This window comes from Agelaius tricolor, unplaced genomic scaffold, assembly GCF_023055355.1.
Source record: "Agelaius tricolor isolate 1412-34295 unplaced genomic scaffold, bAgeTri1.0.p SCAF_27, whole genome shotgun sequence".
NCBI lineage: Eukaryota > Metazoa > Chordata > Aves > Passeriformes > Icteridae > Agelaius > Agelaius tricolor.
The window spans coordinates 3,584,206-3,728,384 of NW_027269287.1; the positions used below are offsets into that span (position 1 = coordinate 3,584,206).

General features: G+C 37.3%; 3 protein-coding genes and 1 long non-coding RNA gene across 18 annotated transcripts in view; 2 read left to right on the forward strand and 2 right to left on the reverse strand.

Moving 5' to 3' along the window:
• Positions 1 to 40,105: 40,105 nt before the first annotated feature.
• On the reverse strand, positions 40,106 to 44,594 carry LOC139600512 (uncharacterized). Its single transcript, XR_011682588.1, has 2 exons — positions 44,505 to 44,594; positions 40,106 to 43,913 (listed from the first exon to the last, which is right to left on the reverse strand). It is a non-coding gene; the product is annotated as an uncharacterized lncRNA (long non-coding RNA).
• A 71-nt stretch (positions 44,595 to 44,665) lies between these two features.
• NUDT12 (nudix hydrolase 12) lies at positions 44,666 to 57,392 on the forward strand. 6 transcript variants are annotated; one of them, XM_071448748.1, is made up of 8 exons: positions 44,666 to 44,904; positions 45,112 to 45,161; positions 45,366 to 45,579; positions 48,170 to 48,762; positions 49,719 to 49,886; positions 50,858 to 50,971; positions 52,351 to 52,550; positions 54,147 to 57,392. In XM_071448748.1, the coding sequence occupies exons 3-8, from the start codon at positions 45,374 to 45,376 to the stop codon at positions 54,255 to 54,257; spliced, it is 1,392 nt and encodes a 463-aa protein (XP_071304849.1). In that variant the 5' UTR covers positions 44,666 to 44,904; positions 45,112 to 45,161; positions 45,366 to 45,373; the 3' UTR covers positions 54,258 to 57,392. The 6 variants fall into 6 exon arrangements, with proteins under 6 accessions (XP_071304849.1, XP_071304850.1, XP_071304847.1 ...); XM_071448749.1 differs by lacking the exon at positions 45,112 to 45,161 and having other exon boundaries at positions 44,666 to 44,860; XM_071448746.1 differs by lacking the exon at positions 45,112 to 45,161 and having other exon boundaries at positions 44,667 to 44,904.
• A 145-nt stretch (positions 57,393 to 57,537) lies between these two features.
• LOC139600510 (uncharacterized) lies at positions 57,538 to 101,803 on the forward strand. 3 transcript variants are annotated; one of them, XM_071448742.1, is made up of 12 exons: positions 57,538 to 65,113; positions 66,142 to 68,664; positions 71,037 to 71,219; positions 74,467 to 74,634; positions 76,244 to 76,345; positions 79,091 to 79,201; positions 80,795 to 80,973; positions 88,311 to 88,468; positions 89,453 to 89,495; positions 92,490 to 92,676; positions 94,799 to 94,934; positions 95,691 to 101,803. In XM_071448742.1, the coding sequence occupies exons 1-12, from the start codon at positions 65,056 to 65,058 to the stop codon at positions 95,788 to 95,790; spliced, it is 3,948 nt and encodes a 1,315-aa protein (XP_071304843.1). In that variant the 5' UTR covers positions 57,538 to 65,055; the 3' UTR covers positions 95,791 to 101,803. The 3 variants fall into 3 exon arrangements, 2 of the variants coding, with proteins under 2 accessions (XP_071304843.1, XP_071304844.1); XR_011682587.1 differs by lacking the exon at positions 92,490 to 92,676; XM_071448743.1 differs by lacking the exons at positions 74,467 to 74,634; positions 76,244 to 76,345.
• A 35,497-nt stretch (positions 101,804 to 137,300) lies between these two features.
• MACIR (macrophage immunometabolism regulator) overlaps positions 137,301 to 144,179 on the reverse strand; it is an 11,714-nt gene continuing 4,835 nt past the window's right edge. For 3 of the 8 annotated variants that reach the window (XM_071448739.1, XM_071448734.1, XM_071448738.1), the window contains one exon: positions 137,301 to 139,657. In XM_071448739.1, the coding sequence (XP_071304840.1) occupies positions 139,013 to 139,636 (624 nt within the window). In that variant the 5' untranslated portion in view covers positions 139,637 to 139,657 and the 3' untranslated portion in view covers positions 137,301 to 139,012. Of the gene's footprint in view, positions 139,658 to 142,024 lie in introns of all 8 variants that reach the window. The other 5 variants (XM_071448733.1, XM_071448732.1, XM_071448737.1 and 2 more) reach the window with 5 other exon arrangements.

Here is a 144,179-nt window from a genome sequence, read left to right on the forward strand (position 1 = left end):
GCATAGTGTTATTAACTTAATGTTATTGTATTGCATAGCCGCATATATTCAATGTATTAATTGCTCTGTAAAGATACTGCAATAGCTAAAGAAAATATTGTCCTTATTCAAGGTGATTATAGTAAGGTTGGTAGTTTCCTGAAAGGTAGATGAATCTTCCTCTTTATTAGCAGAAGAAGAACAAAAACCTTGATATTCTACACATCAAACTCCTCTGGATGGGTAACACACTGGTGTTGATGTCTTGTACTAACACAGTTATTTATTTCCACAGCAACTTTTTAGAAATTACCATGCTCTACAGTTCAGCAGTTCAATATTTTAAGAAATAACATTTTTTGATGACAACACATTGTACATTAATCATTCCATCTCCCACAAGTGCTGCATTTGTGATCGGTCTATTTTGCATAAACTAGTTCAAAAATGTCATAGCTAAGTTCAAAAATGTTCAGCAACAGGTTGATTGTACCTTTAAATCAGTCAAAAGAACTTACTGGTTTTCCTTGCAAAGTGACAAATCCAGTTACCATTACTAGTTTATTTACAGTCACTCTGCAATATATTTTGATAGTTTCTTGGTCTTATCAGCAGCATCCAATTAACACGGCAGCATACATAAATACGATTTTAAATCACCAAATTACTATCATCTAAGTAAGTGGTGGCAAAATATAGCTATTGCGTCGGGTTCGGCTGTCTGTCTCTGCCCCGACACGGGTAGAGTGGTTCTTGGGTGGCATGCGATTCAAAGGACGAGTCTGGACTCTTCAGCTTTTCGATCTTCAGGTTGTTTATTATTTCTTATCTACAAAATTTTCTGTCTGCCCAACAGAGGTCTGATCTGCAAGCAGTCACAGGCACTCTCTGACCACCCACGGGGCGGTCATGTCTTTTTATACTAAAATCTACGTACACAATATTTACCTTTATTTCCCAATGCTTTTCACCCATGTTAGCAAGTGCACCTTCACCATAAACCAATCCCCAAGTGCCAACATCATCACAGGAGATGGAGGACAAGAAGAAGAAAGAAGAAGGACGAGACACGCCCTGATCCCTCCATCTTGTCTCCATAAGCCCCCTGTACCAAAAACCTTAAAGTTTATATTTCACCCTCTAAATGTGTCTCTTTTACACCTTTTACTCTAAAGTGATTCTCTTGTCCTCAAACTCTTGTTACTTCTGTGGATGGATCAAAATCAAGCCACCAAACACTCTTGGCAACATTCCAGGATTTTCGAGACCCCCAAGGGTTCTCCTGGCATCTCTGGACATCGGGAACGATGTGCTGAGATCCCACACTATTGTTGAATTTTGTGCCATTAGACAATGACTGTTTACAGAAGGCTATGTAGTTCATAAATTATCCATTATGTGGGAATTTGTGATGCAGCATATTATTAATAATCACTCTACTCCACAACACAATTTGAATTCACTTCAGCTGACAAAATTAAAATTTCAAGATGTCTAAGATCCTTGTTTTGCATGGGTACCACTGTTGAGCTTAATAGCTAACTCCAGCAGCTATTATTTGCAGAAAACCAACCTTGACCCAGGTAATGGCAAGGTAATAACATGACAGAGAAAACCTAAGTCCTTCAGTAAGGACCATCATATTTATGGTCTTGTTCTCCCACTCTCTGTCCTTCCTATTCATCATCCACCATCTTCAAACAAATTGAGGCTTCATATATCATATACCTATATATCATCTATCACTCCATTGCTTTCAAACACTGAAGGCAATAACAGTAACAACTCACACCTGTTGATGCCTTGAGACGGCTGACCTAGAACAGAGGCTAGATGGAGTTAAAGAATAAAGTAGGAATTTATTAAAAGGCCTCAATGGATACACCTTGGGCAGTACAAGAACCCAGCCACAGCTACACCCAAGACGAACCCAAAATGGTCACAAAACAGACAATGGTCATGATGGCTCTCACTTTATAAGTCCTGGTCTATATGCATATTGGAGCGAATTGTCTCATTTTAGCTTTAGGTTATGAAGTGGCATAGTTCTTGTTTTTTTCTCTTCATTCCACCATTGTTTATGCTCTTGGGCCTGAAATTTGGATCAGTTGTCCTTGGTCCCAAGCTAGAAAAGGAATTGTTTTGTCTCGGTACTCTGTGAAGAGAGCTTACCATCCCTTAATAGGAAGCTCAGAACTACACACTAAAGCAGTACAGAATCTGAAAAATATAAAAACTAAAGCCTAAGGCATCACTGTGGTATGCTTCTCTTTCCATCTTTGAGCAGCACAAAAAGACTGAATCCAGAATTCTCAGTCCAGTCTTATGGTCACACTTCTCTTCACAGAGAAAAGCAAGGCACAACTTCCCAAGAATATTGCTGGGAATCGCAGCGAGGAACCTCAGAGAAAGAAAAAACAATTTTTAGCTCATTTGCTGCACCTGTATTTGTGCAAAAGTAGAATGCAATATGGACATTGTTAACCCAGAGTGATGGTGTTTTATTTCCTTGGCCTATAAGGGCCAAGCACATGTGCAACTGTTGGTCAGCAGACAGTCAAAAGATTCTGGGCAGTTGAATTGAGTGCTTGTGCAGATTCAGTGTAATATGGTGCAATATAGTATAAAATAATATAATATAATAAAGTAATTACTTAGCCTTCTGATACCAGTGGAGTCCTCCTCATAGTTTCTCTCCTTCATTGGGGTTGCCTTGATTTACTATACTGAAGTGGTCCAGCTGAAAAAAGATCGATTGTCCTTCTCGGACGTCCCGGCTAGCTATCCCAGCACTGCTAGCAGTATGGGGGGCGCTATCCCGATTTCCATGCTTCGGGACAGCACCTAAGGCAAATGCTCCATTTGTGCTATTAAAAACAATAAAATGTGCTATTACAGCAGTGCTGCCTTGTGATAGGATGTGGCTTGGCTTATGGCTACAGTCAGCAAAAATAAGAGAGTGCTCTCTAGCTGTGGTGAATCCAGGTTTATTGGGTCCCAGGGGAGACCAACAACCAAAGAGAAAGAGGGGGAAGTTGCAACAGCTTATAAGGAGGGAGGGAAACAAGGGAGGAGTCAGTCCTTGGACGAATAGGGTTTCAGAGGGGAGTGGGATACAAAAGATTGACTTAGGGAGAACACCAATGGGGATAACTTGATGGTGGGGCCCCAGCCCCTGAGCCAATCACTCGATGCTCCAGCTGGAAGTTTCTAGAGAGTTCTAGAGAGAAGGGTGGGAGCGCCAATTGACGGACAGGGCACTGGGGAGGGATTTGAGAAAGGGTACATTAATCTCCAAGGCAACTGGGGAGGAGTTGGGATAACTGGCAGCATAAAGGAGGGAAGCGAGAACCAGGGCAGAACCATTACATGATAGGGGGAACAGAACAGTCCAACTTATACAGACACAACACAGCACTATACAGTTTCACTTACCACTCAATTTTCTTGAAACTACATTTGTATTGATTGTCATATTATATATTCTTTTTCAAAACTGTTCTAAGTTTAATTTCTTTCTGATTAGTCATTCCTGAAATTCATTGCATTCAATTACATTCAATTACATTCAAATATACCTCCATTGTGCTAGGCCAATTTACCTGAGGTCAAATTCTGCACTGTGTATACACACTTCACGTAAGTGTTTTATTATAGTTCTGCTGGAGGAAAGAAAAAAAAAAAAAAAGACAGGTTTTAAAAATACTGCAAGATATTTGATACTACTCAGTTTTCTTCACTCAGGGTATATAAAGCACAAGTCTTCACTAACAGAAATATTTCAAATTCCTTCTTTGAAAGGATGTTTTCTGTCATCATTACAGGAATGCAGTTTACAGTACTACTTACTACTACAACCAACTGTTAGAAAAGAAGCCTTTTCTTTCATAAGGAGAAAAAAAAAATGGCATAAGGCTCTGTAGTTCATACAGCTCCTGGACTCTGCATAGTACCATCTTCCAGCAAGAATTGAACACAGGAAAAAGCAAATCATGTGTCATAGGCTTGGACAATGTTTATTTGAACTGATCATAGAAAAATCTGATATAGACTGATGCCGTGTGGTATACTTACAGTATGCTGAAGTTCAGTTGTGCTACACCACACAAGGGCAACAACATTCAGTAAACATATGGCCATATGGTGCTCCACTAACCTGAAGCACTGCAACATTTGCAGCAGCCATATGCCACTGAGGAAGGTTCCCATCATGGAAAGAATCTGGGCACAACACAGCAATGGTACCTGTCAGCTGCAGAAAAGCATCTTGCTGCTTACCCACATAGCTGTAGAAAAAGCCGATGATACAACTCCAAGAACTGAGCTGAGGCATTTTTACCTTTCCCCTTTTTTTTTCTTAACAGTGACAACATAAAGGCAGCTGTCTACAAGCCAGTTTCAGCATCACGGGAGTGGGTAACACACAGGCCAAGAGCAGAATCTTATCACAGGGAGGTTTGCTAATCAATAATATATTTCCATCCATAACTTTGATTCTTCCAGTATGAGGGATATGCAATCTTGCATTGCCTGAGAAATCACCAGGCAGTTTTGCAGTGGTGGTTTTTTTAAGAAGCAGATAAGAAAACCCTTGGGAGACTTGTACACTCTGGGAAAATAGCTTGCCCTTGGCCAGCTGTACAAATAAGAACAAGTGGAACAGAAAAGCAAAGATTAATTCTGGTGTGATAGGTTGGTTCCTCCAAAATCCTTAGTTATATTCAGCACTAAAGGCTGAAATTTATATAATAAGAAAAACTTCAATTTCCATTACATGTGTACAGCTACTCAGATACACAAATAGAAAAGACAAACAAAAAAAAATCCTACATTAGGCATAAACAGCAAGGTTTTGGTACTGGCAAGGAGTGGTGCTGCAGAGGTAGCCTCTGTGAGAAGAGGCTGGGGCTGCTCTATGCTGGACACAGCCAATTCCGGCTGGCTGCAATAGACCCACCGCAGGGCCAAGATGGTGATGCCTCAGTGAAAGTGTTTTTAAGACAGAGGAAAAAGATCATGGACAGGCAGAGGGTGGAAAAAGCTAGAAACAGCATGTCAGAGAAAAAAGAAAGGGAGGACATATTTCAGCACAGAGATGAGATTTTCCCACAGCTCATGGTGCAGACAATGGTGGAATAGATTTGCTTCCTGAAGCACCAGACTGGAGCAGTGAAAATGTATGAGGAACAGCAGCAGAGATAAACTGCCACCTCCAGAGTACAGTCCCATCCTCATCCTCAACCGCTTCTCCTGTGCCATAAGAGAGAATGGGTAGAGGTGTTGAGAGTGAAGGAGTGAAGTGGAATGTGCAAAAAGAGGGATGCAATGAATTGAAATTTGTCTTCTTGTTTCCCACTACCTGAATCTGTTGAATTGTGAGTACACTGAAGTAATTCTTTCCAAGTCAAGTCTGGTTTGCCTATGCCAATAATTGTTAAATGATCTCTCTCTCTTTATCTCAATTTGTAATTTTTCTTATCCTAGTTTCTCCTCCCATCTCACAGATGGGAAAATGAGAGAAAGGTTGGGTGCATGGCTTTTAGCCAGAGCTAACTCTCCACATATCCATAGACTGAAACACAGGCTGAGGTTTGGGCTAAGCATGTGTCTGAGACATTAAGTCTGGGCAAAGACCTAGGAGAAACTAGTGCATGACTGAAAGACAATGAATTACTAGTTGCATTTGAGGCTAACCTTAATAAAGAAGCCTCTGCATCCTGCTTTGTTGGTAATCCTGATAAATTGCTACGTTTATTTTTAGTTATTTATTATGACACCATTAGCACTTAGCCTCTTTATACCTACTTCCAGTATATATATGTGTGCATAATGGCCACATTTTTCTTTTATTTGTCCTGCTTTGCTAAATTCATTAACAGTGAACGAGGATAGATCCACTTTATTGACAGACACACATTCAAAACACATTTCTACCAGGCACATTCTTGCACGTTACCTTATGCACACCTTACCTTATTGGAATTCAAAGTATTAATAAGAATATGTTTACAACATTAAGGGGTGAGGGAATTAATCCAAAAAGAGGGGAGAAATACTGAGAGTCATGACAATATAGCTCTGACATACTCGGGAGAAGCATTCTTTGAATTAATTTCTTGCTGTAGCAGTCTCCTATTGAAATTAATACCAATATAACCGGGTGGGACGTGCCTGGGCTTGTCTGGCCCTTGATGCTTGAGGCGGCAGCTGTGGTGGTTTCACCTCAGAGACACCTTTGGCTAGCTGGATGCTGCAGCTGGGCGCTTGGATGCAAGTCCAGACATGCAGGAGCTCAGGTTTACCTCTGGCAGAGAAGCTTTCAGGCGAGGTGAAGGAAAAGGAGTCGGGTTCTGCTGGAGGGTTTCGATCCAGAGCTTTATTCCTGGCCCACAGGCCTCTGAATCCAGTAACTGCTCCAACAGAACTTCCCGAACCACATGGTTGTTGTTCCTTTTAACCCCAGGGAGAGGGGGAGGGAAGGGGTAAGGATCCCACCAACTAGGTAGAGGGGAGAAGTCTCAGGGACAAATGACACCTGGATGGCCCAATGTCCTCCAGGGGTGTAAGGCATCTTTTGAACTCTGCCAATCACTTGACACCCTTCTGGAATGCCAGGACTGACAGACAGTGCTCACCAGGGGTCAGGGTGGGGGAAAGGAGAGATGATTGACATACTTGCGGAAGAAATCTACAGGGAGAAACCTGATGTATCTGAGGCAAACCATGACATCACACTGCAACAGTCTCCCTCTACTACAAGTAGTCAGCAATTTCTATGTGCTTTTCAAATTACCTTCACAGCCAGAAAGTATCTCACCCTATTAGAGATACATCTTATATCTCTCCAACTCCAAGTACACTGACACACAAAATTTGTTGTTTCAGAAATGGTACATGAGCAGGATACACTAACATGGCTAGGATTCAATAAGATATAACAACTTTTGCATCGGAAAAAAATTTATGACACTTCTAATGGCTCACTGAACTTCCAGGGATTTCTCTTTTCTTTTGTTTAATTCCCTGAGGGTGGACTTCCCTGAGAAGTTCAGAATGGACATTCTGGTAAATATCAGAGAAAATGCTGTTCTCTTCCCTATGATATAAATATTGATATTGAGAGCCCAGAGGTGGGAAAAATCTCACTTGTGATAGGTAACAAAATGACTGCAGTAAAAAAGTCAACATGTAAAGTTAAGGTGAAAATATTCACATGCTGAACAAAAGGATATCCATTTTCATGATGGCAAGTTGCAAGAAAGTAAGAGAAATTCAATACATCTGATGTTTTACCTTAGAGCAACCCACCCTGAGCATCTTCAATAAACACAAGATGACAAGAAAACTAAACATTTTTAAGGCAATCAAACCACATACTTATCTGGAAGACTGCATTACTTTCCCTGCTATTTTAACAAAAATAAGAATCTAATATAATTCCTAAAGCTCAATGAGTTCTGTGTGACTGTTTCAGGAATTTATGGCTCTGAAGGTTCACAGGTTTTGAAAGAGAAGAATTTCCACCACCACAATCAAGCACTGGGAGGTGACAATACAGTCCTTAAAATTAGCTTGTCATTTTATCTCTGGGCATGCTTTCAAATATACTACATATGATTGATTATATCAGCTAAAAGGAATGTTTCCTTATATTTCATCATAGCTCACTGAAGTATGCAGAAGAATACCATGTGAACTAGCAATACAGCTGACAGATAAGGTAAAAGAGCTATGAAGAATGGAGGTAGGAGAGGATTTCACTACCCAGTGTTCACTTCTTCACAGATCATGGTAGGGGAAAATAAGTAACTGCCATTTGCATCACAGAACACTCCATTCAAAATCACAATACTAAGACTGCATGAACACAGGATATCCCATAACTTCATAATTGTGGGATATTTCTATCTCATCCTTAAAAATTTTTATTGTTAGGAAAAAATCCCACTTTTAAGTCTTCTAATAAAGTCTTAATTCCTGCTGTTCAATCTCATCAAAAAAAAGAGATGGCAGGAGCCATCTACTCTTTGGTAGAAGCCTTTACAGTATTTGAAGACTTTCAGCTCATATTCACCATTCTGCTTATCTCTAAGCTAATCTTCTTCAAGCAGTTCCATCTTTTCCTGATATTTAAGGTTTCTTCTTAACTCCTTGAGGGAAGAACTCAGTTTTTCAGAATTACTTTGAATTTCACTTTATATTCCAGTGTGCTTGTAGCCACTCCTCAACTAATGACATTGGCAAATTCAGTAGATACACTCTTCACCATTTCTTACAACAGTTTGCAGAGTTATCTCCTAACCCTGTACTGGGATTAATTTCTGTTTGTGTAATCCTGAAATAAATAAGACTTCTTGTCTGGGAATACAATTTGGGCTTCAAAGACTAAAAAAGGACAGATATTTGTGGGAAACAACTAAGTAGCAATGGATAGCCCAACAGAAACTGTAAATTTACTTGGAATGTACACAGATGTTAGCTAAACAATGTATAGGTGCCCCCATAAATTTGCTAGATTTATAAGTGTATATTTACATATTATACTTCTTGAATTATTTACTTAGGTAAAATATAAGTCAATTTATATTGATTGTATATATATATATATATATATATATATATATATATATATATAAACAATCTATTACATATATATATGTAATATATATATATATATAATATATATATTATATATATTTTATATCGATATATAACCATCTATAAAATATTTAAAGAAATCTGGTGAGCACATTCCCTGATTTTTAATGTTTAAAAACTGCCAGCACTTAATCATAAAATCATAGAATGGTTTGGGTTAAAAGGAACCTTAAAGATCATCTAATCCTAGTCACCCAGCCCCTACAGTAGGATGCTCAAAGGCCCATATAACCTGGCCTGGAACACTTCCAGGGATGGGGCATCCACAGCTTCTTCAGGCAACCTGTTACAGGGCCTCACAATCCTTAGTCACATTAACCTCATTACTTCTATTCCATGTTAAACACTATCATGTCTCTATTCTTTAAAGTAATTATTCAACTATTTGTTTGCTTAAGCACTGATCCTCATTTTCAGTTGTATTGCCTATGAAACTTATGTCTTTATCATCAATGAAGTCAAATAATACACCTGTCTTAATTCACCTATTGCTTTATATAAATATGGTTACAACTTTAAAAATCACTGATTTATAGATTTATACAGTTTGGTTTGTTGATGGAAAAATTACTGTTTTCTAAATCACTGGACATCCAAATTAAGCAGTTTACTACAAATATGCATGTGGAAAATTTCACTGCACATTGTTTGCTCAATAAGCATTACCTACCACAAACAAAATTAAATTCACAGAGAAATATAAAGCCCTGTCTGCTGGCAGCTAGACTATAATTTAAATGTTAATAATTAATTTTACACTTCATATTTAATAATAGCAGGACAATCCCCTCCCTTGCCTGGCTGGCAATGCTATGCCTAATGCCCCCCAGGACTGGGTTGACCCTCCTGGCTGCTGGGTACTGCTGACTCAAATTCAACTTTCCAGGGACCAGGACTCCCAGGTCCCTTGCTGTGGCACTGCCTTCCAGCATCTCATTCCCCAGTCTGTCCATACATCTCGGGTTGCCTTATTCCAGGCACGGAATGAGGAACTTTCCCATGTCATACACTTAGTGATTGCCTAGCCCCCTGATTTGTTACGGTGTCTTTGCAGGGCCTCTCTGCCTTTCAGAGTGTCAATAGCTCCTCTTAATATAGTATCATCAGCAAACTTGCTAATTATCTTTAATGCCATTAGTATTATGAAATGAATGCCATTTCATTTCCATTTATAATATTCACTGACATTTTTGTAAAGACCTACTACTTTAAATCTCTGATCAACAATGCTGTTAAATTCTCTGTATTACCATTAGAACCAAGCAAGATAAAAGTACTGTGAATCAGAAAATCCTGTAGGCTGTTTGATTGTCATCTGATCCAAATCTACTCTGTAGACAACAAAGAAGATGGAAGTCCTTGTTTTTCTCTGCCTCAGAGCTCTTTTGGGCTGGATTCATACTTCATTTCATCAGCTTTCTAAAGTCCAGCAATAAGCTATGATTCTGCATCTCACCATCACTCCCCCTTCAGCCTGCAATCTGCTTCTGACTTGCCTGTCTCAAACATACTACTGTAATTCCTCCCAATAAACTGTTTAAAGAAACTATGTCAAATAAAGTCCCTAGTCTGTCTTTGACATCCCAGCAGCACACTTATCTATGTTGCATTAGTGGCAAACACTGGGCCTCAGTTCCTACTGCTCTGGTATCTATAACCCCTTACACGACAGAGGAAATACAACCAACATAGCCAGCAAAGAACCACAAAAGAACTTCAAGTGGTAGGTACAAGGGACAGACACCAATATCCCAATGCCACAGTGGTCATCACAGTCTGCTGCACTCTGCAAAGTTGCAAAGTTACAAAGGGTGAATTCTTCTACCAGAAACATAAACAACAGCACAGAGACATTTACAATGCAGCCCAGCAGTGAGCTTGACTTCTAAGACAGAAAAAGAACAAAGAGCCCAGGCCTTAAAACTTTTAATTATACACAGAAAAAATGGCTGCTGGTCATAAGAACCTAATAATGTGGAACAGCCCATATCTATGCTACTGAACTTCCTCTCAAACTAACAAATCCAGTTGAAAACAGACCTATGATAAATACACCTCAATCTTTTTACTCAGTTTTGTGATTTAAATCAAGCTGGAAATTAAGCCCCATGCAGCCACTCCCCTTCCCCCACACCCTCAGTGACACAGACAAGGGGCAGAATTTACGGGTTAACCACTTACTGAAAACAAACAGTAGCATCAACAATACTACTAACAACAATATATAAAAGAGAGTGATCACATGCAAGATGCCCACTGAGTCTGAAGTGATGTGACAGGACCAAAGCTGGCACCTTCTCAGCACTTTATTCATCACTTGCTCCTCCAGAATGCCAGAAATGCCCACTGTGCAGCCCCTTTCTCTTCCTGAAGTCATGTCCCCTTCTTCTCAGAAGAGAGACTCCTCTTTCACTTCTACACCTAATAAATTATGTACATGGTGTTAGGAAAATTAATCCACAAACATCAGAGGTTTATGTCCAAAAAGGAGACAAAGGAGTCCATTTACTTTATTCGAATAAAGGAAGAGGCCATGGGCATTCCCCTGGAGTCTCTCAAATTTTTAGAGGACACAGACTCTTTTCATCCTAATTTCTCAGCCGCATTTCCCTTCTCTCTTTCCCCATTGGCTGAGATACTTGAGAGGTACAGACTTCCCAATACACCTGATACCAAAGATTTCCTCTCTAATGTATAACCCTCCCTTTTAATTTTTAATTCTTATGGAATTTAGGGGTTTTTCTTCCCCATTGTTTCTTTCATCTTTCAATGTCTAATTTCATTTATCAGCAAACCTAAAGTTTATTTGTAAAAGCAAATATCTTTTTCCATTCATGAATCAGTGGAATTGATTGTGCCACGCCTTATCAAGGTTGGTCACCTCTGTTTGGTGCACCATATCAAATATTGCTGCTATACATCCAAATGTAACTTTGCCAAGTACTTGTTGCTCTTGGTTTTCAATTAGATGCCTTGCATACTCAAGCCTCCTTTGCTATCCCCTTTAATAGGAAAAACCCCTTCATACCCAGGCAGGAGATGGGGCCCTCCTGTGGATGTTTTCTAAAAGAAAACATGCTGTCAGCAATGCAAAAGTCCCCAAGGGACACTTCTTTAAGGCTCTGTTAACAGCCTCTCCCTCTCATAAATTACAATCCATAATGTTGGCTGTTCCAGAAAGTCAGTGTCTCCATTGATCAGATTCCAAAATAGGACTAAGAGTAAAGAACACAATTTTTACTCTGAGTGAGACAGACTGTGCCACAAGGATCATGGCATTAATGATAAAAGCAGAAAAAGGATAAGACCATCTCTCAGTTTCTAAATCTTGGCCTGGCGTAGTCCTCTGGAGGAGAAAACATCCATTGGGGGTTGGGTTTCTTTACTTTTGTGCCTTTTTACTTGTGGAATTTTTCCCACTGAGTTGCTGGCAAGCACTGGTGGCTGAGAGCTTGAGACGGTGGAGAGGTGACCAGGCCTCGGGGAGAGGAGGTCTGGTGGCACTCCTCTGGTTTTTGGGAGTTTCTCTCAGAGGGGCAGAGGTGCTGCGAGACTGGGGCAGGGCTGGGGCAGCTGCTAGCTCTCCCTCGCTCTTGGCTTTTAGGGGAGGATGGTTGGAGCCGCTGCTTGGGAAGGGAATTCATTGCTGCCGCCAGAGCCCAGCCCAGAGCTGTTTCTTCTGCCGTGAGGTGAGCCTTTGCTTATAAGAGCAGCCACTGAACTGGGACCTTCTGAACACCCACCTCACTAAAAGAGGGATCTGTCCCCATCTGCCTGGGATCTCGGGCTCACCCCTCTCTGCCCTGCCGGGAGCCGGGCTGCCGCTGCCCCCGCCCCGCTGCTTGTTTGGCACTGCTCCGAGTTTTCGCTACGCGTTAGCCCCGCACCCCCGGCCTGCCGAGACATCCCACGGTTCCAGCCGCGGCTCAGGAGTCCCTGCCACATCTCATCCACCAGCCCGAGATTCCTGCTGTTCCAGCTTGGTGCTCCTCCGTGTCCTGCTGGGGCACCGGGATCGACTGCCCCAGGGGGTTTGTGAAGCGAAGCCTCTTCTCTCTTCCATCCCTTCCCGTCTCAGCGGGAGCCACCAACCAGCGCCCCTGCCGGCGGTGACCGGAACTGCCCCAATTGGGAAAGTGGCTGCGGCCGAGAAGGGCGCCGTCACCGGCTTCTGATTCTGGTTGTTGTCTGTGCCAGTCATTGTTGTTTGTTTGCCTTGTTATACATACTAGTAAAGAACTGTTATCCCTAGTCTCATGTCTTTGCCTGAGAGCCCCTTAATTTCAAAATTATAATAATTTGTAATGAGGGGGTTTACATTTTTTCATTCCAAGGGAGGCTTCTGCCTTCCTTAGCAGACAACTGACTTTCAGACCACAATAACATCATAAAACCATGCCCTATGGCAGGGTTTGGGAAGGTTTCCCCCCCAAAGGGGTACAGGCACACGTGTACCCTGTCTTATTTAGAGGAAGTGTCTGATCATCAGGCTTGGAAAGGGAGGCAAGCCAGTCTTGGCCTAGGCAGTGATGGATGAAGAAGAAGGATCTAGCCAGACCTGAATTCCATTTTTCACTCAGTTTCTTGCAGACTATAAAGAGGGTGGTCATCTCCTGGCCTCCTCAATACCATGACTCTATTTTTTGCTTTCCAACTGTGAAAAATCTGCATATTACATCACAGTCCTTCATAAGAATGGCATTTGTAGAGCATGATGCCAAAGGTGCACCTGGCAGGCCCTGGGAAATGCCAGACAGCCTCCTGGGATGATTGTAGAGCCATGCCAGAAGGAGCATGCCAAAGCAGCACATCCTTATCTATTCTAGTAATTGAGAGCATTTTAACTGCCAAATTATACCCAGCGAGGGTATTGGGGAGGGCTTTGGATGGCACAGGCTGAATTCATGCCAAGAAGCATTCTGATTCTGTATTAGTGAACATGGGCCAGCACCAGGAAGCATTAATGGCACAGTCAGAGCCAATTGCACAGACACAACCATGACACACAAAAAACTTCACCCTACACCCATCCATCTTGTCTCATATTCTCATTTAAACTCACAGGCTTCATGTTCCAGATTTCCTCTCCAGGCTCTTATTTCTTTGGTTCATTACACACAAAGATCCTGGAATTTTTACTGACAATATTTATCTAATGTTTTGGTTTGAAAAGACAAGTGTCTGCTAAGGAAGGCAGGAGCCTCCCTTGAAATGGAAAACGCAAATCCCCTCCCTCCAAATTATTATAATTTTGGAATTAAGGGGCTCTCAGGCAAAGATATGGGAGTAGGAATGATAGTAACCTGGTTTTTTAGAGGAAAGAATTTCAACCCTATTCCCATAAATGGTACCCGAATTCAGACTAACTCTGTCTCTATGTACAACTAATTTATTTAAAGAAACAATCAAAGATACTGAAAATCTTAGTACCTCTATGTTAATTAACTTTATAGATTCATACAGCAACACGGAGATTACCAAAAAGGGACATAGTTCTAAAACTATACAATAAAAGCTGGACTTTTGAGATTAGTGACTGTGAAAAAAATCAATGGTACATTAAAATATTAGAGATCTTATGGTAGGTTGTTGTAGTGCGTTTTTATACTTTGTAATACTTTGAAGTAGTTTTGTTTTGTATTCCCATATTTTTCCCAAATGGTTTATCCCAGACTGTACCCCCCTCCCTTTACCTGTGTTATCCCTCTCCTGGGATGAGATCATCCCCAAACCCCCACCCTGGCTCTCTTTCAATCACTCAGCATCCCATCCCTCCATCCAGAAGTTTCGGTCCAAGTCGTCGAGTGATTAGCCAGAGGCCAGGGGTCAGCCCCCCAAGCCTTGCCCCATACGCTGTCCTAAATGTCTATCCCCCAGTACCCATCCCTTAGGTCACTTATTGGTTAGTAAAATGTTATCTACTTTTGGTTTCCACCTCCCTTTAAATGTGACCTTGGCACATCTCCCGGGGCTCTCGCCAGGAGGCCCCCTGAGGTGCAGGAGCTCCTTTGGGATCCTAATAAAACCTTGGATTAACCCCTGCTAAGAGTCGGCCCTTTCTCTTCTACCGATGTCTCTGGTGTCTCTCTTGCTGCACAGGCGCCCAGCCCAGGTGCCCTCAGCACCCTCGGGGCACAGAGAGTGTCCCCCGTTGTCGGCCGTGTTGGGGCTGCTCCCCCCAGTGTCTGCCGACTCGGGACTGGCCCAGGGTTCCTGAGAGGCTCGCAGAGACACAGAGACAGTAGGTGACAGCAAATGATGTTTTACGGACACTTGAATGCATTACAATATTTCCTTTTGCATGCACTCATTAGATTTGAGACCTTTTTATTAGTCAAAAAACCTCATTTCGTGCACTTTTAAAAGTGCCAAAAATGTATATATAGCTGGTAGAACATAGAGAGGCTTTTTTTTGCCTCAAACCATTATACTGTCCAGAGTAAATATGTATATAAGGAATAAAATAAGGATTTAGATCCTATTTTTCAAAATAGGATCTAAATCCTTATTTACCCAGTTGACCAAGTAGTGTCCTATAAGTTCAACTCTTTTTTCTGATTTTCCATGTGACCATTAGTATAATGCTTTCCAAATGAAAGAAAACTCAAAAATAAGAAATCATGTCTACAGTATGCAAGGTAGAAAAAAACCAGTCTTTTTGGGTTTGGGCTGGGGTTTTTCAGTCCTTAGGCTGAAGTGTAATGTAACAATGTCACTCTTAATGACATACCTTTACTCTTTTTCCTTTTTTTGAACTTCTTCACATTCAGAGTTACATACAGAGTTCCCATGTTATGTTTTCTACAGATGTCAAAGTGGCCTGGAATTTTTAGTAGTATTTCATGGAAGTCTACCATCATCCTCAGATCCTGCTGTCTCTTAACGTCTGCACCACAATCACAGAGTCTGTATTTTCTCTTTTTCCTAGTTCTTATGCACACTTCTATCTAACTGTTCTTTCCTTTAAATTGCACAAACGTCTTAACATACACTCATTAAGATGGGAATCCAGAGTGCTATCTGGGACTTCATTGAGTTTTTGCAGGTATCTTGCACTATATACTACCATGTTTTGCTATTTGTTTTCAGACACAAATGGTGTAGAAAACAAGGCAAACATTTAGAAATATGTCTCATCATCAGTGGAAAAATATGGTTTGAAGTGCCAGGAGCTATACATAATGCTTATTTGATGAGAGAGCATTTCTAAAAGAATTGCCAGTGATGCCAGTTTGAAAGTGAGCTTCCAGTGAGCTGGCTTAGCATTTCCTCTCTATTCTCTTTGAGACTGTGGAGTACATTAGGAAAGACACAAATATGTAGAAACAGAGCAGCAGCATATCCTCACTACTACAAGCTTTCACAGATCTCTTGAAATTGGAGATTAGACAGTTTACAGCTGCTGAGGATCTATCCCTGGTGCAGTAAGAAAACCATAGAACAAGTCAGGGGGGAAAATAATTAATTGTGGATGATTGTTTTGTAACTGCATGTTGATATTATTTCTTGAAATGCAGGCTAAGCATGTTTAACTCTTTTTTCAGTTATCTTTGTAATATGATATAGTCTTGCTTTTTAACAGACTGCCATAGGTTGACAAGGAAGTGAGTTTTCTGGGGAAGTTATAGCCAAATCAATCAGTGGTCAGATTTGAATATTGACACGTGGTGTAACCACTAAAGACATGGACACGCCTCTGAGAACACAGAGCGTTAAAAGCAGAGAACGCCGTCGAGAAGTCTTTTGTTCTAGTCAGTGAAGGGTTCAGGGCTACAGGCTGGGTGGGGGAGGGGAAGCCATAGGGCGTAGGCTGAGGTAGGTCAGCAGCCCCGGACAGAGAAGCGGGGTGAAGGGAATGGAACCGGGCTGGCCCCTGCAGGACAGAGGGGTAGAGAGGCAGCCCCCTTAGAGAAAGAGAGAGAGAGAGACACCTTGAAATTTGATATCATGTGCTGGCAGCACGCAGCTGCCAGCGGTGGGAGTCGCGGGCAGGCTGCGGTGAGACTTCAGCCGTCCTGAGGCCAGCAGAGCCCAAGATTTTAGCTCTTAGACAAAGAAAACTCTGCGATCCTCCTTGATCTGAAAGAGGAGAGAAACAGCCTGGGACCTGAGATACCAGAAGAAGATGGAAAGGATCCTAGGTGGGAAGAGATGATGGAATGGCCTTGGCTGGACTTTTTCTTGTATAGCCATAGACTGAACCAATTTTCCTGTAAGACAGAGACTGCACCTAGGGAGATGCAATGGCTTGAGCCAAGAGGGTGACCTGCTGCCGTGGCTGCCAGTGCAGGAGTGAGAGTGACCTGCTGCAGTGACACCATATGCAGGAGTGAAGTGAAGTGAACAGAAAGATGAGGAGGGTGTCGTGGTGCCCTCTGTCTTCAGGGAAGAAGATCTCTGTTCTCAAGATCCTTGGCTCTACGGGAGGTGAAAATGGGGGAGACTGTTGTCCCAAAATGAGAAGTTCTTTTTTTCTTGGTACTTGGCAAAGCATCCCTAAAAGGAGCCCTATAAGCAGTTTTGGTCCATGTGCAGTGGTGAAAGCACTGTACATGGAAGGAGGATGTCATGATGGTAGATTTTCTCAGGTGGTGCTGTGTGTGACATGGAAACATAAGAGGTTTCAACTGTGTTTCCTGTGGAAGACTATGGTACTAGAGAGATTCCTTTCTCCTGTGATGAACTGAGAATTGATTATCTGAGAGGTGGTAACGACTTACAATGCAAGGTTTTGTCTCACTGTGCTTTGGTGGAAATAGGGTGGGGAGAGGAGGAATGTTTTGGAAGGTTTTCATTCTGAATTTTTGTGTTCCTTTTATTTTAGTGTAGGTTAATAAAGTTTTTTTCTTAATTTCTAAGCTTGAGCCTGCTCTGCTCTGTTTCTGGTCACATCTCACAGCAGCCATTTGAGAAAAATATTTTTTCATGTGTGCACTGGCACTGTGCCAGCAGCAAGCTATGACACATACAAGATTTTAGTAATGGTTTAGCACGTTTCAAAATCTTTAATGAACATGTTGCCCTTTTTCTTGAGGAAAATTTTCTTTTACTACATTCAAGATATGAATACTAAAATTCCTTAGATGTTGTGTTCATGACTAACTTACAAACCTTTGAAAACCTTTGAAAATGAAGTTTTTTGTCGAATAACAATATACTTACAGTTATATTGGTGCAAACAGTGTCACTGAAACACAAAATATTATTTTAAGTCCAGTTGTTTCAAAACAAAATAGAAAGCATTAAAGAGGTATTTGTAGTCAATACTTGCATGATGAACTACTGGATGCCATCATGGGCAGTAAAGATACTGATTATCAGTTATCCATTACCCTAAAGTACAACTGCACAGTTAATCATCACCTAGTGTCCTTGGCTAATGAAGACAAATAGATCAAACATAGTGAACTGTAGTAACAAAGTGTGAGGGGGACAAGGCAAAAGAGACAACCGATTGTGGGCTGACCACAACCCCTGTTCCTTGAGAAGCTATTAATGAAGCAGTGAATTGAATGGGTTTTCTTATTAGAATGTTACTGACAGGAAACAGGTAGAGTTAAAAATAGCTTTGAAAAACTTTTCATATTTCACATTATTACCGGTAAAGTGCCACAATCATCACCCTGAGACAAACGGGGTTTAGGGAGCAGTTTTTTGTCGGTTTTTGCTTTTCACAATTCAACTCTATTTTAAGTGGCAGTAAAATAAATTTTTCATAAGTTGAGTCTGTTTTGTCCATGATGGTAATTGCTGAATGATCTGCCTGTCTTTGTTTTGACCCGTGGGCTTTTCCATCTTATTTTCTCCCAGCAGTCTGGGGGGCAGGAGGACTACAAGAGTGGCTGGATGGCTGTCTGGCTGCAAGTAGAGGTCAGCCCACCAAAACTTCTTTTATGGACTTGACCAGTTTTAAATGGCTCTCTGTACTTTCTTGGCTACACTGCGACAGATATCAGAAACCTATTAAGAAGGGATATCTGTCTAGGTTTCAGATTTTTTTTCTTCTTAATAAATTGTTTAAGTATTGATGTGCTTTTTATGACAAGAATATTATCAGAGTGGAGAGAGAATACTACTAGGCTAAACTTGTCAAGGCCCCAAACTAGGGGAAGTGAGATTAATTGCAGAAACACATTTATTCCTATTAATTAATGTTGTTGTATTTTCTGTGAATATTGTTTTTTGCAACTCATTCCATGATATATATTGGATTATGGCTATATTATTAAAAAAATGAGTAAATGTTTTTTATATTAGCATATTGTTTATATAATATAAATAGAGTTCAGGTGGTTTTCAAAACTTATCATGTGTGCCATTAAATCTACTGAAATGTTAGTTACAAAACTCTGACTTACACATTTCTTGACATCTCTGCAAGAGGTTTTGATATTTCAAGATAATAAGATTAAGAAAAAAAGCAAGGAATGTGTGCCATACATTTGTTAGGAATTATAATGCACTCCATTGGATCTTTACACAGAGGTAAAAGTAGGTCTTCAGTGTAGGGTCCCTAGCTGATAGTCTTAAAAAGCATATTCATTTCAGCTTGGACTCTGTGAATAGCAGAGTGGACTGGCATTGTAAAACCATCAGTTTCTCCCAGCCCTATGCTTGCAGGTGTGTCACACACAGTAACAGCAGTAATGCTTCCATCAAAGCCATCAGAGAGGCAAGCATCAGGAACTCTACAGTACAATATAACTATGAAATCAATAACAGGAATACATAATTTGTCACCTACATATAAATAAGTTTCACTGCCAGAATCTGCAAGTCCAGAGAAAGCACAAATGTACCATACAGGAAAATTCAAACTATTTTTCATTCAGTTTATTAAATAAATTTATTACAAACATCTTTTTATTGAATTGATCATACAATTTATATCACTCTTGAAAACTATACAGAACCTTTATTATCTTTATATGGGATTTCCATTCTCAATATTTAAAGCTAGAAAAAGCAGACTGCAATAATTACCTTTGACCTGTAAAACATATCTTTTGCTATTATTTTTAATTTAGGGTGTTATGAACCATAATCTGAGCCATTCAAAAGGCTACAAAGTATTAGAAAAGCAACAGTTAGATTACTGGCAAAAGAATATATTTCCCTGCCTAGCAGAAGTACATAGGCACATAGTTAGTTTTAAATAGTTGATTCATTTCTGAACTGTTCTCAAATTTCTTCTTATTTTCACCCATTTTCATTGTCTGTCAAGAAAGAAGTGTGCTGCGTTATCCGTGTATGCATTAATTCAATCTGAAAATGTCTCCACTAAACGCTAGAATAATATAGTCTCTTCTTTACCATTTCTTGACATCAAAAGAGATATTGTTGCTTCACAATAGAAGATTGCCCATTGAAAAAAATATTTTCTAACAGCTTTGTGATACAACATCTTTGAAAGTGGTTTGCTTCTCTGTGGGAAATTGGCAGAAGAAATGTGGCACACAATATGAGTGACCAGCAAGTCTCAAACTTTATTGATAGTTCACACATATTTTATATTGGTGTTAATGAAGCTTATACATATTGCAAAGCTGAGCTCATTATTGGTTAATTACTTATCAGTCAACCACGCCTACTTCTATATTCTTATGGTTATGTTGTTACTACTTTTACATTCTTGTGGTTATTCTGCTGAAACTGTCCTCATATTTTTGGCAAAAGATCCTCTCCTCTATCCAGTTGTTGCAGCAAGGGCACAATGTCCTTGTCAGTGGTTGGACACTGACTGCTGAATCCTAGACTTGCCTCCTTCTAACTTAACCAACGGTATCATGTCGACATGACCTTTCTCAGCTAGCCAACTGTCCACAAAGCTCTCCACACTTCTCCTTTTCTTACTTGGTTTTGGATGTGCAAAATATCTCACTTGTGGGGTTTTTTGTGGGTTTGGTATTGTTTTTTGGGGTTTTTTTTGTTGGTTGGTTGGGTTTTTTTGAAAAAAAAAAGCAAAACTCACAAGACCATGACGCATACAGCTTATTAAAGTCAAAACATTAGGAGAAGTTACCTACTAGCTAGTCTGAGAAGCAACTGCTTTCTTTCAAAGCCAAATTTTAGCCTTTGTGATATGTGCTGTAGGTAGCCCAGGAGAGAAATCACCCACACAAACTGTCCAGATTACATGCAGCTTGATAAGCACCAATGAAAAATTTCCTACATATCCAAATTCTATCCTGGACAGAGTGAGATCTTGTTATTTTAAGGCCCATGATTTTGATGGAAGTCTAACATCATGAAGAAAACAACATGTTAAATAGCCTCATGCAATACAGCTGATTAGAATTTTTAGATATAGGATGATTACTAAACACCACACATCACATAAAAAGCTAAACATTTAAAAGAAAAAAAGAAAAAAATTTAAATATCTTCACTCTTTGTAAAGCCACTAGGCATTTTGGAAATCCGAGCAGAAAGAACAGGAAGGCCAAATTAATTGACTACCCTACTCAAAGATATCCACATTATAATAAACAGCAAAGAAGAAACCTCTGAAGACTTTCAGGGAAAAGGAGAAAACTCAGACGTCTGAGGATGCATGTTAGAAAACCCATACACACAATACTGCAAAGCAGAAGGGTAAATATTTTAACACCTACCACTTAAACTCCTCATGTTACGTCTTTCCTGGTCTTTAGTCATTTGTGGGTGATTTGCAGGAATTATTCAGCCAGAATTCTTTCTTACAGTGTCTAGTAGGCACTGTAAGAAAATGTTGATTTGATAATACTGAGAAAGAGCAGCACCCAGAGGCATTAATAGGTGTGGTAAAGACCAAATGGGCAATAAATTATGGTGCAGCTGCTCACTCATTCCCTTCCCTTTGCCAACCAACACTGGATAGGGAGGAGAATTGGAAAAAGTGAAACAACCAAAAATGCACATCATGATAATAATGAAGAGTAATAAATTCATATAAAAGAGAGGAACTAAAAACCAAGAAGTCAAATTAATGGCCAATACATTTGCTCACTGTCTGCCAGCTGATGCCTAGAGTGTCCTCAGGTAGCAACCAGGACCTCACTTTCTTACTGAGTATGGCATTCTGTGGTATGGAATGTCTCTTGGCCAGTTTGGATGACCTCTGCTAGCCATGCTCTCCCCAGCTTGTTCAGCCACTCACTGGCAGCATGGGAGACAGATTATTTGATTACTTTATTATGTCATAATGAACCATAATTACTTGTAAATTTATTAGACACTGACAATGTTATGAATGACACAGCTGTTTCAAAATTAGAATTCCCTATGACAGGAGTAGCAATCTTGTCTTCAATTTCTAGGAAGTACAAACAATTGTGCTTAAAAGATCTCTGCTTGTATTTCAAGACAAATTTTGTACTGCTGGTGACTTACACAAATGTAGAGATAACAAAGCAACAAGTGAAGATAACTGGTCAAAGTAATCTATCTCAAAAGACAAGTACCAAACACTGCATTGCTTATTCTATTTTAGTGAGAGTTTGTCTTGAAAATCACCTTCTTTTTTCCTTGCTCAGGTTGCTGGTACAGCTGGAAACCCAGATGAAAAATTAGCTAACAAACAGGCCCCAAGACACATTTGTTCAAAACCAGCTTCATCTTCAATGGACACCTGAGGAGAAACTAGTTAAAAGCTTGATAGATTCAACACATGGCAAAGCATCTTTTGTTGGCAGTGCTTTAAATTGCTATGAGGGAAGGTGTATCAGTGAATTCAAGGTCAGCACAGGGAAAGAAAACGCCACTGTTAATTCCATGTTAGAAAAAAGTGTTATATACAAATCCCAAAAATTAAAAAAACCACCACATTTTATAAATTCATTTAAAAATTCTTAAGCAAATCTTATATATCTATCTGTGGAAACATATATATTCTAAGAGTGATTTTATGTGTAGCATAAGTTTCACATGAGATAAAAGGACAAATTTTCCAGTTCCTACTCTCTGACCTTCAAAAGAGTCAAATTTAGATTCTGTAGGTGCAGGAGAACAAGTAAGTTTGGGTTTAAATCACACTTTGATAAGCTGATGAACAGGATTCTCAGATGTGCCCAGATGTGACAGTAAAGGTCTGTACTTAATGACCCAAAGCGGCTTTTAGAGTCCTCTGTCTTACATCCCACTGATGTCCATGCACACCCGTGGAGAACTTGGGGGGCTTCCCCTGGGTTGAAGCTTCCCTCAAAAAGCCAATAAGACCCCATTGGCTCCTTCCCTGGTTCCTGTGTCTGTTCCTGTGTCCCTGAGCCACTCCTTCCCTATTCCCCGATTGGCCCTTATCTTTGTACTGCCCTGAGACCAGGGTCAGCCCCTCGGCCCCTCAGAGAGAGAGCTGGACCCTGCATGTGTGTGCCTGGGACCTGAACATCTCACTGCACGGCTGAATTAAACATCTGTGGATACTATGCAAAGGCCCTTTTTGTTTCTTTACCTTGGACTTTACTAGCAGCTATTCAGGCTACAACATACATCTATGCAAAAAAATGTCCAGAACCATTCAAGTGCAAGTTTATCAGATTTAATGAAGTATGGATTAGACTCCAAACAAAAAGGGCCATATGTCTGAAATATATCTGAAAGTATAACGGAAAACAAAATAAATCAAATTGCCTGATGATTCTACCTAAATGGTGATAACCACTGAGTCTCTTTGGGGTAGCCTTTCTACTGTTTAAAAATTGCTTGGACTGAAGATATATTTAAATATTTGGCCATATATAATAAAAGTTATGATTATGAAAGGGTCTGTGAGTATAAGGCACTTAATTTTGTTTTCAATTCCCAGTCTTTATTCAGTAACTCTCTTCAGAAAGGGGGGAGAGAGATTATAGACATAACGCTCTCTTTAGATTAATTACATATGGAGTATGAGCTCAATTGCATTCTAGAATGTATAAAAAACATTCTACTACAGATGTCCTGAATTCTGCCTTTTCTCCTGGAGGATACTGTCACATCACCCACTCTTCAAGATACAATGAGTGTGTGAATCAAAGCAAAACTACAGCTCTCCATCCCCTTCTCCTGGATAGAAATAGGCCTCTGTGGACAGAAATATGCACAGGAAAACCTATCTAAAGACACAAGAAAATTCATATTTTGTTAATATTTTGTTCATCTGTTATTCTGATAGGAAATCCATATTGTTTTGTGTGCAGAACCCACACTTACATTCTGGTTTTAAAGGCTCTTTTCATGTTTAAGTATGCTCAGTGATTCCATTATTAGTCAGTTTCATTTTTTGTTCATGTGAAGGAAAAGTTCATATCACTTGGCAAAAAGGAATGCAAATATAAGGAATTATTTATCCCTTTTGAATAATCAGCTAATGAATTTGCCAGGGGAGAAGCAGGGTGACACAACATGACATTTTATTTGCATTACAATCTAACTAAAATTATTGCTTGTCTCACAACTGCAATGAGTCAACAAACTTGCTTGCATTTCTTGTACTCAAATTATACCAATTTACGCTTGACAACAATTCAGCACACTTGCATTCCAAAGAGTAAAAAACCCCAAAGTATATTTTAAAGCTCTTTTCAAGTTTGACTTACTCTTTTTGAGTTCTACCCCCTGCTTGACAAAGCTTTCTGACTTATCTGAATGCTGATGTAAAAGAATGCAATTATTTGACCAGGTAGGAAAGCTGTAGCAAAGGCCTGTGGTGTTCTACAGCCACAGGACAGATATGAATATATGTGCAGTTACATGATGGGTATGCCTTCATGCTAAATAGGACAGTCGATGGACAGCAACCACAGTGCCAGCCCAGTGCCTTGGTAAACTCAACCTTCCTTGAGCCTGGATTTCTCTCCAAAAGATACATGCCTGGTTGTATTGCAGTAACCTGGTAGTGCTCTCCTCAGAAATAGTCGGGAGCCAGAAGCATATTGTGGAGCTGTGCAGGGAATGTGTTCCAGTCAATCTGTGTGTCAGAGAATAAGAAGGCGAGGCGTGAGGAGTGATTGTCACAGTCACAGCATGGGAACTTTACATGCTTTTCTTCCGGAAAGAGAAAAGATGAATGGTTACAAGCAGATTTCCTTTCTGGAGGCAAGTCTGACCAATAAAGCCTGTTCTCATGTGCCTAACTCCAATCTCACACTACAGAGGAGACTGAAATTAGTATTTTCAGTGTGGCTATGAAGGCTGTGCTTACAAATGGCAGATTCTCTCTGGAAAGCAAGATATAGAGCAGGCATGAGAAAATATTGGCTCTATTACAGGTTCCACTATTAACTCAGACCTCATTTAAATTGTTTATAATAGTGTTACACTAAATTGTCCAAGTATTGTAGCAAGTGGGCAATCATTATTTTAAGGGAAAAGCAGGTTTTGTGAAGGCAGTACAAGTAAAAAATATTCATCTGCCTCTTCTCAATAATCATAATGCAATCTGCATGCTCTGACATATGCATTCTTAATAAAAATAACATTAGCAGTCATAGGAATGATCCAATTTTAATAAACTTCACAATACTTACATTTTGGAATAAAATCAGTAGCAGGTGGGTTCAGCAAAAATAGGACACTTTTTTTTCCTTTTTTTAAACTTTTAACTGTGTTGTCATGTCAAAGACCAACAATATTTCATCTTGAGAATGTTCGTCACAATCTTAAATTATATATTAATTCTATTCTACTCTATTTGTCATTTTCTCTATTTCAGTCATGATTTTATGGATTTGCTGAATGATGGTTTACCATAATCTTTTATTCATTTACTATGACCAAAATTTCTTGCAAGCATAAAGCAATTATTTTATTTTTACAGCATCTAATCTAATGATCTCAAAAAGTTAAAAACAGTAAGCTAATTAATTCTAACAACATTGCCAACATTTGACAAAGGTTATAACTTTTAACCTAAGTTTTACTTGAGCTACCAGCAAAATGCTAATCCTCTGATGTGAAATAGAATTTCTGACTGAAAGGTCTCAACAGAATAATATTTTGGGTCTTTTTCTACCCTGTGCTCAGAAGTTTCTATTAGCCAGTTGTAGACTATTTGGGATCTTACAAAGTCAGACATTAAATTACTTCAGAAAAGACATGTTTATCTAGAAGGGGTCAGGAAACACATGGTTTTTTGCACAAGGCATAGACTTTAAAAGCAAAAAATTTGGTTTTAGTCTAGATTATGTATGTTTGGCCAGATGTTCTTTTCATGTTAGCAAAATTAATTAGCCATAGAGTTTGTTAATACTACATTCTGGGGCCCCTTAGTAAAATTATTGCACTAGTAATTTAACTGTTATACCGTGAACTTGCAAATGCTAGCTTAAATTGCTAGCACATGTCAATATCTGTGTGCTTATAAAAGACATGATAAATCATGTGGTTCTGGTAAGCACTTAAAAAAACCAGTGTTTACTTGGCACAGCTAATTATAGAATCAACTACTTTTGCAAAATACAGGAGTGCAACAGATGACATTCCTGAAACATCCTGATCTGCACTAGTAAAAACCCCAAATGTCCCAAGAAGCATGCTCAAAAAGCCATCCCATTTCTATAAGAAAAGCCAAAACAGTCTGCCAAACTCTTGCCAGTATATCAAAAGCATGGTATTTCATAAAAATCTAGAATCACAGTTTACAATTCTCAGTCATCCTGCAAACACTTTGCAGCACCACTGTACCCACAATTTAAAGCCCATTTAAAAGGCCTTCGATCTAGTTAACAACTACTTTCAATTTTGTTCCATACCTACACTGGGCAAAATCCTCCTGAAGCATCTAATCTTTTCTGACAAAGAGGAAAAAAATGCACATATACATTTTGTACAAACTGAAACCTTTGGTTAAACTTTGGGGTATGTTTTCTCAAGGGCACAGTAATCTTTCTGAGGCAAAGCACACAGGAGAAAAGCGTATGACACCTTTGCTCATGCTGCATTTTGATCCACTCAAATATATAACAGCCTCTCAAGGTGTTGATGGATCACATGATGTACAAAGCCACACAGACCACTCCTTTCATTCTGTCTTCAGACTCTTTCTTTTCTTGACTCTCTGATTTGGAAGTTACTGAGAAACTGCATAGAATAGATGGTACACCATTGTATAGCTTACTACATTAAATTTATGTATTTTAATTACTATAGCTTTTCAAATTTTGATAATTGTATGACATTTAGACCTCATACTATTTAGGAATGCCAGACCATGACTCCTTAGAAAGACAGCTGAGAGGTCACTAAAGCTTAATCAGCTTCACAATCACAGCACCATTCATTCCCTGAAAGAACTCTTCCTTGTCCTCTTTCAGCTCCAACAGCCACACAACATCAAGATCAGAAGAATGACCTCTCTAGTTCACAGTTCTGACTCAGCTCCTGTGACAATTTTCTAAAGCTCTGTCAGTGTGTGAGCCATGTACTAAGATCCTGAAAAACAGTGTACAGGGTGATCATGAATCATCATGGCAGAACTAAGCCAAAGACAAACAGTGTGATGCAGGTGTGAGCCAAAGAAAGATGGAATGGGGGAAAAGAATAAGTGTACAAGTATACAGTGTATGGCTTTAATTTCATCACTCTCCTTTCTCCTAAACCATTTTTTGGCAATTTTTTTTCTGTTTTCCTGCTACTTTGTGCCTCCTAAAACACTTCAATGCAAATCTTGACATTAAAAAAATCAGAAAATCTGCAAAAGGACCAGCTCTGCCTCTATTTGGAAGGAAACAAAAGTACTTTCTCCCTCTACCTTCCAAACAGGAAGGAAAGCACAGAAGTCAAGAATTTTCTTGAATCTTCCTCAATCATTTTTTTCTAACATGCTGAAAATGTGTCTCCTGCTTTCATCTTCCTTGTCTCTACTCCTTCCCAATATTTGCTTTGTTCTCGTTATAAAATGGTATATATTATTAGCAGTTTAATGTAGCATTTTAATGCACTTAGTATTGTTTTGATTTTTTTTTCTTCCAGAGCTGTAGTGGGTACCTATAGCTGTTTACAAAGTATTTCAAACAATCTGAAACAAGTGTCCTGAATGATTGAAGATTATTATGTAAGGGCACAGAAAGCCTTTCAACTTCATGCTATAACAATAAAAGAATAACAATGAAAGCCATATGAAATTATGTCCCAAAATCTCATATGAAATACAGTCTGCTCAGTGCTCTATTCCATATCAAGAAACCCACCACATGTGGCACTGGTTAACAGGAGTTGGCAGTCTCCAAAGAATGGTTGCAGAATTATGGTCTATGAAATTAATTTCTCTTTTAGCCCTGGAAAAGGTGTTTTAGTTCAGAATTTACACATTGCATAAAGCTCTGTTTGGTACACTAAAATTTTAAGCAGAGCGGTAAGGATGTGGACCAATTCCATGACCATTTAACCCTTCTCTGTTGCTCAGAGATCTCTGAGGTTTTACAATAGAAATATTCATAGTAGCACATAGTCTGGAATTTAACTACACAGAGGATGGAGTGGGAGGAAAAGGAAGAATCTTTACCTTCACTGAAATAATCAGACTGTATAACAGTTTAGTCACAGTAGTCTTTTCCTTTTTTTCTTTTTTTTCTTTTTTTTCTTTTTTTTCTTTTTTTTTTTCCTGTTGTGCTTCTTTCTTTTTACAAAAGTTGCTGCCAGAAGGCAACCCTGGCAGCTGGCTCCAAGAAGCAAAGTTGCCAGGACACAGGGAGAAAATGGACCTGTCCTTGGACTGAGACAGTAAATGGGAAAATACAAACACAACTTGTGTGTGCACAACCGATTTCACCACAGTCCCCTCACAATTATCCTCCCTGACAACACTGAAGAAGAGAGTGCACAGAAATTATCTTCAGCCCCCCACTAGTTATTGCTACCAGGCCTCATACTGTTGTTCTGATATATGAGATCCTTTACAGCTGATATCTCCAGACCAAGGATATTGGTCTCTGAAGCATACTGCAAGAAAATGAGCACTCCATTTGGCCATACTTTTCACATACCTTCCACCTGTTTCTTGGCTTATGTCTTGATTCTACCAGAGACCCATTAATTAACTGAAAACCAGAAAATCAAGTATAAAAGGCTGCCTGGAATGCCTCATATCAACCAGTGTAAAGATCAAAAAATCTCTTAGTATTTTAGACAACTTTGGCTGTATTTTAGACAACTTTGGTCCTATTTTCTTATTTAATGGGGTTCTGGCACCCAAAATTAGGTTCAAAAAAGCAACAACATTGAAAGGGAAAAATCACATGTACGTAACATGTACTTGGACACGAAGCAGGAATGAGGATTACACCCTAGAGATCAGAATAACTACACTCAGTAATTCAAATGACATAGTAATTTATTAGGAAAAAAAAAAAAAAGAGAGAAGGGTATTTTATGGTCCACCATTATGGTGCATCACCTGCTATTGCTCTTACATTTTTCACTCAATCAATACTTCCTACATACACAATACTTGATCTCCAATATCTAGGAAAAAGTCAGATTCTTATGGAAACTTTAGAAGGTAAACTCCAATCATTCAGTGATTAGTCATGTTTCATGTAAATGCTTACAAAGTTTAGAGTACAAAAGGCAATTTTTAATACAATATTTAAAAATATTTCTTAAAATAGTTTTATAGATATTTTAGGTTTTCAAGAATAAACAGTGACAATCTGTTTTTCAGAGGACTTAAGTAAAGAAAGCACTCATTAAATCTACCTCAAGCACAGACACTTGCAGACTCAGAGACTAAGAGAAATGTTCTGGGAACTTTTGAATGGTACCTGAAATGCTAAACAGAGAAGGTTCCTCAGACATGTTTTTCTGTCCTATGGTTCAAGTAGTAAAGGATTTTGCAGAGTTTTTAGCTGTCCTTGTGCATTGTGCACCCTCTAGCGGCAAAAACTCCCCAACAAAGCACCCATATTATTCAATATTGTATCCCTTTCTCAGCTTTACTGTCAATGTAAGACAGACCCTTTATTAAATGCAATTTTTCCCTATTTCTCAGGGATTTCAGCTTTTGTTTCATGACACACGACAGCTGAACTTATTTATATGAATTTTAAATGGATTGTCGCAATGCAACAAGGACTGTGCAGGTTGTATAAATTTTCATGATAATTCTGTTGTAACCAAGATCACTCATGCCATCCCTTCATTAACAAGATACTTACTTAGCCAAAATCAATAAATGCCTCTCTTGAACACCTGGAATTTAGCCCTATCCAACTGCTACAGACACACATCCCCTAGATTAGCACAATTTTAATGTAGTTTGCACAATACTGAATATGATTTTGTCTGGATTTTCTGGTGTGACTAGAACACAAAGTAATGATAACCAGGAGGGTCAGAAGTTAGAGAAAAGAAGCAAAAAAAAATTTAAATTCACCAGCCAAGGACTAATCCTAACCATAAAATAGGTAAACAAACAAACAATGAGTATACCTTAAAAAATATTTGTAAGCAAATTCAAGATTCTGGATGAGATAATGACAATGAAAGCAAAATTCAAATTAGTGATCCTAAACAGATGGAAGTAGTCAGAGCAAATACATGCTTACCCTAAGCCCCAGAGACTAGTAGATGTCTTACAGAAGGTTAAGGGATACGTACACAGAATATACACAGAAAAGGAGCAGTGGTCTGCAGAATGCCTTTGTCAGACAGATGCTCTCTGAGATGGTAGAATTCTTGTAACTTCTATAAACCATCACACCAAAAGATAAAGAAGCTATTCTCCAATGAACTTCCACTGTAAGTATAACCATGTTATGCTGTTAATTTATACTAACAAGACATAAAGTCCTAGTTTTAGAGTCCATGTACTTCCAATGAATTGACAGAGAGCTGCTTGCTTGTCACATCTCCTGTAAAGAAATATTTTGCTGACTTTGACAAAAGAAGGGTGTCCTTTTTTATGCGATTACCTGTTTTTCAATCTCTACCATGAACTGCATGCAGTTGTATTTCATTCAGCAGCAAGCAGCACTTGAACTGTTTCCAAAAATAGAATTAGCTACATTCTTTGTTTTTAATAAATCCATTGTCTATAATAATTGATTAAAACATTGTCTTTATAATAACTGAAAGGGAACACCATTAAAACAAATGTATTCTGACTCAAGCACTTATATAGAATCTACAGAAAGAGGCCCAATCCTGGGCTTGTATAAGTAACATTTTTTCTTAAAAGTCCTTACTAATTTACAGATAGATCACTGTTAAACAGACATGCTATACTGAATAGTGTTAAATAAAAATGAGTGAATTATTTTGGTGACAAGGACAGAATTTATTTGCCTTGTAGCATATGGTTCAAAAATGCTTTAGGAAACGCTGCATGTATTAACAGTATTAAAACTATTGTTTCAACTTTGTAGTATAATGATTTTATGTACCTGAAAATTACCAGTTTCAATTGTACATATTATGGTCATAAAGATAAGATGAAGTATTTCGTCTTTTATGCATGCTACAGCATTAGTAAACTTGTACACATCAGAATACTTTAGTATATGAGCTGTTAGGCTCATGAGCAAAATTTCTATCCTTCATACCTAGTTTTTTAGTTCCAATGTCTATTATTCATCTGAAGTGTCTTCTTTGCCATAAAATAAACATTTTTTGTAAAAACTTAGTGATTAATGCTTACAGCATTTTTTGGTTGTAGTTTTCTTTGGCTTTTTTTTTACCAAGCACCTCACTTTTGGAACTTCTTCCACAGTCTTCTTGTAATCACTGCAAATACCTGATTAAATATCTTCATGTTATTTTAAGTCTAACTGGAGATTATGTGAATATTCATAGGGTATATTAACTTGATTTTATCCTGATAATTTTCCTCTCCATCTTTTGGCTCTCCATTTTAAGGATAAGGAAGAACTTTCCCTGGTAAATGCTGTGTCCAATTCCAATTAAAGAAATCACCTAAACTGACCTTTCAAAAACAAAATAAATTAGGTATTTGCAAAGAAAGAGCAAATCACACTCAAAATCAGATACTGCACAGGTTCTGTACATATTTGAGATAGTGACTTTAAAATTCAGATGGCAAATTTAGAACTAATAAATGTACCCAAAACAAATAAAAATCATTTGTAAGTGTGTATATAAAGAGACCCACACACATTGCTTTGCTTTCAGCCTATTTTGCTTACTTTGCAGGATAAGAAAAAATTCAGTTTTTCTGTATTGTGCAATACAATGTCTCCCAGTGTCACTAACTTACATGTAGACAAATACACACTCCCTAGCTTCTGTATTGCAAACTATATATTTTGTTATAAAATTGAACTGACTTGTACAATTTTAAAATTTATTTGTTTAAACAAAAAATTCTTTTCCCTTGGATAATATTTTTGTTTCCTTTAAGCTCTTCAGAAATCTGAATGATCCCCTGGTTTGTACTCTCTCATGTTTCATGAGAACCGAGGTTGTCAGACCAATTATTGATGTTTGTAACATCTTCCCTAATTTGTCAGACAAATCAGGGAAGCACTCAGCAATTTGTTAGCACTCAGACAAAATCACATTATTAATGGGGGTTTTTGTCCCCCACTCATTCATATACACTAAGTGTTGCTGTGATCCCTTTGAGGAAAATACATACTAACATTAAAATCTTCCATAGATTTCAAACAACACTTTGAATGCATATTGCAATATTGCATAACATAGCACTGTCACACATGCCCTATTGATGGGCCATACTGCCATCCTACATCAGCTGGTTCAGGCACTAGCAGTTAACTGAAGCCTTGCTCATAACCAGACAGTTTAACATAGCTCTCAGGTGGGCTTTACTGCTACAATAATGAGTTTACTAAAGAGTCAGCTATTTTCAAAGCTCAGGAATATAGGTACACTCTTCACCTGGTGAAAAACATACTAAAGAAATCGGTAAAATAAATTTAGTATTTCTGTGAAGACATTGAAATTCCTTAAAGACAACATGAATTTTTCTTCAGATACTTAGTCAAATCAACTAAAATAGCTTAAATTAAAACACAGAGTACCCTGCCTTCTCATTTGCTGTATTTCATGCAAGAAAAGAGTATCCCAGTATCTTTCTATTAAAAACAAAACAAAAAACAAACCAAAAAAGGGGGGAAAAAAGGCATTTTTATATTTTTAACTTATATTTCTGACTTTTAACTTATATTTCTGCAGTTTCAACTCAGTGAAGCAACCAATATATATTTAATTACATGGAAAAGATGATTTAACTGCAAGGCAAATTCAGTACCAAAAATCCAAAGAAAACTGCCTTGCCTGAAATGTACACAAACCAATTCTTTGCAGTGATTTGAAAAGAGCAGTGTTTTATTACCTAGATTACTAAAACCAGACTTGATAAAGCCCTATATTCCTGTGGGTAAAGCTTTATGAAAAACTGACCATCTATAACACACTTCATTAAATTCTTTTTTCTTCTTCCCAGACTGACACAACTACTAGAGCTGCTTAAACTCCTAATGCTAACTATATTAATCTGTCATCTACTGAAAACTTTGACAATTTGAATTCAAAGTAGAAGGTTAAGGATCTGCTGGCACCCTACAAAAATCTTGAAAAAACACATTTTATACACAATGCTTTTGTATTACGTCTTTGTTCTGAATTTCTTCAACCTTCTTCCTCTTACTACGTAAGGTGTAATTAAGGCAGGTCATGGTCCCTACAGTTGAAAGCATCGGGAAGTCATGATTAGACTTACCAGAAACAACATGACCCAATTCACTTTTCTACAATGATACTACACTCAAAAAAGTTTGTGGTAACGCCCACAGACTGCAACGATCTCATAAAAGGGCCTGTAAGTCCAAAAGTTATTCTTCTAACCTCCCTTTAGATTACCTCTGATTTTTTTAGCAATTTCTCTTTCAAGAAGCACGGTGAGAGCACTCCACCAACATTAAGGAGACTTGTAGAGGAACCTCACAACAGTGCTTGAGAAATGTCTCTGGGGACAGTCATCAGCAGTAACTGGTCTCATGCTTTCTGCACTTGAGAACTTGGGATCCTGGCATTCTCTACTGCTGGAATGATTTTAAGGCTAACCAATAGAAGAAGCGTAAGCACACTGAAGCTCAGTGATTTTATTCTCTAGCTGTGCAGCTCCTTGCAAGATGCTAACCATTGGCAAAAGGATAAGCTGTCACAAGTAACAGCATATTGCACCAAGGACTATTAAGTAAAAAATATTAAGCTTAGCAATTTGTTCTGTAATAAAATGTATAAATGTGATTTAGCACAATTATATGAGAGGATGCTAAAATATGGTCTTTAAGATAAACCATTTCAGTAATGTTTTTAAAAATGTTCTCTAAAATATCAACAAATGTCTCAGCTTCGACAAAGAACATTGCACTAGCAAAGATATAACAAGTCAGTAATTAAGGTAGCAGAATTATGGACTGAGATGTTTGCATGTCTGAAATTTTACAACAAAACTTATTTTATTAGATTTCACTTTTCTTGATTTTCTGTATTTATTCTTATATAAACTGTATATAATCACTCATAATTCCATCTAGAAGGAAGCACAGAATAAGCTTTTCATTTTATAGAACAAAATACAACGTTTCTTATGAAAGTAATTTCATGTTTGCAGTCGGAGAAACCACTTGAAACAAGAGATTTGTTTCAATTTGGCTAATATCTCATTATTGTTTACCCCAAAAGCACAAGGCATAGCTGATGTTGTGGTATTTAACTTAACTCTTGTAGAAGTGCTGACAGTAAACGAACAGTAGATGTTCATCAAAACCATTGCTCTTGACAGCACTGCCACCTGCTGTTCATCTTAATTTTGTTTCTTGCTCAATAGTTTCAACTACTGACTTTGTACAGCTAATTTCACCTCATCTATTAGAAAGCTGTGCAATCAACATTGATTTTTTTAACCATTTAAAACGCTGCTCATTATTTCAGTTTCTTATGGCAGTGGATGCATAATTTTCTCCTTCTCATGTTTTTTTTAAATGCACAGAATAATCACACTAAAGAAGCAAGACTTCCTGCCTGCTTTCTGGAAGTGTTTGTTTAGACTCCTCTATGTGTTTCTTAAGATGTTTTCACATAGTAAAAAATTTAAAAGTAAATAATCTAATTAAAAAATTATTAAATTATGTTGTTTAATTTTTAGGCCAACACACGTAGCACAGAAATTCAGGAGATGTTAGATGTTAAAGAAGTAACTTTTACTCTTTAGAAAATAGACCTAGTAAGTTGTTGTGGGATTTTATAATATAAGTTAGGCCTTCAGCTCTATGGTATTAATACACTTCTGTGAATTTAATCAGAGGAGGCTATTCAACAATGAAAGACAAATTATTACATTTCCTTTGCAACTCTGTTTAGAACTAGCCTAGGTTTCTGTACAGACAAAAGAGCAAACAAATTAAAAAATAATTTTATTTCTGAAATTGAAACTTGGTACATGTACATACTTTATTCTTGTAAGTTTGTATAGAGAGAGAAAAAATGAGATGTATGTTTGTGGGGGAGTTTATAAATTTATTTAATTATATGTTTATCTGTTAAAGCATATAACACTGCCCTAAATCTACTACTAAATTTCAGGGGTACTAAGTAAGCCAAGCTATCATGATGCTTGCCTTACATTGCTGCTCAGAATATTGTGTTCGAAGGAAAATGTTCCTTTCCACTGCCTGGTCTTGAAGGTTGAATTCCAGAAAAGTTTATTGCTAAAATACTAAAATGAAGAGAGTGGATTGTGGGATAAAAAGCACTAACAATCTTTTGGGGCAGATGTGAAGATTCAAACTGAGGACTTGTTTCTGCTCTGCAGTGGATTTCCATAGCAAGGTTTTCATAGCAGGGGGGATATAGGGGTGGTTTCTATTAGAAAGTAGTCTCTTAGTAGTAGTTTCTATAGGATACTATCCAACAGAACTGGTGCCAACCCGTTCCAAGACAGACCCACCACTGGCCAAGGCTAAGCCCATCATTGACAGTGGTACTGCCTCAGGGATACCTGTTTTAAGAAAAAGTTACTGCACCAAAGCCATTGCAGCCAGAGAGAGGAGTAAGCATACATGAGAGAAGGAGTTCTACAGATACCCAGATGAGTGGAGAAGGAGAGGTAGAAAATTCTCCAGGTACTGAAGTTGGATTCCATCTGCAGTCCAAGGTGTAGCCCATGGTGAGGCAGCTGTGCCCCTGCAGCCCATGGTGGGCCATGGTGGAGCACAGATCCACCTGCAGCACAAGGACAACGCTGTGCCAGAGCAGGTAGATATCTGAATGAAGCTGTGGGAAGACCTTGTAGAAGACTAGAAGTCCTGCTGGAGAGAGGACTTCCATGGAGAGAGGTGCCTAGGCTGGAGCAGGTTTGTGGGCAAGACTTGTGACCACAAAGGGCACCCAGGCTGGAGCACTCCATTCCTAAAGGACTACAGACCATGGAAGGGACTCATGTTCAAGCAGTCCATGAATAACTGCAGCCTGTAGGAAGGCCTCATACTGAAGAAGTGCATGGAGGAGAGGAAAGATTTCTTCTCCGAAGGAAGATGCAGTAGCAGAGACCATAACTCCCATTACTGTCTCACTTGCACTGCTAGGGGACAGGAGTAGAGAGTCAGAATAAAGTTACGAAATTAAGCAGGGAGGGATGGGAGAAAGCTATTTTTAAGATTTGGGTTTACTTCTCATTATCCTACTCTAGTTAGAATGGTAATAAATTAATTTCCCCAAGTCTGCTTTACCCATGACAGTAACCAGTGAGTGATCTGTACCTATCTTTATCTCACCCATGAAGCCTTTCTTTGTATATTGTCTCCTCTGTCCAGCTGATGTGGAGAGTGACAAAGTGAATTTGGTGGGCATCTGGCATTCAGGCAAAGTCAACCCACCACATACTTTTTATAGGAATTCTTTCTTCTTCCCACTATGCTGACTATAAAGAATCCCTTAGCTAAATGACTGCCCCTATACTGACAAGGAATTGTAGATACATAACAGGGACAGCAGATGGACTGGGCTGACTGAACAAGGACATTTACAACATTAAGACAGTATGGGAATATAAATTACATGTTAAGAGTACAATAAGCAGTCATATGGTGATAGCAATAATTAGGTTCAACTGTTTCCTTTGAAGAAAAGACAGAGGAGAATATGAAAGAATTGTACTATGAGTGACATAAAATAGGCGAGAAATGACTGCTTACTCTATTCCAATAGCATAAGAATCAAAAGAACATACTAGATGGCAGGTTCAAAGCAAAAACAATACCAACAAAAAAACCTTGTTTTTTTCCAAACAACCTGCAATTAAGGTGCTCCCTGCAATTGAATACTGCAGATGCTAGAAATCAATTATTTGGAAAGAAAACCTATTTTTTTAAAACCCTTTCTAGGAAAGATCATTGACTGTTAATAACCATGAATACCACCTCCAAAGTATTCTGCAAATTGTTGAAAGAGGGTCTAAGGAAGAACTCTTGCAATCTTTAACACCATGAGGTATGTTTTTAATCACTGTCAAAGAAGTAATAGATATCTTGGACTTTAAAAATTGAGCAAACACCAGCCTGAAAGCATGCTAAACTATCTTGAGAAAAGTAGAAGAATAGGAAATGACAATTGAATAACAGCAGCCTGGATGTAGCAATTGGAGTAGCTATATTGAAGACATAATTGTGATTGTGTGGGACAAAATTATGGAAGATGTTAAGATGATGAATAGTGAGAAAGAGAAAGCAGTGTAATGAGCTTGAAAATCTGTCATAGGAATCAAGACTGCAGACATGAGCAGATCCAGGAGATGGGCAAATAGTTTAAGCTGGCAGATACAAGATGTTCCACCATGGCTGCAGCAAGGGTATATGGAAATGAGTGTCAGTATTTTCAAGGTTATCTGGTAAAGGACCTTTTTCAGTGCAGCCAATGAGAAAAGGAGGAAGCCATACACAGGAAGATACAGGCACACAAACCTGACCACAAAATGATAAGGAAGGTGGTGATGACAGCCAGGTCAGGTCAGCCACACAAATTGATGAGGAGACATGTGAAGGCAAAGGAATATTTATTCCAGCAAGGTTATCTTAATTGGGAACTTGGTCAGTTGGCAAACCAAAGGAACAGTGGTAAGGCATGAAGCAAAATATACTGACACCTGACTAAGCAAACATGTCAACAGAAACAGTAAACTAACCTTGCCAGTCCAACAGCTGCTGAGCTATCATGCAACTATGGCCACTACTTTGATGAAAACTCACCTGGAGTTTTCAGCTAGTCAGTCTGCAAACCCAGGGGTCCTCTGGTCATTCTGCAAATCCAGGGGCCCTGAACCATGTGGAGTGAGGGAATCAATAGAGCTGTGGAGCAACAAGCAGGGAAAGGGAGAGCAAAGAAAAACAGATAGACAAAAAGGACAAAAAGGGGTACAGTTGTCTGTAAAGAAGTACCACTCAGTACATTAATCTGGCTTAGTCCTGTACTTGATGGCCACAGAGTATCTTGTCTTCTTGCAGCTTCTTATTAAAAATTCTCTTATCTTCCTCTCTACATAATTGATTGCACTGTCCCATGTATATGCATGCTGCAAGAACTCAGTGCCAGGTACCTGGGGGGACCTGCACTTGCCTGTGTGTGAATGGAATGTGGTGCCAGCCATTGGAGGAAACCTGGGAATGTGGGTGTTCCTGGCCCGTGGCATCAGAGACTGGAGTGAGGAGGGGGATCCCAGCACAAGGTACAGAGAGCAAGAGGAGGCCTCTCCTGTCATAGGCAGGAATAGTGCTTGTTTCCAAAATATATGGTGGGTGGCACTGGCGAGAGTGAGCATAAGCAAGATCACAGATCCCAGGAGATAGAAGGCTAATATGATAAAAACAAAGAATTAACTCGGAGAAGGAACAGTTTTATGAAAACTGCTTTGATGACCTAAATCTTTATCCCTGAATCGGTTCCACTATTTCCCTCAGATATATTGAAAGTCTCTTTTTTTTTTCCAAAACAAGCAAAACTAGTTTCCTTGTTTTAAAATACACTTTAATTTGACTTCAAAGGAAGTCATCCTTTGAATTTGAAACAAGCGGCATGAAGATAATTATGATTAAAGCAAAAAATAATTTGCAGGTATCATATCAGTTTGAAAAATAATGTTATCAGATATTTCTAATGCCAACTCCAGGCCTCAGAGAGTCTACAGAACAGGAAGAGTAACAGCCATTTCAACTCAAATTTGCTGCAAATATGACTTCACTGATCATGAGCAAGTACTTGCAAGCCAGACACTGAGAAATTATTAAAACCACTTTTATTAATAAACCTTTATTAAAAAATTCAAATACCAGCTCAGCCATCACCTGAGAAATTTGAGAAACTAAATTAACCAGTCTAGAACTCAGGGAGCTACGCTTCCAAATTTATAAGTGATCAGTTAAACACAAGTGCTTAACAAATGCAACCAAATTAGAATATGGAAGAAACTGAAAATCCAAGAATAATTTGGAGAAGAACTAGAAAATCCTAATCAATCACAAAGCACATATAATAATCCTACCCATACTATAATCATCTTGTCTCATGCCCACTCTAGACACACTACTTCTCTTCCTATAGCCTTCACAGTTTTTCAGGTTCTGGAGACTCCAGCAGATTACTACACCAGAAACATTCCCCACTTGGATTGCACCTTGTGCTAGGTCATTGAACAGCTGCTTCATCTTTCCCCAATGAATCAAGATTAAGCAAGGTGCAGAAGGGGAAAATGGGGCAGTGGTCAGGGATTCAGTCTCACAGAGGAAGCAGCTGGGACCTTTCATAGCAGTGGTCCCTTCTGAAAAAGTAAGCTGTTTGTGCTTCTGCCTTCCAGCTCTCCATATTGTGCATACCATCCCCACAAATTTAATTCAGGAACATTAAGCTTCAGCACTCATCACCTCTCACCCCTACATCAGTTGCTTGGAGAAAATTTGTTTCATAACCATCATATGACAAACCATTTACTTTTCAGGAACATGTTCTGGGCAGATTCTACATGCCTTTTATCTTGTCAGACTGTCAGACACAGCATGTATTGCAGTACCTTCCACAGCTGTAAGAAACTTCTTGCTCAGTTGACTGAAAGCATTTTAAGTTGAAAGAATTCCTATTCTCCCTATTCTCTAGACTGCTGAGGTCCAGAGTTAGTACTAAAAACAGTATTTTGAAATTAACTGATATGTGTAAATGGATTTTTCTCATAATAAATACTGTCATACAGCTTTATTACAGCTCTTTCCTACAAGAAAGTAAAAACTCCCACCAAAAGGATTCCATCTCTTCAATACCAAGAAACTCATATTTAGACCAATGGGTGCTTTGGATCAGGCCCTTTAGTATCTGCCCAAATGTTTCCCAGGGACGACTGCTTGGAAACTAATCAGAGAGATGCTTAGGAAAGGCACTAGTTGTATTGTCCCAAAGTCCTTGTTTACAACTTCAAAGCATACTATTGCAGAATGCTTAAGTGCCTGATAATACTGATTTCTGCTTCCCTCATAACAACTTTGACTCCTTAAAACAAATCAAAATTTTATTTTGATACTAAGAAGTGCGAAAAGCATAGTCTATTACAATACACTAATCACAATGTACATAAACTAAAATATTTGACAACACGGTCCTTTCACATATCCAGTGTCTCACTTTTTTCACTTCAAATGAACAACTTAAAATCAGAACTTCTTTTAAACTTTACCTAGCACATCAACTCTGAACAGAGCCTTCATGAAACATGGGTGGAACTAAAAGGTTAAGAATGAAATGCAAGCCCAAATGAAGAACTAACAAACCTTTTGTCATATTGTTACTGTTTTACTGAAAAGCATTAAAAATAGATAATTCTTGTGTGTAACCTAGCCCCTACACTAAAATGGGTACAATTCAGATTCTCGCTCTAAAGAATCTAGACAATATAAATATAAAAATAATGACATTTTACATTATTTTTAATAATTCTATTAACCTAAATGAGAGTTATTGGTGTCTTTTTCAGACATACACCTCAGCTAAATCCCAAGAGATTTAGAAGGTAACTCAGACCAGACAGAAGCACAATTGTCTCATTTCTTGCAGGCACTCCAATACTTATTTTTCCCAATCACTGCAGTGCTCCCGATGGCATTTAGGTACACTCTTTACAGCACATGCAATTTTTAGCTAAAGGCTGCAGCACCAAATGAATAGGGCATCAAGACATTCAGATACTACTCCTTGACTGCTGTCCACAGCAATCAGCAAGCATTTTGAAAAGACTATCGTTAGTCACTATCAACATGGAGCCATTTCTTTCAGGATCAGTGTAAATTAGTGATGTTGCATTCATTTCTATTCTCATACTGACAATCTTGGACTCCTGAAGCCTTGCACTACACCTCTACAACCATGCTCTCCACTACTGAAGAGCTAACAGATTCAGTGAAGTTGAATGAATACTGGCCAGTACAGGCTTTATTTTCTATAAAATTCAAGAACTATGGCACAGCTACATTTAGCACTGTTTTGACCTCATCAGTGAGTTTTACTTAGCTCTTGACTACACCAAAGCTAAAAACAGCTTTTAAAGCAAGTTACTATTACATATTTCCATTCTAAATAGAATTAAATTGCCCTTAGAAAATTCAGCTCAGTGATTATTAAATAGAGATTGACATATTCACAAGAATTTGTAACCTTTTATCCAGTGAAGTAACTACATCTGTTAGTAGAAACAAATTATTTTCAAACTCACAAGTTTGTATGTTACTGTTCTAAATGACAAAATAGCATTGGCTTTTGCATCTATGTATTGACTTTTGCTAGTTATTATTGACCACAAAGATTTTGATATGGTACAATTTGTAATTCCTTTAAACTGCTTTTTGGTACAATATAATCTGTCATCTAATGTATGCACTATATAGCTTACATAAATAGTAGTGTGATAAACATATATCTTAGGCCTTATCACAATACTAAAATAGAGGTTATGTAATGTAAAAATGCTTTTATTGGTGTAAGTATCTCAGATATTGGTGTGAAATAGCTTTGCTGTTTCTCACAGTTGTGGACTATCTTATCTGAATTACAACAGTGACAAGGACCAGGACACTTAAGAGAAAAATTTACTGCTGACTCTCCAGTTATTAGGAAGTGTCAAAACAATAGAATGGACCCTCCAGAAGAAATAAAATATATTGATTTAATCTACAGGATGGCATGTCAAAGGTTAAAACCAAACAAAAGAGTTCCTACTCTTTTGTAAACTCACAGGAATGTTTCAATATGTATAACCCTCACTAATAAGCATTTAACCAATGTAACGAAACATATGTAAGAAAATTGTTTGAACCTTATGGTATACTTTTGGCAGATTGTCAAGCACCCCAGCAGTGGATATTGTCCCTTTTATCTCTTATTAAACTTTTATAAAAAATTTTCAAATAGTGACCTGTTTCTCACTGTTACAATTTTGAAGTCACATTGAACTTATTATAGTTACTGGTATTTTAAACAAGGGGTACTAAGTTGTTTTCACAAGGATGCACTTGAAAATGACATGAATTCCACCAGAAGTACTTAAAATCATGGACCTTGGGAACTGCTGACATGATATCAGGACACAGAGAGTGTATCCTACCATCAGCAAGACATAAAAACCTTCTTCCTTTTACTATTTATTCCTGTTCATACATTACTAAACTTCTGCAATAGTCTTGAATCACAAATGACACTGCTCTTGAGTAATAGGTTATGTAGATATATACATGTACCTCTATATATACATACTTTTATATATGTATGTATCTCCAGCTAAAACTCTATTGCTAAAACAGAAACTTTATGGAGCTTCTGAGAGCCACATTTAAAAAGAAGCTGATGACCAATCATGTTATTATTTGAATACAATGGTGAATATCTCACAAAGATTCATATGAGTTAGCTATTCATGTTTAATACAAATCCAAGTGGGAAAACCAAAAATGTAATACTGATGGAAGAACTGATGAAGGGGCTAAGAAGGCCTGTTCTATTGATAAAGGGGCTAGAAAGGCCTGTTATGGACAGTTCCTGATAAAAACAAGCACTGGTCCCTGGTAAGAGTAAGGACTAGTTTCCTGGAGCATCTTAAACTGGCTTTGTGGTCTGGAGAAATGCCAAGGGTCCAAGGAACATGCATGAAGAACAGAGATGAAAAGTTCAGCATGAAGAAGAGAAGCTTACTTCATCCTAAAGCCCCCAGCCCATGACCACCAGGAGGCACTACACAGGAGCAATCAAAAGGAGCTAAAGGTGGGGACTATGGAAATTACTTCCCAGGACTCATTATAATAAAACCTGCTTTTCTGGGGAAATGTTATGAATATGTATAGACTTCTCATAATTATTTTGAATATGAAATATCTTTGTGTATAAAAGTGAGGTAAATGACAACAATGGACGCACACGTTTGTGGTGGAGTGATCCTCCATGCGTCCAGTGCGCTGAATAAAATACCTACTTTTCAGCCTTGTTGGTTGTGGAGTCTTTTCTCTGCATGTCAGAATTGGTTTTAGATTAACCTTTGCATTCCAACTTTAGGCAATGGGAATAACCGCAATCTGTTTTGCAGGATTACCCTGTACAGTACAAAACTTTTATTCTGACATTTCAAAAGCTACACCTTTTTTTTCCCCTGCACCCTCCAGGTGCAAATGCATTAGGACAACAGTTCCATGTTCATTTCTATAGGACTAATATTGCCTCGATTTTCCAAGGTTTTTCTTAGTGAGAGGGAAGCTAATGTCTTTACATACAATTTGATGGGTGAAGGTGTGGGTGTTAGCATCTTTGAAATGGGTCACAGTCTCTCTACTAACTTTGGGCAGCAGGTTTGTTGCAGAGCCCAGACTGCTTGGCTCCTGTGAAAAATGTCAATCGCTTGTTTCTAATTTTTTTTTTAAGTTTAATAGTAATAAAATGGTTATAAAAATAGTAGTATAATTAGAGTAATAATAATTTGGACAATTTGAATTAGAACAATATGAGACAATAGAAACAAAGAGTTATGGACATCTGGGTACCTTTTTCTGGACAGCACAAGCCCGAAAAAGGACACCTGTTAACCCTTAAAAACAATAGCCTGTTGCATATTCATACACTTCATACATGATGCATAAATTCCATTCAAATACAGGATTCTGTCTGGTCATCATCAACTTCTTCCTCCGAATCCTAACAGCGCCTTCGAGGCGGGAAGAAGTTCGTTTCTTCTGATAAGAGGGCAATAAATTCTTTTTCTCTGAAAGATTTAGGTGTCCTGTGGCTGCTATCTCACTACGAGTCCTTTCTTTAAAAAAAGTATCCTACATAACATAGATTCTATTTTAACATTTCCTATAACCTAAAACTATACTTAACACACTACTGAAGAGAATTAATACAGCACTACTTTCTAACACAACACATATAATATTCATTTTAATATTTGCAAAAAGGCAATTATAAAATATACATTTTTCACACTCCTGGGACAGACAAGGGTCTGCACAAGCCTGAAATTCTGATCTTTGGGGTAAAATGACAGTAGATTCAAGGGGGGATACGTGGTAGGTGGTTCCTAAGGTGGTACCTTCCTAGTACCTCAGCAATGGGGAAAGGAAGAGGGCCACATATAGCTGAGAGTTTGGAATAAAATGAGGCTGCGCCCTCTGAAATTTCAAGAGAAAAAATCCCGAGGCCATGTGCCCCTGTGGAGCCTCCCCCTTTATTCGAAAAAAAGTTGAAGGACTCCCCTTTTTGGACATAAACCTCTGGTGTTCGTAGAATATTCCTGACTAGTCAGGACACACCTCTGGCTGATTACATCATTCCGATTTCGCCGCTAACTCTTCTCCCCTGCCATGTCAGTAGCTGCACCTTTTCCACAACTACTTCCGCATTCTCTTGCCACCCACCTTTGCCTTCTGCTAGCGCGGTAAAGCAATGCTAAAAATCAATCTGATCATTTCCTTATAACCACTGCTGCCCGGCGGACAAAATGGCTGCTTGCCCTTTAACCCTGTGTATCGACCCAACCCATCCAGCAGCGGTGCTCGGGGAACGCCTGGCAATTTCCTCCGGGAACACGCTGCGTCTCAAGCCCGGCGCCCGCCTGAAAGGCCGGGCGTGGCAATCGCGGTCGGCTCCGCTCAGCCCCTTTCGGCCCTGCTCCGTCTCTCTCGGGCTCGCACTGGAGTGGGCCTTCCTCCGCAGCGCTGCCGGGCGCGGTGGGAGCGGCACAGGGCCTGGCCGCCCGCGGAGGCTGCGCACGGTAACGTGGCCCCGCTGTTGAGGTCGGGTCGCGGCCCTGAGGAAGTGAGTGGAGCGGGACCTGAGGAAGTAGAAGCTGTCGATGCGTTGCGCAGCGGTCACGGCAGCAGTGTCTGTGTGTGCGTGTGCGTGTGCGTGCGTGCATGTGTGCGTGTGTCTGTCTGTCTATCTCTCTGTATCTATGTGCCTGTGTGCTTTTGGTTTAGAAACCTTGATGTATTGTTTTCACACTCAGAATCTTCGTTTCCACAGTGAAATCTTCTGGTCCTCAATCCTCTTTAAAACTGGTTTTGATTGTTAAGGTAAAGTTTCACAATGTTTGGAGATGGGTGGGACGAAGATTTGAAATAATAATATCACACCAATCATAAGAATTTCTTGTATCTGTATTTTTGGTAATAATACTGATTTTCTGTACAGGATTAAAGTTCAATCTTTTGCTTAAATCGTCTTAGTAGTGGGAGGTATGCTCTCTGGCACTTTTATTTTCTTTTTTTTAATCTTAGAAGGCACAATGACTGACTTTGAAAAGAACCTGCATCAGGACATGGTTTCTCAGCTGCATGACTTTGCTGCTGCTGGTGACACAGCCGGGCTGAAAGTGCTGCTCAGGCGCTCACCATCACTGGTCAATGCAGCCACAGGGAATGGCTGGACAGCCCTCATGTACGGTGCTAGAAATGGACACCTTGAGGTTGTGCGGGTTCTTCTTCAAGAGGGGTAAGCTGTTTAGTAGAACCTATTCAAGAGCTCTGTTTTGCACCCCCTTTTCGCCCCTATCAGTTTTGTCTCAGAAGTAAATTTACCAGACAGATAATGGCAGAATTTTCAGGGATAAAACTCAGGAAAATTTATTCTGTGTCATTTTATAACTGGGTTCTGCTATTGCATCATGCTTTTTATTTTTGCTAAGAAAGTCTAAAACTTATAAGCATCTCTAAAGTTACTCCTTTGATATTCAAGGATATGTTGTCACTTTTCACAGAGGCCAACAGAATAGAACAGAGTTTGCACCCTAATTTCAACTTATCAATTTCAATCGTTCCACTTAAATTTTTTCTCTAAACTTGATTTGTAAGCCACTTGAATCTTTGTTAGTGTAGAATGTTTGCTGACTCTTCAGTAGGACATCACAGACTCACCTTTTCCAAAATTACTCCAAATGGAAAATGCTTTAAAACTAAGTTAAAATCAAATGCATTTAACTGAGTTTAACATTAATCAAGCCCAGGCTGTTCCGTTCTGAACTCCTACTTACAGAAAAAAGGAAGTTTACTTCATTCTGTAGTTAATGACTAACTTCAGGCATAGCATTCCACATCCTCCAGTAATCATCCCACCCACTCTTGATTTTTTTTCAGTCATAGCCAAGGCCTGTAGCCTCTGCTGGGGCTCAGAGTGGGGCATTAGATGAACCACTGGTTTCTACTATAATCGGTACATTCCAGTATGTAGAGAGTATCTTAGTGCAAGATTTTGGGTATTGAGGAATCTTTTGTGATGCTGGGAAATTTATCAGTTTGTAAATAGGATTATCAGGTTTTTTATCTTAAGCTTTTCTTAATAAAATAAAAGGTGAATATCACTTTTAAATGTCCTTTTCGTGGTTGCTCTGTTAGGCAATTGAATAAGTTCATGAAATGATGCTGTACCCTCATTGCTCTTCTTTTAGTTAATGCTTAGAATAATTATTTTGACAATTATAGTTGCTGGCTATACAAACATGAATGTCTATGAAGAAAATATTTCATAACATTACAGACAATAATTCTAGAAATCTAGTCAGTTGCATTTTTGTCACAGAACTGTAGCATCATAGAATGTTCTAAGTTGAAAGAGACCCACAAGGATTAAATCCAACTCATAGTCCTGCATAGCACTGTCTCTAAGGATCACACCGTGTGCCTGAGAGCTTTGTCGAAACACTTCTTGAGCTCTGTCAGCCATGGTCCTGTGAGCACTGCCATGGGGAGCCTCTTCTAGTGCCCAGCTACCCTCTGGATAAAGAACATTTTCCTGATAGCCAACCTAATACTCTCCTGAGAGAGATTAATTTCATTCCCGTAAGTCCTGTTACTGGTCATGCGAAGAGTTGCTTTAGCAGCAAAAACTTGTAATTTAAGTTTTGAGTAGTTTTCTAAACAGTATACTCAAATTCCCTCAAAAACTACTGAGTTTAATATAAAATCTCAAAATGGTCTTGCCTGTGGTACAGTTAACTGTGTATCAGCAACATTAATAATACTGGCATCTTCTGGTATTAAAAACTGATGAGTCTAGTATTTATTACATAATTTGTAATTTACAGTGACATTTCTGTTTTACTTACCAATTTAAGATTAGCAAATAATTAAATTGTATTATTTTAACCTCCCAGTCAGCCTCAACCTATTTAAAGTTTGGGTTTCTTTTTGGTTTTAGTATTTAAATGTATGTGATGAGGCAACATATCCCTTACCTGTTTCACTTTACAGACATCTGGGTAACTAAAAATCCCTACAGGAACCAGCTTCTGTCACTAAGGAGAGGGTGTATTCTTGATTCTAATTTTATGGTAAATTATCCAATATCCTGAGTTAGAAGGGACCACAAGGATCAACTCCTGCAGCTGTGCAGGTCATCCCAAGAATCCCGCCATGTGCCCATGTTTGAGAGCGTTGTCTAAACATTCCTTGAAGTCCGGCTTTGTGTCCTGTCACTGGTCATCAGAGTGAAAAGATTAGTATCTGCACCTCTGCTTGCCCTTGTGAGGATGTTGGACACTCCAGTAAGGTCTGTCCTCAGTCTTCTTTTTTCCAGGCTGAACAAGCCAATTAACCTCAATAAAATATTTTATTGTAAATGTTTTGTTGCTGCTTCCAGTAGCTTCTAGAAGGTAAGGCTTGTTAGGCTTCTTTTTTTTTCTTTTTTTTTCCCCTTTTGATTACTGATTATGAGGAGCAGACCTATAGCCTGACTTTTAAAGCTCTGGTTTTGAGCCTTTTTTTTAATGATACAGTATGTGGAATTTTAATAAATTCATTGCCTTTGTACTACTTCATGAATTTTGGTGAATGATAATCTGGAGAGGATCAACAAGAAGGGATCAACAAAAATGTGAAATACAGCCTTGGCAAAGGAAGAAGTAAATTATATTTTATTACCATGATGCTAAACATTTTGCCTAAAGATTATCCCAGTATTGACAGAGTGTCTAGAAGTTCTTGTACCTTAATAGTGTCAGATATGTATGCTGTAAGAATAATACAGCAACAGGACCCTTCCTAAACATATTTATTCTGGTAACCTCAGCTCTTTTCTGTTTATTCAGGTGTGACAGATCCATCGTTAATAAATCAAGGCAGACAGCTCTGGACATTGCTAAATTTTGGGGGTACAAGCACATAGCTAATTTGTTGGCTAATGTGAAAGGTGATCAGAAACCTAGTTGTTTGTCAAATGATGTGAAAGAATATGAAAATTATTTTGGCATGACACTTCTGGACAGAAGGAGTGATAAAAGAACAGATTCTAAGTGGCTAAGTAAAAAACAAAGCCATCCAGCTACAGTGTACATCCTCTTCTCAAATCTAAGTCCCTTGGTTACTTTGGGTGGGGGAAGAGAGAGCTCGCAGCAACCAGAAGTAAAGCTTTGCAGGTTGTGCCACAAGGATGTGGAACTGTGCATGAACCAAACTGAAGAATGTACCTTGATTTTTCTTGGAGTGGACCTTCAGTTTGATATGAACCTGATGGCTGCTTGCAGTGGAAGAGTTCAGCAAGAAGATGAAGATGGGTTAGTTGCTTGGTTTGCTCTTAGCATAGATTCTGCTTCTGCTGAAAAATTTAAACAGAAGCATGAGGACTGTTACTTTCTTCACCCACCGATGCCAGCGCTACTGCAGTTACCTGAAAAAGAAGCTGGTAAGGTGCATAAAATGCAGCAAGTACAAGATGCATAATCAGAAAGATTCCTTTTGGTATTTCCTGAGGTATTAATTCAAAGAAAAGACAAAACACTGCAAAGAAATTGTGTTTTCAGTGGTTTTAGAAATATTTTGATTTTAAAAGCCTGGTAGTTTTGTGAAGAATTTTGTATGTAAGAACATTTGCATTTGCAAAGGACTAATTTCTGCAATGACAGTATTAGACTGTAAAACCTATTGATCATCATGGGGTTTAAACGGTACTATTTAACTATTAATGCGCGAACATTGTAAACATAAAGGGAAAAAAGCTGTCATTACTGAGTTTTCAGTAATGAAATTGTTAATTAAAATTAATAATTATGAAATTATTAATTACAGGAAATGAGAACCTAAGTCCTTCATAACAGTGTGTTGGATACTCATTTGACAAGAAAGTGTTGAAAATTTAGGATACCAAAGTGAATTTGTGTTAGTAGGGACATTAACAATAAATGTTGTTAATGACTGCTATTGTAACAGTTATGTTTTTACATAAGGATAAAGAAAAGCTCAACTTGAACCTTAAGTTTAAATGGAACAATGCATTATTATGTCAATACTTGTTGTAGCCCTAAAATGGTCATCTGAAGAAGACTTGATACATGTAATTTTGGCAGTTTGCCTACACAAAGAGACTTCTGTGAGAAACAGGGTATATTGATCTGGATGAATTTGTTCCTGAATATGTGTAAATTGCCCTGTAGCTCTTTAATACTATGTTCTATTGTGTTTGCTGTGCTGCAAAGAAAAAGGTCTGCATAACTCATTTTGCTCAACTTCTCCTGTAGCCATAATTATGATTCAAACCACACTCTGATTTTTTGTGTTAAAACTCAGTATTTGATTTTTTTTAAAAAACCTTAACATGAATTAGTATTTGATTTTGTGCACTCTCAATGTATTGTTTTAAAGGAGTAATAGCCCAGGCGAGATCTGTTTTAGCATGGCACCAGCGTTACCGATTCTGTCCAACATGTGGGAGTGCAACCAAGATTGAAGAAGGGGGTTACAAGAAAACTTGCTTAAAAGAAGGTTGTCCCAGTCTCCAAGGAGTTCATAACACATCATATCCAAGAGTTGGTAAGAATATTCACTGAGAAGTGGCTTGCTTTTAAATCATTTGCTTGTAAATTGCTATGCATGTATATCAATTTATTTCTAGTTATTTCAGCTGCTTACTTCTGTTCTAGGTCTTCCATACTTGTTTCTCCACAGGCTGTGTGTGTCTCAGCTCTGTTTAGGATTAAGTAGGATTCTCTTTCTTTCAGTAGTCTGTGATACAGAATTGCTGTGAAAATGCAAACCTTATTTCAACAACTAATATCAGTTAGAAGTTACAAGAGTATAAATGAGAATTGGCAGTATAAAGGGTCACATTTTACTTTTTTTCTTAAAACTAGATGACAGTAAAAAGGGGAAAAGATCACAAGTTGATAGGGCTGCTTAGACCAATAGGAGAAAATATTATGTTAGTAATATTTTAAAGTTTTACTAGTTGGAAAGAAAAAGATACAATGACCAGAAGTGAGAAAATTTGTCAAAGTGCAACATCATATGAGAAACCGATAGCAAAGAGTAAATGAAATCAAAGGTGGAAAGTAGTCAGTATTTAGTCAGTATTTATGTTGTCAGCAAAGTGTCTAGTTATTTGGTGTTTAGTCAAAAAGACATTCCTCAGACCTCTGTGGTGAAGAGACGATGATAAACGAGTTTGTTGCAGAAACTGTTGGTATATGCTGGATGCACAGGTTAGTATTGCTGATTAGTACTGACTCTTAGCAAATTGTGTCCTTTGGTTACAGGTAATTTCTGTCCTGCATTTCAAGCCTTGGTTAGTTAGCTGCTTCTATTAAGCATGTATGTTGCACAACCATATAAAGAGGTATCTTGCATGGAGGGTAACCCCAAAGTGAAATGAAATAACAGCTTACTCTGGTTATGATTTCAATATAATTTTTGCCCTTATATGCATTAGTATGGAATAGACTAGAAGTTTTTACTGCATTAAGTCTCTCAAATGTTGAAATATATTAATTTCATGTCCTTTCCAGATCCTGTTGTGATAATGCAAGTCATCCATCCAGATGGCAACCATTGCCTTTTAGGTAGGCAGAGGAGATTTCCCCCCGGAATGTTTACCTGCCTTGCCGGATTTGTAGAACCTGGTGAGTAATTTTGTTTTCCTTTATCAAATGTATTTTCTCAATGAAAGTATTATACCTTTACAATTACAGAGAACTATAATTTGTGTTATCTCAAATTGAAGTTTTTTTGCTTCCTGATAGATGAGTTGTTACAATGAATATACCCATTCTGTACTTTGCAGCTGTTGATTTATTTAAAAAAAAGCAAAGAGCAACTTGAGTAAATAAAAATACTGAACAGTTTTCAAATCATGTAGTCTTAAATCACTACTTAAAATAAAAAAAAAATTATTTTAAAACATGTCACCTTGGCCGGTGATACTTTAGGCAAAGGATTTTAGCATAGGAAAAGTAAGTGTTAAAGTCTAAGTTAAAGCTAACATGAAGTTAAGCATATACTTACATGTTTAGGGCCTGATTGATTCTGTGGAAGATAAGTAGACATTCCATAATTCTGAAAGAAAGATAAAGAGATTTTTCAATAGCTATGTCAAGCAATAATAGTTGAAATTAGTTACAATTATAAGTACCTGCAGATCAACTTGCAAAATATTCTGTATTGTGAATAGATCTTTATCACCAGTGAAATTATAGTGAATAAATATATTCAGTAAACATGTGCAGGTTGACATACAGTGACAGCATGGACAAGTTTATTCAGGTATCATTTGAAAGAAGTCAAGATATTTATTTCTGATGGATGGACATGATTCCTTTAATGAACCTGTAAGCAGCGGTTACAGCACAGTGCATGTGCGCCTATGTAGGCTAGTGACCATCAGCATTCCGCACACATGCATCTACAGTTTTCTATGGATATGGAAGCAGAGCTTTCCATTGCAGTTTCAATTTACAGTATTGTCTGCATGTATTAAGAGAATGAAGAATGAGTCAGGCAAAGGGAATAATACAACACAGAAATGTTAGCAAGTATTCTAAATCTCTGTTTTCTTACTATTGTAATTCTAAATACTGATTTTTCAAGTTGTAGTACATGCTGTTGCAATCATACTGAAAATCCAGAAATTAACACAGTGCTAGTTACAAATGAATGTTTCAAGAATAATTATAGGAATTATGTATTTTCTACTCAATTTTTGACATTTTAGATATAGTGATAATGCTTTATGTGCATAAGGAATTATCAATTCAGAAAATAAATATTATTGTGGAGAAATTACTACACTTTATTTTCAAAGTTCCATTTTGCTTTTTTGGCTGTTTTACCTTATTGGACTTTTGTGTCTTGTGCTGAGGTCTTTGCCCTGATCTGTGAACTAGATCTTTATAGATAATTGCCTTGGGCAGTTCCAAATCTTTTGAGTCAGTTCAAAGCACAGCATGTGATCATTGCTTGGAGTATTTTCATGAGCTGCTTGTTCTTTGCCCTTTTTGATAAGGTGAAACCATAGAAAATGCTGTTCGAAGAGAAGTAGAGGAAGAGACTGGAGTCAAAGTTGCCCATGTTCAGTACATATCTTGTCAGCCGTGGCCAATGCCTTCTTCCCTCATGATTGGCTGCTTAGCTGTTGCAGTGTCCACAGAAATTAGAGTTGACAAGAATGAAATAGAGGATGCCCGCTGGTTCACTAGAGAACAGGTGAAGTTCAATTTCATTTTCTTCTTCTATTGATTAGTCTGTGACTGTATTGGTTCTGGCATACAACAGACACTTGCTTTTTCAGCAAGTCAAATAAGCATGTGTACTCTTCATTTTATCATACAGCAGAGCTCAGATTAGTGGAGTAGGGGTGCCTTAGGGCTGGGATTAGTGGAGTAGGGGTGCCTTCTAGCAGGAGGTGGCCTAGTGAGGCAGAGGGTTGGTTTTGCAGTCCTGTTAGGAGGGTGGCTAGTCATAGGGGGAAAGCTAGGGCTAAGTTTATAGATAATTGGGTGGTTGGGGTACATGTGTAAGGCAATAGGCCTAGAAGATTAATGAGTAGGAAAGAAGATTATGAGGGATGTTAAAATTAGGGCTCATTTGTGTCCTTTTCTGTCTAGGGGTATTATTAGTTGTTTTGTGACTAGGTTGGTAAAACATAGTTGGAGGGTTGAGAGGCAATATAATGTCGGTGTAGGTTAGACACAACCAGAAAAAGATAGGTATTCACAGTAATGTCTGAGCTACTTTCATGTTCATTTTATGAGGTTTTTGCCAGTTTGCTCTTCACCTTTCCCTTCTGTGAGATAGTCAAGTTATTTTAACCTGTGTCCTTAGCAAGCCTGTGCTTTTCATGCAGTAGTAGTATTTAATAGCATTATTCATTACAGTTTCTCAAACCAGGCATGCTACCAGATATGCTGTGAGGGTGGAAGTTAAAGTAAGGACTCTGGGAATTAATTAGATTTAATATCTTTTTTTTTCATGCAGTACTATTTTAATACTCTGTTATTAAATGCAGCTTACTGTGCATTAATAAGAAATCCTACATTTAGCTTCCATCAGTAGTTAAAATACAGTCAAATAAAAGTGAGGCAGAAAAGACTTTCACAGAAATATTTCGGTTCATGAGTAGAAGGAAAGGTTGCTTGCACAACTTAGTTTTCACAGGTTTTCCTATAGACAACTTAGAAGCTAAGCTTTTAATAACACTGGACATCTGCCTAGCTGTTCAAAGCATTTTGACTGCAAGTCACCTTGAAGGCAAAGTTAATCACCTACAATCTCAGTGTGTTTCTGTTAACACTGGGAGCATTATTTTAAAGGAATATCAGTTCTGAATACAACTAGTTGCATGCAGATTGGCATACAGCTGGAAATAAGCTTCAAAAATGTGATGAAAGTGAATTCACATGTTACTTGCAACTTCTTCAGATGACCAAGAAAACACATCTCTGTGGCACTACATGTAAACATTAAAAAAAATATTTTTGTCACAGTGTAGAGCACCATCTGGTGGTCCTTGCCATAAAAAAGTTTCGCAGAAACCTTAAATAATATATTAGTGGTCTCCACAGTTCTGTTAGGAAGAAGGTATCCTTTGGAGCACATTAGGCTCAAAAATGTCATAATTCACACAATGTTGGACTTTCTCTGCATTTACCTTGGAGAATCTCTTAGTAGCTCTTTAATAGGTATAGCAGTAGCAGACTGATGGATCATTATAGGAAGATAATTTCTGTATTAATACAATGTTAGATTCTGTATAGTTTATAATGCTATCTTCTAAAGTTAAAAAGTCTGCTTTTATTGCAGGTCGTGGAAGTTCTCATTAAAGGAAACCAGCGTTCTTTCTTTGTACCACCAAGTCGAGCTATTGCACACCAGTTGATGAAACATTGGATTGGAATGAATGCTAATCTTTAGTTCAAATAATTGATTTCTTTAAGTTACTTCTTCTACTGAATGCTTAATTAGGAACAAATTAGAACTTTTTGTCTAGTGAATGTGTAACCAAGTGATTTTCTGAGCCTTTACGTTGGTTCCAGAGCTAAACCATGCAATCTTTGTAGGTGTTTTCAGACCTGAATTAGATTTGGACAAAACCCAATAATTATCTCAAGCAAGCAAGCACCAAATAAGTAGAATTGGTACCTTGTTGAGTACAGGCTGTGTTTCTTGTTCTAGAATGAAATTATTATGCCTTTTTCTTTACACTTTTTATGTTTGATTTGGTCTTCCCCCACTGGAAGGATTCACAGCATTACAAAGAGGGCTGTCTGACCTTGCCTGCTCTTTGAATTCTCTACTTACATCTCCTCTTTGGCCTTAATTGTTTCTTTCTCATTTTTGCTTATCTCCATTTTTTAAATTTGACCTGTCGCAAAAATCTACATTCAGTGCTGAAAGCCTTACCAAGTGTGGTTATTTTAAAGTCAGTAGCATATGTAACTAGTGAAACTATGTAACTAGTGAAAGCATATGTAGCTATGTGGTACTTCGTATCTTTTACTTTAATAATTTATGTTAATGCTCAAAGCAGAGCATTTACTCGTACATTCTGACTTGGCCTGCACTTATCTAATTGTATGTCAGCCTGAATTTAAAGGTATAACACAATACTTTGTTTTTGAAAAAGGTGTTGGAGAACCATCCCTGAATGCCTAAGTATTAGTGTTTTCATAAGATAATAATGTACTTATTGATGCTAGGCAGTGAGTCATTTCATTCTCTGATAATTAGAAATGAAATTACAGAATAATGGAGAAGGAGGAACAAGACGTATCTCAAAATATGCACAAAGTTCATTATGGAAATAGAGATGCCAAGATTGTTACTGCTATTAAGAATCTTATATTTGAAAGAAGTATATTAACTGCAGCTATAAGACTGCAGGGATATGTTAATTAAAATATGTATTTATGTGGTTTTAATGCTACAGTTCAGATTTGTGCCTTAATTTATCAAGTTATTTAAGATCGTGTTGATGTTCTAAAAAGAGAAGTATACTGGTTTAATATTTATTTCATTGTGTAATAGTACTCTGTCATTCTGCAGTCATTGCAGTGATATCAAAAGAAATGCAAATGACCTGAAGAAGTTGTAGTGACAAATGTAAACTTATTATTTTGTGATTTGTTTATTTGGAGTAATTTGTTTTTAACAGTGAATGGTGTCACATTTTTTTCCAGAATTCTCAGGAACCTGGAATCAGTAAAACTGTTGTACAAATTCTGATTGTACTTTGTTTTCTCCATCCATGTCACACTATGCTCAGCAGTTTTCATGGGTTTTTTTGTAAGGCAGTACCTAAGAAACTTTAAAGCAAGAAGCCTTCCTGACAGATTTGGAGTATTTGACATGTTATGTTGCTTCATTCTCTTCCTTGTTTTAGCCATATGTAAAAATAAATACAGGCTATTTCTTGTCTGGCAAGGAGAAGGAAACAATACAGTCCTTCCCTTAAAAATTGCTTTTACAGAGAAAGCGAGTTATGGAAAGATGTCGTAGGGCACATGTACCAGCAAGACTGTATGGTACCAATGGCAATTATCAGTTGCAGGTTGCTCATAGAGTAAAAGAAAGTATGTTGGAAAGTATATTGGAAAGTATGCAAAAAGTGGTGGAAGCTGAGCAGTGAAAGGAAGTTTCAACTACTGCTGTGGTGATTACATTTGGAGAGATGAACAAGGGAGTGAGGAGCCAGATGGAAGAAGAAGGATAAAGTGTAGAGCAAATATAGGTAGCATAAAAATAAGTAGTTTGTGGCTTTGAGGTAGCTAAATGTACATGACTAAGACCCATAGGAATACTTTTAAAACTATTGGAATAGTTTTTTTGTAGAAAATTATGGTGAGTGGCTATAGAGATGTGCTTCTAAAAGTGAAACTCCAAACACAGTATCCCTAATTAAAACTGATGTTAATAATCTGCCTAATTTTTTTTTTGAGGATCTGTATACCAGTATATATGTGCAGTTACAATGCTAATAAGTAAATCAAAAATGTACACTTTTATGTATGAAGACAACCAGAAAAATATGATAAAAGGAACAACACTTAAATAATCTCTGATTTTGAGAGTAATCTTTTAATGATCTTTCAGGTTTAATAATTTAGGTATGTCAATGATTTTTAGTCTTTATAGATATTCAAAATCTAAGCCAAGCTTTTGAAAAAGGTTTTGAAGCTTTCTTTTCTTTTTTCCCTTACCAAGAGAAGAATTCCATTTGCAGGGAAGAAGACAAATCTAAGAAAGCTAGTTAGATAAATTTAATCCATTTAAGGAAAGATTTTTCCTGGCATTTTATTGCTTAACTTTCCCTATTTGCAGGTCAGGGTTTAAATTTATTTCAAAATTACCTATACATTTTAAGGACAGTTACTGTTTCCAGTTTACACAGGAAATGTCAAATTGAAGAGCCAAATGCTGTGGTTATCTGGCAACTACAGCAGTTCAGGAAAGTGCCAAATTAAATTTAGAAACAGTTGAAGAGAGTGTAGTGGTTCTGACTGGAGTATTGTATGGGCAACACCTCCAGAAGATCTCAGTAGTTCAACTTCAAAAGACAGCAGCAGCTTTGAAAGCAGGCTGTTTCTTGCCACAAAGTTAATGCAGTAGATTAAGAGAATAGTGTTACTTACTAAAAAGAGTGGGTTTTTTCTACGCTGTGAGTAATTATCTATCACTTTTTTCCCTTTCTTGTACAATGATATCAGACCATAAATAGTACTCATGATATCAAATGTACAAGGCAGAAAATTCTGGAGATGCCTTTTATCCCAGTTTGCCTGTGTACTAAAGAGAACTACCTTCTATGCAATATATAATTTGAAAATATTATGTATTTTATCTGTTTTTATAATAATTTACAGATAATAGAAATAGTAGCTTAATAAAGCAGGAAAAGATAATTAGGTCTTTGAACACAAACCAAAACTGATACTTCTAATGAAACTGAAATCTCATGCAATGTAATGACATTTAATGTAAGTATAATACTGATTATGATATTTTTACAAACTTTGCATTTGTCCTAATAAACATACTTCTTTAAACTCATTTTTCATTCTAGATGTATGTAAACACATGAAAAGTAGAATCATTCCAGTATTGATTCTATAATTTGAACATTATGTTTTCTACAGGAGCATTGACAAGTCAGTTCTTGCCAATTAACTGATTACTGATTGAAGTCTGATTATGTTGAAATCTGCAAGATGTGAGGGAAAAATGGGTGGATGTTAACAGGCTGATTAAAGGTAGACCAGTCATGATGCTTCATGGAATTAAATATACTAATCAGATTCTGAGCTTAGCAGACAGAAATAGAAAAAGAAGTGGAACAAGGCTGTGAACATTGCTCCCTCTTTTATCTTTAATTTTAATTAGGTAATCTGATTGATTAAGACTTTTCAGACGGAGCTGGCATTTTGTAGCTGCTGGATAATTTAGTTGTTATTTTATTATCTGCTTTATCTGTAAAGAGTTAAATAAGTGGTAGTCCTTTATTGCTTCATTGATTTGAAGGATATGTATATACTGTATATCATTGCTGACTGGGTTTGATGGTACTTATGGGGGTAAGTCTAAAGAAAAAAAATTGAACTTGTTATCCTATTAAGCCTTAGTAAGACAGCCAACCCATCCTTCATGAGCTTAGAAAAGCAAACTGTTCACAGTACGTAACAGCAAGCATCTGAGGAAAATGAATATTGGCTTATGGCAATGGTAAGTATAAACTTTTTTCTGGTAAATTAGACTGTTTTAATTAGTATTCTGTAGCTACTAATTGTTACAATTAATCATAAATTTTGTTAAATAGAAATTCTGCAGATTTTTTTCACAGTAAAGAAATATGACTTTTTTCCTAAGTGATAGATTTTTAAGATGGATATTTGATTCCTAAATCTGTATTGGTTATCTTATTTTAGCATATAAGTACTATAAGTTTAGTGTTATTATATACTATTAGGTATATAATTTTGAAAATTAAAGCCTACTTGTATGAACTTGTATAAATTTGTTAGAAGTATTGCCTTTCTGCAACCAACATTTCACACTGGAATATGAGGAGTGCTATGATAAGACTACAGAATTAGTAGTCAAGAAGGAATATTGAGAGTTGAGTTGAGAGAAGAGGATCCTGTTGAGTGGAGAAGCTTACATTATAATTTTTCAGCACTTAAGTAAACCTGGATAGTAATTTTTTTCCTCCTACCATTTCATCATCCTGCAAACTAGTCTAGCTTTGGTAAAGTACATCTCTATTTCTTTCCAAGGAGAGAAGCATTCTAATGTTCAGCTAAGAAGTGTAGGTATTTTCTCAAAACTTCTGTCAAAGCTAAAAAAGAGTGTATGAAATAAGCGTCTCAAATTCTTTTGTCACTCTAAGTCTAAATTGCTCCTTACTTACTTTGTATGAATTGCTCAGGTGGAGAAAGTGACCCTGGAAATTGCATGGTCAGGAAATACGGTTCCCATTTCAGACACCAGAAATCAAATCCTAGAAGTTAGGATAGGGTGACAGATTTTGCCCATATTGCATTCTATGAACAATGGAATATTTTTTTTCATCTATAACAGTAATTTATATTTTATACTCCCAGACATTTTGAAAATAAAAAACTACCTCATTTTCAGGTAAAATTTTTATAGTGTGCAATTACTCTGCAGGGTTTTTCTGGGGGGCTGAGTTTCAATTATAAGCAAATACTTTGAATTTACCTGGTTTCAGTTAAGAGGGACAAGGAATTCTGAAGCTCAAATAAATTGGATTAATTTATTTGAAAAAGAATTGAGAAGGAAATTTATTTGAGAATGATTGAGAAAGAATTGTAGTATTACATGACAGTAATTTCTTTCAGTATAGAAACTCCATTTCATTTTTGGAAATGGTTGTTATGGTTGCTATAGATGTCATTGTTAATGTATGTTATAGTGAGATTTCTACTAGTTTCGTTATCAATTGTTGCATCACATCTGTAGGGTATTTCTGATACCTGCTGTCATTTTTGGTACTGACAAAGCATGAATTCCATAGATAACCCTCTGAATATCAGAATGACAAACTCACTGACATGAACAGGCTAATCCAGCTGATACTCAGTAGTATCGGCTGATACTTTAGGAGGTTTTCCTTTGGTCTCTAAAACAGAAATAAAAGATGTCCAACAATGTAAACAGAAATGGAAGTTTATATGATTTTTAAAACACATTTTCAGAGCTTTTGATTAAGGAAAATTATTTTATGCAGTAGAAAAGAGAGGTCCTGCACAGCAAATTCTGTTCTCTGTTTTTAAATATGTTTTTACTTATATGATAATAAATACATGAACATCCATTGTAGTAAAGTGTAGAATCATAATTATTTAGTAATTGTGTTAAAATCATGGTGGAATGTTTTATAGACCATTTACAGCACAGAGGCTACCTACTAGTCTGTTGTAGTGTATGGCAGTGCACATTTTTGAATGAAGGTAATTATGAAAAATGCTGCTGCAGAAATTAAGTATCTCCAACATCTAAAATAAATGTTTATCTTTGTTAATACATTATTGTCTTCTGTTGCAAAAGCTCAAAATAATTAACCAAAAAGCAGAATTACTTAATAAGTAGACAGGAGCTTTACAGGACATGAGTTTTACATATGATTTAGCAGAATTAAAAAAAAAACCAAACAACTGACTTCACTTCTCTCTAAAAAAGCAGAAATACCTGTCTATATACAGCCCATGATTGCTAATCTGTATTTCACTGCAACTTTGCTGGTACCTGCATTCTTAGTGCTGAGTTAAAATAATCTTGAAAACATTTGACTGACTGCAATTGTAGTAGCATTTTTTGAATCCAAAGTGAGGTGTCTGCAGGGAGATAGCTTTAATATGTTGTAGAGAATAATATAACTATTACTTCTTTTCAGAAGATTGGTCAAAATCTATTCAACAATTCATATTGTGTCCATTTCTGCTTGTAGAAAAGTCAAAAATAATGCAAAATCTAATTACCCGGGGTTTGGGTTTCCTAAATATGTGGATTTATGGCATATTTGATAGTTTTAGTTGTTTAGACAGTAACCTTCCATCTGAATCAGAACCAAAGACATACTGACTGGTGTTTGCAATCTTTTTGTGGTCTGGAAAAAAAAGTGCCACGGTAGCAGTGAGGAACAAGTGACATGGACCCCCTTATGCATCAGAAGGAGATCCCTTTATTGTAAAAAAATCACACTCTTTTTATGCCTTTAATCTCTACCTGACGTGACTGAAACCAAACTGAGACTTAACAGAAAGAAGGCACCCACTGGCTGCCTCAGCTGCAGTGCTGCTGTCCATGCGTCCTATCATCTAATCAGCTTCTTGCTCATAAACTGTCCATGTGTTCATACAGCCAATCACGATCTCACTTCTAGCTCACTCTTTCCTCACTCATAACTGCCTCTCACCTCTCAAGCGACTTCCAACTGTCCAACTTGCAGCTGTGCCTTTCCCATGGGGCCTTCTGATGAGCATAAGCCTTAGCAACTTTAATAATTATAACCCCATAATAATATATAACCCCATAAAATCTTTTATTTTTTATTAAGCAAGAAAAATGTACTAGGAAAAACCTAAACATCTCCTAAGACATTAATAACAGGGAAAACAATAATAAATATTACAACTTTTCAAAAACTGCAACATAGGCTTATAACATAGTGACTATATATATACATTAATTCAGGATGCTGTGACAAAAGGCCACACACACCATGATGGAATCCACTGCACATGATGGCCTGTCGAGAGGCAGGCATATCCTCTTCCCCATGTCAACAAGGCCAGTGGTCCTTTCATTCTGCTGTCAGTAGGTCCTTTACCATCACAGGAGGTTTTAGATGGGCCTTCGTGTTGAAAGGATACTGCCTTTCACATGCAGTTTGTTTCGTCTCATAGAAATTTTAAAAATTGAGAACCTACAAGGCTTTAGCTCATGAAGGCGCCCCAACTCCCCGCCTCTTTGTTTTTCAAGCAAGGATTTTAAGATTTTATGGGCACACTCAACAATAGTATAGTTCATGACATAAAATGGTTGATCAGTGGGTCCTAGCAGAACACCTGTTGCAAATTGAGTTCACTAGTCCATGTTTTATTGTGTGTCCTCTACTTTGGGTCCTCTACTCTCAGAACTAAGTAGATACTGTCATATATCCACTGAGTTCCGTTTGATTGGAATCTGATTCTTTTCAGACATAGAGTTCATGATTTTAATAATTTTACAAAGGGCTATATGGTACTGTTACAGTCCCTGTAAATGGCTGGCTTCTTCCTTTTTTCTAGATATTTTGCAGACATTTTTGAGAAGGCCGTTTTTTTCAGGAAAATACATAGGTTAAACTAAGCAAATGAAGATAGGATCCATTCCCGCTGAGGCAGAGAGTGAGAAACACTGCTAATACAGGCATTTTTATGGCACATTTTATATATGTTTGACATAAGCATTCTTTGACATGAAATGTATTCTACAGTACTTCAGAAATGTGTGTTCAGAAATTATTCAAATAAAATTCTAGTGGAAGCTTGGTAAAGAGAAAAAGGCAAAACTAGAAGGTATTTCAATAAGATGTATTTCAATGAGATAAGTAAAAGGTAAATCAGTGATGAACCCTTTTTGCCTGCTCTCTGTGGAACTCAAGACTGTCCTATACTACTCATTCTAATGACATTGTAAATTATATGTGGGGCATCTACCCCAGTGTAAGAAATTTAGAGTAGGGAAAATAACACAGACCACAATCAGTACAGAAAATAAAAAGAATAAATCAAGTAGTAAACTTTAGCATTTGCCTAGACATATTTGAGAATCTCAGATGGCTTTGGATAATTCTATTTAGAGTTTCTATGGTTTTAACTGTGTCAGTTACTTCACTGTGAGGCACTGAAACAGGTCACTCAGAGAAGCTGGGGATGCCCCATCTCTGGAGGTGTTCAAGGCCGAACTGGATGGAGCTTTGAGCAGCCTGATCTAGTGGAAGGTGTCCCTGTCCATGGCAGAGGTGTTGGGATGAGATGATCTTTAAGTTTCCTTCCAGCATGAGCCATTCTGTGATTGTCTAATTCACACTGGAAAATTCAAACCTTAGTAATTAGAGGAGAGGAACTAAGCAGTTAAGAGACTGGACCACACATAGCTAGTAACTTGAGAAGCAAAGTCAAAGCAATGATTAGTATGGAACAGTAGAATATTGTGAAGTACAAAGAGACACAATGGAAATAAATGAGAATTAAATTCAGTGTTACTAAGTTCATCTAGGGAAACAGGGACAAAAATGATTCTGTATCAAAAGGGATGAAACAGATAGAAGGGTTTAATGTTGAAATGCAGAAGGAAAGAGAAGTAAAATATTCTTGTTTGAGAAAGGCCTGTTTTGGTAGGCTGTGACATCATTGTTCTAAAGTCTGTGAGCACTGTAGAATTCAGTAGGGAGGTATTCAGCAAGGTACCTCTGAATATAATCATAGCCAAAACCTTCATAGGTTTTGGCTATGAATAGAGCATAGGATTCTGAATTATAAGAAAGAGACTTAAAGCTTCAAAGGATGGTTTATATTATCCTGAAAGAACTTAAAATATTTTTCAAAATTATTGTGTCATCACACCATTCTGATTCAGCATTAGCAAATATATTCTCTGTATTTTCCTTTCTTTTTCACCTTTGTCTTTTCTGACAGTCTCATCCTTATAGGTTCACTGAACATGGTTGTTTAGAAAACAATACATGTAGTTTCACGTAAAATCTCCACTATATAAACATATAAACATAAAGTAAAATAGCTCCTATGTTTTCAAATTTACTTCCAATCAGTGTTTTTAAGGCAACTTTTCCTGCATAACAAGATGAACTCAAAGCCATTCATTACATTGGTTTTGGGTTTTTTTGTTTTTGCTTTCATTATCTCAGAACTTGTCATCATCTGCATTAACCTGAAGGAAACAGCATTATAGATGCTATCAACAATGAAAATAAATACATTCTAAACAGAGATTTACCTGTTAGTGGGATAGTAGGGATATAAATATAAATACAAACATTTCTAGATTGATCTTTTACTCAAAATTAGGATGTTGTTATTCTGAGCTAACCCAAGCAGTAATCTATGTAGTAAGAGTAATCTATCATGTAAGAAACTATGTCAATGGACTTTGGCTTCCATCTAGGCAAATGCTGAATGCTTCTATTCCCAGTTAAGCTAATTTGTCTCTTGTACATCTAGTGTCCAACAGTGAACAAAATAGTTCCTAAGGCAAGGTACTTACCCTGCAGTCCTGATGCATACAATTAATCCTTGCTCAAGTCAATAGGTCTGCTCAGGAGTAGGATTCAAGTTGATGAGATTCCTAATTCTCTTATCACATCTCAGCCCCAGGATCAATGAGACAAGAATAGACCAAGACAATGCGTGGGTAGAATAAATGAAAAGCAAAGAACGGGTGCCTCTTCTGATATGGTAGGCCTAAGAGTAGAAAGGATAAATTAACATATGGAAATGTAGTATGGGCAGCAAAACTATTTGCATCATGAAGTTGTTTCCAATGTTTTTTTAAAATTTAACGTATCAAAAATTTAACATACTGCAGGTACAATAAAAGTAATATGTAAATACTATAATTAATATCCAAGAGCTGATAGACTAAAAACTCCTGGAAAAGTACAGATATATCTTCAAACTGAAACTGAGAGTGTAAGCATTCTAAAGTGCCTGCTGTAAAATGAGTACACCATTTTCACAGTCTACCTGCAGTGTCTTCCAAAAAGACAGAGGAGAATTGCCTTCATTTTACAGCCAGCTAAAGAATGTATACTGCCATATTCAGTCATCAAGCCTCACACTAACTTAAAATTTTTCAGAAGTAGAAATGACTGTGTCTTGAAAAAATTTCATCCCAGTTGTTTGGCTAACTATGTATCATGGCATACAGTGACATGTAACATGAGTCTTAAAATTTCAGTGTAATTATTTTAAAAGCTTTATCCTTGTAACAAGATGAATATATCCTCATAATTCCAGTAAGTTTGTGGCCTTAAAAATTCACTCACACTCCTTCCACAATGATGTATTGCATGTTCTGATAAACAAACATCCAAAGACTATTATGACTAATAACACTTGTAATTAGTTGATTTTTCCCAGCAATAACTTAATTGATTTCCAAGACCACACCTATGATGTATACTTCTCACTTCAAAGAATCCCTTCTCAAGAGAAGAAAACAATTATTATAAGTATTTTGTTACACATATAAATAAGATTGAATTTAAAATGAATGCTTAAAACAAAGTATTAATCTCTAAAAATCTGAATCAGTTAAAATCATAGACTGTAAAAGATGACCCACTGCTCAAAGCTTCCACAGATTTTAAAGGGTATTGGTTCAGGCCCTGTAACTGAGGTCATGAGATCTTGATTTTAAGATATTATTTTTAAATCTTCAAAATTTGTTCCTAAATAAATAAAAGAAGAAATAAATGCATTATAGAAATAATAGAAATTATAGAAATTATAGAAATAATTGCATTATATTATGCAATAGAACTTTTCTATTTTTTATTATAACAAGTTATAATAAAACAAGTTAGTAAACCTGAGAGTTAGAGGGCAAAACTATTCCAGAGAATCCTTCTCATTATCCATTGTTTTCCCTCCCACACAGAAAACTAGAACGCAGATGCCCTTGGTTCTTAGAAATGAGCAGAAAGAAAAGAAAAAGCTGCAAGAGCAGAAAGAGCTCAGATTCCAGAGAATGTAAGTTTACAGAAATGTTTAATATAAAATAAAATCAACAGAAACATATGTGGCTATTCTTAATTTACTCATCAAGACAGAAATTCACTTTTGTGCCCAGCTGTTTGTCAGATTGGAAATATTTACACTTAAGTGTGGACACATACAGGTAATGTATTACATACTGGTGAAGCTAGTTCTTTTATTTTAGTTAAGCTGCTATCCTATTTATTTCTGGCAAAAGCTTTCCAAATATATTGTTGTTCAATTGCCTCAAAATGTCACCATTCTTGGTGTAAATCTCAGTGTTGTCTTAGTTTAATAGCTTGTTCTAATCCTGTTTAAGTAGATGTCACTATTAAACTGTTACCCTGTAATGCATATGACCTTTTCTTACCAAAACCAAAGCAAGAGAGAATTTTATGTCATTGTGTGCCATTTTATGTCATTTCAATGCCATGAAATCTTGCCTACTACAGCCAGAAAACACTATTTTATTCTACTTAAATCAGGTAGCTGTGACTCACATCTTCTGGCATTGTGCCACTGACCTGCTGTGTGATTCTATTAATTAATCCCTTTGTTTGCTCATCTGTAAAAGGATTATAAAAGCCATCTTCCATAGAATTTACCCAGACTGCAAGCAGGCAGTGGGATGATGATTGACCCAGTGTGTTCACAGGAACAAAGTAAATATTAGGAGGAGTAATAAAATTTCTAATGTAGCTCTTATTATAAACAAATAGAATATCTTATACCCTAACAAAAGCAAAAATTTATTTTAAAAAATTGCAAATATATTGAATTTCTCAGATCAGAGTGAATTAATGTGGCCCATCCTGTTTATCTCATTTTGCATTACTTATCAGTTAACTATGACAAAACTAGTTAATACTGAAATTGAAAAGTAATAATGTGGAAAATACACTAGATCTTAAAGATAGTGTAGGCATTTTCTATGAAAACTGTCTCAAAGCTAATCACATATTTATGATACTGCTTACCAAATCATGGGAAAATGTTTTTTCTTTTTTTTAATCTTGAATTAGATGCACAGTTGTCACCCATTTGTAAATGCCAGCAAAGTGTAGGAAGCCTTGAAAATAAAGCACATGAGGCTCTGTCTCAGTTCACAGAGCCACTGGATGTACAGGGTGCTGAAGAAAATGGAAAAGATCATGAAAACAAGAATCAGAGTAGCTCAGATGCTTCTGAAGATAAAGACCTTGATAATGTATCAGACACTGAAAAAGAAGGGAAGAAGGAAAAGATCTGCACTCCTAAAATGATCTCACCTCAGCAAGATGAAATCCTAGCTACAGTAACTTTTGGTGAGTCAGAGGGCTCATCCAAAGGAAAAATTATACTGTGGCGCAAGCCAGATTCTTCAGACTCGGTTAGCTTGGCTACTGGAAAAATTTCTGCAGAAGTAAAATATGGCTCTTTTAATATTGAAGTAGAAATTAAGAATATTTCTTTGTTTGATTCTGGAACAAAAGTTGAAGATCAACAGAGGAAGAGTTCAAAGAACAAGAAACATCATGAAAGACAATGCCAGAAAAGTCAGTGTTCAAAATGTTCCAAGTACGAATGCCCTTTAACTGAACATTCAGCAGAACACAGGGGGAAATATAAGGGATCCTCTCTACATAAAATTCAAAGTGCCATCAGTGAAATTCCCTCCCTGGAAATAAACGTTGAAACTAAAGACATTCAGGTGGAATATACCATCAGAAATAAAAATCTGAAGGTTAACATCAAAGCCAGTGAGCAGGAACAGAGCAAACCATTCAACAGGGAACATAAAGATACATACTGGAGTGAAACAGATAATTCTGTTACAGAGGCACTGTGTAACACAGACTGTGAGTCATTGTTTAGCTTTCATGAAAAAGCAGATTATACATTCCCAGATGGATATACACTTCTTCCTCCACCTAAAGAATTTGCTGACTGTGACAAAATGCACCTGGATACAATTGCAGAAGGCATATCTTCATACCCTGTTAATAGCAGAAAGGAATCTGACAGTCTCACTACAGCCTTGAGTATTTGGGGGGAAGAAAATTATTTCTGTAAACTTAACACAGAGGACTATGAAGACCATACCAATGAAAAGGAAGATTTTTCTAAGGATAAAATATTTTTCTCAAAAATAAATAATACTAATTGTCTCGTAGCTATTAATACCTTGCATAACCCAAACAACGGGAAAGAATGTGTTAATAAGAGCAACGTATTATGTCAAGAAAGAAATAACTGTGACCAACACAGAGACAGAGGACCCAAAACAGCAAGAAGAAAGTCTTTCCCAGATACTACCCTGGAGGTACCATCACCAGTTCACCCTAGAAGGGATTCTGGCTTTTACTCACTGCCGTCCTTAAATGTATTGCTTAAGGAGACCAAAGCAGATGTCCATAACAGGAGCTCACATATTCCTACGAAATACAAGGAAATTTTTAAGTGTCCTGACTTGACCTCCTCTCTGACAGAGCTTTGCAAGTATCCCGACTTGACCTCCTCACTGAGAAATTTGAGAAGTCTTAAGTCTTCATATCAGTATGCTTTAACATCATTTGATCGTAATATTACCATTTATCCATCTGAGCCTGAAGAAGGTGTCTGTCTAGATGGCACTTGTTCACTGAAAGACTGTGCAGACTGTGTGGGGCAAGAGGAAGAAACAGAAGAAACATTAATGGAGAGTCTTCATTCCAGAGGTACTACACCTGACAAAAGAGAAAATGACCATGAAGAGGCTCTGGGAAACCTATCCATGTGGGAAGACGACTCAGAGTCTACTGAAGCTTTAGATAGAGAGAAATCAGAGTACAACTCTGTAGAAAAGCATGTTGAATGGCAAAACAAAGCTCAACTGATACAAGCCTCTCCACTTTCTACAAGCCCTTCAAGTGAATTCATTAATGATAAAGAAAGTACTAATTATGCATCTACAGAAAGCATCCCAAAACAATATTCGGTTTTACAGTTAAATGTTCACCCACCTTATGCAGAGTCTGAGGTAACAAATAAAAGGAGAGAGTCAGTACTGACTGACCCTCCAGTGATAACTGGAGAAGTAGAAGGAAGACTTATCCAAGGCAACACTACATTGATACCTGAATGTTTTGGCTCTGCAGTGAAGAAAGAACCTAACCTTACCTGCAGTATACAAGAAAAATCCTTGCTGTCATCCTTGTTAGATCACAAAGAGAATGACATGAATAAAGCGTTGGAAAGCCTTTCTGAGGTACAGTACATATCTGGAGATGTCCTTGTTGAATCTGATTGCCGTAATAATTCAGCACAGATCTTCATGTTATCTACCTCTTCAGTAGGCACAGAAAATAAAGAGAATTTCACAGAACATCTAAACTTTAAGCAAAGATTGGAGGACTTTTGCAGTAAACAGTCAACTGACAACAGTTTAAGGAGAGAGCCTGGAATAAATCAACAACCTCTGTTAGTCAAGTCCAACTTTGAAGAAATTGAATCAAATTTTGAAATGAAAGAAGATTATTATGAGACTGCAGATATGTCATCATCAGTAAGACATATTAGTCAGAAAGGTAGGTGTTACAACACTTCTCAAGTTAATATCACACACCTTTTGCATAGGAGCTTTTGTGACATCTGTTTACTTGGTAAATAAATGTATATTAAAAGTTTTCAATGATATTGTTATGGTATATGTTTAGCCATGGGGTTATAATATGCAGTTATTCTGCTGAGGATTCTAGGATCCATCTTGCAGAGCTAAGAAATTGAAATTTTAAAAAACCAAAAAAGTTAATGCAGCTTTGATCAAGAAGCAGTTTTCCTACATTAAACTTCCCTCCTATTCTGTACATCTAGTCAGAGAAGAAAGCATCATTGCAGGAAGAAATAGTAAAAGCAGTTGCCGTGTGATATGAACTCAGAGCACAAGCCTGTGTTTAAAACCACATAAATCTGGCTTTCAAATCCATGTGATCGACATGAATACTGAATATATATGAGTACATATCGGTCTTAATTCTGGCTGAACATTTTCATTGGATGACCATAGGGGATCCTTTAACCTGCTTTTCTCCTCTCTTTTATATGTTTGAAGAAACTGTGTATGAAAAAGGCTTATTTTTAATAGCTAATTTTACAAAATTTCTTGTCTTCCTTTTTTCTATCCATCTACCCATATCCATAACTTGTCTTTCAAAATGAGTGTTTTGAAGTATAAAAATTTTAAGTCATCCTGGGATATTGCACACTACAATGTGAGCCTTTTGCATTATGAATATGTACACACATATGTGTGTATGTGTTGTTAAAATACCACTCCAAATGCTTTAATTTTATTTTTTTAATATTAATCAGGTTATATGCAAATACATCTCAAATTCACCTCTCCAGAAGGCAATGTTTCCAGCAGATTTGGAGGTTAAGAGGTTTATATAATTGAAAAATATACATTTTCTTATGGAAAATGTCTTATATAATCCTAGTTCAAGGAAGCTGAAGTTTAAAAAAATCTTTTAGTTCACCATACCTGCAGAAAGACTGGTATGACCTCCGTGGCTGTCTTTTTTGGCATTGGTAATGGAAATTTAAAAAAATACCTGAAGTATTTTATACACTATATAGATATACTACATAGATTCATATTGCTATATAGACCAGTATCTCAACATAAGTATCTCAATACCAGTATCTTGGTATCAATATGTAAACTGGAGAATTGATGAAATGGAAATCTCTATAGAGCAAGGTATAAAATTAAGATACTAAAGGAAACAGTATGCCAAAATCCTTGATTTCTCAGACATTAGACCTAAATGGTTAAGGACACAGCACAGAAGTGAGATATAGCTATGTTTTTCATTTTTTTTTTCTTTTCTCTTCTTTTATTCTCTCTTCCCTTTTGCCCTTTGCTAAGAATTATCTATACCTGTCATCTTGCTTTGGCCCTCTTTTGGTCCAGGGTCATATTTTGATTTATCTTCATTCCCAGCAATGCTGTGGAGATCCTCCTTTAAATGAATAAGTGTGTACATCCAGAATAAATTTTACAACCTACTTTACCAAGACATTGGGCAGTGTGGGACTTACGGAGTATAGTAATCCAGTGACACTGGAAAGCAAATGTGTCATTTTTCTGCAAAGAATGAGAACTTCTACAACAGAGGAGAAGAGATGGTACTGTGGTAAACAGGATGGGGGAAAGGCTTTCTAGAAGTCTCTGGTGTTCTGGGTACTTCATGACTGTATCGAAGAAGTAAAGACCCCTGCAAAGGGCACTAGAAGGGCATTGCAAGAGATAGGTTTCTTGAGTCTCAGCAATGGTCTGGAATAGTGCCCTGGAATGCCCTTGCTGAGTTACATGTGATGAACATCTGGCTGAAGCCAGAAAAAGGCTGTGCAGCCATGAGTGTATCTGCAGAGTCCTCCAGGGAGCCTCTGGAGGTTGGACTTTCTCTCTATCTGTCCTTGCCAATGGTTAAAGTCACATTTTTAATACAGAATATAATACAAGATCTGTTTTACCATTGCTGTTTTACCTGAAATAATAATGCAACAATTAAGGTTATTCTGCCTTAACTAGAAAGAAGTCTGAACCAGGAAAATCTTCATGCATATCTCACAAGATTATTAGTATTCAAATAGGAGTTTTTATATATACCTATTGACCGCTTCAGAAATGTATATTTCTGAAGATCCATGAGCAAATTACAAGTTTCTGCATTAAAATAGTGATGTACTATGCTATGTAGGTATTTAACTAGAGATACTTCTACTCAATTAGTCTCAAATGTATATTTTCAGAATATTTTCAGTATTATTTGGTATTTTCATTTATATATTGGTTAGATTATTCTTGGATTTAGAATGCGGAGATATTACACAGTAAAATTACTTATACAAACTTGTGTCACATATTTCTCACAATCATCTGGTTATAACTTAGACTTGAAATCAGAAATGAATAAAACCAGAAAATTGCCTTTGAAGAAAGACGCCAGAGCAAGTGACAGTTCCCAGGAAGATGCAATAGACCAGTGGGCCAGAAGACGGAAACAGTTCAAAGACAGCAAAAAGTGCAGTTCAACTGGAGGAAGCTCCATAAACAGCACAATCACTGAGGGATCAAGTGAGTACTTTAGTATTACACTTGCTATCTTTTCTGTATGTGTAATTGGTAATATGACAGGCTTTTCAACTAAGGAAATTGATCTCCAGTTTACTATCCAAATGTCTGTGTTAGTCATTATCATGAGTAACACAAAACATCCTTTCTCCTTGGTTAAGCAAACAATCTGACTAAAAAAAAGTTGATTCTACCATGCATGTTCATGGTAGGACATGTTCAAATTATATGTTCAAATAATATTAAGACAAACTTTAGGCACAAACATGTAATTATGTGGCAGCAGGTTTGAGGTTATAACAAAAATCATAATCCTGATATCTACTTATGTCCAAGCATGCTGAGCTGGGAGTCTTTCCTCCTCACAAAGGTAACCATCTGCTCCAACTTTAATCTACACTTGTTGCCTAAATTGTTATTCACTGTGACTCAACTGTCTCTTTAAGGGATCTGTCACCTTGCCACATGCAAATTCATCAGCCTCAACTTCATGGGAAGGAATTTTTAAGATTAACTGCTTAGTGAATTTAAATTGCATGCAGATGGAACCACCAAACAAGGATTGCACAGTCTATTATCCATCTACTATGTGGATATGTGGTACTTCTTACTTAACATTGCCTTACCTCCTGTTTTGCTATTTTAGTAATATAAAAAATACTTCGTGGGAATGAAGAAATGTGCACCTCCCTGTGGAAATATTTTGTGTGATGAGTTCTTTTGGTATAGGAAATTTTATTTGTAGGTGTATAGCCTCCTCTTTGAAGAAGGGAAAATATGGACGTATAGAAGACTCTGAGTTCCTCAGTGCAAGTCCAATAGATGATTAAGTATAAATATGTTCCATGCCTGTACCAAAGAGGTAAATCCTACATTAATTCACTACTTATACATAGATTTCAGTTCGCAACTGGGTTACCAGACCTGAGATACGTGAACCAGCAGGGAACCCAAGCCTTTTTGAAGTAGTAATTGAAGAGCAAGCAGGACACCCTGAGGTATCTAATATGGTACAGGCCACCTCTGTTCAGGTAACTGAGCCACTCCCTATGGTTTTAATGCCTGTTAACAAAGAAGAAGGCATGACTAACATTTCACATGGGAATAAAGAGGGTCTTTATTGGTAGCAATTTTCATTGCTTGCCCCTAAAACAGGTTCTAAGCCATCATATTAAGACTAGAAAGTTATCATGTCAAACCACCTGTGCTCAAAAAAACTTACCAGAAGCTATATACAACAGGCTAAACTATTCCTTGATTTCAACAGTGATGTCTCTTGAATATAAAGCTGGACCATAAATTTACTAAGTTAGGCATGTGTTGGTTTCATAGAGGAAGCATATATATATCTTTAACAAATCAAACAAGTCAAAAAAGAGCAAGTTAAAAGAGCTAGAATTGCTTTCCTTGAGACAAAGTTTTGGGTAGCATATGGCATATACCCAGAGTGGTCTCCAGAACAGGTGAGTGGGCAGAAAATTCTGTCACAGATTCTCACATCTAATCTTTTTGGATAGTATGCCACAGGCCTGAGACTTCCGTCCCTTTTGGTTTGGTAGCTTGACTTATCCTCTGTTGGCAGACAACTCTGATTGACATACGGAAGCAGCAGCTCCTTACATTCTTACTTCCAGCGTCTGGGAATAATTTAAGTGTGCTTGTTTGTGACTCTCCAGTTTGACATCTGTTCCAAAAACTCAAGGAGAAGAGAAAGGAAATGTTTTGGCATAATTCCATGGCAGTGTCAGCATGGCAGTGTATATAGTTTTGCCTATTTGTCACATTTTAATCTACTCTAATTCTACTAAAATTACAAAAATTCAGCATTAAACTGGCAAAATACTGTGCTGTACTGAGTTGTTTGGTGCTAGTCTAGGTTTTAATTTATGCATTTGTGGAAAAATGAGCTTTAAACATATCAGCATAGTAATATTTATTTATTTGTCTATTTGCTAGTAGCTTCTTAAACAGTTAATCATGTAATCTCATACTTTCTGCATAAGGGAGGAGCCAGTGGACCTAGAGTATTTGTCTAGGTAGACACAACTGAGCACATTTTTTAAGAGAAGAAAGGACTGCCACTTAGATGTATTCAAGGAGTGACTTCCTGAACAAATATAACTTTAAATAAAGGTATATTTTTATCTTCTCTGTTTTTAAACTGGGAAACATTTTACATCAAACACAGGATAAACAAAGCAAACAGATCCTTCCTCCAGCTGCATTAAATCTAGCTGCATTATACCAGGCATTTCATACTGAAAGGTATGTGATGGTTTTTTCCTCTCAGAAAATTTATATTTTCAGTCTATCTGTTAGCACAGCATCTGATGATGTATACTTATATTTGACTTTCACAATCCAGTCTTAACTTTGAAGTTCCAACTCCTGGTCTGCTTGGGATGTTGTTGGACTATTTATTTACATTCAACTTGTTGTTTATAACCTGTCACAGCCAGCTGCCTGACATCCTATTGCCTTGAGAGTCTCAACTTTAGCAGAGAATTAGAGCTCTCTTCCGTTTCCATGTGAGCTCTCCTCCATTTCCATGTGAACTCATTGCAAGATACTGGGAATGTAAATTATTATAAAGTAGGAATCTGAAAATCCTCAGCATAACACATCATACACATATTCAAGAGCCAATGAAGGAACTAGCCAGGAGTTCTATGGTAAAAGACAAAAAAAGCCCCAAACAAACAAACAAACAAACAAACAAACAAACCAACAAAAACTACCCAACTATTATTTCCTCACCTCCTTTTTAAAAAAAACTTCATGCCTAGAAGAGCTAAGATTAAGAAAACAGAAAATATGGTCATCAATGCCCCTGTCATGGAAGATACTTTTCATCTTCTCTTTTGTCTTCTGATATGAACTGAACTCATACAAAATTTTTAGAAGATTTGTTTGATTTCCCAATCAAATGGGTCACATTAGATAGCTTAAGAACTAGCTAAAGCCAGATTTGTCTTAAAGAGTTGTAGCTCCTGTTTTGACCACTTGCATTAAGACTTCATTTCTTACTCAAGTCCAACGTGCATTAGCCTCCAGAATTGTGATCTTATATTTGGAAATCCTTGCAGACTTCTCCTTCAACAGCAACAGAATTGAGGAATTCAGTATAAACATTACAAACAGTTAATTAAGAAGTTTGCGGCACTTCTTGCATGCTGAGTGGCTGAGGTCTCTTATTCTTCATACATTTTCCCTCCTGACATAACTTTTACTTGTTTTATCACCATGACAGTAAATTCAGAGGATGCTCGATCAGTAGATCTGGGACTATATTCTGAAAATGAGGACAGAGGTTTTTATACAGAAAATTTTCATTCTGCTTCCTGGGTTTTCAGAGGAGATGATGTCTCTCCAGATAACAGTCCTAGATGTCTCAGCAAAAGACCTAGACCAGTGGCAAGTAAGTTGGCTAGAGCAACAGGTAATAAATGTCATAAAAATTTATTAATTTTGGGCACTCTGAGGATTTCAGGGGAACAACATTTTGGAGTAGATGCTGGTCTCTTATGCTAAAGAAAGGAAAGGGAGCAACCCAAGAATCTAAAAGCTTATTTAAAAAATAAATAATTCTTATTTATTTGCAAATTAGAGGCAATGTAATTCCATGACTTCTTCAAGCTTGCCAAAATCTTAGAGATATTTATGGTCATAAAGTATTATAATGGACATAAAACCTGGTTTACACCAAACTTTCAGGCATAATTGATCCAGGAAGAAATTAATCATTTGCTAGGAGTATGGAGGATTGTTCTATTTGTAGTTTAAATCTGTGCAAACAGATATCGTGAACAACTTTTTCTTTTGGAGGGGAGGTTTTCCTTCACTTCTCAGATGTTAAGTTACTCAAAAGTAACACAGTTCAAAGAACTAAGACAAGCTGAAACACTCCTATAGCTTTCCAGGAAATTGTCCTTTGTTGGAGCTCATAAATAATTCAGAATATGAGAGAAAACAAATGTCCACTATAAATCTTCTGGTATGAAAAATTTTCCTTAACACAGATGAGAATATTCTGGAAAACCATTTTGGTTGCTTCTTCTCCCAGGGGAGAGCTCAGAACTTCAGCATGATTGTTAAAGTCAGTATTGAAGTATCTATTTTGGACAGATAACATTAATTGGCCTGATATTAAAGTAATCTTGAATCTTGACATTTCTGTCTTCCAAATAGTACACAATTTGAAGACAAAACAGCTGTCATAAATTACTATTGAATTGGCCTCCATTAAGAAAAAATACATAGTAAGGTAGTTAAATGATCAAAATCAGACACTCCAAGAAATCAAATTTACACTGAAATCATTCTTAAGTATATTTGCTAAAGAACCAGGCCATTTAAGTCAGAATAATAATACTAATAGACCCTGAGAAAAAGATGGAAGTAAGCAATTAGACCCTGATCTTCCTTTTTATGGAAGTTGATCCCTTTAAGTGTTAAATTATGATGAGTTGAAAGATATTTCAGCTCCCCTTGGCAGCAGATGCCACTGTGGGTGGGGAGGTCAAACTACAGGACTGGAAGGCATTCTGAGAGTGTGGAGTGGATGGATAAACAAAAGGAGAAGAAACAACTATCCAAAAGATAGAGCCTTATGAAATATAAAAAGAATGAAACTACAAGCAACAAATTTAAACTCATTTGAGAAATTAGAGTGTATTTTGTATTTGCAGAATAGAGGTTTGACACAGAGGGCATGAGTGTTTTTCTCTCCTAAAACACCATCAGTAGAGTGGAATACCTGAATACTTCAGCCTACATTACAAAGTCCAGGCATTTAATTTAAATTGCTGTCTGCCTGTGCCCTGACATGAATGATACTTGATTTGTTGCGGTGTGAGGGGTGTCACCCACCTGAGGACCAGCACTAAACAGCCAGGAGTGATAGTGAAAGCACCCCAACTATTTGTAAAATCAGTAACGCTCAGTACCTACAAAAAGTTTTAAAAACAGACTGCTGCTTATTAAATTGAATGTTTAAAGAAAAAAGGTATCTTTCTTCCTATCTCCAGTTCGAGAAAGAACAGTGAAGATTGCTAAAGGAACTGGCAATTACCCTTGGGGTTTCAGGATCCAGTTCTCAAAGCCTATCCTTGTGACTGAAGTTGACACAAGTAAGTTGTGTTAGTACTGGTTAATTTCGCCTGTGGAAATATATAAAAATTAAATACATAATATTATATACACTGATATAATTATATGATATATATCTACATGATATAATATGATCTACATAGTACAGAACATCTGTTTTATATTAATTTATAATATTGATGTACACAATAATTTCCTTAATTAGTGGAAAGGTGTTTGAGAGCAAGAACTGCTCATGAGCAACTGTCTTAGAGTCCCTCTATCCCTAGTAGTAAATCAGACTCCACTGCCCTGTCTTCTTCCATGTCAGTTCATACCTTTGCAAGTGCCTGCATTTTGCTTCCCTCAAGATGTAAAGTCTAAAACTTTTGTGGGCTGACATCAGTGAATGACAATAGGCCATTAAAAATTAAAATGAGGATGCAGTGATCCTTCTAATATTTCCAAAAATCTTATTGGCTAGGGACACTTCCGCTTGGATCCATCAAGCCATCTGTCAGTCTTGACAGGTGGACTGTTAACTTCTTCTGGTAATTATGATGATTGTAAGAAACCCCAAAAGAAACTCCAAAACCCAAGTGAGTGAGCAAAGAATGGCAGATAATTTTCAGAGAAGATGAAATGTAAGGATACTGCTTCTAGAGAAGAATGAGCTAGCTGTACCATGCCTTAATAATGGTGTTGGCACTATCGCTCAGGAATGAGATCTTGGAAGTCACCACTGAAAAGCCTCTGAAATCATTGGCTCTGTGCATAATGTCAACTTAGAAATCTGGCTAAAAGTTGACTCAGTCAGTAACAGCAGAGAGAATGAGACGCAGGCACTCTGTCATTTTGCTGCTGCCTAAGACCTTTCCAAATCGAGAGTACTGCTTGCTCTACTGCTCTGCATCTCAGGACAGGCACAGTAGAATTAGGAAAAGAGCAGAAGGTACAAGAGACTATGATAGATTCTTACTAAAAATAGCAGATACTATGCAAAATGTCATCCCGTACAGAGAAAGCTACATACCTTCTGGCATCTGAGAATAGTTCTGTCACTATTACCAGCCTTATGTAGTAGATTGTCCATTATCCTGACAACACTGAGAAAGCCTGTGAATTCAGGAGCATGTGAGTTCATAAGTTCTTTACCTAAGTACAAATAAAATCATACATCATGCATACAATAGCTCTGACACTTACCAATTTATCCCTACCACTTAAAATTAAGTACAGCAACTCACATTTTATATCACACTTTTATTTGTATGTTGTTTTCAAACACAGTTGCTTTAAAACAGTGACAACATTAAAAAATAAGGTTTTTCAGATGAGCTTGTAGTAAAATTATATTTTCTCAAAATATAACTTATTTCATTGGGAAGAAATTCTTCCCTGTGAGAGTGGTGAGACACTCAGACATCCTGCCCAGAGAGGCTGTGGATGCCCCATCCCTTCGAAAGTTCAAGGCAGGGTTGAATGGAACTTTGAGCAACCTGGTCTAGTGGAAGGGGATTGGAACTAGATGGTCTCTTTCAGCTGAAATCATTCTATGATTCTATAATGAATATTTTAATAATATTTTTATAGCCCACCTATGGTCGTAAAGTCTGGTATGGCATGCTCAAGGCCAGCACAACCCAAAATGTTCTGATATTTACGAATTCTTTTTAATACACATGAGGGTGGACTGGGGTTTTATTGTGCCTGTTTATTATTAAGCTTTTACTAATCTTATCCCTACAGTTTCTAAACATTCTCAGAAATACACTGAAGGATCACATTTACTGCATCATAGGGTGCAAAATCTTTAAAAGCATACAGTAAATGTTAAGGACATTAAATAATATTTTCCAAAACTATTATTTTACAGTACATTCAGAATGCTTATTTATAAATGAGAAGATAAATACTGTATTTGAGAAATTTGTAACTGGGATTTAAGTAACTGTGTATTGGTTCCCATGAATAGAGTATATTTATCACCTCCCTAGTTTGTTTCCATTCCTGGTTTGCATGTGTCTGAGCAGTGTTTGATTAGGAATGCATGTGTTTTGCAATGGTTAACAAATAAACAAAAGGCGAGGCATTAAAAATCTGATTCAGTTCTTCCTTCACTGGTACCTTTTTAACTTACCATGTAATTTCTTCCTAAAGCCAAAAATTCTCAAAATGCTATATCCGAATTCTATTAACCAGCAAAGATAAATATCAATACAGAAGGTACTCTTTTGGGGTTAAATTCAAAGTTTATCAGAATAATAGATATTTTTTTCTACTGACTCTACTGAGCTTTGCATCAGATCTTTCTTTGCACTTCAGGCCAAAAAACTCTCAGATACTGAAATGTCTATTTGAATCTTAAAGCATTTAAATCCTAATGGCATTTTAAATGGAATTTCTCCATTGCCAGTGATTATCTAGGGTTGCATCCATATCCAAATCCTGAAGCTTCCTTAACAGATGAGTAACAGGTTGGTGAGTAAAACTTGTTTCACCTCCAAGTTGACATCATGAAGGCCCTAAAACATAATTCTTGATTGGTTGAACAGATACTTGTTTTGCTAAAAAAGTGTGATCATATAGACACGCTTGATATCTTAGCAGTAAATAAATTTTTGTGTTTGATTTTTGGTTTTGGTGGTTTTCTTTTGTTTGTTTTTGGTTTCATTTCTTTCTCTTTTTGTCTTTTTTTGTCTTTTTTTCTTTCTTTTCTCTCTTTCCCTTTTTCTTATTCTCTTTTTCTTTTTCTCTTTTCTATTTTGTTTATCTTTTTCTTCCAGATAGTGCAGCTGAGGAAGCAGGGCTTCAGGTTGGGGATATTCTGATAGCAGTAAATGGAACTGATGTCACCAGCATGCCACATTCAGAAGCTGCAAATCTGGCAAGGAAAGGTAATTTTGAATCACAATAAATTAAATTAATGGGTCAGGTTTTCTGTTGAATGCTCCAAGTTCATCCAGAGAAATGGGGTGATATATGCAACTGAAATCTCAATTAATAGTTTAATCCCTTACTATTTCATACAGTGGTATTGCCGAGGTAACTTTTTTATCTAGACCTTGTTTTTTAGACATTTTAGAAAATTAGTCCCCAAAGAGCATGTAACTGTAATGGTTTTGGCTTTCCTCTTACAAAGAAAGTGACTCAGAAAGCCCTTAAAGTGACCAGAGAGACACAAATGCCTTATTTATGCCTTATACTTCCTCAGGGAAAGACTTCACACCTTCCTTCTGTTTCTCTGTTTCCAAGATCTGAAGTCTAGTCAGGAGATAGGAGAGTTTATTTCATGAGGCATTCTTTTGTAGCACCACAGAAACAGTCAGGGATATTAGTCCAGTATATCCTTCCCAGAATTGTGATGACTAAAACCCAAAGATAGCCATATTTACATGGGGAAAATTAGTTTACTGCTATTCCCATATTTATCCCAGATAAATTTTTGACAAAGGATCATGGGAAATTCAATAAATTAAAATACTTTTACAAGGCAATGTCAAATTTGACTTGACACATACTGTATTATTTAACTATAGAACTGCCATTCACACTATTTAAGAGAATGTTGAGTGTTTTAGCAGATAAATCTGTGATTACTGGTATTTTCAACTCCTCAGAGAACAACCCCTGGACTGAATCTTGGCACATCAACAACATTCCCAAAATCAAGTGTCCCCCAAAAAGAAACTCAGCAAATGTTTTGCAGATGAAATTGTGTCACAGTCACATTTCTCAATCTTCCTTCAGGCATTACCACCTGCTCTTTAGTGTTGATACAATCAGAATTTCAGGCCTTTAGGGTCAAAATCATAGATATATTGATACTGTCAGCACATATTGTGATGTTGCATCTCAGTGATGATGAAGATAACATTTTTTCTTTAATCTTGCAACCCATAATCTCTTCTAAGTCCTTACATTTTGCAAATGATAACTAGAAGCTTTAGCACAGGTTTGCTTCCAGCAGCCATCTTCCTCAGTGAGGGGCACAGAAAAAAATTACCATACTCCAAGGCATGGAAAATGAAGAATTCTCAAGAGCATATGTAAAATGACATAGACTGAAGGTGCCCCTAAGAGCATTTTCAGCAATTTTTTGTTAAACCTCAATTTATGTACACCCATTTGAGCAATGAAATTACTCAAATTACTTCTCCTAACTGATAAAATAGACAAGTACCAAAGATGCTGCTGGCAAAGATAGGTCACAAAAATTTTTTTAGATGTGTCTTCAGATAGCTGGCTCCATTACTAGTTCTCAACACAAAATTAGTTCCATTGCTGAATTTGTGTTAAAAGAAGGCCAAATATCACTTGATTTAATATGCTTTGTCAGCTGCTCTACTTCCTTTTACTTCTAGAAGCTACACTGGGAGGACATGGGCATGGTATAGAACACCACCTTCCTTCTCCCTACCCTAGATGGGTATTCAGAAATACTGACACATTTATAGTTTTGACTTATGTTTTCACATGTAATATTTTAGGTCCTGATATCCTGACGATGATAGTGGGATCAGACATCAGCCGTTACCCCAACACCCCCAAACCTACCTGCCGAGGATATCTGCACAAACGAACACAATCAGCAATACTGAAGGGCTGGAGAAAGAGGTGGTTTGTGCTGAAACACAGTGGTTACCTACACTATTACAAACACAAGAAGGTAAGAAGAGTGGCTGGTGAGAAGTCATAATTCAGGAGTGTGTCCTGAATTATGGAGTGTAGCAGTTCTGCACTGAAATTTGCAGATCATTATCTTGACTTATGGTATTTGCAGCATAACATCAATGCTACAGGATTTTGCATGAAGTGTACAAAGGAGGCTTGTTGAATGTTCTTCTACAGTTCTCTATGCACCTTACATTTCCAGCAGAATAGCTGGTAGTCTTGTTTCTCTGCATCTCTCATGGTAGACACATGAGCCATCTAATCAGGAATATGCTGCAGAACCACTGGGTATGCAACAAAAGAGTCTGGCGAGTGCTTTATTTCAGCACTAGCTATTCTGGTGTCAAAACCAAGTAAAAAATTTCACACTAAAAAGATGCAAACATGTAGGAAGCATTCTTTTGGAGAGATTTCATTTTATCATAACCAGATCCATCATCAAACTCTTGCAATGTAAAAATGCATATCTAGTTATACTTTAAACACTTTCCAGTTTTTGATCAATTAAATATTACAGAGTGTTAGATAAATTGGAGTGAGGATTAGAAGGTGCCCCATAATCTTACATTCTCTAAGATTTAATTACAATTTCACTTCTTCCTTTCAACTAGTAGAATTAAATTTCTTTTAATTCATTTGTTCCTTAACTACCTTATTTGTTGCACTAGGAAAATAAATATTTCAATCATGCAAACTCTGTGCATTTGCTTTTTCTTAAAAAGAGTAAATACATTTAAAGCATTGCATAAATATTTTATAGAAATAGCTAACTACTGCTTATTTTCTTGCATTATCCAAGACTAGTGCCCTTCAATTACTTTTTAAATTATTTCATGCTGATTTTCTGCTCTCTGTCCCTGAACTCCAAAGAATACATTTCAGAATACTGAAATATTGAGGTGCTATTTTAGCAGATGAACACACAAGGATTTTCTTTACTGCCTCATGTGCTTACAGAGTACTCTGAAGAATCATTTAGTAAGAGAGAGAGGGAGCAAGATAGTTAAAACAAATACAGTTCTTCGCTACTGAGAGAACCTAATGCCCAAATGAAATAAGAGGGATCTCAAATGTATTTGTTGGCACTTCTTTCTTTTGGTATGATTTCTCTCAGGATGTAAAAAGAGGACTGCTCATCCCACTTTTTTTTCTACAGGAATTACAAACAATATTTTTCGTTTAACACAACTTTTTATGTTTTATGCCAGCTGCATGATTAAATTGGCAATATTATGTTCCTGATCTTGCCTCAATCTGGAGGAAAAAAAATTTTCACTTACTGTATCTAGGAAGTTCTTTGAAATAGTTAATTAAAGGCAAGAATAATTCAGGAATTTTAAAAAAAATTCAGGAAAAGCTGGCACTATCCAGCAAAATAGCCAGGATATTCAATTTACTCATCTTCATTCTGTTGTTAAGAACATCAGCTTACATTGCTGTATTTCCAGTGACTCCAGCAAGGCCATGCCTGTTTCCAGTTGTGTAAGAAGACAACTTTTATTTAAGCCTGAAATGCAGAATATAATGTTTTGTAGTGGAGAAAGAAGAGGGTGATTAATCTCTGCTTGCTCTAAAGGAGCAACATTTGCTCCTCTAAAAGTACCATTCGCTGCTCATCACAGTAAAGGGGCTGCAAAGTAACCACAAAATGTTTGTAGTGAAGTATAGGACAAATAAGTCTTAATCAGCTTTACACGAGACCAGTAAGATAGAAAAAACAATCTACCTCACAGCAGCAGAGCATCACTTCAACCTGTTAAATCTCTAAACTGCCATCATCAAGTCACTTTTAGAACATGACATCTAACTTGAAAACCTTAAAATTGGTTGCAGTCTTCAGGATAAAAAAAATACTGGTCTTGTGACTTTATTAAAGAAAAGAAATATAATTTCCAGGACTCAGGAACAAATGGGCCATTAAGGGGTTTAAAGACTGTGGAGCATGCATTCATTTATCATGGGGAAATACCTGCTAGAGTGCTAACAGTGTTTGAGGCTTAATAGGAAAACACAAGGATTAAAAAGGCATTATAGTCAAAAATTAGTTTCCTAAAATTCCTCATTACAAATATCCATCATGTAAGGTGTTCAACAAATTTAATACTGGCTTTTACAAAACCACTAAGTGAAAGTGCCAGTGAAAGCCAGAATTTCCTAAAAAACATTTATAACAAGCTCCTCTCTGGTTTTTATCTTGCATTGTTTCTAGGAATTGTTTTCAGCCCTTTGGACATAAGTAGACCCTGGTAAAGAGGATAGCAAGACAGATAACTAATTTAGCTCCTGAAAGGTAATGAAGAAATAAATATCATTGTGGTTATCATCTAGGAGAAACTCTAAAGAGGCCTGTCTCCAACAGGAAAGAGTTATTAACGTATCTCCATGCAAACTTCCTTTCCAGATGTCAGAGACTGATTAATTCTAGTCAAACCAGCTCTATCAGGTCCTTGTATTACTTTTATAATTTATTCCATTTCACTGTCCAATTCCCTCAGCTAAGAATGATGTAGAACTATAGTAGTTAGAAATAAAGATCTAAAGAGTATGGGTTTGTTGCCAGCATTTTGTATGGACTCCAAGTAGGAAAGTCAAAAGAAGAAGCTGTGATAGCAAAAAAGTAGGAGCAGTTACGTTGGAAGGAATAGTCAAGTTGGAAACTATTGCCCTGACAATAGAAAATAGCATGCCTTAGAGAATCAGCTGTAGTGAGAGACTGAACTGTGAATAAAGAGAAAATCGACTTTCCTGTGTAGCCCCAAGTCTCAGAGAAATGGCCTTCATGACAGTTCATGCTGGTAATGCTCTGAAACTACAACATACGCTTTTGAAAAGCACTCTTCCTGTGGCAGCATTGAAGGACAGGAATGTGGTTTTTTGTAATCATATATAATAATGTCACTTTTAAAAAGAGAATTATGATTTGCATTTCTTAAGCTCCCAAGTTTAATGCCTCTAGGAAGCCCTTAGGCATATTGTGGGTGACTAAGACAAAGCATCTCAAAGCTGAGGGCAGGTCAGTGAGAACAAAGACATGCATTTCTTATCATCCAAAACAATTACACTCCAATCTGGTAAAAAGCTATTACATCACTTAAATCATTAGGTGTTAGGTGATATCCCTGTTTCCATTAGAATAGAATAGTGAAGGAAAAAAATGCTTTTAAATTATTTTCATTTCTGTGGTATATGGAGTCCAGTTTTTACACCAAGAAAGAAATCCCCTGCATGCCATATGCAGAGCCTTCAGAGCATTTCAATCTATGGCAAATATTCAGTCCTTTGTTCTCTTGAACAAGCCTGTGTGTTCATTGCTAAGCCTAATCACTTTATATAAATGGCTTAGCTAGAAATAGATTTAGATCTAAGCCATTGCTCATAGAGGTATCACTGCTATTTGTTCTTCATTCTTGCTTGGAGCTGTATCACCATACTCTGGAAGCTGCCACTTTATATAGAGCCTGTGTATAATCTGATTTCTTAATGTTTACCATGACTCCCATGGCTCTAGAATGTATTTTTCAGTTGACCTTTAAGAACCTGCTGAATCCATTGACTCCAATACATCCTCTGTATTATTTCTGTTGAGAAATGAGAAATAATGCTAGCTGATGATATATGTGTTAATTTTGGCTTAAAAGATTGCATACCCTGACCCAGAGAAAGTCATACACAGATACATTATTTGATCTGACTCAAGTTGTTCAGAATTTTAACTGAATATTTCTTTCTGTGAGACTTGATCTTGCAAACTGTTCACTACCTTTTGTGGAATTAATTGCAACAAATTAGAAAGAACCAATTGGACCAACTGGAATGTGAAGATTAACCATTCCATGAGACCGTTTGATTGTATTTCATCTGACAGCCAGTATTGTTTGGTGTGTGATAATTGGGTTCTTCAAATCAGAGAAGCTTTTAAATGTTTTTTCCACATTGCTTTGTTCTTCAGTGTATTTATATTCTCTCTAGTTTATATGTAAATTATTTAAAGCAAAACAAAATTAAAAACTAAGTAAATTCATCTCTACTGGCAAAAAATGCCATACAAACTGTTCTGGAGTCTAGAGCTCCCTGTTCACTGACATACACAAGGCCTTTCCTCGAGGGCAAAGGAAATAGATGTAAGGAAAAAAGACATAAAAAGCATTTGTTTTTTCTCTGCATTGATGTCTGCCCAGCTCAAAGAAGGAGTAAACAGACTTCAGCTGTAATATCCATAAAGAATCAAAAAATGAGCCTGCCACAAATACAGTGATTAGAAAAACAGACACAGGGAGAAGAAATTTTCAGTGATATACTAAGCAAGCAGCACCAGACCTCAATGAGAAGCTGGTCAGAGAAAACCAGAAAATAACAGATGGTGAAAATTCCAGCGAGAGTTGTGGACTCATCTGCTATGGTGGAGAAAGCTAGGCAAATAAGAAATTAGCAAAAAGAAAAAAAAGTTCAGTTTCCTGTCTCAGTTGAGATGTCTATTTAAGAACACTGAGGGACATCCAGGAAGATATTTTTTGAAAGAAAGTCAAAATTTGGTCATGCCACTACTTACCTGAAACCAATCTAAACCAGTGACCTCAGGGCAACTGCCTCACACTTCCTACTGCCAGTCTCCCAAGTTAGCCAAGACTTCCTTTTCTGCTGTCTAGCCCTGCTCAGTTTTCATTGTCTTTTAGATTCCTTCTAGGATTTGATATTGTTTTCTGTAAAGTTGCTTTCATTCCCTCTTACTAGTAGTAGTTATAGACTATTTTGTGTATTACTTTCAAGTTCATTTCATAGTTACTCCTGTCATTACTTTTTGTATTTTTTTGCTACTAATAGCATGAAATGTGCATAGATTTTCTCAGCATCTTCCTAATGATACATGAAGAAACTTAATTTGTAATTTCAAGCATGTATAACTGTGCTTGAACAAAACTTGAATGCAATGAATCACTCGGGAAATACGATGAATGGCATTAACTGGAATTCTGGAATTACTTGTACCAAATTAAATAGGACTACATGCGCTACCTTAATGAACATTTGATACAATATAGGAAGGAGACATCTAACTTTCTATTTTTATTTCTTTCTGATTTCTGTTTCTCATCATTATACATTGTTTAATACTCTAAATTTCTTTTGAAGAAACATTTAACCTAAAACTCAGATCATCTTAGGAAAACCAGCAGTATAGGAATGGTTACTTCAGATGTTTCTCCTGTTCATAGAATAGCATGTACCAGAGAAGCACTTGCTTTCTGCCTTCTACCTAGAAAACTTCATCCATGTTTGATACTGAAGACTGCCTAGAATTCATAAACTAGATGATCACAACCTTGAGGAAAGAAAAAAAAAAATTAGTGCAGAATGGAACAGTAGTAGCTAAAATCTGAGTTAGTGCATTTAAAATCTGTACAAAACATGATCCTCTCAGGCAGCATCACATAGGTATATTAGGTTACATAATGGCAGTATCATCAATGGGTTGAACTTTAGTCTCAGGCATAAGAAAATACTTCTATTTTTTTTTTTTTTTTTAGCAATATACCTTTGGCAACTCTTTTAGCAAAGGTATATTTTCCAAAGGAATGATCTCTTATTCATGAAAGCCACATGAGTGAAAAAACACCCCTTACAAATGTGTGGATGTGACACATAAGTCATGGTGTTAGCAGTGAACAAAGTGGTGCTGGGCTAATGGTTTGACATGATCATTATGAAGGTCTTTTCCAAGTTTAACAATTCTATGATTCTCTGGTCTGGATTATCAGAGAGAGCACGGCTCTCTATCATTCAGTGAAAGGCATTTGGTCTCCCTTTAAATGCGTCCAATCCATTTTATTCCATTCCTCGATGTATTTGAGACACAGTGGACATAAATAATTCTTGGTGCCACAGAACTTCTATTTACATTCATTCTAGACACCACAGAAAGTGTTTACAAAATAGGTTTATAGGGATATATAGTAATAGTGATCAGTCATTTCAGTATCTAAAGCGACCATTGTCTTCAGGACCATGGACAGGATCCTACTGAAGAATGCCTCCTTGGCACAGCGCAGGTTGTGCTTCACTGTAGGAACGGGATTTGGACCCAAATTTGGTTATGCTGTCTTTGCAATGTTATTTTGTGTCTTGAAGTCATTATAAGTAAAGGAGTCACACAGCACTGACAATTTGCAGGATTGCCTTCATCTTCAGTTTTACATTAAAAAAATTTAGTTTGGCATTAAAAAAATAGGAAGACAAGGAAGTGTAGAAATTGAAGAAATGTATTCATGAATATTTATTTATACTGTTGTCATTATTAGGGACTATTTTATTTCTACAGAAGAATTATGTGTAACAAAGTGATATTTCCATGTGCCAGTGAGAATGCAATCAATTATTTAACTATTTAATTCCCACAAGAGCATTTTTTTTCATGGAAAGCTCTTTATGTTTATTTTTAGGCTAAGAAAAAATTACATCAGGCAGTTACAGTTCAGCTCCTTCTGACTAAATTTAATTAATTCCCAGCAATCAACTAGTTTTATTCTATGAGACTCCACCATCTGTGTATTTTGCAGATTGCACTCATGATCTTCAGAGCCCCCAGCATTAACTTTCTTTTTTAATTTTATTCCCACCAAATTTGATGCAATTGTTAGAGCTCCAGTCACAGATCGTCAAGGAAAAGGGGCTGAGAATATTTTTTAAAATACAGCCAGAGTTCATTGTCCAGATGTGTGCACCTTTATTTTGAGTTATGACATGTATTTAAGGAGAGCTGGGCTGGGAAATTGTGGGAATAAACTGCTTCACCTGCCCATGTGCATAAAGGAGCTTAATGGCTCTTTATTGCTAACCACAGGGAAAGACATTAGCAGTGCCTTTCACTCTCAAAGAGCTTTGATACAATCAGAAGCAAGCAAAAAGGTTTTGAAGTGCTCTGCATTGAAGGTTGTTGTTGTGTGGGAAGGTTTATGAACATAATGATATTTACAGCAACTTTGCAAAGGAATTGAAATTATGCTCATTATTTTCAAGTATAAGTATTTTTTCCCTGTATCTATGCATTTAAGATGAGTGTTTCTGCATAAACCAAAGTGCGACTACTGCATTGATTATCAGAGAGATGTAGGATCCTAAATTCTTCAGTGCACTTTGAAAATCCTGGTATCACTCAGCTGCACCCTCAATGTTTGGAATATATACACATACCTAGAAAGTTTTTTTGCATGCAGATATGGGTTCTGATGAACCAAAAGCAATTAAGAGAGCAAAAACAGAGATGCAAGTTTAGAGGGTGTTTGATTAGTTTCATATTAGCTCTGAACTTTGGGCATTCTTTTTTTCTAATTGCAGGATGAAGGGAAGTGCAGACCCCTGGAAGTAACAAAGCTGGAAGGAGCAGAAATTGGTGTCGACACAAGTCTGGGTAAACCATTTGTTTTTAAATGTATACCTCAAGCTGGAAACAGGATTTTCTACTTTTGTGCAACTTCCAATCAAGAAATGAAGAGGTAAGAAATCTTTCATTTTAATGGCTTCTGTTTTGTTACTCCAGTGTGGGAAGAAGGAGATTGCATCTTTGGAGGATGTTCACAATACCTACCTTGATCCTTAGGGAAAAAATTAAAAACCTATCAGCAATTTAAGAGAAGATAATGTTTCTATTTCTCAATTGCAGAAGCTTCAAAAATTATTTTTCAGTTTCATAGCTTTTTTTCTTTAAATAAAATCTTTAACATTCACATTTTGTTACCCCCCTGATTTCTTCATTTATCCTGAGAACAAAAACTTCACCCCTATTCTCATGCTTTCTCTCCCAATTTTATAGCAAATGGAAATGTAAGTTTTCCTGTGGATGTAAACTTGCTTATCAGTCTCTCTTCTGCCCAACAAGCAGAATAGTGCTAGTAATAAATACAATCCCATCTTCATCTCCTTTTCTGTCTTTCTGTCACATTTTCATTTTAGTATTTTAAAATGCAAATGTGCCACAAAAACATGTTGGTACTGATAAGAGGCCATGTATTTAGGTTTGACACAGAGAGAGAATTTAAAAATAGTGTTTTGCATTTCCCAAAGATAACAGGTGACAAAACAAAGAGATTAAAATCACCCATAATATTTTAAAGGGTTTTTACATTTCCCACTAATTCATTGTCTACATTATAACAAACACAAGGAGAGTAATCATTTAGCCTGACAAGTTGAACTATATTTGAACTATATATTTTGATATGTAGATTCTCCTGTCTGCAATATTGCCTTTATTTATTACAAAGTGTTATACAGCAAGCTTTGTGACTTAAATTTTGGAGAGCCAGCAATGTTTATTTAGATTTAATCCATTTGTTTTCTGACTTAAAGCCTTAAATATGTCCTGAAAATTGTGCATCCCTTTAGATGCTGCATATGCCAACAAGAATTAGAAGAGGCAGTGAAGCATATTTGTTCTGATCTACCAAATTAATCTGTTCTCACTTTTTATCATATTACAGGTGGCTGGAGGCTATGGATAAAGCAGTGCATCCCATCCATCAGGTAATGCTGTGTTTAGGTGAGAAGCATGTGTACAGCAGATTGTGCAGAAGACTGAGAGAGAGATTAGCTGTGTTTGTACATAGTCAGATGCCGACAACAACATGGAAGCTGCACACTTTTGTTCTGTTGGACTGTGAACCACTCCCAATCTAAGAGTGGTTCATATACAGAATTATGACTCAGCTTATATGCTTTGCTGCGATATGGTGGAATTAATCAAAATACTTCCTCTCCAGATATGAGCAGCTTTAGGCTGGTTTGGAAACATAACATGAAATTATTGTAGCAGACAGAAAGCAAGGCCTTGTGTTAAGCCTTATGTAATACTGTTCGGTGTAAAAGAAGAAAAGGGCCATATCTTCCTAAGGATTCTCCACATTTCTGCCTTGATTGCAGGCAACCCACTTTTTCCAACAGAATATTGGGTGACAATGAGACATGATTGCTGAGTTCTTATTTTCTGTGTTTTCAGAGATAAAGAAAGATAAGTATGTTGATAAAAATTGACTTAAGCATCTCTTTACACTGTTATGTTCTTTGCTGGCCCCTCTGGCTGGGAAAAATACAGTCATAATTGATCTTGAGCTGCTACATGGAGACGTTACTCAGCCCAGCATAATTCAGTATCAATGGTCTCTGGCTTACACCTGAAATGGGAATTGAAAAGCTAATTTTAGTATTTCCAGACTTTGAACCATAGAGGTCAAAGACATTTTAGTCTGCCCTTTCCTGGCCCCATGAGTCCTACTCTCCTGCTATAGACAAACCACCTTTATAAAAATATGAAAATTGCAAGGTACAAATTAAAAGCTGCATTAATGAGTGAAAAAAAAAAATTATATGAGTGATTTCTTCACCAGTATTTCATGCTAGGTTTAAAAACAGTGAACGGTGTTTCTTGATACTTTAATACCTTTTGATGTAAAATTGACTGAACATATATTTCTTTTGGCTTAACTTTCACATGAGGTTTTAAGTGCGAAACCAAACTTGTTTCCAAGTATATTCTTCCTGAGCATTTCTCAATATGAAGGAATCCACACACTTGAAAACAGCAAAAACAGATCACATAATTGAAAGTGTGTATCCGAACCTAAAGAAACATTAAAACAACCTGAGCCAAAAAGGATAATAAAGGCTTACACAGACAAAACACATCAAAAGAGTCAATCTTTAGTGTAGCATGCATAAAACTGTTAGATAAAATTTCCAACATTGGACATACAGAAAGATCACTCATGCATTCATCCATTAACAACACAGTAAAAAAAAAAGGGAAGTTCTGGGAAGGGAAGGGAAGTTCTGGGAAGGGAAGGGAAGTTCTGGGAAGGGAAGGGAAGTTCTGGGATGTTCTGGGAAGGGAAGGGAAGGGAAGGGAAGGGAAGGGAAGGGAAGGGAAACATTTAGTGTGTGGTAGTGCTTCCATCCAAGTGTGAATGCAGTATCCCACTGACAGACACCACGACATTTTCTTTGAAACCCAAAGAGCAGATGGTGAGTTTTCTCTTGCCAGATTATATAAAGACTACTGAGGTCAAGTAATCAACATGACAAATTTTTAAAAAAAACTTCATACAGCTGTGAAGTAGACCTGTTTGTACCTAAAAGACATGTACTGAAAAATAAAATAGGTGCAGAAAAGGCAAATCATTATTTTAAGAAGAAACTAGACATTTGGATATTTTCTATCACATACACAGTAATTTCATTTTCAGCATTGAATTTTGTTGTTACAACCCCAGTAGCAGCTCAGCCCTACACAGCTGCCCACTCACTAGCTCCTAGTGTGAGGGCGGAAAGAATCAGAAGACTAAAAGTGAGAAGACTAGTGGGTTGAGATAAGGGCATTTTAAGAGGTGAAGCAAAACCCACACACAGAGGTAGAGCAAACCAAGGGATTCATTCATCCCTTCCCGTGGCTGGACAGGTATTCAGCCATCCCCAGGAGAGTAGGGCCTCATCACATGAAATGGGTATTGCCAGCTGGGGGCTATGTACAAATCACAAATGGGACAGGGCTGCTGTGGAACGTGCCTTGAGCTGTTTTATTTTTCAGCATCAGTCTCATTACATGATTATGACAATGGGAAGATGCTCACATCCTAGGCAGCAGGCAAAGAACTTAATGTTACAACCTACTTTATAAGTTTCTTGACCAATCACACAAAGCAAAAGCATATTGACAGTAGTTCTATCCAACAACTATAAGCACACGTACCTTTGGTTAAAACAATGCTTGCTTATTTTGAATCTTGTAAGCCTTAAAACACAATGCACAGAGCTCCATTATTAAGCTTTAGCCTTCCTAATATCTTGCTAGATAAACTTTTCTGTAGCTTAGAGAGTTATTCTAGACAAGCGTTAATACACAGACCATTGTTCTATTTGTCCTTGCTTTTCTACATTTCACATAATTTTTCTGCTCACCTATCTCATGGCTGCTGCTTAGCTCTAATCACAGTTCTGCTGTCTCTAAGGCTTGCCTTTTGCAGCTTCCCAAAACCCTCTGATTTTGTGGATTCCCACAATACGTACTCAGGAAGTGAAACACCACCACTCCAAACTTCCCCCCACTTCCATCTTCTTCCCCAAGTTTCATATGCTGAGCATGTTGTATGTTCTGGGATATCCTTGTGGTTGCTTAAGGTCACCTTCCTAGCTGAGTTCCCTCCCAACTCCTTGTGCATCCCCAGCCTCCTTACTAGTGGGGTGAAGAGCAGAAAGCCCTTGGATCAGTTCAAGCCCTCCTCAGCGATAACTAAAACATCCCTGTGTTGTCAACACTGTTTTCAGCCCAAAACCCAAACACAGCCCCATACTAGCTACGGTGAAGAAAATTAACTCTATTCCAGCCAGAGCCAGCACAACTTTTCAGAAGATTTTCACAACAAAAACTAATTTCTTAGCAGAAGACTAGAGCTTGTGTCTTTTCAATACTGGCCTGTCCTCCTTAATTTTTTACCAGAACATTTCATTACATAACTTACTTTACAGAACCATGTGTGGGTAGATGTCACACTGCATAACACTACACTCCCACCATTGGCTATTAAGAATCCCGAGTGCCTGGGGCTTCTCCACCAGCTGGACAGGAGCAAAGATGTCTGGATTCAGCACTACTGCATTCTGAAGGATGGTTGTTTGTACTTTTATGCCACTCTCCGGTCTACACCTGCCCAAGGTAGGGATGGCTGCTAGATTTTAATTTATTATTGAAGTAGAAATGTTTCACTTCAGTTTCCAAGTAAAACTTTTACCATCAATGGGAGTTTCTTATCAGGAAATTCATGCTGTTCCATGAAGGTGAATGACAGTCTCTATTTATTCACTAGCCACCTAATTCCTGACCCTAGTATTTTTTCCTCCCACATTTTTATTTTTTTCTTTCTGAAATTGAGTTAATTCTGCACACATTACCTTAGGAGCAGTTATCAGAAACAAGATTCACCCTTCTAAAGCACTTTATGATGGGTTGAGGCAGTCCCACTGATGGTAGTCTCCTGAAAGCTGTCAAATCCTGCATGTTAGGAAGTATCCACAGATATCATGAACTCTGACTGGTTGCCCTGAAACTACCAGGTTTTCACATGACCTTGTTAAAGCTATTCCATCCCTCAATTTGCAAAAGTTTCCTACTGCTGAAGAGCCTGTGGTCCGGGATTCGGCCACAGTCATTTGCAGCTAAAGCTGCCATCTCTCCTGCCACAGCAGGAGAGGGTGACTGCCTGCTCTCAAAGCAGCAAATAATGCTACTGGGGTCAATTGCAAGCAGAGCTTACTTCACACACAGAGGGGGGATGGCTGAGGACCTGTAAATGCTTCCTCCCTGTGCTAAGGGAGCTGGCAGTCAGAAGAACCAGAAAGAAAATACTTTTCTTTTTACTTGCTAGCCAGTCTTCAGACCAAAAGGGAAAAACTTTTCTTAGCACTTATGCTATTATGATCAGGCAGAAGGTACTCCACTTTCTGTCATTTGCATAAGTCTCTTCTGTGGAGACCCTGGGGGGCATTCCCTGGTCTAGGGAGACACAAGAAGCTTCCATCAAAAAGCTCTGTTAGACTCCATTGGCTCCTTCCCCTATTCCTACGTTCCTGAGCCACATCTATTCCCTATTCCCTGATTGACCCTCATCTTTGTACTGCCCCAAGACCAGGCTCAGCCCCCAGGCCCCTGTAGTTTGGTGCTGGAACCTGAACATCTCACAACATGGCTGAATAAAACATCTGTGGATATTATGCAAAAGCCTTTTCTGCTTCCTTACCCTGGACTATGCTAGCAGCAATTCAGACTGCTACACTCTTCATCTGCCCAAGGCCATACTTACAAATTGACTAAGGATTTCCTCTTTACATTAAACCAAAGCTAAGGTTTCCACAGAGAAAAACAATGAATTATCAGAAATCCAGAAATTAGGTTTTATGCATTTATGACCCTGAAGCTTATGTTCCTACTGCCAAATATTTTCTTTTGGTGTTTAAATATCCTACCACACAAAAATTCTTCTATGTGGGAGTATTTTTTTCTTGTTAGTGCATTTCTTTTCCATTTTCACCACATATTCTCATTCTGTTATATCATTCTCAATGCTAGAACATTAATTTGGTGCTGTTGTGCCTAAATATGAGACTCCCCAAAAATAAAGACTGTTTTCTGCAGCTCTTTCTGGCTATTTACCATGTATGTATAAAGTGAACTTACACCTTAAGTTGCACTGAAGTAAAGTCTGAAGCAAAAAAATTAAATAAAAAGATCAAAGCAAAAAACAGTTAAAATGAAAATGCCCAGAAGATCAAGTTCTGTCTAATGCGTCTCCTTCACAGCTGGGTAATGTGGCCTGCAATGACACCTCAGTTACTAATGGCAGCAGCAGTAACCAAAACTGATTTTAGGCACGTTATTTTTCATGTTGAAATTCATATCCCTTTAGTTTTTAAAGGAATAAGAAAGAAAGTATCAGTGACAAGAGCCTCCCTTCCAAAGAACTTTACAGTAGCTAGAGGCAGCCTCATTAATGGCAGCCAAAAACTAGGAAAAATATTTTGCCATATCCTATTTAATGAAAAGCTAAATAAATCTTTATTGCTCATCATTTGATAGATAAGAAGCCTGTTTAACATTGTTGAGATAATTTTCATAAAAGAAACAGAACTTTCAGATTTTTAAATATAAAGTATATAAAACTCTGTGAAGACACCAATCTGAAAATCCAATTTGCCAGATTTGTTGGTGTGCTTGTAATTGGCAGTAATTTTATTAATGGTATCTGCAATGTACATAATGCATACTATTTTATTCTATCCAGGTGGCCTTTACCTGCAGGGCTATATTGTGAGTGAGCAGTCCCTGGGCTCCAAGAAATCTGTCATTGAACTCAAACCTCCATCCGAAGAATTTAAAACTTTTTACTTATGTGCAGAGAATGTAAATGAAAACAAAAGGTAAACCAAATATTTTTAATTTCTCTTTTTTTTCACAGTTTATTTACCAGACTTTAGGAGACCAGGAACTCTGTAGCTTGGGAAGATCTAGTGACAGCTTTGCAGTCTGTTTTTACTTTTCCCCCTAGATTTCCCTTTAGCAGTAGCCTTAGTCAAACTGCAGTAAAACATATCCTGTAACAGGTGAGTCATCAGTTCTGTTCTTTTCAGAGCTGGAACAACAGCAAGGCTGGCTTGCAGAAGTTTGGAAATAAACCTGGTGTTTTTCACAATTATGTGTGGGTGATTATACTGAACACAAAAGCTATGGCACTTCTCATTAGTGAAAGTAGAGTGTATATCCTTCTCATTCCCAAGAATTATTGACTTTGATCAATGACCATTGTAATTTAATTAATTTAAGCAAATTGGGCAATGGAAACACATTCTGAAGGTAAATTCCCTCACCATAATCCAGTCAAATTCCAGCATCTGTAGGAGTTTTTACCTAAAGCCTATTAATTACACTACCTAGGCTTTAACTTAATGAATAGAAGACAAAGCTTTTCAAGCTTTTCAGTATGCTGGAAAATTGCTGTTAAGCTATATTGTTTTTGTAGCCAACTCCTCCACCTTCTGCATCTCTCCAATCCACTGATTATGAGTACACATAGTAACAGAATTGAATTCCACTTATTAAAGGTGTGTCTCAAAGGGCAGAGAAATGTATACCTAACACTTGATCAGGGACAATTGTTGGTCTTTCATTTCTTCTAGGTGGATTACAGCTTTGAAAGCTTCGATTAATAAATGGTTACCCCTACACCAGGCAATCCAAGATTTCATGAACAGACCACTGGAGGAGACAAGGATGTGAGAAGAAAGCTCAGGTTTTCTCCTGTTTCTGTTCTGCATTTAAAATTCCATACTATATCTTCTGAGTCATCTCAAGAGATATTCTAGCAGTAGCAAATCTTTAGCATTGCTACACATTCAGAACTTTTGGAAGCATTAAAAAATAAATGCAAAGCAATGTTGCCTTCTTTGTCACTGTATTTTGTATTTCTACTTCAACTCAGACCACACAAAGAGTCTACTTTACAACTGTGATGTGACATACATTCCGCATACATTTTGTACTCCCTGCTCGGGCTTTTTTTTTGTGGTTTGTTGGTTTTTTTGGGGTTTTGGTGGATTTTTTGCAAATGCAGTCTTTGCAAAGTGTTCTGTTTTTTCATCCAGATAATTTATATGTAGGTTTACCTATAAGTTTCTAGGTGTTGTGATGCTTGAGACCAGCTGGGTTTACTGAAGGGTTAGCAGCTATATACTATTACATGGAATAAATCTGTACATTTTTGTTGTACTATTGCACATTCTGTCTTAATTTTATGATGATTTTGATTTGGTCATCTGCCATCACATCACAGCACATTTGTGAACAGAAATCAATTCAAGAGTCAAATTATTTTTTTCCTCCAAAGCTAGCAGTAAAAGACAGCAGTATAACTCTTCCTATGAATAAATCTGGAGATTCAATTTCCAAGCTTATCAAAACACTAATTCAAGTAAAATTACAAAGGTTAGTTCAAAGATGGACCCAATATAAACAAAAAAAATTGCCCATCTGTAAAATTCTAATTATAAAAGCTGTGATAGTTGCTTTTCGTATGATCCTTAGACCTTAAGATTGTTTGAACACACTAGAAACTCAGCTACTCACTTGCTGGTACCATTAGCCTGGAAAATATCAATTGCAATGCAGAAAAAAGTTTAAAAAAAGCAAGTGATGCTCCCCCAGCCGCTAGAAATGTATTTTTTAGGAGACAGATTCATTAGCTTTACATGCTTGAAGCAATAGTACTTCAAAGAATGCTGATAATCTGTTCCAATTATTTGCTACAGTGATTTATTTCAGAAATAAGAGTGGTTAGTTAAACAGTGTAAGAAATTTTTTGAAAACAGGCACCCAACCCTAGATATGTTACCATGTTTGCTTTGTATAAATCTGCATTCTGAGGTAAAATGCACAACTATATTTGAAAAAAAGCTGTCATCACAGCCGTATTCTACATTCTACAGTATTTTTAAAAAATTGTGTTCAGAAATGCAATTTGCATTTCTGCTACAACTCCAAGAATAAATAATGAAATAGCTATGAATTACTTCTTTTTCTTACTCATTTTCACAATGAAGAAAATAACACTTATGGGTCAAGTACAAATGCTGTTTACTTGAGACGAATTACTTTCCCTGGGGAACAGCTATCCAATTCAGAGTGACAGTTCAGAGCTAGGAAGCAGAAAAGCAAACAAAAAAACTAATATATAAAACAAACGCAAACAAAATGAAACACAAGAAATGTATTTTCTGTTAGAAACAGTAGCGAGTCCTGAGAAGAGCAATGTAACTGTAGAAGGATATGGAGTAGAAATCCTGTAAGAAGCAACTGAGGGAGTTGGGGGTGTTTAGCCTGGAGAAAAGGATGGTTAGGGGGACCTTAATGAGTCTGTGATTTAAAAAATTCAGTGTAGTGAGTGAACTTAGGATTTCTCAAATGACCATAAAGTTTGAAAAATTATTGAAAGAGAAAACCAAAACTATCAAGCTTTAGAACATTTAGTTTTTAACCCAGGGAATTTGAGGAGGAGCCAATGCACGCTTTCTACATTTCTTTGAGTCAAAGCTTGTTCCTTTCCGTCCGCTTGACAAGAGATCAGATTAGCCCATGACTGTTGTTTTTTTCCTAGGAAGTAGCTACAGACCCCAGAGACTTGGACTGCCATGCACTCCTTCTTGTACCAATTCATCTCCTTTTCTTGGTAGAAGAACCAAAGGCATTCTGAAAAGTATACTGAAGTTTTTCTCAACATGTATCATGAAAATTATCACCAGAGAAATTTGAAAATTCTCAAGCTTAGTGACCATACGTGATTTTACTGTGATTTTCACCAGATATTCACACGACTTTTTGGGCAATATTTCTAGCATGAATTATAGCTCACTTAAGCTTGGCTTACATATGAACTACAGGACAAATGTTAGTCATGGTCATCAAGTCAGCCATGCCTTTTAAAAAAAACTAAAGTGGGAGGTTACTTCTGCATCCTTTCCATAACACAACCAGATTTTATTTATTATAATGAGACATCTAATGCATGCATGTTGCTAGTGAATAGCCCTTCCCAAGAATGTCTCTTTAAGGTAGGAAAGAGAATAGCAAAAGAGTATGCAGTGTGCTCACTTTACCTTTCACTAGCCTAAACATTTAATCCAAATACATTTCATATCAGAGGATATGTTATTACCATGCTCCAAGTACAAACAGAAATAATGAAGAAGTTATGGGTAAGTTGAAGAAAGTAAAAAAACACTAAAACCTGGATCTCTTAGGCAGGGAAAAGCTGAGGGATTGGATGAGGTGGTTTGATGGAGAAATTGCAGCAGTTCAATAGCAAAAAAGACCTTTCCACTTATTCGAGGGCAAACATGGTACCTATAGCCAGAACTAAAGTTACTGGATGGCATGTGTTGGAATGTAGAATTAATTTCTAATTCTAACAGCTTTGATGTTTATTACACATGTAACCTTCAACATGCATGATTTCAGTACTATGCAGTCTGTGTTTAATTATTTGAGATCTTTATAATGGAAAGTTTTAAGGCCAAATAAATAAACAGTGTGCCTTTATTGACAAAGTAGGGTAAAGCCATAAGTAGAACTGTCACATCCATTCCCTTCCTGGGTAACTGCACCACAGCATAAAGCACACTGCAATGTGCACATTTTACCAGAAAAAAATACTTTTTCTCTAGTTTTTACAACATAATGCATGCGGTCTGAGGGGTGAAATATGAAATTTGCAAATATGAAATCTGCAAAATACTCCAAATCCAATCCTGACAGTCAAATATATGGTTTCATTCCTCTGTCTGTTTAAAATTAAACATGTGATTACAAGTTAGGAGCATGTCTGTGGTGCTTAGCACTTAAAAGTCCCATATCTGTGGCCACTGTTTACATCCCGTTGATTACATCTGTGACTTTAATCCACACTAGGCTAGAGCACAGTTAATTTGGAGTTAAAACAAATAATAAAAATGTTTGGGTTTAAAATGGGTTAGAAAGTATCCTGGATGCAAACAAATAAAATAGTTCCTCATTATTTGATCTGTAGTTCATAAAAGATATTTTAAGAAATTTTCATGTTTAGTAATTTTTCAGCATCAAAGCTCGCCATTTTCTTATATATATAGCAATTATCTTGTAATAAATATTTTATCACCTTAATAACACTAAAACCATAAACAAAAGTGCTTGGTTGTTTAAAAAAACCAAAAATCTGAAACACTTTCAGTAATACCTATAGCACCAACAGAACACATGTGAACTTGTGAACTTAAAAAGCATCAGTATTTTGTTAATAAAAAATGCCCATACACTGGTCTTGCTCTGCAAGTCGCAGTTTGTTATTTATGCATTCTATCTCCAGTTGCGGCAATAAATGCCAAAAACTGCTGAGCTGTTTTTACCCCCACGTTTGTTATCATCCTCACCTGAGGGACAGATACACATTAAAATTATACATTTTTTGAGCCATAAGAATTGTGCAATAATTCCTCATTTTCTCTAATGAAAATGGAACAGTTTAAATTACTACTGACAGCTTTACCTATATATGAAAAAATGATATAGAACAGTGAGAAAAATGTTGGAGAACAGTGAGAAAACTCTGATCACAGCAAAAACCCTGCCTCCATCCTGGGAAAATGAAGTCGTTTTAGGCCTTCCCACTGAACTGAGAAAGAAATACACTCCTTGTCTGAAAGAACATGAACACTAATTTTTCCAGTCTTCAAGTTATTTCAGTATGTCAACAGAATTCTATTGTCTTAATACTTACAATGCTTTAAATGGAAACTCAAGAAAGTAGATTTGAAATCTTTTTGAAGAACCAGGAAGAGAAAGCCTGTGAAAATTAGACACATCTTAGATAATACAATTGAAGAAACAAAACAAAACAAAACAAAAAGACCAAAAAAAATCCAAACCAACCAACCAGAAAAAAAAGAAATAAAAAACCATAATAAAACCCCACCAGTGGTATATATTTTTCTGTGAGACAGAGAATTCTGAGTTTGCCACCAAAGAAATAATAATCAATCCAAATCCAGATTTCTCCAAAGGCCATGGAAGTTTGGATTTAAAACTTTAGTTAAAGTTCTCCTTTGGAATTTAAGTTTTAGTTCCCTTCTGAGCTTTTGTTGCAATTCTTTCAAAATAAGTGAAACTGAGGTGAGTTACTTCACTGCTGTCTTAGGGGTCAGGAAAGATGTGCAGTCACTGTATTGTCAGTATCCTGCTTAAGGCTCATTTGTTTGCAAAGAAGGCTTCATAATTAGTATGAGGTATATTTACTTTCAAGGTTTTCTTTCCACTACCAGGAACAAGAGTGAACACAAATGTGTAGAAACCAAAATGCTTCCACTAACAGAGTATGATATTGTACTGAGAAGAAATGGGGTCGTGGTCTTGAAGCATGGTTTATTCAGACGGTTTTCTGCCCTCCAAATTGAGCTATTTTTCTGCTCTGTTCAGCAGAAAATATGTACAAGGTTCTGCAGTAGGAAAGCCACAGAGGGTCACCAAGGCATTCTTCAAAGAGATGAGTTATTTAGCTAGAAAAGCTTTGAATCCACAAAAATATTTTTGCGAAGTGCATAACTCCCTTTTGTAGCAGGTTTTTGAAGGATAAAGGCACTGGCGTTAGTTTTTTTACCTTCTTTCTCCCAGACTCTGATACCAGAACTACTAACCACTAGCAGCTGAAAGTCATTTTAGTGGGAAATTATTTTTAATTTTTCACAGTTAATCCACTTTTCAAACACAGCAATTATGAGATACATATTAGCAAAAGCTGAAACACTGCATCACTCTGGGACAGAAATCTGACTAATACCCAGACTTTGCTGATTCGTGAGCGCATGACCATTTCCTCTGTCAGCACCACAACCCCTCTCAAGACGATACACTTATTTTATCTAAACAAAGGGGAATGACTTCAGCAATATGTAGAGTGTGACAAATCTTATTCAAGATGATCTTCTCAAGGGCAATTTATGCCAACGAAGCCAGATATTTACTAACAGAAAACATGCTGACAGAGTCAGGAAAGACATTCATTTTTCTGGGGAAAAGGTGCTGCTTTCATCTAAAGGCTACATCATTTTGGAGAAAGTGTCCTGTTAATGAAAATACACAAGCAAAAAGACCTAAAGTCATTTCTCAATACTGTAGGACAGCTAAAGTTTTTGAAGATTATATTTCATGGCGGGTTCATTTGCATGTTAGATTAGATTAGCTGTAGTAATGTATAATATCATATCTATATTTATAATTTGTAACAGTATTTTCCTAATTTTACATTGCTGAGAACATCTGCTATCTAGCACCATCTGGTGCTAGATAGCAAGCTGCAGTTACTGTGATTAGGAAAAATATTTGAAAAAATTAAATAGGAGATTATATATTTCAATAAAAAATAAATGGCAAGAGGTTTTTACATTAAAAATAATAAAATATTCAAATATAAATTAATTTCTACATTTCTAAATGAAAATACTTGGAAGAAACAAAGACATCCTGCAAGAAATTGAAAATGTATGCTGGAATCTATAAAGTTAGAGAGTTTTGAGAAAATGGTAAAAAAGCAGGCTCTAAAAAGCCAGCGAAGACAGAGAAATGCTAAGATAGCAGAAAGAGTTTTAGGCTGCAGCTTAGACATAAGAAATAGAACAATAAGCCTATGTGGTTTGTCCTTTTCGGTTCCAACAAATTTACTTAATGTATATTTTAGAAGGCTAACATGAATGAGCCATTGTGTTAGAAAATAGGCCACTATTGTTTTAACCAAAGCTACGTGTTCTCCATGTAATTGAGTAGAAGTAATGTCAATATGCTTTTGCTCTATGTGTGATTAGCTGAAACTTAGAAAGATTTTGCTTTATGCTGTGTTGTAACATCGCGTTTCTTTAGCATTCTGTGTAAATCAGTGAGCTGTTCACATCGAGTGTCTCCATTGTTAAGTGTTGAGACTGATGTTGAAATAAACCAGCTCAAGACACTGATTTTCGAGTGTCCCATCCTGTTCGAGTCTGTAAATATTTGCCAGTGGCAAAATGGTGCCCCTCTGTGAGGACGTTGGTAGAATAGCATAAAAAAGAGAAGAAGAAAATCTTAGATAATTCTGGCCACTGGAGACCCAAGTGTTAATTGGAAGTTTAGTTCATCCCCTGGACTTTGTATCTCATGTGTACATAAGTAGTTTTTCAGAGGCGCTTGGGTTACAGAGATGGGAAAAAATTTAAGTAAAACCGAATGGGACGTTTTCTACCGGCTTGAGAAAATATTACAATATAAAGGATGTTCAGACATCTCAAAAACTGAACTGAAAGAGTTGTTAATTTAGGTGAAAGCCAATACTCAAAATATAATGTTACAGTCTGCTTTTACTTTTGCTTTTTAGGATCAAATAAACTGGAAGATTTATAATCTGTTCTCTCTTAAAAAAGACAAAACTGTATACAAGCTAGTGCCTGTATCTAGAGCTCTGCTGGAGAGCTTTAAGCAAAATGACTGTAACAAAAATTCTTCAGAACTACAGAACAAATTATCTTGTTCAGATCCTTTAAATCTGAATGAAATTGAGCTGGCGTCCCTCTCTGGGGGGATTTCGAGTTTTAGTCGAGAGGAATCTGCTGACTCACCTGGTGAATCTCCCAGAAAGGTTATCTGTGAACCAGAATAGCTTTCAGATAGAGTCGTGTCTTCTGAGTCCCCCGAGTTTCTTCTGAGTTCCTCAAGTCTCCCTGCGGCAGAAAATAATCTTTCTATCACCCCTCTGGGAGATGATGAACTCTTTCCGTGTCAAGAAAAGCGTTCGAGAGTTTCGTTGTATTCCGAGAATGTAAGAGTTCATGAAATTTGTTCAGGGGGGAATGCAAGCCGCGCAAAGTGGGGACATGAGAATTTGCAGACGTTTTGTGTTAAAGGAATTATGTGTTCTCAATTTGTACCAGTAGAGACAACTGAAACTGATTTAGAATCTGCTTTGCCTGTTCAGAAAACTGTGAAGACCACTCCTGTCACTGTTTGTTGTTCTTGAGAAAGGAACCCCTCAGATTCGGTTCAGAAAAATAGGGTGCTTTGTGATTCGAAGAGTTCTTTTTTAGTAAATTGTTCAAATAAGTCAGTGCCAGGTTTTTCTGTTGTTTGTCAAAGTTTTGATACAGATAATGAAATGGCTAGAACTGCAGCTCAGTTTTCGAAGAGCAGAGCAAGGTGGCAGACACATGCAATGGACAGCAGTCAAGGATTAAGCCAAGTTAGAAGAATTCTGCCCAGACAGAAGTTTGAAAAAAGAGCAGGAGATTTTCAAAAGGTTTCTGGAGAAAAAGAAACTGAGATTTTAGAGAATTCAAAAGCTATTTCTTTTGCTGTTGAGAGAAAAGATGTTAGCTGTTCTCCAACTGAGTTTTCACAAGCAAAGAGACTTTGTGAAACGTGTCATTGTTCAGTAGAAATTACTAAAAGTAACAACTCAAGGTCAGTCTCCCAAAGAAGCCAGGAGAGCTCGAATTTTAGCTTCCCTCCACAAAACGAAGAGCACGCCCTTTGCCCAGCCCCTGTAAGCAAGGCTTCGGAGAAGGTATGTTGTTTAGCTGAGCCCTCCTCCTCCGTCCCTCATGGCAGTGAACCAAAGAGGGCGTGTTCTTCTGTCCATCTTAGCGAAGTTCCCAGAAAAGTTTGTTGCTACAGTGTCTCAAATTCAGACACTGGCAGAGTTCCCAGAACAATTACTGTCAGTGAAAGTACCTGTTCTCCTGAATCAAAGAAAGCAGTGATGAGAAAGAAAAATCAAACGCAACCTATATCAGATGTTGAACCTCCTTTGTTATTATCTAATTAGTCTAATATTAATCAAAATTTAGAAAAATATTTAGATTCAAAGAAACAACTCCTTGCATTACCTGTAAAATATAGTTGTCATGATGTATATGATTTGCTAATACCTTGTTGTGCAAGCTTTATCTTCAGTTTGACAAAAGTATCCAAGATCCAAAATGCTACACTACATAGATGATTTGCCCATCGCAGCTCCAACGCAAACAGAGATGGAGCCAACCTGTGCTATTGTTGTGACTGAAATCCAAAATGCTAAACTTAACATTTCTACAAAAAAAATCTAAAGCTAGGACATCAACTCTCCAGAGACGACAAGATCACAAAAGCTCTTCAGAAAAGACAAGCTCATCACTGTGTTCCAGAAAGTCCTTTCTTTTTTGCAGTTTTAAGAGAAAATATGCAACTTTGTAATCTCATTTTTCAATAAAACCCTTCTGAGCCAGATCCTTTGCTGATAATAGAGTAAATTTTTCCTCCTTACAAGTTTTCAAAGACTATTTTCACAGTTTTAGAAATGATTGCACACATTGTAATGAAAGCCAAAACCAGATTGTTAACGTTAGCAAGCCAAGAGTTTTCAGTTATCTATTTACCATTGAAAAAAGATTACCTTATTTAGGCAATGCAAAATTCTAATGATGCATTCTAATATGCATTCCTAAGTTTCCCAAGTATTTGTTCTGTTCACTACCCAGCTCACAAACTATTACAAGCAAAATTGAGTTTCAAAAAAAACCCTAAATTAAGTGAAGAACCTTTAAATGCAGTGACTCTCTTCACTAATAGCTCTAGCAAAAATCACAAATCAGTCGTAACTTAGTTAGATCAAAAAACTAATGCTTGAGAATCCGACATTCAAATAGTAGAAAGATCCCTTCAAACTGTTGAGCTTGCTGCTGTAGTTCAAGCCTTTCAGCTTTTCCCTCAACCTTTTAACTTAATCACAGATTCTGCTTATGTTACTAATGTAGTTAAGAGATTAGAAAAATCAATTTTAAAACATGTTAATAATGATACTTTATATCGTTAGCTTTCATGTCTTTTTACAACTTTACAATATAGAACTAATCCATATTTTGTTTCTCACATCAAAGTTCATTCTTCGCTTCCTAGATTTTTAGTAGAAAGAAATGCGAGAGCAGACAAACTCACAATAGTCATTTCAAATACTTTGCCAAACATTTTTGAACAAGCAAAACTGAGTCATGCTTTTTTCCATCAAAATGCACAAGCACTTCTGCGAATGTTTCAAATTTCTAAAAATCAAGCTAAAGCAATCATCAGCACTTGCCCTGACTGTCAGCTTGTGCAACCTCCTGTTTCTACAAGAGCTGTTAATCCACGAAGTTTGCAAAGTCTGCAGTTATAACAAACAGACATCACTAAATATCCTTCCTTTAGTAAATTTAAAAATATTCATGTCTCAATAGACATGTTCTCCAGTGCAATTTTTGCTTCTCTTCACACAGGTGAAACAAGCAACCATGCCTGTCATCATTTTTTGCAAGCTTTTGCTTCATTGAGTGTACCTCAAGAAATAAAAACTGACAATAGTCCCACATATATATCTCAAAAATTAGCCACCTTTCTAAACAAATGAAGTGTTCGTCACATCTTTAGTATTCTTCACTCTCCCACAAACCAAGCAATTATTGAAAAAACACATCAAATGTTAAAACACATCTTAGATCAACAGAGAGGGGGAGTTGAGGTGACACCACAGATGAGGCTGAACAAAGCTTTGTATGTTTTTAATATTCTAAACATTTCGGGTGCAGAAACTGATCCACCAATCTTTAGGCACTTTTCAAATAATTCTCAGGCAAAATTGAAAGAAAATCCTCCTGTTCTAATTAAAAACCCTGAGTCTGGTCAAATTGAAGGTCCTTTTCGATTAATCACTTGGGGCAAAGGGTATGCTTCTGTCTCTACAAGTGCTGGAATTAAGTGGGTCCCCGCCAAAAACGTCAAACCATACCGCACCCCAGAACGTGTTGATGAGCCCAGAACTGAGGAAGCAAGTACGCAGACGTGAGCCGAGCAGAGAGATCGCGGGTCACGCCTGACATTCCTTGTGCCTGACATTGTTTGAGCATCAGCAGAACCTGCAAACTCTGATTTTGTGTTAATGTTTTTTATAAGTGTGTCAATTGTATGTTAAATGTTTATTTAACAGAGCTAATTTTTGGCAAAAGTTGAAGTTTTTGTTTTTGTTGAGAGCAAAATTTTGAAATTGATATACATGTAAGGATTCTGCCAAAATTTAGCTCATGAAAAAGATAAAGCAAATGCAAGTTGTATGTTGGTATTGGTGGGTTTTAACTGTTTTTTGTCGTGCAGATTTGCCTGTGGAACAACCGAAAACAAATGTTTAGGTGACCTTAGCCAAGGCAGCCGGCTCGGATACTATATGTTTGTCTAATTCAGAACCAAAAAACCTTTGTCAACCTGTCTGGTTGGTGTGCCAGTAAAAGAGTTGCCTTCGGTCAAAAAACAACCCAATGGCAAATCAGGTGAAATCAACAATGCGAACAATCCCACATTGAATTGGAATGTTTGGGCCAAAAAACTTCCCAGAGCAGTTTACCCTTCAAAATAGAGCAGCAATTGATTTTCTTTTATGGCACAGGGACATGGTTGTGAAGAATTTGAAGGATTGTGTTGTATGAGCTTGTCCAATCATTCTGAATCCATTCACAAAAGCATACAAAAACCGAAAGATTTGACAGCCCAAATTAAAGAAGATAGTAGCTCCTAGTTAGATAATTTGTTCCAAGAATGGAGCTTTGCACCTTAGCTAAGGCAACTTTGCAAGATAAGTCTTTATGTATTGGGTATTCTAGTAGTGATATTGCTAGTAATTCCCTGCATACTTCATTGTGTGCGGCAAATGATGAACAAAGCATTCAGAAAAGTTTTTGTCATACAAGAGAGAGAATTAGCAAGTAGAAGCAGAGAGTGTTCAAAATCTGACAGAAATGGTAGACGAAAGTATAGAAATAGAGGAAGGTTTTGAATTAAGACCCTAGAATCGACAAGAATTTTTTGAACAATGACTTGTAACCAATGTCAGATGTGATTCAAATCTCTTTCACTGACTGAGCCTTCACAGCATTAAGTTGCTGTGCTGTAATATAGCAATGCTTAGTATCAGCAAAAATAAGCCTTCAGCAGACATTAAGCAAAAAATTTAGAGTAGAGCTATAGAACACAAGTAGTAAACGGCAAGAGTATGAAGGTCTCTTTTTAGGTCAACAGAGAGGGGGAAGTGCTGGAATCCATAAAGTTAGAGAGTTTTGAGAAAACAGTAAAAAAGCAGGCCCCAAAAAGCCAGCGAAGACAGAGAAATGCTAAGATAGCAGAAAGAGTTTTAGGCTGCAGCTTAGACATGAGAAATAGAACAATAAGCCTATGTGGTTTGTCCTTTTCGGTTCCAACAAATTTACTTAATGTATATTTTAGAAGGCTAACATGAACAAGCCATTGTGTTAGAAAATAGGCCGCTATTGTTTTAACTGAAGCTACGTGTGCTCCATGTAATTGAGTAGAAGTAATGTCAATATGCTTTTGCTCTATGTGTGATTAGCTGAAACTTAGAAAGATTTTGCTTTATGCTGTGTTGTAACATCGCGTTTCTTTAGCATTCTGTGTAAATCAGTGAGCTGTTCACATCGAGTGTCTCCATTGTTAAGTGTTGAGACTGATGTTGAAATAAACCAGCTCAAGACACTGATTTTCGAGTGTCCCATCCTGTTTGAGTCTGTAAATAGTTGCCAGTAGCAATGTACTTTCACTTGTCCCAGTTAGGAATGAAAAACAAAATTCAAGATGTGATTACTGAGAAGTAAACTTATTAATATTGAGTCAATACTAAAGGATATACAATATGCAATAAATTGCAGCTTTTTTTTTTTTCTTTAAATCTTCTGTTGGATTTTGGCCTAGATTTTTCTGTAAATAACACCATTGTTGCTCATTCTGAAATAAGACAACATGCAATATTATTTAGGAACACTATGAATTCTTTAGCTAAATATTCTTCTTTAAAATTATTTATTTGAATTTTTTTCCTGTAAGGAAATTTGGCATCATGCATGTGTTGGCCAAATCACTCAGAGTGAAAAGACCATTTGCTGGTGGCCCAGTACAGTTTGCTGGAGGGCTGGAAGCAAGATCCAGGGTGCCCTTGTGCAGCACCACAGAAAAGAGCCAGCACGTCAGTCTGTACTCTGTGCTCCTATGTGAGATAGAGAGACTTCAAGTTATGATTCACAAACAAGTGTGAAAATTTACCAATGAAATAGACTTCTCTCTACATAATTAGCCAAGTAATCTGATGAAGGAAAGGATTGAAGTAGTGAGAACCACCAGGAAGTAAATTTTCAACCTCAGTCTGCAAGAACTCAAGATGCAGCCCTAGACAACAATACACTCATTATAATCCACTGTCAAAGAGACAACATGAAAGCTAAAATAATATTAGTAACAGCTATTGTGCAAAGGTAGAAGAAAGGAATTAACATAAATGATCACCAGTAACTAAATGAAGAGCAGCAGTATACACAGTGACTGACAATCCCATGGGAGAAGGGGATTCTCAGAGTAAATCACGGTAGATATAGTAGGGGCAGGGAAATCTAATCCTAGCTTTGTATCTTAGACACAATACAAGCTGGCACTGATTGGAAATAGGAAGAAATACACATAATCCCAGTGAAATTGAGTTTGAGTCTGCTATGCCTTCATGATGGTAAATACCTGTGCTAGCAAGGTAGCACAAAACGAAGTTTAACTATGTCGGCAACAGTCACTCTGTGCCATGCATTCAGTGTATGTTCACTGCTGCAAAGCTTGTTCATCTGCAGTTACTCTGTCCCATCGCTAGGTCATTGCCAATTTCATTATGATTGCAAAACAACTACAGCATAATCCCAACATTATCAACAAGTTGTAACAACAGAGAAGAGAATATGGCCAGATACTTTTAAAAATCATTCCAAGGACAATCTGTGGGAAGAAATGTAGGCTGCAAATAGGACAGGACTGTTGCTTTGATTTGATTGCAAGTGTGGATTTGATGGAGTTCCACCCACATCACAGCAGTGTAAACAAGGTAATCCCACAGGATTTATTCAAAGAGTAAGAACAGTCATCTCCCTCCATCAAGCAGGAAGATGGATCAAGGATCTCAATTTTAATCAAGAATTTTCAACAAGTGGAGGGAGTGGCATCAGCAAGACCCCCTCATCATCACAGACACACAAACAAATATGCAGGAATGGCAGAAGAGGTAGTGCATGAAGAACTCTTACAGAGAGCTCTAAGTGCTGATTTGCTGAAATAACAATTGATTGCTAAAATCAATGAGAAGAAAAGGCTACTCTTGAAGACTTTTAAAAGCATACTCCGTCCTTCAGATTAGAGCAGTGTATAGATTAATAGCAGCTATATATTCTTTGTTACAGGGTGCTGTGCAGCTTTCATAGGGAATTTATTTGACATCAAGTTTGGAGATGAAATTTCAATACTTGTTATCAGCTACTGAGATCTCTCAAGAGCACAGCTCCAGCTTCAGAGACTTCAGATCAAAGGCAAAGGATAAAGAACAGAATTTGAAAAGTCATGTTTCCATGTCACTAGCCTTTCTCCCAATTTCTTGAGTTTTAGTTGTTAGAATGAAGCAGATATTGTATTGTAAGACTTTTGTTACAGAAAAATACTATTTTCAGGTCCAGGTAACAATGACATAAAATATTTTTCTATTTTCATCTGCCAGAGTCTTGAGCTGTGAATTTTTTTTCTTATATATTATTATGTGTATTGTACTAGTAATCACAAAATGTAAGTTCTTACCCAGCAGTATAATAAGCCTGTAACTACTACTCAGAGCTACCTCCGAAGAGATAAACTGACTGTGACCCATTAAGAATAGCCAAGTAATAGCTCCAAAGAAGTAGTGATTTCTCAATGTTAGTGGTAAAAATAAATATACAAAAACTGCTAAATATGCAAATGAGCCTATGGGTCCACACTGCCATGTGTGGACACAGAGCATGCTTCCTGACCCTCGGGCTGCTTCAAACAGGCTGTCTTAGATCCCCAGGGCAGCTTCACTGGGGTGCGCAATGCTGTGGTTGGGCTATGAGGTGACAAGCTCATTCAGGTATGTCCCAGTTGTGGTGTGTTGCACATGCAGGCTTTTCACCAACTTGGCTGAGGCTTAACAGTCTGGGATACCTAAGCCCCTGTTGATATAAAATGAAAGTTTGCAAACTTCCCTCTGCATTATAGCCACTATGTATGCAAAATATACTGCTGGTTAACAGAAAAAATGGTGGTTTCCTTTAAAAGTTTGAGTTTCTGCATCTAGAAATAATAAAAGAGAATAAAAAAGAAAAGAAAACTCTTTCAGAAGAAAAATTGAGCACAGCGCAGTTAGTAAACCTGCTACTGGAGAATTGCAGTGCCAACAGAAAGTAAAAAGAAAACTTGTTAGCAAAAACAATGCTAGAAAGAGCCTTTTGGAAAGTCTCTACCAAGAAACCCTTAAGGGAACAGTTTTAAGATCTCCATATTGCTGAGCATAAAAATTTCTAATACAAAGCCAGGCCTCTCCTAATTAAAAGCATGACATTTTTTCAGTTTCAAGTTTTTCTCCCCTCATTTATTTGCTTAGAGTGCCAAACTGGCATTCTTACAAAAGCACTGAACCCTAGAAATTATGGTTCAGAGAGGGGCAAATCGGTAGATGGAAGTGCTTATGGGAAGTTTTTCTTCTCTTGTTCGTTTGCATCTTCAGTCTAGTTGCTGGATCAGTGGAAGAACAACAACTCAGCAGAAATACCTATACATATCCACAGTGTGTAGCTGCTTGACCTTAAAATCTGCAAGTGGCACTGTGATGAAAAAGAAAGTTCTTGCATAGTAGGAGGTAAAATAAGGGAGGCACTGGGGATGGTCACTGAAGAACTATTCAATGGTGACAAGGGATGCACTGCAATTAATCAAGATCACACAAAGAGAAATACAATTTCTGATCCCATGATATTCACTAAAATCACACATTTTTTCTGCTCTACCCTCTGAGACAGTTTGTTGTTGTTTTAACTGTACAAAGAGACACACTACTTTTGCTTTCCCCTCCACATAACCTTTCTTCTTATCAATGTTTCTCCTGCGAGGGAAAACTACAAAGCATTAAACACTAAATCATACTGTAAAATCATTAATTCCTAAACAAATATAACACATGTATGGGACTTTTTTTTCCATATTCTAAATTCTAACCAGCAGCCTCTAACATTCTTCTCTCAAGCATTCAGAAAAAGGATTCACCTCAGAGATGAAAAACCCTTTAAATCAATTATGGTGCCTATACAATGTATGCCAGAGAGCAAGCATAGAAAAGACTTATGTATTACTAATGTAAATGCAGACTGTAAGACAGGAACAAATAACTTCCTGCAGCAAAAGCAGCTAAACTCAGCTACAAACTAAAACTAAAATTCCTGATGGTATACAAAAAGTGAACAGTTCTAGAGAAACAGTTTCAAAAGGATTATACACATCTGAACACATACTGTATACATAGAACCTCACACTCAGCTTTTAGAGTGAAACTGCAACGCAGGCAGCCATTAAAGCAAACCATTAAAGCAAACGACAGTCTGTCAGCTTCAAAGACTACAATGGATTTCCTAGGGGTTATGCAAAGAAGCAAAGGTATCTTTCAGATGCAGTAAGATAGATGTCTTTCAGCAAGTCAGCTGCTCCAACATTTCAGTCTTCTGACCCCAGCAGCAGCTCCACCACCTTTGCCTTCAGCGTCTCAGTAAGGGAACAGCAAACTGCTCTGGTTCTGTAAGAGCAGTAAGAGCAAGCAAGAAAGTGTGACAACGAAGCAATCATTTGTGGACTTCATGTATCAACTTCATTGGAGCCAGGCTTAAAACAGTACATTCCTCCCTGATCTCTTTCTAATCAAACAGCCACTGGTGACATTGAAAGGAGGGCTGCAAATACAGGTTGTGCAGCTGCTTTGCTGTCCAGCTGATGGAACTGCCAGAACCAAAAGCATGAAATAAGAACTGGAGTTTTAACAGCTTTGTATCTTTGGTGTACCAAGAGTAGAAAAGGCACTAGACACTGCTACAGCCTTCAGTAATGCACAACAGATTCCCAAGCCCAGATTAATGGGTTTCTGTGCCTCCTGTTGCCCCTGCACATACGATCCAATAGAAAAGGGAGAAGGAGGAAACCCAAACAGACTAAGAACAGAGACTACAGGGAAAGCAAATAAACCAAAATTTTAAGGGTTTCAGTGATGATTTGAATTTGACAGATACAGCCAGCTATCCAGGCCAAAGGAACTGCACAAGAAAAAGTACCAGGCAGAGATCTAGAGAGACAAAGAAAGGGAATAAAAAGGAAGGAGCATGACAAGCAGAAACAAACCAGGGAAGAAAAGGAAAGCAGTAGTAAATAATGGGGAATTTTTTTGAGTACAGCAAGACAGTGAAGTATGATGCCAATGAAGACACACAAGAAAGTGGAGGTGTAGCTAAACTACAGTCTCTAATGTTCCTCAGCAAAGCTGCTACTTCATAGGTCTGAGGGAGCAAGGCTGGCAGAAATGTGAAGTAAACAAATAACATTACAACTCATTATAAGTGTATGCACAGCACAGACATCTTTAAAAGTTTTGGCAGTGATAGGGCAGAGGAACATTGCGTTTTGACAGATTGTCCTTGCTTGAGCCAACTGTCATGTTTGTCTAATACTGGGTACCATTAAAACCTGAAAAACTGGTAACATAGAAAGTCTCTTCAAACCTTCCTCTGTAAAGCAAGTCTGGAAAAATAGCCATTAAAACTCTAACTTATTTAACCTAAAGAGGTTTGCTTACCTAAATAGTACCTCAGTCAACAAATATTTCAGTTCTTCTTTCATCTTCCATATGCCCTTGGAGCGACATTGTGAATTAATGAAGATGACAGCAGGTTGCATGTTACAGAACAAGCCATTTGTTGCATAAAGCTGTTGTCAATAAGCCTGGTAAAAGCATCTGGCCTGCTCTGCAGAGAAGTATTATTCCCAGTCATTCTTATCTTTAAGTCATGTCTGTGTATACTCATTTAACCCACAGCAATCATCAACAAATTCTTTACTGTGATACCTCAGATCGACAGATTATCTGTAGTGCTACCTCAATGCTCTGAGGTCTCTCTCATAACAAATAGTTTGTATTGTGTTTTTTGTGGTCTGTCTTTTGTGGTTTTGTTTGTCTGTCTCTCTCTTTGGGGGTTAAACACAAGAATAACCTCCTTTATAGCAGTAAACAGAAAGAGAATTGAAAATGGTTTCTACATCTGTCATGTGACCAGAAAGTTTTTCTTGCCCTCTCTAAAATTTTATACCAAATGCATTTCACCAAAGATCCAATGCAGTTGCTGTACCTATTCAGCTATTTATATACCTTTATAGGTATTTTTGTAGATGGATACATTTTCTTAACAGGAAACAGTAGATCTGAACTTCGCCTTGAAGACAAAACCAAGTTAGTGAACCTCATGAAAGCCATCACTTTGGTGATAGGCAACATGTTACTTTCTATCTTGCAACCAGAAAAACTAGACTGCAATCAGGGAACGTTCCCTAGTCAGCCTTCTGCAAAATAAATCAGATCTAAAATCCCAAATGTCAAAGCGCAGAGACTTTGTTGGTGTCATGTAGGAGAAATGTCAGTGTCACAAGAAGGTGTAAGTGAAACTAGGCCAAAAGCACCTTTCCTTTGTGTGTAGTTCAAAATGCCCACAGCATTCTCTAGCTACTGAATGTTTCTTGAGATTCATGATCCATGCCTCTGACCTCATACTATAGAGCTACGATATTCCTGTACACTTTCCAGAGTAAAGTTTGAGTGCAGATTTCACTTACCATTCTGGCAACTATATACATAATTATCAGAAACACAGATAAGAAAAAAATCTCTGTAATCATAACCTGAACATGCAAAGCAGTGAGCCTCTGCCACATTATACTGAAATCAGGCCTCTGTTACATGTCCTTTACAAACGTCACCCTCTTTACCTACAAATGTAATGAGTTCTGCCTAGCTTAGCTGGTGTTTCACCTTAGATTTGGTTTTGTAGCCATTTGTATAGATACAAGACACCGGAGGTTTCCCGATATCAATATTGTGATAGCAAGTCTAAAATTCCCTTACCACTGAAGCAAGGGGAAAGATAAGGCAGTATATCTTGTATACATAGCCCAGAAATATATAATAGATTTTTTGGTTTTCAAATCAGACACAATATATACTGAAACTGACATACTTTTAATACAACCTGATTAAAACTTTCAGGCAGTATTTCCTTTACAACCTTGCTTTACTACCCATATACACATAATTTAAATAAGTTTGTCTTCACATTGTGTAAGGCAAACAGCATATACAAAATCAAAATTGAAACAGGAAATGACTAAACACCTCCTGTTTCAAAAAAGACGTCAATTCACATATCTCCTTATCACATCAGAACATATTTGTACAACAGCATCATCAGTGATAACAGTAGAGGTTTGGAAGGAGTAGTGTTTGTTTATTAACAGCTCTTGCAGAACCCCAGGAGGACAACACCTCACATACTGTTTGCTTCTGGAATATACTGAGGTGATGACCAGTACTTTTCTCATATTCATGTTCTTGCCAAATAAGCAATGACTATTTTAAAGATATCTGTGGCAAGCACTTAGAGACTGGTTTACAGGAGTGCTGAATATCCACCCCAGAAGGAATCAACAGGACCTGCAGGTATTTGGCTCTCTAACAAGCAGATCTATAAATGTCAATAATTTTCTCATAGTGCTACTTTAACAAGCTAAAAGAGATCACAATTTCTATTACATTGTAAGCGATTTTCTATTATTGTATGTTATTTTCTGTTTTGGCATTGAATAAGTGGTTTCCAATAAGCTGAATTTGTTGCAGTTAATATAAGGAATATAAATGCATAGAGTGTGCTTATATATATTTTAATATATACACAAAATAATGAAAAAGGACCATAAATATTAGCAACCCTGATGGAGTATAAATCTGCCTCATGAAAAGTTTAATAATCATATACCCAAAGCTTTATTTATTCTCAGGAAATATAGGAAACTGACATACATTAAACATAGATCCTGACCAAAGCTAAACTAGCAGTATTCCGAATACAGTGCTTACCCTTGTAGGTATGAATTCTGAATAGTGACTTGAGATATCCTACTGTAAGTCAGTATAGCCCGTCTGACAGACCTTTCTCAATTGTGAAATGTTGCTCTTTGTGGAGAAACAGCAATTAAAATGCCATCCACAAATATATTCATACCGGAGGGAGCAGAGATACTAAAATGCAATGTTAATTTGTTATTGCAGTGGATGGGTATAAGCTACTTGTGCAGACAATAAGGAGCAATATTGAAGCCAAATCTTTGAAGGAAGAATGAGATGTTAAATCCATTGCTTAATATTTTTTTCTATTTTTGACCAAAAGAGAAAATATTTCAGTTATGAAGACCATAATTACACATCTTATAGCCCTGACATTTACCTATCACTCAGGTACTAGGAGAGTTATGTACTACAGGCTTTATGTACTAAAGCCTTCCATTCCTCTCTCCTGAAATTCTATTTCATCCTTCTTTTTCTCTTTATTGTTATGACTGAAGGATAGATACAAGACCATATGTTTGCATAAAATCTATCCTATTAATTGCTTGAATACCTGTAGGAAGAGTCAATTAGTACAAGCTGAATAGCTAGGAATTAAATCTGGGGGTAAAGGGATTATATTCTGAGGAAATCAATATTTCATATGGATATATCCTTGGGCTTTGTTGCTATTATTTTTGGAATGCATATGAAATAGATCCTTCACAATGTATTCACATTTAATTCTCAAATACTTCATGAAAAAATTCCACTCAGGAAGCTGGACAGGTTGTAATTGTCCTTCCCAGGCAGGTTACATCATGCATTACACCCAAATAGAGAGTGATCTTTGACAAATCTTTTTCCGCTGCCATCTCTTCTGAGATCCTAATGATGTCAGTTTGAAGCAATAAAAACATGATAAAAATATCTGTGGGCTCCACACTCTTCAAGTCTCATATAGATTTACTCCAGTCATTTCAAGTGTGTTTAAAGGGGTTTAAATACATACTTCTATCAACAGGAAAAGAAAAAATATGTAAGTCCAAACGAAACATATTTATTTGACTATTTGTGCTTTTCATTATTTTTATCTATTTTTAATGTATATAACAGAAACAACACAGGAAACAGCAATAATCTGAGCACAGAAAGGTATATGACCACAGATCAGTTTATTAACAGACTAGTGAAGAGAATCCTAGTGCATAGGATTTTTTCCAGCTGACCTGCAGAAAGATTTTTCAACCAAACTTCCAAAGTTCATTAATTTAACATTAAAAGAACAAGAAGGTATTTCAGTTGTTTTGATTCAAAAGTGAAATTGAAAAAAAGACCTTATATTTCAATTTTTCAGCTTGAAGTTCAGTATTTAATTTATAAAATATTTAAATGTTATTAAAAACATTTAAGCAAAATTATCCAAGGTTAAGATTTAATTCAAGCCAGACTTTATTTTTGTCTGGGCAATGAAAGGTAAATAAAAATCATCCCTCTAACTGGATGCTACAGGAAGTGATTTATATCCAGAGTACATAGTACTCAATGAATCTCACACTCAGCTTTCTGTTTAAAATCTGAGAATATGCTCTTAAGATTATATTTCAACTCTTCATCTCATTAGCTGCTCCATTGGACTTTGATTTAAATCAGATAGGAAAACCTCTGTTCTTAGAATTCTAATGGAACAAGACAATCCCTATTGAAACATTTATAGGCATTGAGTGCCTATTGAAAAGCTTTGTGTTGGTTTAATGCCTTACCCCAAATCATAGTAAATGTTCAAGATTTTTTGATACAAACACATAAAATTTCTGAAGATATTATTTTAAGCAGTTCCTGGCTTTCCACCTAAAGCCACTGCATATCTGAACCTAGCTTAGATGGCATTCATTATTATTTATTTTGCTGTGGTTCTGCCTGCAGCTCACACCCACGTCTCCCTTGTTCAGCAATGATGCAAACCAGGGACCTATGTGGTCTGTGCTCATCTCAAACTCAGGTTCACTGAATATCTTCAGAAAAGATATTTTTATGTTTTATCCTTTCTTTCCTCTCCCATATTTTCTATAAATTTCTCAAACACTTTCTTCTGTTTTTAGAAATTCTCTGCTATTCCCAAATGGCAAGCCCCCTGCCAGGGCTGAAAGCAGGGACTCAGGTGTTTTCTTTTTATGACAGGGGCCTGCAGCAAACCTTTAAATATTACTTTTTTCTTGGTTATCAGGAACAACTACATCCTGATCAAGAAACCCCCTCAACTTTCAGACTTAATCTTATAAGTATTTATCATTCAGGAAAGATGCAATTATTAGCTATTTAGCAGGAAATACCAGTTATACAAAGAAGTCTAGTTTTGGAGACATAATTGGCCCAAATATAATGGTGATATATAGGCTGGAATAAAGGCTAGATTGAAGCAGCCAAATGAGGAATGGCCTTGCAGATGGTTGGTTCTTAAAGAAGGAGTAAGTTTGAATATGCCTTTTTATGCAATGTACCCATAAAGGCACTATAATACAGTGAGTAGATAATTACACAGCAGTTGAATAATGATTTATCAGGGAAATAATCTTTAAAAGTGTGATATTGGAGAATGCCATGGGTTATAAGATGAAATAATTCCTTTTGGCAATTTTTATTTTAACTCAATTCTTACCATACAAGGATTTTAATTCTATTGTGCATATAAATTCTGCTTGTCTCAAAAAGAAATTAAAAGAGAGATGCTGAAACTGAGATGAGAAGCAATTCTTGTTTAAAAAAAAATCCCATTTCTCATATGCAGGCCAAAATAATTTAGGCACCACTACAGAAACAACTTTTCTTCACATCTTATAAATCAAAATAAAATTTATCTTACTTCTGTGTTTCTCAAATGCTCCTGCTTTCTAGTGTGAACAGATAAAAGAGAAGGTTGAGTATTCATCTCTGATAGTAATATGTCATGATAGTTGACTTTCTACTGCCCAGCCAGGCAATGGCATTTGGTTCCCCATCCATCTCTCCATTGCGTAAGAAAAACATTTGTATCAGGAACTGTTAAGCCTTGTCTATACTGTATTCAATTCCCAGGAAAAACATTTCAGCTCAGGTCTGACAATTCCTTCACATTTCATTTCTCCCAAGTGGTGACTGATTTTTCCCTGTATTTTAGATATTCTAGATTTTAAACTGCCTCATCTTACTTACTGCCTGTGTAACACAGGCAGAAACCACTACCATTACAAATAGCCACCTTCATCTTCCTTGGGCTGAATTTCAAAGAAGCTACAAATGCTAGGGATGCAGAACTGTTCAGCTGTGTGCACACGCACAGAAACCATGCACCTAAAACAACACCAGCATGGTTTCACACTATGCAACACCTCCAGAAGGTGTTTCAACTCTGAAAATGAAGATAGAAAGCATGAGACTGGAATGTTTGAACTCATTTCCAGAGAGGGCCTGAAAACTCTGTAAAAATGTATTTCAGCTTCTCATCTCAAACATAGTCAAGAAAACCCCCAAACAATGACAGAAACACTGATTTTTTTTTACTACCCTTGTTTATTCCAGTTTAAAAAAATACTCCTTAGAAATCTTGCTATTAATTAGCTGTACATGTGAAAATACAGGCCAGCCACAGAAAACTCATATTTGGTTATTAGAAATTAATACGTATCATTAATATATATTACTGCATCATTTTGCTATTCCTAGTTATTTCAGTTTTCTCCTCTTACTAATCAATCCACAGCAGTTAGCATATGCTTCATGCTAACACACTGTCCTAGGTTACAATATAAAGATGTATTTATTCCCATCCTCAAGAGAGCTGCTGAAACCAGGAGGGGCATTGTTTTTTCCTTATCTCCTGTTAATGGGCCATCAATGCCTTGTGGCATGACTCAGAGATAACTCTCTCCAGGACCCATGTCTATTTAATGGGTAATCAAGGACCCACTGCACGACTCAGAATGGTATCAGCCCATTGTGAGATGCTCTGCCCAGGGGGGAGGAGCTAAGCATCCCCACCTGGATATAATGTGGGCTTTGGGACAGAACAGGCAGCCCTTACCCACTGGTTTCCAGAGGACAAGAGCTTCCAGACCTTTTCTATGGGATCACCACTCCAACAAGACCATTTCATCTGGACTGCAACCACCACCCTAACTAGCAGGGTGTCAGGTTGTATTCTGACTCTGTCAGTGGGTTTTTGTTTGTATTATTGCATGTATTTGGGTTTTTTCCCATTTCCTAATAAATTCTATTTCTGACTTGGAGTGTCTCACTGGTTTTGCTTTCAAAACAGAACACACAGAGTTCATATTACATCATTAATCTATTTTACAGACTCATTTCCAGATAGCATCCTTTTAAAATTTAAAAAATGGTGTTTATTTTGACAAGGCAAATGACAACCCATAAACATTTATTTGATTCTATTTAAGTGATGAAAGAAAGCAACCTCTGACCTCAGTACCAGGTAAGATTATGGAACAGTTTATATTGAGTGTCATCAGACAGAATTTACAGGATGGCCAGGGTACTAAACCCAGCCAGCATGGGTTTAGGAGGGGTAGGTCATGTTTGACCAATCTGATCTCCTTTTATGACCAAGTGACCTGCCTGGTGGATGAAGGAAAGGCTGTTGTCTGTTTGGACTTCAGCAAGGCCTTTGACGCTGTCTCCCACAGCACACTCCTGGAAAAGCTGGCAGCCCACAGCTTGGACAGGAGCACTCTTTGCTGGGTTAGGAACTGGCTGGATGGCCAGGCTCAGAGAGTGGTGGTGAACGGTGCTGCATCCAGCTGGTGGCCAGTCACCAGTGGTGTCCCTCAGGGATCTGTGCTGGGGCCAGTTTTGTTTTATTTTTATTGACAACATGGATGAGGGGATTGAGTCTTTCATTAGTAAATTTGTGGACGACAGTAAGCTGGGAGCATGTGTTGATCTGTTGGGAGGAGGGCTCTGCAGAGAGACTTGGAATGGTTGGATGGATAGGCAGAGTCCAATAGGATGAAGTTTAAGAAGTCCAAGTGCCGAGTCCTGAATTTTGGCCACAATAACCCCCAGCAATGTTACAGGCTGGGGACAGGGTGGCTGGAGAGCGCCCAGGCAGAAAGGGACCTGGGAGTACTGGTCAACAGCCAACTGAACGTGAGCCAGCAGTGTGCCTTGGTGGGGCCAGCACTGTGCCCTGGTGGCCTAGAAGGCCAACGGCATCCTGGCCTGTATCAGGAATAGTGTGGCCAGCAGGAGCAGGGAGGTCATTCTCCCCCTGCACTCAACACTGGTGAGGATGTACCTTGAGTACTGTGTCCAGTTCTGGGCCCCTCCATTTAGGAAAGGATGTTGAGACACTCGAGTGCATCCAGAGGAGGGCAACAAGGCTGGTGAAGGGCTTGGAACACAAGCCCCATGAGCAACGGCTGAGGGAGCTGGGATTGTTTAGCCTGGAGAAAAGGAGACTCAGAGGAGACCTTATCACTCTCTACAACTTTCTGAAAGGTGGTTGTAGTCAGGTGGGGGTTGGTCTCTTTCACCAGGCAGCAACTGATAGAACCAGAGAACACAGGGTCAAGCTGCATCAAGGGAAATATAGGTTGGATATTAGGAAGACATTTTTTACAAAAAAAGTGATAAAGTTCTGGAATGGTCTGCCTGGGGAGGTGGTGGAGTCCCCATCCCTGTGGACATCATGTGTTTAAGAAAAGACTGGATGTGGCACTCAGTACTATGGTTTAGTTGAGGTGTTAGGGAACAGGTGGGACTCAATGATCTTGAAGGTCTCTTTCAACCTAGTCATTCTGTGAACTATACTGACATGGACTGTTAATAAAGCTAAATATTACTACAAGAGACATTTCTGACAGAAGGTTTTGGGGTTTTTTAACAAATTTCTATCCTTGTATTTTATTCCGCCATTTTGACATTGATTTTTTAGAGCACAAATTCAGACCCCAAAACCCCTTTTATTCAAGTACAGATGTGGAATGATATACTTTACCATACTTAATGCCACCTCACTGCTTTCTTAAAGTCCAGAATTAAAAATTCCTACTACTGAAAGAACAGCAAGAATTTACTTTAGAAAAATAAAGTTCACTTTCTACAGGAAAGGCCAGTTCTTACAAACTTCTCTAAATCCTAGCATAAAACCAGTAAAATTTCAAAGTACTTTTTCCCACTTCCCTCAACTGGTATAATTTATTTTAAGCTAATTTCACTATTGCACAACTCCTGTCTGTAGCTATTTGTCATTTCATCTTCAGTAAATACCCTATTTTAGAATTCAAGAATTAAAAATAATCTTTCCATATTAGTACTAATAATTTAAAGAAAGAATGCCATCAAGGTGGAAGATAAAATGCACTGGAAAAACCTAGAACCAGCATGAGCTGAGAATGAATCCTATAATCTATGACCTAATTGTGGCTTTCCATTACCTGAAGGGAATCCACCAGAAAGTTGGAAAAGGACTATTTATAGGAGCATGTAATAACAGAGCTAAGGGGAATGGCTTCAGACTGAGAATGGAAGTTATATTAGGGAAAACTTGCCCAGAGAAGCTGTGGATGCCCCATTCCTGGAAGTGTTTGACAGGATTTGGAGCATCCTGGGATAATGAAAGGTGTCCCTGCCCACAGCAGCAGGTTGGAACTAGATGATCTTTAAGCTCCCTTCCAACACCATTCCATGGTTCTATGTTTCTTTTATTCTAAATACTATTATTACCATCTCTAAGGGTCACAATATTTAGTGCAGCTGAAGAGATGTTGTCCAAAGAGATAAACTCTTTAACCAAAATGAAGTTATAACTTAAGTGAAAAAGAACAAAAAGTAAAGGAGCAACAAAGACAGGGATTGTGCTGGCAGATGACAAGAGAAGTGAATTGTCTCTGCCCAGTGTTGCATGGACTAGATTAACAATAAATACATAACCATGTGTGATCTCACTCACGTCCAGAGCAACAGTCTACCTCTATTAAGTTTAAGCAGTTGTCTTAGGAGGACATGTTATTTCAAGCCCTGAGCTGCAATAGTGCAATTAGGTTGTTCCCACTGTACATACTGTAGCAATCTCTCCACCATGCTTCTTCACAACTCTTCTGCAAAGTTTTATGATTTCTGCAAGACTATACAGGTGACAGGGTAATAGGTACAAAAAACTGTAGCTTTGCAGTGTGCCTCCTAAAGTCATTCCTAGTTATTGCTAGAAATCCAAAAAGTCCCATTCATGCTCAGATCACTTTTTTGGGGAGCTATTAAAGAAAACTTATGATTACCTTTCTTCATTGAATGTTTCCTTTTTGTTTTGCTGGCAATAAATCTCTCTAAATCCCATTTTAAAAATTGCTCATCTACTTCTCAGTGATTTAGGATACATAAGAAAACATCAGTTAAAAGTAACAGACCTTTTTGTGTGCCTTAATAAGCCTAACAAAAGCTGTGAAGTATCTTGACACAGAAAAAGAAGCATTCACAACAAAATGAATTTTAGCCTGTATTATTGCAGATTACAGGGAGAGATTATAGCATCTAGAAAAGAGCCAAGTTTCTTACCATTAAAACAGGGAAATTATCCAACAATATTCCAATTAGCAGAAATCATACCTGCATCAGCTTACAGTTTTTGTAGTTATCTCTAGGCATTGTTTGATCTTAATATCAAATTACTTTACATAGTTATTGAAGCAACCAGAAATTTCTAGTTTGTGAATTCAAAAACCAGGAAAGGAAATGTCATCATAACTCTATGTTTTCTTGTAAACTCTACCATACAAAAAGCCCAAGGTGCCTTTGATACACATTTCAATTCTGCTGGTGCTGTGACACCAGGTTTTTTTTATTTACAGGATTACCAGTGCCACTTAAATCTAGCACTGAGAATCAGGTTCAGTCATGAAGAGTTCTGACTCTGATCTTGTAAGATAATCTGTGCTTGCAAACCCTGCCCTGTTCAGAAACTTGTTCCTTGGTGAAAACAGAGAACTTATCATTCCATTTTTGTAAGATATCACTTTCAGCAATGTCTTCATGGTGACCAGAGACAGGACCCAAGGGGATGGTCTGAAGTTGTATCAGGGGAGATTTAGGTTGAATATTAGAAAAAGATTCTTCTGCCAGAAGGTGGCTGAGCACCGGAACAGGCTCCTCAGGAAAGTATTCACAGCATCAAGCCTGAGTTCAAGGTGTTTGGACAATTCTTTTAGGCCCATTGTGTGGCTCTTGGGAGGGTCCTATGCAGGCCCAAAAGTTGTTCTCCATGATCCTGGTGGGTCCCTTCCAACTCAGCATATGTTTTTATTCTATGATTCATTAAAAACTCTTTAGAAAATTCAGAATGAGCTTGTAAATAGTTTGGAGAATGGCTAAAAAAAATTACCACTTTTTTTCAGATTGTTAATTTTTTTTTTTTGTGTATTCTAACAAGCATCAACTACCATGCCTAAAAGCAATAGAAAGTATACCTCCAGTGAATGAGTTTGGGATCATCTTTTCTGCTTAAGTCAATTACCATTTACAGACATGAATTCCTAAAATCCCCTAATTTGCACCCATGTTTTGCATTCAGGCTTGCTGGTTTCAGTAAGAGCAGCAAATAACAATAAAAGAGCAGCATCTATAATAAAAGATCATTCACATTCAGAAATAATGGCTAAATTCAATAACATTTTAAGTGCTGGTACTTAGTTTCAAACAGCTTTGTTTTTCCATAGAATATGAGGAAAATTACCAAAAGCAAAGCAATTATTTTTCAAATTATTTAAAGAAATCAATGTGACATTTAATTTTCATGTAAGTATTACAAATTGCAGTATCTTCTGAAACCAAGTAGGTTTGATTGCTAAGGCTACAATGAAAATAATAAGCTTTTTCGGCTTTCCTTCAAATTTATTTTCATCCAAAACAAACACACACACACACACACATACACACAGAGAAAGATGATTTGGCAATAAAATAATATCAACTGTGCTTATTTCTATCAGTTTCAAAGTAAAAAATATATTATTGTTGATTAAAAAAAACCAACAACTTTAGAGAGCACAATTTTTATGAAAAGGATTGGAAATAGATATTTCACTTTTAAGTAGAATACACTTGCAAATGTCTTTAAAATTAAAAATAACAAGATGTCAAATGGAAGAAAAAATTTTAAAACCAACTTATTGCATTGCCAGTAGTTCTCTCCTTTTTGCTATGAATAGGTAAAACACTGTATTTTTGCCATAACTGCTAATGTTAAAAAAAAGAAATCCATGAAATGTTTATGTCTTTGTCATGGTCTGACACTGGCTAAAAGCCAGGCAGCCATGAAAAATACAAGCAAACAGTCAATCATTCTTCTCTGATATAGTTGAGTGGAGGAGGAAGTAAGGAAAAATTGAAGGGTTCATGAGCTAAGGATTAGGAGAGAATACTTAAGGCAAAACAGACTCAAACTTATAAGGTATAAGGAAAATAACTTATTAACAGAATTAAAAGATAATAATGAAAACTAAAATAAACCTTTAGGTCATCTTTTTCCCCTTCCAGCCCCTCCCTCCCTTCCACCGACAGTACAAGGAGACAGGATGTGGGAGTTTTGGTCAGTTTTTCACTCAAAACCTTCAGTTTGTTTAGGAAGGTTAATTTCTTCTGCTATGCTGTTGGATTCCCCCCATGGGAGACAGTCCTCTGTGAACTTCTCCAACGTGGTTCTAATTTTCATGAGTAGCAGTCCCACCCGACCTGCTGTAACGAGTCCCTCCCATGGGCAAAACAGTCTTCTCCAACAACATGGCATGGGACATTTTAGTTCATGGGATGTAGTCTTTTAAGGATAAGCTGCTCTATTTGGAAGCAATGGCCTCTTTATTTCTGGAAACAAGGGTCTTCTATCCCTCTCTTTCAGTTTCCCACTAGAATACAGCTTTTCAGCATCCATGCACTCCAGTGTGAACACCTTTTCTCATGGGCAGCAAGTGGACCTCTGCATCTGCCCAAGCACGTCATGAGTTACAGGGAAACTGTTTGTTTTATTATAGTCCATATCATGGCTTCTGGATCTCAGCTCCGATGTTCAGAGCACCTCCTGCCCCTCTCTCCTTTCATCGACCCTAGTGTTGCCATGTTGTTTTCCTCTGGTGTCCTCACCTTTTCCTCTTGTCTGAATTTGAAAAGACAGGTGCATGCTAAGGAAGGCAGAAGCCTCCCCTGAAATGGAAAATGTAAACCCTCCTCCCTCCAAATTATTATCATTTTGAAATTAAGGGGCACTCAGGCAAATATATGGGAGTAGGAAAAACAGTTCTTTATTAAGAAAAAATAAAAATAAAAATGAAAATAAAAATGCAGTAATACAAAATAACACCAACAGAGTCAGAATACAACCTGACACCCAGTTGGTCAGGGTCTTGGTAGCAGTCTGATTAAATGGTGGCTGCAGTCCTCCTGGAGTGACAGATGTAGTGTTACAGATGTAGTTCTTTTGAAACAACAAACCTGTAGAAAGGATGTGGTTTTCCTGTGAAGGTCCAGTGGTGGTGTTGATGGGCCTGGTCTTCCTCTGGGAGTCCAGTGGGAAAAGGCTGCCTGTGGTGTTCTAAATTTCAGATTATATCCAGGAAGGAATGCTTGGCTCCTCCCCCTGGGCAAAGCATCTCACAAGGGGATGATCTAATTTTATCAGTCAAGCAGTGAGACTCAATGGCCCATTAACAGAAGATGTGTCCCTAGAGGGAGGATGGGTCATGGAAGAGATAAAGAAAACTGACCCACCTGGTTTTAACAGATGGCAATAGAATACACACCCCCACTGACATCTTGCATTTGCAACCTAAGACACCTTTTCTCTAACCTGGGACAGAACTGGTGTCCATGGGTTCTTTTCTTCTCAAGTTCTATCAATTGAAAAGTTCTTACAGGGTTTAGCAGTGCTGAAAGGTTGATCCTGTCCAGGCTCCACATCGGGGAATCACTCATGTTGGCCATGTGGTCCCCACCGGCACAGCACAGGTGGTGCCAGCTGCCACAGCACCTCTCCATGCAGAGTGCTGAAAAGGAGAAGTTGCTGCCACCGCCCTTGTCCTTCTGTCCTCAGCACAGCTGGCTAAAAGCAGCCAGGCAGGCAAAGTCCATTGCTGGCTGTGCCAAGATGACAGTAGCTGCGTGGCCACTCGCAGTGCTGGCCCTGCCTCCATGCCTCCCCATTCCTCGGAAGGAGGACTATGGGCAATTTTTTTTCTTTCTTAAATATGTTTTCACAGAAGAGTGACCAACTTTTCTAATTTGTCCAGCTTCAGAGCCATCAGGGACTGGCTCTTCCAGACATAGTAGAAGCTTCGAGCAACTTCTCTCAGAAGCTGCCTCTGTTGCTTCCACTGCCCCCACCAAAAAGCGAGGCTGTGTTAAACCAACATTCTCTTTTTGCAAATAGTGCTCTATTTGCTTTGGATTCCTATGAATTCAGACTGAGTTACAATAATAAGCAAGATAACAGCACTCAATATTTCCCAATATTTCTCAATATTTATTCTGCTTAAAGCATTTGTGCTCTCAGCAACAGCAAAATTTATTGCCACAGAAAAGCTTGGAAAAGTCAAATGTGTTCTTCTAAAATTCAACGTATCTTGCAGACATAAATGAGGCCCTATCTATGAAAGCCTCTCTCTTTCTATTAGTTAAAATAGGGGTCAAAACCCATCATGTTTTGCTGTAAAAAATGTGTGGAAATGAAATGCCACTTCCATCCCTTTTTCAGGCAAGAAGAAGAGAATAAAAAAGGAGGAAAGAAGGAAAAAGCCCTCTCACAAAGAGGAGTTCTTATAAGCAATCACAAATAATGCTTATTACCCCAGCAACTGCCATTGGATTCAGTTTGACCCCAGGCTCCACAGCATACTAACAAAAATTTACTAGGTTTTGGTCTTGAGAAATTGTTCATGTTTACACAACAAAGACACATGTACACTTCAGAGGGTTAATACCCAAGCAAGGAACGCATTTATGTTTCTGAGTAATGCTTTGAGTACTTTCTAATTTTACTACTTAGTTCTGAAACCCTGTCGGAGAGTTGATTCCATAATTTTTAAACACTGAATTTGAGACACAGTTAGCTTTGTGATGTAGAGGAAAATAGCTAATTTTAACTAATAACTAATTGGGACCACTGGGGCAAGGGGAAAACAAGAATTCAAAATAAACAATGTGGATAATATGCACATGGTTTTTGCAGAGTTATATGCATGTGCCACTTGTTCCAGAAGAATTTATCTGTTTTGTATCATTCTAGCAAGATAAGGCAACTCATAGATGGTGGTGCACTGTGACTGCTAACACAAAGTGAGAAGTGGAAACATAATGGAAGGGGGATTGAATTAAAATCTTAATTCATGAGACATACTAAGCCAAAATAAATAGCAAAACTGGCAAATTTCAGATTTTTGGCAGCATGGAACACCACCACTTTTGTGTTCTACCATTTCTTTTTTTTTTCTTAGGAAGATGTATGTTAAAAAGCACCTTTTTGCATCATTACGGTCAACATATCAGATGTTGGCTTTCATTTGTAGTTATTTGTCAAGGTTTTCGTGGGTCTTGGGTCTTCAAAGAGACAAGAGCAGATGTTGGTTGTAATAAAGTTGTTTATTGCATGAATGCATCAGTCTTGGAGGAGGAGTTCAGAGTTCAGGAGTCCAGAGTATTAAAGTCCATGCTAAAAGCTTTCTGGCATAAAGTCCTGAGCAGAAGCAGCAGCAGCAGCAGCTCCCACCTTTCTTCATTCTTCTTCTTTCTTCTTTTTTTTGCACTTCAATACAGGGGGACTTTTATCCATAAAACATCCAATCAGCTAAAAGCATGATTGCAAAATATTCTTTCTACACCAACCCGATCTTAATTCTAATTTGCAAAAGTAGTCTCAATTCTTACCTAAGATTTATGTACATGATTTTATTTATTCACGTAAATATACTATCTGTTTTCTTACCTAAAATCTAGGTATGTAATTTGATCTATTTACATGAGTAGTTCTATCTATTCCATCTAGAAACACAAATAATGTTCTGCTATGTTTTTATTATGTCTGGAGCTAAGTTAAACTAGGCTTTAGGGCTTTTACTAGCTAATACAGTCTCTTAAGGTACTTAAGATATATTTCTACTTAAAACTAAGACTTACATTTCTATTTCGTATCTGTGTGGCTTAATGTATTTAAGCTTCTCTAGAGGCTCTAATTCAAACTCTGCATTCTTTTCTCTCTCTGAGGGACTCGGAGAGCCTTCCATTTCATCCATTCCAACAGTTATTCAGTCCAAATTTAGATTAGCACAGAACAGCCTAGGAAACAATTTCATAAAAGAAATGTCCATTTAAATACAGCTGCTTCTCAACAATAGGGAAATGTGAGCCTGGAAGTAATTATTACATGAGAATTGGTCAGAACTTTTGTCTTTAACTATGCTGTGACAGTAGTTTTTACATAATAGGAACAGGGAATTTTTGAACATGGGTAGTACAGAAGCCTGGTTCTACCCTTTTCTCAGCAGAATTGTGGAGCTTTTCCGTTCTGAGGCTGTAATCTGATCCTAAGACTCTTCCCATGGGACACCAGATAAAACCCCAGCCCCAAGACTGTGTCCTCTCTCTGCTTTCTCGGCTCTCTGGGCTTTGCTCGGGCTCCCGGGCCTCCACCTCCTGCCCACCCCAGCATGGAATTCGGGGGAGAAATAAAATGGATTCTTGTACTAAACAACAAAGAGACTTGTCTAGTCTGTTTTCCCTGGGGTCGGCTGTGGCCTCCCTGAATACTGATATAAACATGGGCAGGAGATTTTTCTCCTTTAAATGCCTTTACTAAAGGAATCAGCTTTGGGGGAAAACTGACGGCTCCACACCCACACCACCGCCGCCGCCGCCGCCGCCGCCGCCGCCGCCGCCGCCGCCGCCGCCGCCGCCGCCGCCGCCGCCCCTGCCAGGAATGTCTTGAGAGATAAAAAACCACACAACTTTGTCCACTGGTCGGTGGGCAAAGCTGAAGACTCTACCCTTATGAAAGCATTGGGAAAGTCCCTTGGTCCCTTAATTGGTTTGACTCCCAGGCTCTTGCCTCTAGCCGAGGTCCTCGCAGGTAGGGCAAGGGGCAAAAAAGGGTCTTGCATCTCCGCAGGCTCTGGACTTTGTTCCTCACGTTCAGACATACTTTGATCTCTTAATTCTGTGTTGGCTCGTTGTTTTTGGGGTCTTTTGGTAAATTTGGTGGGGTGGCTTTCCCGTGGCATGCTGGCTCCAAGGTCATTTGCATGCCCTCCGATGTCATACTCCCTCCTTCATGTCCCCTCCTTTCACTGTCCGAGGGGGGTCATCCACCAAGCAGCAGCCAGGGTGGTACTGACAAAAGGAGGTAGTTAACGAAAATGACCGGTGATTACAATAACAAACAGTTAGAACTCCACCCTGGCACCAACTGGTCCAACCTGTTCACTCTGCAACCTTTAAAAAAAAAATTTGCAGCTTTTTATACTTATAGCAGATATAATCGTCACATGCTGCTACACCTTTTAATATTGCAGACTGCACTATCATGTAGCAAATTCTTGGCTACGTCCTGCTTTTCTAGAGAGACACAAGCAAAGTAACTCAAAGAAAAGGTTTTAAGTGAACCAGACCATGTGTAGCCCTGTTCCGTCTATGGCTGCAGCTTGGGACTTGAAAAAGATTGGAAGCTTTTAATGCAGACCAATCTTTGTTCTGGGAAGCCTAAACTCTCCGCACTGCTGTCTAGAGAAGCTCTGGCAACTGTGAATTTTAGATTTTTCTATTATAAAAAGCAAACTAATATTTTAAATAAAAACAGAGTTTTCAATTGGAAATTAAAATAATTTCAAAATGTCTGTTGTAATATGCCTAGTGACAGTGAAGTGAAATAAGAAGGCATAAGGGCTAAAGGTGCAGTTCAGTTGAACATGCAGTTCCAACCAGAAATTATGGATCTCATGTGGATATACTGAATGTTATATTAAGATCAAGCTGAACACTATAATGTGACACTCCCAGTATTATAGAACACTATAATAAGACACTCCCAGTCTAAACTTTTTCAGCTTTAGGCAAGGACGGAAGGCAGATAGGAAGGAAGGAAGGACAGAAGGAAGGAAAACAATATAGAAATTCAATCTCCAGTAAAAGAGTTTCACCAATCCAAGGTTCAGGCCAATAGGAAATGTATTTCAATCCACAAACATCTCTTAAAATGTAATCAAGAACATTACAAACCATTATGAATTATGGACCAATTTTCAACAGGGGTGGGTGTTGGAATAAAGATGCTTCATGCATTGTGTGTAATAATAATTAAACTGCTCTCTCAAGAATATTTCCTGCATCTTCATCCATTACCAGAGTTCAAGGCAGTAACTGCTGAAGCCTTAGGATGCTGCAAATAATTCAAGCTGTTAAGTCTGACCCAAGACAAAAGATATAGTGTAATTAGTTTAATTTGTCATGTTCCATCATAATCTCCAAAGAATATTACACCTGACATTACTAATATGATAGCAATTTATGAGAAAAAATTATTTTTTAAGTTTAAAAAAAATTAAATTTATAAAAAAGACATCCATTCAGGTAACAAGTCTCAGTACGTGAGAACTGCCAAACTATAGCTCCTCTAAGCTACTGATTACTTATAGGTATCTTATAACAAGTCCATTTTTAGTTTTAAGAAACACTTATGAAAAAACGGGGCTTCCTTTTATGATCCACCACACAAAGGAAGAATGTTTCTGTTCTGCATTTTGTCCTGAGAGTACCCACTAAAACCCAACCAGCTTCCAAAACTTTCTTCCCTTTGCAAGATCCACTTCTGCCTCCTGTTGACTGGCCATCTCTCCTCCAACCCTGTGGTAACTTTCATGTTATAATAATCTCAGCTGCACACCCTTATCAAAGGCTTTCTGAGCACTCACTAGACAGTTTTACCTGTACCCTTTCTGACTCACTCAGGGAACACATATCAAGTTTAGTCCACTTGGATTTCCCTTCAGAGAGAAGCTATGCTATCCCACCACCTCACACTTCTCATGTATGCTCAGGTTCCTTGGGTGATGCCATAGCCCAGATAGTTTATTTGCTCTGCATTTCCATGGGGTTCAACAGTTGTATCTGTATCCTTTAAATCAAGCGGGCTTCTCTTGACTCTGTTTCCTCTGTTAGCAAGAAGATGCTGGATGACTTAGTCAAGAGAGTCAGGATACGGAGCACAGCACAGACTTATCCTACAAGGGTGGTGGCTGCAGATGGGTATTTCTGCGCTGTCCATATGTGCTTTATCAGCTGTTAGTCCATCTGTAGAATTCTTTAATACATTCCTAACCAAAAGGTAAAAAGGGACACTGCATGCCAACCAAGCCTGATATCACCTCAGTTTTAATGGGCCTGATGTACCCCTGATGTACCCTTGCTCCAAGCACAGTAATTCCTGTGTGGTTGGGATACATTTTTTCAGAAACTTTGCCCCGTCTGAAAATATGACAGGTCCCTAAATAATCTGGTTTTGACACCAACTGATTAATTCAATGTTTAAGGAAAAAAAAAGAAAAAAAAAATCAATCCAATATCCTTGGCCTGAGATTTCATGCAGTTTTTCTGGTACAAATAATTTGTTGTGTGCATGAGACTTTGCCCAATATTTTCAGCAACAAAAATGAAACAAGGAATTTGCCAAGTCTGTCAGTCTCATTACTCAAGCACATCTTTGACGTTTCTTCCTCCTGTCATCTCCTCACTTGTTCCCTAAATGACTTCCTGCTTTTGATGTATTTAGAGAACTTTTCATTACCATCTTTTGTTTCCATAGAAAAGTGAATTTTCCAACCATCTTATAGTTCTGTTTCCAGCTAAGCAGTCCATCATACTGTCTGCCTTGTCCTGTGTATTTAAGCATGCTTTTAAATTATTGACATCAGCCTTTCTTAACATCAACGCTGTAATAACTACCCAAAATGTTCTAATGAGTCAGATATGGTTTAATAAAATGCTTTGCTTGGAGGTTTCTTGCTTTTTGGACTGCTTCATTTCTAATTAAATGCCTCATTTCATAATTAAAATGTGTAGGAATTCTGCAAATAAATTCTGTGAGTTACCTGACTTCTTCATTCCTATAACAATTATAAATCTAACTATAATGTAAATGTTACTACAGAGGTATACCAGTAATTTGTCCATAGTAAGTGTTCAGCTGGAACAAAGCACAGAAAAGCTTCTTCCAAAAATTCTTTGAGACAGCAGCTGTCTGCTAAATAAATAAAAAAAATCTCCCTATACATAACACACGTTGTAATAAAGATCTTTTTATTCAGCTATAGTGTGTAGTTAGTTAATGCTGATCAAAGAATTAAAAATGGCAGCCTTTTCCAACTTCAGAATTAGGTTTGCATTTTGATAGTGAGCATTTCAACCTTCAGCCAGTTTATAGCATCCTGATGATGTCATCTAATCTGGATGATTAAAGACAAATTTAGTCTTCCAGTCAGAGAAAATATTCAGTCTAAAAGGGAGCCTTAGTGAGAATGATTACTTCCTGTGTAGAAATTGCCACAGCAAGCAGCGTTACCAACCCTCCCTCTGCAAAAAATTTAAACTTCTGCCAATTTACCAGTCAGGATTACTACCTTTTCCCACCACATGAGGATTAAATAAACTTCTGGATCAAAGGTACAAGAAAACCTTTCATGTGTGACTAAAATACTGCCTATTACCTACTGTTATGAGTTTGTTCTTTTAAGTTCTCTTTAAAGGATACCTTGAATGATTCCAATTACTGAATGAAGCCATAGTCATGTCTCCTCTGATTGACACATATACTTTCCCTTTTTTTTTTTTTCGGCAATATTTATATGAATTAGTATTAAGCATTAGGTGCTGTAATAAGGTTTCTGCCTTCTTCCTTCAGCTCAGTGTCAAATAAATACAAAAAATACTGCCCCTGAAATTATTTGTTGTGACATAAGCAAGTCTCAACTGTCTCAATATTTCCCAAGTCTCAATATTTTTCAAACTGACAAAACAAGATTCTTTCCTTGGAAAATTGGCCACCTGAGGCAATCTTTTCATTCCAAAAAGGTCTTACCTTCTGGCTGAAGTTCTAAATTAATCAACAAGAACCCTACAGGAAATAGGAATGCAGGCAGCTGATTGGAGGTTTTACAGCAAAAAAGTGTCACAGCCTAATTTTTCTGAAGTCCAGATCCTCTAATGTTAAAACCAGTGGCAATCTTCCAATTAACTGGAAGCCTAAATCATGTAAGTAGGGAAAATGCCAACATTCATATGCATTTAGAAATATACTTCATTTTGAGGCCAGACAGAAAAGTTACCAATTACTGCAGTAGCAATTTCAATACTGATGAAAATCTTGGATGACTATGCAGTAAATAATTTAAAGCATGTATTATATGACAAGAATATGTAAGAGTAAAAAAGATTTTTTTTCCCACACATTTCTTAGAACCTAGATCTAAGGAGACAGAAGTTATTTCAAATGCATCACTGGCCTACTGAAAATGGAAGGCAAATAAAAACATTCAAAGACAGCTGCACCTCAAATCCAGTGTTCAATTCTAGGCCTCCCACAAGAAGAAAGACATTGAGGTGTTGAGTGAGTCCAGAGAAGTGAATGGAGTTGATGAGGAGCAGTTCAGGGGCTGGAGGGGCTCAGCCTGGAGAAAAGGAGGCTTAGGTAGAACCTTGTGGCTCTCTACAATGACCAGAGAGGAGGGTGCAGCCAGGGTGGGGCAGCTCTTGTCCTAAAAAACAAGCAACAGGACAATAGGAAATAGTCTCAAGTTGCACCAGGGGAGGTTTAGTTTGGATATTAGGGGAAATTCCTTCCTGTTAAGGGTTTTCAAGCACTGGAACAGGCTGCCCAGGGCTATGGTGGCATTAATGATTCCTGGAGCTATTTAAAGACCTGTAGATGTGGCACTCAGGGACATGGTTTAGTGTGGATTTGGCAGTGGGTTAATGGTTGGACACACAATGATCTTGGACCTAAATGACTCTGTGTTTCTAGAACTGGGTACTCCAGCCTTCTAAAAGCCTCTCTGAAATATTACTACATCCATGAAGCACTTAGTCATCTCTGAAATATGGCTGTGTCTCAAAATTGGATTAATTGGAGCAAAATTGGATACAGATTGGAGCAGTCTTTAGAGATCATTGTATCCCACCTCTGCACCTGGGGGTGGTGAATAATTCTTTTTTTTTTCTCTAGGTTTGCAGTTCTACTTTAGAAGTTATTAAACTGATAGGATGGCCATTATTTACATGAAGGTTTATCTACCATTTTTACTGAGACTCCCATCAGTATTTCTTGCTTCAATATTTTTTGCCAACTATCTCTTTCACAAGATTAATTCTGAAAAAAATATCAGCTAAATATTGAAAGTCTCATAAAAATAAAAATATTAAATTCTATAGAAAGCATTGTTATAGATGGGTAGGTAAAAATCTTGCATAGTCAGTCACTTGGAGTTGTAGCTATTCTGGGTATCCTCCAATTTTCATAAAAATTGGAAGATGTTCACCACAATTAACACTAAAAACTTAAAACCACTGAGATAAGGCAGAAACAAATTAATTTGCATTTAATACATTCTTTTTTTCTCCTCTCATCCACTTAGCTTAAAAAGTTAGCATTCCACCACTCGATATTCCAGTGCACAATAACATTCTCTCTCCCCTTCTGCTTTTATCCACTTGCAGACTACAGTTCACACCATGAAGCTCTATCCTGCAACATTCCTAGCCTGAAATAAGACTTCTAAAGGCATCCCAGTATCTCATGCTTTTTTTGAACATTTTTTGACTTCCTGAAAAATCAGCTAATGTGAAACACTACAGCAAATTGTGGCTTGCTCCATTTTCTCATAGGGTTCAGGCTGTCAGTGCTGTTCTCAATGTTCTTGCATGTTTTAGCACTTCTGCCTCATCACAGAAAGAACAGCCCATGAGGAGCTTCAGGAGGGGAGAGTCTAACAAAATGTCAAAACTGAATGCAACAGTAATCCTACCAGAAATCATAGTCGGTACTTACACCATAATATATAACAAAGCTTGAAAGATGCTTAATTTTTTTAAACTGAAATTAATAATAAAGGAACTTAACAGACAAAAGTTCTGCTTTTTCAGAGAGCTTCTCAAACTACAAAACTGCACCATCTACTTATTCACGCTGTGTAGGGCTGTTCAGTATCATAAAATACCACTTGAATTCAGGCCATGCTCAATTGGAATAAAGACTATTATTTTATTCTTTCAGCACTCCCATCTGAATTTCATCTAACCTTATGAGCATGAAAGTGTTACACACACAGCCTCAAGCTCCTGCTTCCTACCTTCACTGCAGCCTCGACTGATCACAGCATATTGCTAAGACATCTCATCAGCCTCCTTAGCTGAGCAGAAACACATTCCATTGCTACCTAGAGAGATTTGAGGCCAGCACATCATCTTCTTCCACGTCTTTGCTTTTTCTGACACTGGAACTACACTCCTGCTGTTCTTGTAGCACTGCTCCTCTGAGGTTTTTATTTCTCCAGCCTTTCCCTGATATATTATGGTGAATTCTTTCTGTCCTTCCACTCTCCACAGAACTTAAAGCACTGCGCAAGGCTCTCCTCCTCCTCTTAAAGAGAAACTCCCCCTCTTTTTACTCCAGGCCAATTTCTTGATAAGTGATACCAAGCATATTCAGGGTGAAACAACTTGTAACCTAAAAATGGATGCAATGTGGTTAGTTAATTTCCTTACCTTCTCTTTTGTTTTCAACACAAGACAACTGATTCTGGGTTCTTCCCCCAAAAGTGATAGACTTCTTTCCCCACTTCTTCTAACACGCTCTCTGTAGGTTTACATCAATGTCACTCTCTACCGCCAAACTCCCTAAGAGTAAGTTAAGAATGATGTGAGACAAAGTGCGTATTGAAATATTAGGGTAATGTTCCCTTGCTCCTTTCAAATATTAGGGCAACGTTCCCTTGCTCCACATTCCTTTTCAATGTGGAAAGGAAGCATTACACATTCTGTAGACCTGAAGGTAGTTTGATCTTTCCTGAGTGCTTTTGTGATGGAAGAGAAGAAAAAATTACCCGGGCAAAATCACTGGGAAAAAACCCATATAATCTGTCAGAAGGTTTTTGAAGACTTGGAAAGTTGGCATTATCTTCTGGCTAAAACAATGTATTGTGAGACACAGGAAAAAAAAAATCAGTAAATCAAACATTATAGTGTTCTTCTAAGGATCTGTGTATCTGGCACATTTGTGCCACTCTTACAGTGTTCAGTGTAATGACCCATTATGGAAACTGATGTTCCAATTAAGAGATTACAGCAAACCATTCATGCAAAAAGTCATCCTCAGATTCATCAATAAACCACACTTGCCAGCTCCAACAACATGCAAAGGTATGTGCATTTTACTGTTGGTTGCCAAGCTTGACATTGTCTTTAAAGCTATTAGCATTGTAATAAATCTATATTTTTCAGTTTTAATCAACATTTTTCCTACAACAGTTTAACAACTTATTTATACTTCTCTACTCCACTGTAGCTCCACTATAAAATTATTCTTGCTCAAAGTATTTTTTCTAGTGTTTGCTGACTATATTCTCACTAAGGATGATCTTTTCCAACTGTGTCCCTTTAGCATGTAATGCTTTGAAAGTGAAAATAACTAGCTTCAACCAGACCACACTACAGAACTTTTAAAAATTGATTATGTTGGAAAATTTGTTTCTGATTCCTTGTACCATTAAAACTTAGAAAAAACAAATTATCTATTATCAATTCCTTGCTTAGTCTGTATTACATGCAGTGTAAATAGTATTTCCCATTTTATGAGGGCTGCAAGTGTACGTGAGTTAAGCGAATACCATGACCCTGTCTGAGCACACTGACAAACAAATCACCAAAGATAAAATACCAACACATTTGTTATGTCTGAACTCAGCTATATAGCCATCAACCATTCTCTTTGTGTAGCCATACAATTATAGCACTGGACAATATCAGAAAGATGCACATAAGGTAAATGTGTGGCCCTTTTCCCAAAACAAAGGAACAGAGCTAAGCATCTATTTCACAGAAATCTAGGACCATGACTTTCAAGTTGTTTTTAAATGTTCCCTAGTCTACAGTTGTATTTTTTTAATGTCCTCTTTTTCTCCTACACAGCAAATGAATTCACAACAACAGCTGTTTATAATACCCTTTTTATTTTTCAGCCAGAAATACAAATTAATTTCATATTTCAATAAACAGTAGTGTTTATTCCTTAAATAAACCCACTATCTCTTTGGCATTTGACCGTATTCTGTTTTTCAAACTGAAGACTAATAGAAGACTTTACTTTCAAGATCAATGTTAAATCCATTAAATTTACACCAGTGCAGTTAACTTTGAAAAATACACATTGGTGGTTTTTTGTATTTTCTAAAAAAACTAAAAAAATAACCAAACTAGAAAATGGTCAATAGTGGGCTACCTTCATTTAAACTGTAGACTGACTCTGCATAAGAACACTTCATTTCCCAGAGCACATGCACTAACTAGTGCTTTCTAGTAATTCTGAGTGATAAACAAACAAAAAAAATCTTGACTCTATCAGAAACAACTGATCAAATAATTTATGCTTCAAAGCAATATGAAATTATTTTTAACTTCTGCAGAGGTCATCAGGAAAAAATCAAGTTATCTGCTGCTTCAGTACAAGACTGCATCTAAAAAAAAATACAGTATGAAAACTTTCATTTTTAAACTAAAGTAAAACAAAAACTAATTAAACAAAATGTTTTAAACACATCTAGGAATACAGCTGTCAAAACTGCATTTGATGTCATATTTGGATAAAAATTTATTAACAAAAGTAACCAGTGCATTATTCTGCTGTAAAATTCAAGATCATCTCTTTAACACTGACAAGAAATATTTCACTTTCACTCTTGTCAAGAAATAATCTGCCCTCCAGAGCTCGTGTTCAGTGCTTCAAGTAGACAAAATTTCCAAAACTATGCTGAAGTTGATACCTTCTGCTACTACAGATGAAAAGAAAATCACAAATTAAAATCAAAAACATTACCAACATACCAGTACAGACATTCCATTTTCTGTCTCTAGACAATGTAAAAACAAAATCTAACAAAAAACCCCAAAAACCAAACAAACAAAAAAATCACTTTGCTTCTTGAAAGATTTGCTTTAAATAACTTAAAGATTTATTGTGAACATGTTTTATAGAATAAAAAGGACAAAGCAATTACTTCAATGCAGAAACTAAAAAACCAGTTTTGATAGGATTTAAGTAGCAAACATTTCTTTTACGAATAAATCTCACCCACATCACTAGTACAAGCGCAGTCTCAAAATGTATGAATTGGATTGTTTAAATAGCAAGTGGTTCATCCAGTCAAGCTCACTTTCTTCTCCATGCTGTAAGAAAACCACAAACATTTTACTCCAGAAACAAAAAGTAAACAAAAAAAACCTCCTTGGGTACTAATCCACGAGCAGTTTCTAATATCATGCCAAAATTAGCAACAACCAAGCAGACACCACATATTTTTCATATTGAAAAAGTGAGTGTTGAATTACTGTAAACACTAGATGTAGCACTACAGAAAAAAAATTCCAAAAATCAAAAGCTTTTTTTTTTGTTAAAATGTGTCCAAAGAAATATCCACTAGTTGCAGTCAAATCTGCATCAGAAGCTGCTGAATCAGGAAAGATTTCACTCTCCAAGTATTTGCAGAACACTTCATTGCCAAGACTGTATTCAAATAAATTACTTCCTGGTAACACTGAGCTGATAAAACCACCTACAATGTGGACAGTCATGTACACACTTCAACAGTGGATTTCTGCGGCAAGAGACATAAGATCAGAAACCATTTCTAAATTTGAGATGATAGCTCATGTGCTATTCCTTGCAAACATACGATCCCCTCTAAGAGTAAGGTGTTGGAGCTGGTATTGTAGCACTTCTGTGTCAGCAGGTTCCTTAATGCTCATTTTGTCTAAATTGAGGTAGTCTAGGGATTTTGAATGAGCCCTTTTACCTTTCAAAAGGCAGAGAGGCAGGGGACCATGAAGTGCTTTGTAAGGTTCATATGGTAAAGCTTTATTGTATTTATCCCCAGAGCTGGGCATCCGTCTCCTCCTCCTTCCATTTACTGATGGGATCTCATAGGGCTGGTAGTACTTACTTCTAGTTTTGTACAAACGCGAGGAACGTGAAAGTCCCGAATCAAGATGTTTGGAGCCCAAGTTACGACCAGATTCTCCTTTATTCTCTTCACTTCCAATATACTTATGGGCTAATTTTAGCAGTTCCTTTCCAGTTGTGAAGCCAACCAGGTAGTTAGAATCCATGTGAAGGATCTGATATCCTGCAACTGTCCGCCTCAATGGTGAGCAGGGGGTGCTGGAACAGCGTGGCTTTTCTGCTTCCATCCTGGCTGCAGAACTCAACTCTGCAAGAGGCACAGAGAGGGTGGAGAGGGCAGTTCTGGACTCTCCAGTCACATCAACTTCCATTTTAAACACAAAGCTTTGCTCCTAAAAATAAAACAGAGCGATCAGAAAATGCAATACAAGGGGATAAGAGAGGACCACAGGAAAAGAATTTTTATCACCCAGAAGTCATAACCAGTAAATCCCTATTCAGCCTGGTCTTAGCTCTGCATGGTGTCACATAACAGACCTATCACTGACATCTGTCTTTCAAAATTATCTTGATTGGGTTTTTTCAATAAAAGATACCATAAAGATACTGCTAATTCTAAATAGCTAAAAATATATTCATACTATCATACATAAAAATGGAGCATCTTTCCGGATCATTTTTTCAGCCTTTTGGTGTATTTGATTCTTTGTAGTCCCTCACCTCTTGGAGCATCTACATCCATTAGCAGATCCACGCACCTTCCCCAGTCTTTACTTTGTAATTTGTCTACTGACAATATTATTAAACAAAGCTTTCAAAAAACACACCTAAAAAGTATGAGCTCATTCAGTTATGACCATGGATCACACCTGATCTGAGTGTACCTGATCTGATGCTTTCATCTTCCACATGTGCAGACAGCTTGCTCTAAATTCACAGAATGGCATCCTAGCCATTCCACACCTGTCTGATTAGGTCATGAGCAGTCTTCACATACTCCCCAGGAAAACTGACCTATCATCTTATTCACAATTAATCAAACACACACTCTTTTATTCTAATAGGATTCTAATGTATTTCTAACAAAGTATACTATGTTTAATGAATATAGCATTAGATTCTTATAAGCATCTTAAGAATAAACAATATTTATTTGTTTTTTCCTATTTCTCTTGGAAACATTTTACCCTTCCCTCACTACTATTCCAAATACATTATTTGGTGCCTTTACAAACAAAAGCACTCACTGCAAGTTATTATCACCTCTAACATGAAAAGATATGGTCACCATCACAGCAAGTATACACCAGCAGATGCTGGAACACCAGAAAGCCTCCTTTTCATTTCTATTGTCAGCATCATCTGAACCATTTCACTCACACAGCTACTTCACAAAACAGGTCACATTTGTGACCTGCTTTCTTCATTTCCTGCAAATCCATGCTTTCTTCATTGTCAGACTCACCTTTGCTCTAAAGGTCAGCTACTGTAGTCAATATACTTCACCAAAAAAAATCAACATAACTATGTCACGTTTAAAGGCAACAAAGGAAGGAAAGTTAGCATCCAAGTGTTAAGCTGAACGAATACTAAAATTAATTATATGTGATCATAAACTACATCCAAAAGCTCAATAATATTTCACAAATAAGCCTGACTTTAAACACACTTCCAGGAGTTTGCAAACTTTTGAAGCTACTACTTGATGCCATTTTCAGGCTTGGAACGTCACAGGCCAAGTAGCAATGACGCAAGAAACAAGGAAATACTTTATTCCATCTTCTGTAATTAAGACACCCCCCAAAATCCCATTAATTTGTTTTAAATTAGAGAGGGAGCTGTGCACAATTATCACTTGGCAAAAGAAAATACTAGCCTTATGCAAAACATAAGATAACCTTGTATCTGTGAAGGGACTGGGAAGGAGTAGTTCAAATAATGTTCTGTCAGAGAGTGGAAATCTGTTTCAAGACCTCTTGGGTGCTTGGAATATGTGGTAAGGGGTGGGTGAGGCCTTGCTCTGGTGAGGTGGTGCCCTGCCCCAGCCCCTCAGTGTCTGTCACAAATGGCACAATGGAGGCAGCCCCCCAGTATTGCCTAACACAGCCCCCTAAATGGCTGAGCAACTGAAAGACCCACCTGGTAGGAAGGGTTTTTAAGAAGACTAATCACAACGCAAGCATGTTGCTCTTTAACTCTACCTTCATCTTGGAGCTTTACACCACTGGAACCCTGAAGGCAGTAGTTATGTCTGTTTTTCTACATCTTTCCCCCTTTTGCCTTCTAACTTTCTTTTCACAGAAGATAATGCCAAATGGGTTTAAACATTTTCTATGTTCAGTGGGCTATGTCTGTACTGTGGTGTTTGATGTTGTACTAAATCTTTTGACAAAGATAATCATCCTCGATAATTCACTAGTAAACTTTGTGATTTTTTACCTCTTGAAGACATCTGGTTGGTATTTCTCCTTTGCACCTATCCAGACCAAAAGAATCTTGGTTTTACCCTGGATTTAAGTGACTGGGGTCTGACGTTCCTATCTCTCCTTCCCTGCTTAGTCCCCAGTTAACCTGCTGGTCCCTATGCTAATAAATTAGGAGTAAACAAAATGCCCACAGTTCTGCTAAAGAGGATTTTATTTGCCATTAACAGACTTATATTATGGAGAGACTATTTTAATGTTCCTTTAGTCTTAAATGGTCTCTTTTCATTCTCAGTTGTGGTATACTGAGAATTCTTCATTACCAGTTTTGCGTACCATAACTTTTGCAGATATACTTCATCCAATGAGCTGTTAAGCATTCTGGGGTTGGACTAGATGGTCTGGGATTAGACTAAATGGTCTCCAGAAATCCCTTCCACCCCTAACAATTCTGTGAATCAATCAAAACAAGTAAAACAGTCAAATAAAGAATTAAAATAATGAAGCAAACCAGACACCAAACTGCAGAAAGTCCACACAACTAAATAATGCTTCCCGTGACATTTAATTGAATTCAATATATATTTATGCAGTTAATTACCAGTTTTAGAATAGGATAAGCAGTTGTTTCCTACTTTAACACCATATCCAGCAGTGAAACAGTAAATTTGATGAGGCTTCAGCTGCTGAGACAAAGATATTAATGACAATTTCTGAAGTTGAAATTATGTACCACCAGGAACCACAATTACTGGAGGCACAGCACACAGAAATTCTGCATTACAGTTTTCAGCTACCCTGTGATTTTAGGCAAGAAACCCAAGTATCTGTTCTTGCTCTTAATTCCCAAGTTTTACCCTGCAGTTTGGAAATCTCTCCTGGAACCTTTCAGAAAGACTCAATTTGTTCTGTTAAAAGAAACTGAAATGATGCTAGAAAATGTATAAATAAAATGGACATATTGCAAGGCTGAAAATGAATCATATTACCTAGTCACATATAAACAGCAAAACTAACAAAACAAAAAAAATAAACAAACGTGCCCAGAAAAAACAAATCACTTGTCACAGCAGTATGTGCCCTACAGAAGAGGAAGGAGGAAGATTGTCTTCATGCACTTTTGGTGTTTAAAATCTGAAAGTAACACAAAGGCTGCTCTTCTCAGAACCCAACTTTTAAAGTTAATTTATTTTGTTTGAAATATGGGCATGTGCTCTGGCAACCAAGAGCAATCAACTTGGAAAAGTAACTATGCAGAAGGGAAGGAGTCAGCAGTTCACTGCACAATAATTACCCTCACTGTAAACCAGTACAAAGGAAAATCAGAGCAGAAAGTCCTCAAGACAGCAAGGTCCAGCCTAAGTACTTAAGGTTCTGAAACTGCAGAACTCCCATTCTGTGCTGCAGTGTGAAGAACAGTATCAAAATCAATAAATCTGTCAAACATTTGAAAGCAACAGCAGCATCAGAAACTGGTGCCACAAACATAAAAAACTAAAGGGACTGAGCTAGAGACTGCTAGCCAGTGACAGGAATGACTGGCCAGCTCCATAAGCAAAGGACCAAAACTCAGCATGTAGGTGTTCAGCTCTTCTTTCCCAAGACTTTTAAGCCAGTTATTCAAGCTGCCATATGGCTTCAAAGTGATTTGTATCCTTATCTGGGAAAAAAGCCAAAAAAACCACAAAGACATTATTTAGAAAACTCCTATTAAAAAAATAGAAAATAATTTGAGCTTCACAGTGAGGGTCTGTACCATCACCTATAAACAGATAGTTAAAATTTTTGACAATATTTTTAGGACATTTCTATGGTTATAAAGCATTTGATAACTTCTGTTATGTTCACTGCTGTTTACAAGTACAAGCTCATCAGTAATAACACTGGAAAAAACAGTACTTCAGTTTAAAAAGATTACTTCTTCAGATCACTGCTGGCTTGTCTTCTTGCCCCTCAAACAGAATGATGACAGAGTGATGCCAATTCAAGACAATTTATAATTGAAGATTATTATTTAATCTAAGCAAGGAGACTAAGAACAAGATGGCATATCCTTTGCTGCTGGTCCACATATTAAAAACATATACAAAGTATATGAAAGTAGTAAGCATTAATTCTTACCAACAGAATTAATTTGACAAATACCTACCACAATGGCCTTCAGAATAAAATTCAATGAGATTTTACAAGATTTTATCAATTCTCTGTATATTTAAAGCAAGCTCTGCATATGAAGCAACCAGACCCAATCCAGAAAATTGTCTAAAACACAGAGCAGAGAAATAATTAAGATAAATACTAGATTAACTATTAAAAATCCCTGTATGACCTCAAAGAATACATTAATATTCTTGAGATATTTCTTTCAGTGTAAAACCATCAAAATTCCCACATTTTGCAAATATATTTTCCAGTTATTGAATCTTCCACAAAGTTGTCAGATATTATTCATATCCTTTTCGTAACATGGGACAAATGAAAAATATATATG

Bases quoted from the DNA above. Each gene is read 5' to 3' on its own strand.
- NUDT12 (XM_071448744.1), top strand. From the start codon at position 45,326: ATGCTCTCTGGCACTTTTATTTTCTTTTTTTTAATCTTAGAAGGCACA. The intron at 45,580-48,169 runs GTAAGCTGTTTA...CTGTTTATTCAG, and splicing joins CGGGTTCTTCTTCAAGAGGG to GTGTGACAGATCCATCGTTA. The intron at 48,763-49,718 runs GTAAGGTGCATA...ATTGTTTTAAAG, and splicing joins GTTACCTGAAAAAGAAGCTG to GAGTAATAGCCCAGGCGAGA.
- LOC139600510 (XM_071448742.1), top strand. From the start codon at position 65,056: ATGAGCAGAAAGAAAAGAAAAAGCTGCAAGAGCAGAAAGAGCTCAGAT. The intron at 76,346-79,090 runs GTAAGTTGTGTT...TTTTTCTTCCAG, and splicing joins TGTGACTGAAGTTGACACAA to ATAGTGCAGCTGAGGAAGCA. The intron at 80,974-88,310 runs GTAAGAAGAGTG...TTCTAATTGCAG, and splicing joins ACTATTACAAACACAAGAAG to GATGAAGGGAAGTGCAGACC.